Genomic DNA, 121,896 nt, shown 5'->3' on the forward strand with positions numbered 1-121,896 from the left:
GGAAACAAATTTCCTCTATGAGGAAACTAGTATTTCGGCCAAGTGAAGCAAGGAGAGAGCAAAGACTAAATGAGGAAACAAATCCAAGGCTTATTGAAGCCTATGTTGGACGTGCAAAGCAAGGGAAAAAGGGGAAATAAGATTTCCTCATAAAGGCTTGGAAAATAAGAGGAAACTACTTCTTTCCAAGGTCAACCCTTCTCCTATAAATAGGACCTTCATTCCTCTCATTCTATTCATTCCACACAAGTTAGAGATTGAGAGACTCTCTCTCTAGACATTGTGGCCGAACTCCTCTCTCTCTCTCTAGTTTATTTTCGATTTGTTTTGGCACCTAGGTCCTCATTTGACCTAGAGTTTAGCTCTGCGACTTCAAGACTTGTTCTTAAGTCGTAGTGTTTAAAAGTGCCCACTCACTGATTCATTTATTTCGAGTGATTTAGTGATAGAAACTTTCGTGGTTGCTCGAGGTGCCGAGGAAAGAAAGAGAGACGTGCTGCGAGGGGAGACGAGCGTTGCAAACTTTCCAAAAGCTTCTCAAAGTTCAAGCTTCAAGAAAGGTTAGTAAACTTCTTAGCTCATAATAGTTTTTATTTATATGTACTTGCTCTTTGTCTAGGTTGGTAAAAAACTGTTTTTACTTGTAAAAGAAAATTTTTAAAATTCCGCCGCTTTGCGAAGCGTTAATTATTTTCTTAAACCCTAGATCGATTCCAACAGGTATAGGATCTAGTTTATAGAAGATAAGCGTGTTGTCATAAGCAGATATATTGTCTTCAATGAGCATATGTTTTATAAGACTGACTGTTTGAATCAGACAAGTCAAGGACTTGATCAGACATGTAGAAATATAGATAATCAACAGGTTGAACTTCAGAATATCCCAAGTGATACAGATCAAGGTGGAGCATTGCACCCAGATCAAGGTGGAGCACTGCATCCGGATCAAGGTGTAGCACCTGATCAAAATCAGGGTGAAGCTGGAGAGAGATGTGATTCAAATGAGCAGAGCAACTATGAACAACATGAAGATTTTGAAGACAATGCTGCAGAAGACCTGAGTGACTATCTCCTGGCTAGAGACAGAACCAGGAGAGTGACCACTCAACCTGCAAGATATGCACAGGCTGACTTCATAGCCTTTGCCTTGAATACCTCAGAGCTGATAGAAGATGAACCAAAACACTACAAGGAGGCTCAGAAAAGTGAGCACTGGAAGTCATGGCATCAAGCCATGCGTGAAGAGATTGAATCCCTCAAGAAAAACAACACCTGGATTCTGGTGAAGCGCCCTGAAACTAAGCGTGTTGTAGGCTGCAAATGGGTGTTCAAACACAAACAAGGGATCCCTGGTATTGAAAAGCCTAGATTCAAAGCTAGATTGGTGGCCAAGGGTTACTCTCAGATAGAAGGAGTTGACTATCATGAAGTGTTCTCCCCAGTGGTCAAGCATACCTCTATAAGGGTGATCCTAAGTGCTGCAGCCATGTTTGACCTTGAGCTGGAGCAGCTTGATGTCAAAACAGCTTTCTTACATGGGAACCTCGAAGAGGAGATCTACATGCAGCAACCAGAAGGTTTTGAAGAGGATCCAACAGGAAAGGTGTGTCTCCTCAAGAAATCTCTGTATGGTTTGAAGCAATCGCCCAGGTAGTGGTACCTGAGGTTTGATGAGTTCATGCTCAAACAAGGATTCAAAAGGAGCAGTTATGACAACTGTGTTTACCTGACAAGACTGAAGAATGGCTCTTTCATGTATCTACTGATATATGTAGATGACATGTTAGTGGCTTGTAAAGACAAGACAGAGATTCAAAAGATGAAGGCTCGGCTAAAAAGAGAATTTGAAATGAAGGACTTAGGTCCTGCATCAAGAATTCTTGGAATGGACATATCAATAGATAGAGTGAACAAGACCTTAACTCTATCCCAAGAAGGCTATCTCAGGAAGGTTGTAGATTTGTTTGGTCAACAAGAGTCTAAGACCTCAAGAGTCCCCATTGGAGCTCATTTCAAGCTTAAGTCTGTTCAAAAGCATGAAGAGGACTCTGAGATTAAATTCATGAAGAATGTTCCATACTCAAGCTGCGTGGGTAGCTGTATGTATGTCATGATCTGTACTAGACCAGATATAGCATATGGAGTGAGTCTTATAAGCAGATTCATGAGCAAGCCATCAAGAGCTCACTGGCAAGCTGCAAAATGCTTAATCAAGTACCTAAAGGGAAGTCTGAAACTCAAACTTGTCTACAAAGCTAATAAAGAACAAAATTACTCTGTGATGGGTTTCTGCGCTGCTGACTATGCAGGTGACTTGGATAAAAGGAGATCTCTTACAGGCTATGTGTTCACCATTGGAGGAAACACAGTCAGCTGGAAGACAAATCTGCAGCATGTGGTTGCTCTATCTACCACTGAAGCAGAATATATAGCTCTCACTGAAGCTATAAAGGAAGCTCTATGGCTCAAGGGGTTCACCAGGGAACTAGGCTTGTCAGAAGATGATGTGGCAGTGTATTGTGACTCACAAAGTGCAATACATCTATCAAAGAACAGCGTCTTTCATGAAAGGACAAAGCACATTGATGTGAGGCTCCACTTCATAAAAGATGTTATCAATGACAAACTAGTTGAAGTAAAGAAGATAGCCACAGAAGTGAATCCAGCAGACGTGTTCACGAAGGTAGTACTAGCAAACAAGTTTGAGGAAGCCTTGAACTTGTTGAGGCTGATCAAGGAGTGAAGATCAGCAAATGGAGCTCGAGAGTAAGGGATGTGTTGATCCACTAATGCATGAAGTTCAGGATGAGAAGAAACAAGCTACATGAAGATGTCTCAGCAAGGTGGAGATTTGTGGATTCTAGATGCCTCGTCATCTTCCACATGGCATGAGAGTGGTTGGAGTTTGTTAGATCTTATCTGATGTAAACCAATAACTTGGGTGGTTATATAAACCCAGTTTTGGTATTCGTTTATTCATTCATTAGTCTTTACTGAGAGAAATCGAGAGAGAGATTGAGAGATCAAGTGAGCGTGAGAGATCACAGAAGATTTTGAGAGAGCTCAGCGAGATCGCAAGGTTCATCAAGTTAGCGTGAAGACGAAGGTTCTTTTGCGAGTTTGAGTGTTCGTCTTTAATCTGATTTCTTGTACCTTGTTTGAAGATAGTTGATCGACAAAAGGGACTCTCTCGAGCTCCGACTGGATTAGGATTCGTTTTGGATCCAAACCAGGATAATTTCGTGTGCCTTTGTCTATTTTCTTTTTGTTTTCTGTTCTTGGCGCTCTCAGAGGAAGGTTACTTCCTGCGCAAGTTATTTCTTGAAGATCCGGTTTGATCTTCGTCTGTGTTGGTTTTTCGTTATTTGGTGTTTTTCCGCGAGCATAACTTAACAGTAATCAATCGAAGAACACATGTCATTCATCATATTCGTTAAAATAAAAATCAAAGAGCTCACTTCCTCATTTTTACCAAACAAAAACATTAGGACTTGAAGTAGCATGGACAAAACCATACAACTTTGACACGCGTGATTTTATTCATTACGATTTATGCTCATCACTAAGATTAAATAAATCCCCACATAAATTGTAACAATAATTCTCGAACGTTTAGAAGAATCACATGTTAAAAACACATATAATTTTCGAATAAAATTAATTCAAATTTTGGACAATCTATGCCCATCGTGATTTAGTTATTTTCTTAAAATCCAAATAAATTTCTAATACTTCCGTTAATGATAATAATGAGCAGGGTCTGGATAAAATCATGCAAAACAAAATCAACCCACAATTTTTTTTTAAACCATACCATACCTTATCCATACCCATTTATTTTTAATGGATTTAGGTTTAAGTAAAATCCTTAAAGGTACAAAGTATGCCATAACTTAAATATCATACCCGACTCGTTACCAATATAACTTTGAATGGGTAATATACGTACTCTACTCGTTAACATTACCCATTTATTCGGGTAAAACTCTATCTATGGCGAATAGAGTCTTACAGGTAGATCATGCGGGTACGTGAGTACATGGGTAAAATTGGCATCCCTCTCTCCATCCAGATTAATAAAACAAAGAAATATATATATATATATATATATATATATATATATATATATATATATATATATATATATATATACAAATTAAGTATTACTCATGTCCAATTGGAGGTGACATGTATGGCATCAAGACGCCCACCTCTCTTCCAATTTCTTAATAATAAAAAAAAATTAAAGACAATAAAAAGTAGTAAGCACCCACATTGAATTGTTTATTTTTTTTTTTTTTTTTTTTGTAAATTGTCCATGGAAGTGGCTAAAGAAAAATTAGGGAAAATGACATATATATCTTGTGTTTTAGTGAAATATCGATTTTAACCTTGGTTTTAAAAAATGTCGAGTTCATACCTTCTGTTTAACTAAAATGACAAAATTATACCATGAAATAGACAACATTGCCATGAATCTTATTTTTATTGAGTTTTTATTGACTTTTCATTGACATTGATTATAAAATCTATATGTGAACACCAATTATCTTTATTCATTCGCGTCATATATGCAATTTATTTAAAAACTAAAAAATAAACAAACAGACTCGTAATCGTGAAGAACACATAAAGAGACAAAGGGGTAAAAATCGACAGTTGATAGTCATTAAAATCACAAATTCGAACAGAGAATCCAAGATTCATAATTGCAATTCGAACAGGGAATGAAGTCATATCTTGGGAGATATGAATTTAATTACTTAATTTTAATATATGACTATTTTATTTCAAAATTGAGAATTTAGAAGTTAAGGTACTGGTTTGGATTTGATTCGATTTTTCTTATATAATAGTTAATATCAACGAAAGGGAGATTTGTGCACTGTTATCCATTTTAGGGTATAATTTTATCATTTTAGTTAAACAAAGAGTATGAACTCGACATTTTTGAAAAATCAAACACTAAACCATTTCACTAAAACATAGGTATATATGTGTTATTTTCCAAAGAAAAAATAAAATGTATTCTTCTCTGAAAACAGGGATTCAAATTTCGTATTTTGTCGCGGATACCGCATGCCCAAAATGTTTTCGCAAATTTCACAAATATCGCAAAAGATGTCGCAAATACCACATTTATTTTAGAGAATATTGAAACCACCACAAGTAGTTTAGATTCTTTTAGCAAATACTGCATATATCATTCATACTACGCAGTATACTCTCGTAAAATAACACGGCGGTAAGAGGTTAACCAATAAACTTGAAGTCGCGACACGATAAGTAACTGATATTTCAAACCTGATAAGAATCAGCGCATACGACCATTTAACTAGATTATCGATTGGAATTTTCATTGCAAAGTTATTATAAGCCCCTTATTTAACTTGAGTGATTGAGCACACAAAACAAATGAGGCCCTGCGTGAGAGAGGTAACAAGAACACATGTGTGCTCACTCGGGTTTCCACGAAGACAGCTCGGGGGTGTCAGAGGTTTGCCAAGTGGTGGAAGTACCTCCGTATCTGTCGCCTTTCACGGCATCGGCCGAAGCGTAAGACTCGAGTTCGGCCATCTCCTCGGGCGAAAGTTTCACGGACAAAGCCCCGATGTTCTGCTCGAGATTCTTGACTTTGGTGGTCCCGGGAATGGGACAAACGTCCTCGCCTTGGTGATGAACCCAAGCCAACGCCAGCTGAGCTGCAGTACACCCTTTTCTCGCCGCCATTTCGCTAACCCGCTCGAATATCGCTTTGTTGTTCTCAAGATTCTCGCCTTGAAATCTCGGAAGATGCTGCAAGGAAAATGAGGTAGACTTTTTTCATATCCTTAATTATACAATATAAATCATGCCAAAATGAATAGTCTATCTTCCCCATGTCAATTTTAGGGATTATCCAAATGAAGTAATTTTGTTGATTTCTGAGTTGAAGTATCAACCAAATGACTAAACAGATACAATTATAGCTTACTATTGCAGCCGATTATTGAGAATTTCAGTCTTGCACGTTTTTCCATCGTGACTGAAGTAGTAACAGAGAGACACTTTTTTAACATTGAAGATTTTTCACGTAACTTTTAAAGATTCAATATTAAAGTGCAATAAATCAAAAACTTCGAATATTTTTGTCGCCAATAACTCTTTTTTATTTATTTATTTTAGATGGAAATCAAACTCTAAAATATCATTTAGGGGTTCAAATTTTGAACTTTGTAGTTGCAGATCTTTAGAGAGAAAAAAAGGTTTAAACCCATTGAAAACTTACCTTGCGAAAGTCATTATCGGATAGACTCTCCAATATTTTAGCGCCAGACGAAAGGAAACCACGACCTAGAGGACTATATGCAACGATGCCGATTCCAAGCTCCCTGAAAAATGTAGAGAAAAATGAAATTGAGAACATGGCAATACTTAATTGCTTATAGCTTAATAACATTTTGAGAACATAGCACAAATTATATATAGGTCTATAGGATCTTTGCCTGCAGGTAGGGACAATATCTTCCTCGACGTCTCTCGTCCACAAGGACCACTCTAATTGGACGGCTGTGATTGGATGAACAGCGTGGGCTCTTCTGATCGTCGAAGACGAGGCCTCCGATAAACCGACGTACTTGATCTTACCCTCCTCAACTAGTTTCTTCAGCTCCCCAATCTTCAAAAGGGACCACAAGAACCCACAAATTGTCAAATCACTCCCAAAAAAACTAATAGAAAGAACAAAAAAATAAAATAAAAGTAAACTGAATAACTAGGAGCAATAACAAGTTAAAGTGATGATCAGTGGACAGATTTTTGGGTACCCTAATTATAACACACATCCCTTGAAAAACTCGTATCAAGTTTATCCTCCTCGGTAGATGAGTCACATCCGAAACCTCATAAAATTCTCGAGAGAGAGAGAGAGAGAGAGAGAGACCGTGATTTCGATGGGCAAGCGAGTGTCGATGCGATGCTGGTAATAGAGGTCTATGCAATCTAGACCGAGTCGCTTCAAACTGGCCTCGCAAGCTGATCTGACGTAAGCAGGGTCGCCGCGGATTTCCACCTTCCCGTCATCGGTAAAGCTCGCGGCGAACTTCGTCGCCAGCTCAACCTTCTCTCTCACCCCTCCTTTCAGCGCCTTCACAAAAAAAAAAAAAAAAAAATCACTTTCAGAAAGAGAAGAGAGAGAGAGAGAGACGAAGATGAAATACAGACCTTTCCGATGAGGATCTCGTTGGTGTGGGGACCGTAGACATCGGAGGTATCGAGGAACGTGACGCCGGCGGCGACGGCGTGGTGGATGAGAGAGATCATTTCCGGGTCGGGTTTGGGTGGGCCGTAAGCTGCTGACATTCCCATGCAGCCCAGTCCCTGCGCCGATACTTCCAAGCCCTGTGAGCCCAGTTTCATTCTCCTCACAGTCATCGTCGTAGCTGCAGATTCGGACGCCATTTCTTTGGGTTAGCGAGATCGAGAGAAGAAAAAGATTGTGTAGTTGGTGTCTGAGCAAACTGTGGTGGTTGGGTTTTTATAGTGTTCTTTTTTCGTTTTTTTTTTTGGAGCGGAATGTAGGTGGACCCGGTGTCGATGGTCAACGTTTGTTGGGAATGTAATAGAGAAATTTCATTAATTGGACTTAATAAGTCATTAAATATCAAGATTAGACCATAATGTTTAAAAATATCAAAATATGGATTTTTGACCCAAAATCGGACAAAAATACCCCTCTGAACCCTATACATCTCTCACTCTTTATTTTTATCATTTCAATCACACTCAAATCCACTCAAATTCTCTCTACTTAATCGGTTTTCAAAGAAATTTCATTAATTGGACTTAATAAGTCATTAAATATCAAGATTAGACCATAATGTTTAAAAATATCTAAATATGGATTTTTGCCCCAAAATCGGACAAAAATACCCCTCTGAACCCTATACATCTCTCACTCTTTATTTTTATCATTTCAATCACACTCAAATCCACTCAAATCCTCTCTACTTAAGCGGTTTTCAAAAGAATCATGGGTAAGATTACTAACTTAATCATTTTTACAAAGTTTATGATTGTATATGATAGAATGTAGCAAAAAAAATCGATCAGATCTGAAAACAAAGTCTAAAATCTGAGTTTTAACTTGTTTGTACGATGGTATACGATGTGGTAGGATGAGATTTAACTTTTTGTACGATGAAATTTAGAAGAAAAAAAATTGCGCTCTGTACGATGCTGTACGATGTTGTACGATGATGTACGATACTGTATGATGCATCTTTGTACGATGTTGTACGATATAGAAGCTAATTTTGCATAGTTTGTCTGTTTTTTGCAGTTTTTGTCATGATTAACGGCACTTGGGAGAAGGAAGGACACCAATGGGTTTTCACCAATGCAGAAATACGTGCATTCGTAGTTCCGAAAGAGGTAACGTATACGGAGTTAGTAGATTTGTTATACGAGAAGTTCGAGTTAGACAGATTCGCGTTCGACTTAAAACTCGAAGTCCCATACACAGTGGGTACAATTCCGCTGGGTCCTGCCGTATTGAAGGACAATGGTGATGTTTCGCATTTTATGAAGCACACATATCGTAATAGATTTCCACTTTGTGTAAGTTTGGTACCGAAACAGATCATTGCACCTATTGCGTATCGAGGAGTATATAAAGGGAAAGATGTTGAAGTTGGAAGGGTGTCTCACAATGAACCGAAGAAGAGACGGAATACACTTGTTATCGAGGATCGACAAAATGATCCTATAATTGAAAACAAAGACGGTGGCTGTGATGAGGACTTGTTTAACGAGTACAAGGGTGCCGAAAGCGGTGACGAAGTATATAGGCGTGATAGAGATTGTAATCACAACAGTGACGAATATGATGGACACAATGGTGATGAATACGAAGATGGCGAATGTGATGAAAACGAAGGTGGCGAAGGTGATGAAAACGAAGGTGGTGATGGTGATGAAGAGAATAGTGACGGATATGACGGAGATAACAATGATAGAAGTGAATAATTTGAAGAATTCGCCAACCCTGAAGAATATGAAGAATTTGTGGAAACGTTTACAGTACCAACGGTTCATTGTGAACCATCGGGTCAATGTCAGCGTGAGCCTCCGATGATCGGATCACCTATCGTTCCTTATTCATGGAAAGCACCCGAGTTCACCGCTGATGATGTTGTGAAGGAAAACCCGAGTCATTATCCAAGTCATTCTTCTACATGTAATTTAAGTGGATTCAAATGAGATTCAAGTATAATATGAAACCACCTATTGTTTAACTAACCTTTGAAACTAACAGGTAGCTCAGAAGAAATATATATTGGGCAGCAATTTGAAAACAAGCATGAACTGAAGAAACATATCTACCTGTACGCGTTGAAACATAATTTCGAATTTAGAGTGAAATCTTCTTCGAAAAAGAGATGGTATGTTCTATGCAAAGACGAGAGATGCACATGGAGGTTGAGGGGTGTCGTGCAGTGGTCTGAGATGTGGGAGATTACGTCGTACGAGGGTAAACACTCATGTGGGCATGTTGTTCAAACAGAGGGTCATCGAGGAGCGGCACCATGGGTCATCGGTCACGTATTTAAAGACAAGTACTCAATTAACTCTATGGCGGAATATTCGGCGCATAACGTCAGGGAAGAAGTGAAGACAAGATGAGGTGTGAACATATCGTATTTGAAAGCTTGGAGATCCAGGGAGAAATCTATTGGGTACGTGCGGGGTACGCCCGAACAATCGTACCAAAAGTTACCGTCTTGGCTGTACATGTTGAAGCAAAAGAATCCTGGGACGTTAACAGACTTTGTGAAAGATGGTGACAAATTCAAGTATGCTTTCTTTTCCATTGAGGCATGTCGTAGAGGCTTCAAAGCATGTCGGCCGGTCATAGCATTGGACGGTGCATTTCTGAAGACAAAATACGGCGGACAGTTGCTTTGCGCAATTGCAATGGATGCGAATTCACAATTATATCCACTTGCATTTGGAGTTATAGATAGCGAGTGTCATGCTTCTTGTATTTGGTTTTTGAGAAGATTGCAAGAAGCTATCGGTGAAGACGTACCTGATTTGCCGTTCATATTCAATCGCCACGTTAGCATCATACATGGTGTCGAGGTTGTGTTTCCTGGTATCACTCACAGAGCATGTTACCATCATTTACAACTGAATGTCCAACACAAGTTCAAGACAGACCATTGTCGCTTTGAACTTTACGATGCGGCTTACGCCTTCAGTAAAACAGCATTCGAAGCTAATTTTAGACAGTTGAGACGTAAGGATGTCGAGATGGCAAAGTATCTCGAAGAAGTTGGTGTCGATCGGTGGGCCAGAGCTTTCTTTCCCGGAAAACGGTAAAAGTCTAGAACTTCTTTTGTACTGAATTTTTTATGTCGTTGATTATATAAATCATGTATGTTTTATATAGGTACGACCTAATGACGAGCAACAACGCAGAAAGCTTCAACAACAAAACAAGGAATGCTAGGACGTTTCCCATTACGACGTTGCTCGAGTTTATTCGATTCACACTCCAAACTTGGTTTTTTGAACGAGAAGAGATAGCGAACAAGTTGAACACAAAATTGACACCAACGTGGCAAAATGATCTCGCACAGCTAAATATTAAGGCACAGTTCGTCAATGCGTACGAGCTTCGTCTATATGAATGTCATGTCAAAGACGCAAGAGGTGATTTCGATGTAGACCTTATGGCGAAGACATGCACTTGCGGACTACCACAACAATTGAATATCCCGTGCGAGCATTCTATCACAGCAGCCCAACATCGAAGCGTGGACGTGTACTCGTTATGCAGTGACTTTAATTTGAAGGAGACGTGGATTGAGATGTACAAGGAAGCCATATATCTGGTTGGCAATGAAGATCAATGGGATGTCCCGGATGAGATAAAAAACATGAAAGTTTCGGAACCCGTTGAAAAGAAGCAAGCCGGTCGACCGAAGAAAAGTAAACAAGGAAGAAGAAGGATTAATCGATACCCATCTCAAGGCGAAAAGGTTATCCAGCGAAAATGCGGGAAATGTGGTGATAGGGGACATAACAGAAAAACATGCAGTTGGAGGGATTAAAACTTTAGACCTGGTATTATTTTTTAAGTTTAAAACTTTAATGTTTATTTGAGTGACCTTTTTATTTTTTTTAATGGAGTTTCATCCGTCTCATGGACCTTTTTTCGATTCAACTCTGGAAAGCATTAAGTTTCAAGGTTAATTATCTATTTCTCATCACATCATAACAACAAGAAGCTGAGGAGTCGAATATTATCGTCCTCGAAAGAAAGAAGCAGCGATAGTAGTAATAACTGTGGTGGTGCCTTAAAGTTGTTAATGTCCATAACAAAAGCCGCGAAAGAGCTAAATGTTGGACTCACTATTCTCAAGACTCGTTTTCGTCCACAAATCTTCTCCAGTTCTAAACCCTTTTTATTTTTGTTTTTGTGTGAAATTTGTGATGGCTTTTTGTTTGGTGTGTGAAGGGCTTGCATTAAATATTGATCTAGTCTTTGTATAGGGAATGATGATTTGGAGAAGAAATGTCTATTTCTTAATATTACCAGTTCCGGAAAATAAAAAAAATGGATGGCGGGTGAAAGTCAATATTAAAAAAACCATCTCGATAATATGTTTATAAGGTACTATTACATACATACAAAACAAAAAGATTTAAAAAAAACATCCGAAAATACAAAGTCACGGGATAAGGTGGTGGTAGAATAAGTCCACGCACCATTTCTTCCTGAACGTTCTCATATTGACACTTTGAAGAGTGTCAAATGATTCGTTTAGTTCTATGTGCTCGACATATTTCACTGCGAACATCCCGCAATCACCGCTACAACACAAAAATAAGTAAAAGAATTTGTCAAACTTCTAAAATAACTTGTCAATAAAAACATAATTGCTTAAAACTTGTCAAAAAAAGTTCAATTAACTAGTCAAAAAAACTTTTTTAAAAGAACTTGTAAAAAATCTTGTCAAAAAATAAACAAACTTGTAAAATAACTTTTCAAAAAAAGTTGAATATCATAACTTGTAAAAAAAAAAACAAACTTCTAAAATAACTTGTCCATAAAAACATAATTGTTTAAAACTTGTCAAAAACAGTTCAATTAACTAGTTAAAAAAACTTTTTTAAAAGAACTTGTAAAAAACCTTGTCAAAAAATAAACAAACTTGTAAAATAACTTTTCAAAAAAAGTTGAATATCATAACTTGTAAAAAAAAAAAAAAATTCTAAAATAACTTAACAATAAAAACATAATTGTTTAAAACTTGTCAAAAAAAAGTTCAATTAACTAGTCAAAATTTTTTTTTTTAAAAGAACTTGAAAAAAATCTTGTCAAATAAATTTTCAAAAAAAGTTGAATATCATAACTTGTAAAAAAAAAAAAAAAACTTCTAAAATAACTTAACAATAAAAACATAATTATTTAAAACTTGTCAAAAAAAGTTCAATTAACTAGTCAAAAAAACTTTTTTAAAAGAACTTGTAAAAAATCTTGTCAAAAAATAAACAGACTTGTTAAATAACTTTTCAAAAAAAGTTGAATATCATAACTTGTAAAAAAAAAAACTTCTAAAATAATTGTAACAAAAAAAATGAAAACATGTTTACCTGTATGCACATTGTGGGACATTGTCATCGACGAGCCACGTCAGGTTAGTGAACTTAATTTCACCCTGCTCACTCTCCCGGTAAGAGTTGGGATGGTTCTTGAAGAAACCACCTATGGCCACAATCCTAGCAAATGCTCGAGTCCAAGTCTGAATAATAAACATTTTAACAATGTTAAGTAACCCTTATAATTTAATTAACCACAAATAAAGGTAATAATTGTGAATAACATAACATTTTACGTACCTCCATCATCTCCGTGAAGTCCTTTTGATTATTCGACGATTGCATGTGATCCTTTTGGCAATCGAGGACGGTAATGGTCCAGGCCTGGATGTCGATCCGAAATGGGAACCAATGAAGGTTATTGAAGTTCACGACGAACAGAATCTCACGAGCACCATCCCAAGGCAAAATATCGGTGTCCCATACCCAGTCATCGGGGTAATAGTTGCCCTCATGTCCCAGTCCAGGGGTTCGGGCTCTGCCCCCAGCTCGATGGCCTTCTTGATGTTCGCTTCTTCCGTGGTGAATCGGCCGTACACGTGCTGGACCCACCGACAATCCATGATTCGGACGTCTTGCCGATATCCGTCGAGAGCTCATTGGCGAGCCCGAATCATGTGAATTATAGCATCAATATGCTGAGACATAACAAACATACAGCGTTATTTTAAATTGATATGGAAAGTTAAATTATATAATTAATAACGTACCGAATCATGTAGCCATCTGGTTTCTGTCAATATCGTGTCGAAGAAATTCGTGTCTCCGTCGCACGTCTTCAGGCGAGTAGACTCCATGAACTTGCCGTTCCACTTTTTTGTCCGTAACCACTTAACGAAATTATCAAACACTTTTAGCTTCGCGTCATTCAACGGGTTGAACTTGGGGATCGGCTTTTCTGAATATTTGGGCCTCGTCGGATCAGTGAAATCGGCCCAACGCGACGACTTCTGTCGCACTTGCCGATCTGGACGTGGCGGCGTAAGTTATGCCTTGTGGCTTTTCCTTTTTAGCGGAGTTGTGAGCTGGCGTTGCTTATCCGGAATGTCTTCTCTACGAGGATTCGACGAAGACGTCGACAACCTGGGCGAAGTCACCGGCCTGATCTCCGATCGCTTCGACGACTCGCGATGCGTAGAAGACGGCTTCTTCGACTTCTTCGATGACTCGCGATGCGAAGAAGACGGCTCGTGCGATGAAGACGCCGGCTTTTGACCAGTCGCCAGAAGAGGATGAGGGGGAAGGGTCCGGCGGCGTTTACGACGACCATCAGCTTGGGTCGTGGGAATATCACCCCCAGGCATGCCCGTTTCTTCCTCGAACAAAATGTGCAGCCTTTTCCACATATCAAGCTGCAAGTCAAAGTAACAAAATATGTCACGAAATTTAAACTTGTCACAAAAACTAAAAATAAAATAAAATGATATTTAAAGTTGAATTAAATTTATACTTAACTCTAAAACGTTAAATTAAATTTAAACTTAACTCTAAAACGTTAAATTAAATTTAAACTAAAATGATATTTAAACTTAACTCTAAAACGTTAAATAAAATTTAAAGTTAACTCTAAAACGTTAAATTAAATTTAAGGGTAACCCTAAACCGTTAAATTAAAGTTAAACTAAAATGATATTTAAACTTAACTTTAAAACGTGAAATTAAATTTAAACTTAACTCTAAAATGTTAAATTAAATTTAAACTTAACTCTAAAACGTTAAAATGAAATTTAAACTCAACTTTAAAAAGTTAAATGAAATTTAAACTTAAATATAAAATGAAATTTAAACTTAACTCTAAAATGAAATTTCAACTTAAATATAACTTGATTTAAATCTAACCTGGTTTTCCCTGATGCGCTCAATTCTACGGCCGCTCGTGCTAAGAGCATGTAAGACTATCCTTTCTGACTGCAGCATTTGTTCTTGGGATGCTCGCAGTTGTTCTTGGGTAGCTCGCATTTCTTACCACATTTCCCATGTAATGACAAAGGGCTCGGGAATGTCGGCGCGAGGGGTCGGTGTGGGCCTCGATCCCATTGCGGGAGTGGTCGGACTATCAAGTCGAACGCCGGGAGTGTCTGACACGTGTTCGTCGTCGGAGTCTCCGACGATGACATCTTCTGCAACAGTCGCGACTCGATCTATTTCTTCTTCGATATCTCGCGGCTCTGTCGCATCTTCTCCCTCGACTTCTATGGGATACAGACATTTGCTCGTCTGTGTCTCGAGGAGAGTAAAAAATTCTTTCTCTGCTGCCCTTGGTCTCAGCATTTGAAGAACACTCACCTACAAAACCAAAAACAATTATTAATATTCCAAAATAATGTAACATACATTTAATAAAAGTTAAATAATAAAAAGTTACCGTTTTTTTATTCAGGACGGTCTCGATGTCTTTGCCCATGATGACCACATTACTAGACCACGAGTGCATCCTGGGCACACGATTCCCCTGGTTCGACCCGAACCTCATCCCGATCTCTGAGATAGCCTCGTACACCCAGTAATGAAGGGTATGAAGATTACCCGTCAATGTGTACTTGGCCTCTTTCTGAGCCACGTCCGGCTTGTCCTTCAACTTCTTCTGCAGCGTCTCGTGATAATGCCTTAGGTTCACCGAGAGGCTGGAATACGTCTCCGCCCAACTCAAATTTCCCCAAGGCATCTTGAAGAAGAAGGGGAGGTCTTCTACGATGTACATAAATTTCTGCCACCTTTCCTCGATGAATTTGTTGGCCGGTTGTCTCAGAAGATACGCATAGACAAATACGAGCAGCCCGAGCTTGAACGCGTCGTCATGGCTCTGACATATGGTGAACGCATTGATCAATGCGCTCAACTTGCTTCCGACGACGCCGTTCAAGTAGTCTATGATCAATCGATCGTTGTTTCGCTCGTCTTGTTCGGCTTTCGTCGGACCGTCTTCATAGCTCATCCCCAAGACGAGTGCATACTCGAGGCGTCCAAATCTTACTCGTTTGCCTCCGATACCAAAATGTATCTCCTCCCGTACCGTCGCCTCGATCTTCTTCTGAAGGAAAGTATGTACGAGCACCGGTGAGAAGCCGAGCTCGCTCTCCGAAAAAAATTGCTCGAACGGAGTCTCGAGGATTCGATCTTTTATCCCGAGCTCATCGAATCTCCTCCTTACGAGCTTCAAGATCCCCGTCCCACCGTACGTGATACGACCCGGGAATGGGACGTTGTATATGTAGTTCAAATTGTCCTAAAAAATGACAAAATTAGGTCAGAATCATAATTCATCCTATGACATCGTACAAACTCATATAACATCGTAAAACAAAAAAATTCAATTTTTTTTAAAACTATCGTACATCATCGTACAACAAAAAAAATTTAATTTTTTTAATTTTTTTTAAAACTATCGTACATCATCGTATAGCATCGTACAGAATCGTATAGCATCGTACAGCATCGTACGACATCGTATCGCATCGTACGACAATTTTTTTTAAAAAACTTAAACCCATCGTACACCATCGTATCACATCGTACAGCTCTATGAATTTCATCGTACGACATCGTACAGTATCGTATGACATCGTACGATGCATCAACCTCATCGTACACTGGCCCTAATTTCAAACCCTAACATTCTAAATCCGACCCAAATAAGCTCAAATCAACTCAAATCAGATAATAACTAAATCCTAAACCCTATTCTAACTATTTTTAACGAAGTTTAATAAGAAATTTCATGAAAACTTACCTTTTTACTTGGTTTTGAAGCTCGTGATTTCTGTCCGTCACCGCCGCCGGATCTCGAAGCATTTCCATCGTACGCCATCGTCCTCTATCGTACCGACTCGTACAAGATCGTATGCCGTCGTATGCCCTCGTACACGATCGTAGAGTTTTTTTTTTTTTTTTTAAGTGATCGAATGAGATAGAGATTTCGGGGGGAATGAGTGAGTTCAAATAGAGTATAAGGGTATCTTTGTCCGATTATGGTACAAAAGTCTATTTTGGGATATTTTTCAATATTAGGGTCTAAATTAGATATTTAATGGCTTATTAAGCCCACTTAATGAAATTTCTCATGTAATAATTACTTTTATTTTTATTTTTATTTTATTTTTGTGATTGGAATTTAATAAGTTAATAACTAATTAGATTGTTTTAGTATTACTATAGTCAATATAGGAGAGTGTATTTTGAAATTAAGAAATGAACGAGTGATATAAATGGTTATAACTACACATACACGTCCACATAACACACACATATAACACGTACCAACACATACATATAACAATTTCACAGAGATGGAGAGGCAAAGAATACTTACCATGGCGTGAGGATAGCAGACAATGTCCGAGGCGACGGTGGCAACCTGACGGTGTATCGGCAGTGTATTGAAACCCTAGAAACCTAAGTAAATAAGAGAGAGAGTGTGTGTGTGTTAAAGGTGTGGAGCTGAATCGACGTCAAGGTGACGACTGAAGACTTTATGACGATGATTTGCGGATCGACCTATTCTAAACATTATTAGTTGGGAGTATTTTAAGAAGGAAAAATGAATTTCAGACCTGTCTATTAGCCTTAGTTTCTTCCCTATAAATACTATATGCGCCGATGTTCTTTGTAGAGCGCAAGAGAGTTGTAAACACATTTTCTCCGGATTTGGGTTTTAGTGAGAATCTTCAACGACAAAATGGACGTAGCTTTCGCATTGAAAGTGAACCACTATAAAACTGTATGCTCTTTATTTTGTTCTTCGCAAATTTTGCTTTATGATTTTAAGTCAGATTTATATGTTGAACCTTAACAAATCACTCTAAAAGTTATCTTTACACTTGAAGTGACTAAAAACGGAGATATTCATCAAGTAAATATTCACAATGCATTCTTCAACAACGTTTTTAAAGGAGCTAACTTTATGGCACAACCAGAGGGATTCACTAATCAAACAAAATTTGTGACTATACAAAGCCCTTTATGAAAATATTTTATGTCCTCTAGCTCCTAAAAATATCAAACATCATGGGTTGCCTATTTGAAACGATTTTTCGCTAATATCACTACGTCGGTTTTTTTTACTATAATTTCTTATCAAATAAATTATATTTTTTGCTAACTAGTTCCATGTGTATATATATATGATTTTCGCTAATATCACTACGTCGATTTGTCTCTTTTTCTATATATATATTGAGACAAATAGAAAAAGAAGACACATGATTTGACAAGGACTTTGACGGTTAATCGTCGAGATATTTTTAACAAGCTCTGAGAAGAAAGCAAAATGAGGGACTAAGGTTGTGTTTGGTATACCTCTCAAAAAGTGTTTTTGAGTTTTTAAGTTAAAAAAATAGGAAATAAAAAGTGAAATGGGGGTTTGGTAAAATTTTCGGGTAAAATATTTTAAGAATTTTTGAAGTTGTTTTGAAAATAGAGTAAAGGAAAGTGAAAAGTGAAAGAAGGTGTTTTTGGAAATTTCCTCGTGCGGTACTCGACATTTTTTTCTCTTCACTCGTCTCTCATTGTCGAACAAAAAAAAATCGGAAGAGGGATTTTGAGAGAGAGAGAGAGAGAGACGCCGGAGTTGTGGGTGAGTTTTTCTTCTTCTTCTTCTTCTTCTTCTTCTTCTTCTCCGTTCGTCCTTATCGTATGTATCTGTTCTTATTTGTCTTCGTTCATCTTCTTCATTCATGTTCTGAAACGCATTTGGCTTCGACTTTGTTCTCTCTACAAGGTTGAGTGTGATTTCTTGGAGTAGGAGAGGCCGAGAGTGTGGGTTCGCGTTCTACATCAAGGTAGAAATCCAATTCCTTTTTGTTCTCTTCGAAATCTGATTTCTAGGGTTTCCAATTAGGGGTTTTGATGTCGTTTGGATTATTTCGTGGATTATGACAAGAGTTCTTCGCCTAAAACCAAGAAGATGTTGACTTCTGGTGCTGAGTCATCTAAGGCACGTCCGAATACTTCGAAGGGGAAAGGTCCCGCTAAGAAGGAAAGGAAGAACTTCAAGAGAAGTGGAAAAGGAAAAGAAAAGAAGCGAGAAAGCATTGGTAAATGTCACCACTGCAACACTGAAGGCCATTGGAAGAGGCATTGTCCTTTGTACTTGGCTGAGCTTGAGAAAAACAAGAGGAATGCTGGTATGGTACCTTAAAATTCATGATTAAAGATATCCTAAAAATGTTTTGAGGATAATTATTCATGAGCATACTTCTTTTCTTGTTGCAGAGCAGATCTGATGGAGCACACTTGTGTAGACGAGCTTGCTGAACAATGTCGGATTCAAGCCCGAATTGTAGAGAAGCTCATGCTCTGTTTGAAGATCTAATTTCCCGCTAGTTTTATTACTTTCATTTTTGGATTTATTTTTGAACATGGGATGTGTCATTTAATAATCCGAGGTTTTCTGGATTGTAGCCTTTATGGCTATTCCAGAAAGGATGAATCTTTCTTTCTTTATGTTTTATTACATTATTTATGAACACAAGGTTGTGTCTTTAAATATTTCCTTCTATTGAATGCCTTGATTGCTTTTATGATATTTGAATATGCATGAATGCTTATGTCCTTATGAAAAAAATATAGAATATGAAGGTCACGTTTTTCTGTTCATATGCTATATAGAAGCACAATAAATAAATATAAATATTTTCTAAGTTATTATCTCTGTTAGAATTTAATTAGCTTTTATTGCTTCATTAAATTCTTATGTTGAATATGTTTTATTGTTTAAGAACTATTTAGAGCTTTGAAAGCGTCTAAATAATTATTACCATTATTCGACAATGACTTGTGCGAATAATAAGTAATAAAGGAGACACAACTAAGAGTTAGTGTTGATGATGAATTAAATTAGTAGGAGCTTCCTTAATTGGAACCTAGTCACTAATATTCGTATTAATTGAGTGGGAGCATCCTTGAATGGAACCTAGTCACTCTAGATTTATTGATTGAGTGGGAGCATCCTTAATTGGAACCTAGCCAGTCTAAAATTCAATAATCGAGTAGGAGCATCCTTAGCTGGAACTTAGCTACTCTTATTCATTGACTTAGTGGGAGCATCCTTAAATGGAACCTAGCTATTCTTATTCATTGACATAGTGAGAGCATCCATAAATGGAACCTAGCCACTAAATAACCAATATTATTGAGTGGGAGCATCCTTAATTGGATTCTAGTCACCATTGTTCAATAAAAGAGTGGGAGCTTTCTTTAATGAAATCTAGCCACTTGTTGTTCAATAAATAGCAACATCATTCACAGGATTAAACCCATCATTGAAGATGGCATCCTTAACCGGAATGTATATGCTAGTATTCAATAATTAAAGTGGAAGAGTAATCAATGATTACCTTGCCACATAAATCAATGAATTGAAAGGAATGATAATTTTGAATTATCTTGTCGTTAAAATCAATAACCTAGTGGGAGCATCCTAGAATGGATCCTTGTCACTCTCATCAACAGTTAACTTTCCTTAAATTGGAAAGACATGATCTTGAGATATCACTCTCGATCATACTAACTTGTCTGAAAGTTATTAGCCCATATTTAATAGATCTACCTGTTAAGCTATTAGCTTAAAGGAATAGAGAGATCTATAAAAGGATTAATGAAATGGTTTAAGCTTTATAAGCTATAAGGTAAGGGATTGAGCCCTTAAGGAGAGACATTATCATCAATGATACTCTTCTTTCTGATACCACGAACCACTTCATTTGGGATCTTCAAAATTGAAGATGAACTGTCCTTTGAGGATGAAGTTCCAATAACATAAAGACATGGATCGAAGTAGTTATACTACTAAACTTTTTGAAATATGAAAGGTAGATCCTAAGTACTTAACAAACTAGTCATGATTGTACATGGATGTTTGTTATAATCGATATTTTGAGAATGATCGATAAGTATAGCTCCTAAACAAGTGTCATGAATAAAGTCATTACTATTTTAGTTCTAGACCTCATTATGACACAAGTAAATTGACTGAGCTAACTGTTTCTAAAATTAAATTTAGAAACGACATGCTCGTTCCATTATGTCTCAAACATACTTATTACTTATTGATATAAGGTATGAGCTCAATGTTGAGGCTATTGACATTTGCCCTAAAAGGACTAATAATTAGACCTTAGACAATGTCGTATTTCCGAGAATAACTACATGTGTTGTAAACACTGTAATTTTTGGAAATAGTGAGATACTTAGTTATTTAAATATAGTAGATCCTTAAAGTCATGTGTATATATTGAATATGAACACGACAAACAAGGATGAACTATAAATAACCAAGTAATGGAAATAAGTCAATAAAGTTCTTATTTAAACACCTTCAATAAATCACACTATAGTAAGTGGTGATGAGATCAAACCATGCAATGGTGCAACCTGTTTTGGCACCAAAGGGATGTACACCTTGATAGGGAGACTTGTTATCTTTAGATATAAAGTCTGATGTATAATATAAAGGTATGCGAAATGTTAATTTGTTCTAAAGTAAATTTATTTACTGTGAACAAATTGACTTGACCTTAAATGGTAAGTCAAAGATCACTTGCAAAAATGCATGAACTAGAATGATATGAAAATGGGACATATGTCAGATCGACATAAATGATAGAGTATAGATAAAAGTGGTAATCCATATGATGGGAATCTCAATCCTGGGTCAAGGTCTAAACCATCTATAATGATGGCAAAGAATTAAATTGGCTGAAGGAAACTTATCTTCTCTGGTCAAAGTGGGAGATTGTTGGGAATATTGCCCACTTGAAGATAATGAATAAATGATTACTACATTCGATAATAAGATTACTTTATTAGCATTATATGATTAGTGGGTTGAGTTCTAAACAATTAGAATCAATAACAACTATCTTCCATAGCCTCCGTATCTAACTGAGTCACGTGATGGGCACCTGAGTTCGGGCGGTGTGCTAAAACATGGTCGAAGACTGATATACGCCTGGAAAGCTATATCTAAAGTCATATATGTGGAGCACATAGGTGAAGGCTGATCACTATGTGAGAGCATTCTACACTTGTGGTAAGTGTACGACTTGGACATGTCTTGGTTGTAGATGTGTCGTTTAAGGACCGTTACGACACACTAACCGAGGTCACTATGATGGTCACAGTGAGACTTGATCTAAATCCTGAAGTGATCATGGACACTGGGTTATGTTACTGAGCTCTTTGACTCATTCGCTAAAAGGCTATTCATGCTAATCACAACTTATGTCTTGGGAGTTTTCTCAGAGCATGATTCGAGTGGGAAATGATTTACAGATACAGAATCCACCCTTCCTAAAAGAAGGTTAATGTTCACTCACCTAAGGGTTGATTCCAGAACCGATAGATTGCTAGCACTTTCGAAGTAAGTAACGTTCGAAAGAATCTTTCGCTGGGGAAGCAACAATGCTTAGGGCTGATATGTATCAAGAGAAGTATAACGGATAAATTGACTTCTCTTGACACGGGATGAACCTGGAGGATCTTGATCACGAACTGACTATATCAGTGGACACTCGTCACGATGAGTAAATATAATTCTAGTATAAATGAGAGTTCAGTCTTGGCTTATAAGGTGGAGTATTTGACCAAGATTAGACGAATCGATGGACAAAAGAGAAAGGACTATTTCGTCTTTTTCATCGGATTTGTTAAGCTCCTATTACTAGGTCCATAGTCCCCGATTCGGCTCTGATAAAGACGGATAAGAACTTTCGTATAATAATGTTTATCATTATTAATCTCACTTGCTGTAATTGTGATTGACAGCATTAATTGTGGAAAATGGGTATTCGCAGAATTAAATAAATATTTATGGTAGAATTGTTTATTTATTGTTTGATCAAGTAAATAAACAATTATTGATTATTTGTTTATTGTTGGACCAAGTAAATAAATAATTAACTGGGTTTTAAGCAATTGGGCCTTGCACACATGGAAAATTCGAATTAGGATTTTTGGCACTAGGGTTTGCGCAAATCTCCTTGGCCGTGTGCCATCAAGTTCGAAATTTCAATATTGTTATTTACCAATATTTTCTCTTTAGTTGTTTAAATAAAGGAGAGAGAAAAATATAAGATATTGTCCTATATTTTCTCCTTATTTAAAGGAAAGTATTTACGAGAATATTTAGGAGAATAATATATTCTCCTTTATTATCTCACTAAATAAATTATTCTCTATTTAAATAAAAGAATAATATCCCATAGATATTGATCTGATGGATGAGAGAAAAAGTAGGATTCACTTGTTGAGATCCAAGGGCCTAGATTAAATCCTCTAGTGTGAACACAATAAAAGGAAATAAAATATTCTGGAAGATTCCATGAATATCTCATTTTTACTACTATAAATAGGGGTTCATGAGAAGGCAAAAATTAAGGATTTTGACCTAATAATTTCGTGCACTCTAGGCTACCTTGGCCGTGCAAAACAGCCTCTCCCTCCCCTCGGAAATTCGTTTCCATTCTTAGTAAAATAAGAGAGAGATCTTGAAACACCTAGTTTCGTGATCTAGTGAGATAAAGACTGTGCCCACTCATCTTTCTTATTCGCCTCGGAGATTACGTTTCGGAAGACTGAGGTGTCATCCTCGAGTCCTTCATCAAGACGACTCAAGACGAAGACGGATTGTGAAAGCTTTCAGTTCGTGAGCCAAAAACTGTAAGTATTCATTTTTCGTTCAAATCGGTTGCTTGACTTATATGCTCTCATGAATTAAATTAATTAAACATAACTAGATCTTGTTAATTATAACTATAATTTAATTAGCTTATGATCAGCGTAATTAATTATTTTTCCGCATTAATATGGTTATATGGTGGAATCATCTCAAACGAGTCGCATCGGAGCGATCGTTCGTGTCCGATGCGAGCTCGATCCACCGACAAGTGGTATCAGAGCGATTGTTCGTGTCTGATACCCACTTGATTCCCCAACAATAGTAACTTTGCTCTATTCCTTAGTATAGATATAAAGGATGATATGTGTTGTATTCCTGTGTACCCAAAAATAGAAACACTTGTACTTGTAAACTTTCTCAATTGGGTTTATAGTATTGCAGCGGCAAAGTGGACGTAGCTTTCTCTTTGAAAGTGAACCACTATAAATCTTGTGTTCCTTCTTTTATTTTTCGTTTTCTGTTTCGGGAGAGAGAGGTTTTGACAGAGTTAACCCAACATGGTTGGGCGAACTGACGAACTGAATCCAAAGACGTTTGGACGAAGTGACGAAGTCATTCCAGGTCGATCTGACGAAGTGACGAGCTCGACTGACGAAGTGACGAGCTCGACTGGACGAAGTGACGAGGTCAAAATCTCAACAACTGGTATCAGAGCCGATGGTTCAGGAGACTGGGAGTTTGGGTTGGGCTTGCGATGTGGAAGGAGAATCCCTTTGTGTGGTGACCTCGCGATGGTGTGCCTTGTGTCGAAAGTCTTCCTGACAATGATGCCGGTCAGGCGGCGGGTCCCGTTAGCGTCCAAACGGCGGTACAAGATGATTTCGTTTGAGGGAAGGACATGTGTATGTGGTCCTTGGTTTGAGGGAAGGATTGTTGGGATGCAAACCAAAGTCCCACATCGGAAGTAAATGCAAAGAATGCATTAGATATAAGAGACCTACCGAACTACACTAGTATATGAGGCCTTTTGGGAAGGAAACCCAAAACAAATCTGTGCGGGCTTGGGCCCAAAGCGGGCAATATCATACTAAAGTGGGTGGCAGTCCAACACGGTGGAGGAACTCGGTCCTTTCAATACGGACACAAATACAGTGACTGCCGATGATGAAGTTTGGGAGACGTATATAAAGGTATGTTGCTGTTTTTTTTTTTTTGTATTCAGTTATTCATTTCCTCTTAGTCTAAGAATAAAAAAAAAAATTAATATGGATAAACAATTAAAGTCAGTCAAACCAATTAGAACTATGCGGTCAGGTAGTGCTTAAGTTAAGTGACATCAAACTTATATGGTTGTTGTTTGAGCTGTGAAGGACTTTGAATAAAATGACCGCTTGTTAAATTCGTGACTCTAATTTTTGTTTTGTTTTTAGGGTCATCCCTCTAGTTTAGGCTATTCGCCACATCATATGGTTTGTGTCTCTGATTGTTTGCTTTCCAATCCTAGCTCTTTGAAGTCTGAAGCGTCATTTACGTACAATTAGTAAAATAATATCTGCATGCAAATATCTCTTTCAAATTTACATCATAATATCTCCTCAAAGTTGAATTTTGATGTACATTCAATTCAAGATAAACATCACTAACGTCGAGGGTGAACTGTGAGTCTGTGACTCTGTGAGCTGTATTTAGTATTTAAAAATGCATGTACGTACTGTTATGTCGTCATTTTCACAAGATAAAACTGATACCCCGAGAGCAAAAATGACAAGAATTGGCGAAGTTCAAGACCTAACTATCGACGTGTTAAAATCATCGTCATGCAAACCATCGGCAAAGTTCAAGATCAAACTATCGGCGAAGACAAGAATCTTTAAACCATCGGCGAACTTCATGATTGAGACTATCGGCACAAAACCATCGGCGTTAGACCATCGGCGAGCTTCATGGCCGAGACTATCGGCATAAAACTATCGACGAGCTTCATGGCCTAGACTATCGGCGTGAAACTATCGGCGAGCTTTATGACCGAGACTATCGGCGTGAAACTATCGGCATGAGACTATCGGCGTGGAACTATCGGCGAGCCTCTAAATCCAAGGCACAAAAAAAATAACTATCGGCCATCCTTTGTCTCTGCCAAACCATCGGCCAAACCAAGTCTCAAGGCAAAAAATGCCTCCACGGCCCATGTGCCTCAAGCTCAAAAGCTATAAATACCCCCCCTCTACTCACTCACAAGGGAAGTTTTCTCAAACTTAAAAAACCTCTACTTCACTCCTGATCCACTATATATTCCTCTCTCGACACTCGAGACGAGATAAGCCCCCCACCTCGACTAATGTTGAGCGTCGGAGCGCACGCCAGAGCAAGGCAAGGAACAAAAAATGAAACAAATCCAAGCCTTCTAGAAGGCTGCCTTGGCCGTGTGACTCATGAGGGAATAAGGCAATATTAGCTCATGAATATGCGATATTCTATAGAAGAGGAAACTACTTTATTGAAGGTAAAGCATCTCCTATAAATAGGGGCCTTATTCTTCTCATTTGATTCATCCCAAGTTTTAGAGATTTGAGAGCTTCTCTCTCTAGCTTGGCCGATCCTCTCTCTAGTTATTTTTCGTTTTTGTTTTGGCACCTAGGTCCTCATTTGACCTAGTAATTTTAGCTCTTCGACTTTGAGACTTGTTCTCGAGTCGTCGTGTTTAAAAGTGTCCACTCACTAATTCCTTTCTTTCTCGAGTGATTCTTGTGATAAAAACTTTCGTGGTTGCTCGAGTTCCCGAGGAAAGAAGAGAGACGTGCTGCGAGGGGAGACGAACGTTGCAACCTTCCAAAAGCTTCTCAACGTTCAAGCTTCTAAAAAGGTTAGTAAATTTAATATGCTCATAATAGTTTTTATTTACGTGTACTTGCACTTTGTTTAGGTTAGTAAAATCGTTTTACTTGTAAAAGAAATTTTTTAAAATTTCGCCGGCGTTAAACTTTTTCTTAAACCCTAGATCAATAGTGTCCAAAAGATTATGTCATTTAATTCATTATTGGGTAAACATCAAAATTGTATCTTTTTTTTCTTTTTTAAAAATTTTATATTTCTTATAACCAACTAATATTGAGTCCTACAATACAATCCTTCTGCCATGTCCTGGCCCTGGAGAGTAGCAAAATATTGCTTTCAGGGTTAAATAGTTTTTGTTTTTCAGTGCTTGGGACAGATGAGGTAGAATCAGAAATTGTTCCCTCTTTGCCAATTCCTGAAGTGACAAATCCTAGAACATTTATTTTAATTTTATTCAGCGAGGAAAATAAAATGTTTTTTTTTATAGACACAAAGTCAGGGACACAGGTTCAGGGGTCTCAGATATACCATTCAGTCTCACTGCAAATAGGTAATTTGAAGAGGATATCTGACTCCTTTCGCGTCGTTTGATTATATAAAATATCCTTTACAAATAGGTAATATTATATTAATAAAAATGAAAATATCAAGTGGTTAGCGTATAATATTATACTAGATACAAAGAACGCTAACCACTTGTTTTTTTTTTTTTTTTGTTGTAGGTCTTCAGTGGAAGAGGAACTACAAAGATTTGAAGAGGATATCTGACTCCTTTCGCGTCGTTTGATTGAGATACACTTAAACTTTTGACGGTACACGATTTGAATTCAAGATTTGACAAACCACTTTGTTACTTAATGACAAAAACAAGTGGTTAGCGTTCTTTGTATCTAGTATACACGCAAAGTTCTTCCGCAGAAAATGAAGTATAATTGTGATGAAGTATACATAGATTTATATTTAATTTATATTATTTAATCGTTATTGCTGCTCAAAATTGTTGTGCTTCTGGGTTAAATGACGGATAACAGAAAAAAAAAAAAAAGAATAAAAGAAATCTTCTGCGTTTGTGTTGAAAAGGTCAAAGATGTTCATATATTTAATTCATTTTCTCAATATATTACTTTATACACAATTAAGAACAATATATAATTCCGTTAATTATAGGATACAGAAAGAGAAAGTTTTTTTTGGCCAAAAATATAAAGTTGCTACTAATTGAGGTCATTTTTTTTTAATTAATTACAAAAATAATTTTTCTAGAGTTTTTATAGAAAAAATAGTATTTATTTTTATTTTTAAACAATATTATTTTGGATTGATTACATTTAATCTCTTAACTCTTACACGATTAACAAAACAAAGTGTCTCCAAAATTTTCAAACCTTACAAACGTTAATCTTCAACTTTTACTCTTACACCATTAACAAAATGCCTCCTAAATTTTCAAACTTTACAAACGTTAATCTTCAACTTTTAATTTGTTACAAATTTGCACTTTTTGTCTATTTTTTAACATAATTGAACATGTGTCAAGCTATAAATAAATTATCGAATGAATCGATAAAATATCCTTTACAAATAGGTAATATTATATTAATAAAAGAGATTTGTAAGTAACTAGGCCACATTAAACATGTGATTTTAGATCTAACCTATGTTTGACAATTTTTAGAGATATAGTCAAATGGCTTATGTGTCAATAATTAAGGTCTGATTTGACCTTATTTATTAACAAATTCGTCACTTTCTCTCTCCTATTTTTTTTCAAATAATTTTTTTTGCATCAAAACTTCAAAAATTCGTATCTTTCTCATACGAATTCGAAATTGAGTGATTTCAAATCCTACAAATTCGTGGCGTCGAGATCTTCAAAAATAGACCCATTGTGTTTGATGAAAAATTATGTTTAATGCATCATAGTTACGTTTCCATTTATTTTTTAATAATTATAAAAAATTTCCAGTTATTTCCATATTTAAGGTAGTAACGTGATTTTTCTACATCTAAGGTATTAAACATGATTTTTCGTCAAACACAATGGATCTATTTGTGAAGATCTCGGCGTCACGAATCCGTAGGATTTGGAATCATTCAATTTCGAGTTCATATGAGATAGATATGGTTTTTTGAAGTTTTTATGTAAAAAATAAAGTGTAGGAAAAAAGTAGGAGAGAGAAAGTGACGAATTTGTTAATAAATAAGGGTAAATCAGACCTTAATTATTGCCACAGAAGTATGTTGGCTATTTCCCTAAAAGTTGTGAAACATATGCTAAAAACAAATTTCATAGTTTCATTTTGGCTATTTCGCTACACTGCCCTTAATAAAAATGAAAATTATTTATAAATACTTTCCCTCTCTCTCATCAAACCCATCTTTCACATGTAATTGAAGAATGAAACTCATCTTTCACCTATAATTGAAGAATGTAATAACCCCAAAACAAAGAAGAATAGTAACACGTGCTACGCATGTGATTAAAAAATATTTATTTAGTAGACATAATACGATTTTTTTATTAACAATTGAGTTTCAAAAATAGATTCAATATCAATAATAAAATAAGTTAACTACAATTTCAAAATTGAAGATATAACGTAAAAACAAAACAAATGCGTACGCAACATATTAATTATTTGAAGATTGAGGATCCACCTCAACTTATTTACGGCACTCAAAAGGAAAAACAAACCCAAAATAAAGGGGAATGTTTTTGGGTATTTTTGTCTTTTTGAGTGCTGTAAATAAGTTGAGGTGACTATTTACAAAAAAGTTTACAAAAAGTTGATTATCTAGCCATTCTTAGCTCTTAAACGCTATGTACGTTTGTTCAAATTCCAATCATCGTCTATGTTATGCACTACAACACTCATAACATCCATCTTTGATTGTCCCGTCCAAATATCAGAGAATGTATCTCTATGTTGTAACCTTCAGATTTGGTTGTTCAGCAGCCAGAATTTTTTTTAAGCGGTCGCCAGTATAGTTCTAACAACCCATATTACAAAACAAGAAATTGAGCATTAGCCACTAAAAATCCAAGTGTTCCAGCATCGACACATTCATCAAACATGAAATATTAATGGAGATTTTTGTTAGATCCGAATGTCATGGGTGAAAACCATCACTTAATTTCATGACCGAATCATGTTGAATAATTAAGAACACCTAACTCAATAGCGGAAGCGTACCTGATGAATCCATGACGGTTGGTCTTCTAGATCAACATATATACCTCAGAGAGCCCTTTGTTTCTCTCTTGTTCCACTCTGACGATGGGATATCAGAAAGTGACAAGAATGTTACGTGTGACCTAGGGACCAGCCGTATTTATAGGCAACCATTAGGTTAACCTAGTGGGCTTCCTATTTCAGCCCATCATAGAAATAGAAGCCATAGTGGTCTACACATTAAAGGCCCACAACCTATTAGATACATTAAAACCCAATATCCGTACACCAAATTAGATCACTTTTAACGGGCCATCTTTATTGACAGTTCACAACACATAATTATTTAACATATAAGCCCAACGTTGGATTAAGGATCCAACATGTTGGATTAAAGATCCAACAATCTCCCACTATGTTTAACCTTATAATTATGTATCGCAAAAATAACCGAAAGAGCTCAACTTTTACTGTCATTACCAAAATGTATCTCATAACCAATCCGGTCCATCAACCATATCAACATAGGATCAAAGAGGCATTCGCTACATCTATCGTAGTTATACCCATCAATGGTCACGTATATCGATACAACTGAATGACATGAATCATGAAGTGGATGTGTAGTATGGAAATTTCATGTTATGTGACCTCAACATGCCTATTTCCATTTGGTCCTCCTTAAACCTTAGTGAGATCAAACCATATACTAGAAAAACAGAGTCTAAATAATGCAAAAACTTAATTTCTGCATAAAACCTCAATAACCATAAATAAATCAAACATGTCTATAACATAAAAAGCACTAAAAAATAGCAAAACAACAAACTCCCACTAGAACTGAATATCATGAGCTGAAATAACACCCATATGAGCAGTGTGCTCGTGAAACACTTTGGGTGGTAGTCCCTTAGTAAGCGGATCCGCAATCATGGAGTTTGTACCGATGTGCTCGATAGACAACTGTCTACTCTGAATTCTTTCTTTCACAACTAAGAACTTGATATCGATGTGTTTCGACTTCGTGGAGCTCCTGTTGTTGTTGGAGTACACTACAGCGGATTTGTTGTCACAATATAACTTGAGTGGTCTATCAACACCATCTACTATGCGCAGCCCAGTGACAAAATTCCGCAACCATATCCCCTGATTGGACGCCTCATAACAAGCTACAAATTCTGCTGCCATGGTGGAAGATGCTATAAGAGACTGTTTAGCACTCTTCAAGGAGATAGCACCTCCAGCCAACAAATAAATGTAGCCTGATGTAGATTTCATACTATCTTGGCATCCGGCAAAATCAGAGTCAGTATACCCGATGATCTCGATCTGATCTGATCTCCGATATGTGAGCATGTAGTATTTTGTTCTTTGTAAGTATCAAAGGACCCGTTTAGCTGCTTTCCAATGGTCCATACCTGGGTTGCTTAAGTATCTTCCCAACATTCCTGTAATGTACGCGATGTCTGGGCGCGTACAAACCTGAGCATACATCAGACTTCCTACAGCCGAAGCATAGGGTATCTTTTGGATTTCATTTTCTTCAAAGTCATTCTTAGGGCACTGATTGAGACTGAATTTGTCTCCCTTAGCCACAGGGGTATCACCTGGTTTACATTCCTGCATGCCATACCTTTTTAGAACCTTTTCGATATAGCTCTTTTGTGATAATCCAAGAATCCCCCGAGAGCGATCTCGAAATATCTGGATTCCTAATACAAAAGAGGCGTCACCAAGATCTTTCATCTCAAAATTCTTAGCTAGAAATCTCTTGGTTTCGTACAATAAGCCTATATCGTTGCTGGCAAGCAAAATGTCATCAACATATAAAACCAGAAAAATACATTTACTCCCACAGAACTTATGGTATATACATTCATCCACCAAATTCATTTCGAAATCGAACGAAATAATCACTTGGTGAAATTTGAAATACCATTGTCGACATGCTTGTTTGAGTCCATAGATGGATTTCTTAAGTTTGCAGACCAAATCATTTGCGTCTTTGGACACATAATTTCTGGTTGCACCATATAGATCGTTTCCTCGATGTCACCATTGAGGAACGCAGTCTTGACATCCATCTGATGTAACTCAAGATCAAAATACGCCACTAATGCCATTATAATTCTAAAAGAGTCTTTCGTGAAAACCGAAGAGAAAGTCTCTTTATAGTCGATGCCTTCTTTCTGTGTGAAACCTTTTGCAACAAGACGAGCTTTGTACCTTTCCACATCACCTTTCGAATCCCTTTTGGTCTTAAATATCCATTTGCAACCAATGGGTTTCGCACCTTCTGGTAATAGTACAAGGTCCCAAACGTCATTATCCTTCATAGATTTCATCTCTTCATTCATGGCATCGATCCACATTTGAGAATCGGAACTTTTCATGGCTTGAAGGAAGTTGATAGGATCATCTTCGTTCACTCCAATATTATCTTCATGTTCTTGAAGAAATACAACATAATCATCTGGTATTGCACTTCTTCTTTCTCTGGTGGATCTTCTTAATGGCATATGTTCTTGAGGTGGTAGAGTTTGTTCTTCTGGAACAATTTGTTGCGCAAAGGGTTCCCTAATATTGTCTTGAATTGGGTCTTGAACAATGTCAGGAGTTAAGTCTTGATCATTGTCAATGCCACCTATGGGAATATTAACATATTCCTCTTCCAAGACAAATTTTCTTACTGTATCTCCCCCTGCAAACTCGACATCCTCAAAGAATTGAGCATTTCTTGTCTCGAAAATTGACCTAATTGTGGGATCATAAAACTTGTACCCCCGGGATCTCTCAGCGTATCCAACAAAATAGCAGCTCACAGTCTTTGAGTCCAGTTTCTTTTCATTAGGCTTATAAGGCCTTGCCTCAGCTGGACATCCCCAAACGTGCATATGTTTTAGACTAGGCTTCTTGCCCGTCCAAAGTTCGTAAGGGGTTTTGCTCGTTGCCTTAGTTGGAACCTTGTTAAGGATATATGCTGCAGTCTTTAATGCTTCTCCCCAGAGCGATTCAGGTAAAGTAGAATGACAAATCATACTTCTTACCATGTCTTTAAGCGTTTTGTTTCGTCTTTCAGCAACACCGTTCATAGTGGGCAAACCCGGCATAGTGTACTGTGGGACGATACTGCATTCCTCTAGGAATTTAGCAAACGGTCTTGGACGTTGTTCACCTGAACCGTCATATCTACCGTAGTACTCACCACCACGATCAGATCTGACGTTTTTAATTCTTTTGCTTAGTTGATTTTCAACTTCAGCTTTGAACTTCTTGAACACGTCTAGTGACTGTGACTTTTCATGAATAAGATATATGTAGCCATATCTTGAAAAATCGTCTATGAACGTTATAAAATACTGTTGACCATTCCAAGCAGATGTTGGAAAAGGTCCACAAATGTCTGTATGAATAAGTTCTAAGACGTCCAAAGTCATGTTGGCTTCAAATCTCCTTTTATTGGTTTGTTTTCCTTTTATGCAATTTACACAGATACTGAAGTCCGTGAAATCTAAGGGATCTAGAATTTCGCATTACACAAGTCTCTCTATTCTCCTTTGAAAGATGTGACCTAATCGTTTGTGCCATAACGCGGCCGAATTCTCGCTAGTTAATTTTCTCTTTACACCTCGAGTACTTAAATGCAAGGATTCATTAAATGAAGCATTTATCTCAATGGAATATAGATTATCATATCCTGATAAAGAACCGGAACCAACCATATTTGAACTGTGAAACAAACTAAATTTTCCATTCTCAAATGAACAAGAATAACCACATTTGTCCAAACAAGAAACAAAAAGAAAATTCCGTCTAAAAGACGGTACCACAAAAGTTTCATCAAGATCCAAATAAAATCCAGTCCTCAATAATAATCTAAATTTTCCAATTGCTTCAACTTCAACCTTCTTGCCATCGCCCACATAGATGTATCTTTCAGCATCATTTGGCTTTCGGCAATGGAGGCAACCCTGCATAGACACACTGATGTGAGTGGTTGCACCAGAATCCATCCACCAGGTGTTCTTAGGTACCGAAGTTAAATTAACCTCAGAACAAACCAAATTAAGAAGCATACCTTTCTTAGCACGCCAAGCGTGATAATTAGCACAATGCTTCTTTACATGCCCTTCAGCTCGACAGAAGAAGCAACCAGTCTCCTCAGGGTTATCTAGCTGCTTTTGATGTTTCTTCTGATGTGCTGTATTCACAGCTTCCTTATCCTTCTTTCTTTTCTTTCCCTTGTCCCCGCTCTTAGAGGTTGAGGCTAGGTGAGCACTTTCTGTCTTATCTTGCTGCAACCTTTCTTCTTCCTGAACACAGTATGAGATGAGCTCATTAAGAGACCAAGTCTCTTTCTGACAATTGTAGCTCACCTTAAACTGGCTAAACTGTGTTGGAAGAGATATCAGAGCTAGATGCACTAGCAAGTCCTCAGAGAGTTCAAGCTTAAGTGCTTTCAGCTTTGAAGCAAGATGAGACATCTCCAGTATGTACTCCCTGATATTGCCTTTACCCTTATACTTCATTGAAATCAGACTTGTCAAGAGCGTACCAATTTCAGACTTTTCGTTCTTGACAAACCTTTTCTCAATATCAGCAAGGAATTCCATAGCCGTAGTAATAGAATTTGACATAGTACCTCTGAATGCTTCTGGAATGGCTTTCTTCATGATCATCATGCACATGCGATTCGATCTTTCCCACTTTTCCATCTCCCTCTTGTCATCAGAGGTACTCTTGTCCGTAAGTGCCGGAGGAGCTTCGGTTCGTATCGCCAGGTCAAGATCCATGACCCCGAGAACAATCAGCAAGTTCTCTTTCTATGACTTGAAGTTGGAGCCATTCAGCAAAGGAATTGAATTGATGTTGGCAGAAATATTTCCAGGAGTCGTAACTGATACAAAGAACAATAAACAAACAAGACATGCTTAGAGAAAAACCTAAATCGAAACTCAAAATTCAAATTCAAATATGGTAAATCCCATCTCAAGATACCGTGCACTCCATCAATATTATGTCTTTGGACAAAAATAGTGACTTGTAAGTGATATCTTGGTGCACTAATCAAATACTGATAATAATGAACATATCAAATAATAAATCTTCCTTTGGACCGATCTACTATTCACATGTAAAACCGAAGAATCATCACGTATTTATAAGCGCAAACATACATGCAATCAAGTTAAACATTTACCTTCTTTTTGGCCGATAAATATTCACAATAATTACAAGTACAAACCTTTTATATTTTAAAAATAAATAAATTTCCACAAGAGAGGCCACTTTGATGACATGTTGCTTTAATTAATTTATTTTAAAATATATATACTAAATAATGCCATGATTTGAATTTAATTTAACCTTTTTTTTATGGGCTGAACCCACCACTTTAAATAAATAAAGGCCCCATTAGGCATTAATCTGAAAAAACTAGGGCAATCAGGCAGCTATCCTTTTAACCACACGGCCGTCTCTGCCTATTGCCGTTGATCTGAACTGCTTATGCGATTAATATTTCTAATGATCTTTCATACTAAGGCATAAAAGTAAAATAAAAACATAAGTCTTGTATAATCAAAAGAAACCGAAACCCAACATACATATGTATAGACATACACATATTTTGAATGGAATAAAATAATGTATATGTTAATGTGTATACAGACTGATGTCAAACCCAACATCGCAAAACCAAAAACTAAAAAAAAAAAAAAAATTCTATTGAACCTGATGACGTAATCAAATATCATCACAAAAGCATACTCATGTTATATGAGACAAACGATCAAAAGGAGATGATAATTATGATGAATACAACATATTATCGCAATGACACTATACACAGTGATCGAAACTGTAAATATATTGACGCACGATTGTGACGAAAACACGCAATAAACATATACCGAAATTAATCGATCAAACAAAAGAAAAAAAAAACTTTTGCATAGACCCATTAAAAAAAAACTGATGATACCAAAAATCAAAGAAATTAAAAAACGGTAATTTCTCAAGAATTCAAACATGATTGACTCTGATACCAATTGTTAGATCCGAATGTCACAGGTGAAAACCATCACTTAATTCCATGACCGAATCATGTTGAATAATTCAGAACACCTAAATCAATAGCGGAAGCGTACCTGATGAATCCATGACAGTTGGTCTTCTAGATCAACGCGTATACCTCAGAGAGCCCTTTGTTTCTCTCTTCTTCCACTCTGACGACGGGATATCAGAAAGTGACAAGAATGTTACGTGTGACCTAGGGACCAGTCGTATTTATAGGCAACCATTAAGTTAACCTAGCGGACTTCCTATTTCAGCCCATCATAGAAATAGAAGCCATAGTGGTCTACACATTAAAGATCCACAACCTATTAGATACATTAAAGCCCAATATCCGTACACCAAATTAGATCACTTTTAACGGGCCATCTTTATTGACAGTTCACAACACATAATTATTTAACATATAAGCCCAACGTTGGATTAAGGATCCAACATGTTGGATTAAAGATCCAACAATTTCCACTCTTATAGTCAAGAATGGCTGAAAGTTGGAATCACATGCTACATATTTTTAACAAAAAAAAAAACAAAAAAGGAATTTGTGGAGACTCGAAGTGACTATATATCTGATAAAAATGAATTATACCTTGACAATAAGAAGATACCCCTTTGGCCCAGTTACAGCTCGAATTCCCTGATGTTCAGACACATTATATCATTCTCCAATTTTATACACAATCAGGATCAAACGAATCTAAGAGAAATTAAATTATACAGCTAGAATCGCATCGACGGTCGGAGAAGCAAAAACATACCCGGCATGTGCCGGCTCATGCCCACTTCCACCTCCTGAATTTATTCAACATGTATGAAAGATCGAGAAACTTAGACATAGATTATCAATTGGAAATTTCATTGCAAAGTTATTATAAGTCCCTTATTTAACTTAAGTGATTGAGCACACCAAACAAATAAGGCCCTGCGTGAGAGAGGTAACAAGAACACATGTGTGCTCACTCGGGTTTCCACGAAGACAGCTCGGGGGTGTCAGAGGTTCGCCAAGTGGTGGAAGTACCTCCGTATCTGTCGCCTTTCACGGCATCGGCCGAAGCGTAAGACTCGAGTTCGGCCATCTCCTCGGGCGAAAGTTTCACGGACAAAGCCCCGATGTTCTGCTCGAGATTCTTGACTTTGGTGGTCCCGGGAATGGGACAAACGTCCTTGCCTTGGTGATGAACCCAAGCCAACGCCAGCTGAGCTGGAGTACACCCTTTTCTCGCCGCCATTTCGCTAACCCGCTCGAATATCGCTTTGTTGTTCTCAAGATTCTCGCCTTGAAATCTCGGAAGATGCTGAAACAAAAACAAAAATGAGATGACACTTTTTCATATCCGAATGAAGTAATTTGGTTGTTTTGAGCAATTAAGCAATTTTGATCACTTCTGAGTTAAAGAATCAACAAAATGATTAAACAGATACAATTATAGCTTACTATCGCAGCCGATTATTTTTTACTTTTTTTTTTTAAGATGGAAATCAAACTATCAAATATCATATAGGGGGTTCAAATATTAAACTTGGTATTTGCAAATCCTTAAAAAATAGTTCTAAAACCATAGGAAACTAACCCTGCGAAAGTCAACATCGGACAGACTCTCCAACATTTTAGCCCCAGACGAAAGGAAACCACGACCTAGAGGACTATATGCAATGATGCCGATTCCAAGTTCCCTGAAAAATGTAGAGAAAAATGAAATTGAGAACATGGCAATACTTGATTGCTCATAGCTTAATAACATTTTGAGAACATAGCACAAATTATTTAGGGTAATTTAGCAAAATAGCCAGCTTAAACGTTGAGAATTGCTAAATAGCCAATGTTTGGTAAATACTAAATATTAGGTAAATAGCCAATTTTATATATTTACAAACGTAAATATTAAGTAAACAGACCAAACAAAACATCAATTTATTCAAAAATGACAACAGAAAAGAAAGGCTTTCCCTCTTCCCGTCGGCGAAGCTGATCCCGAACTTCGTCGAGAGCTCCATCTTTTCCCTCACCCCTCCTTTAAACGCCTTCACAAAACATTATTAGTTGGGAGTATTTTAAGAAGGGAAAATGAGGCTTGTCTATTAGCCTTAGTTTCTTCCCTATAAATATTATATGCGCCGATGTTCTTTGTAGAGTGCAAGAGAGTTGTAAACACATTTTCTCCGGATTTGGGTTTTAGTGAGAATCTCCAACGGCAAAATGGACATAGCTTTCGCATTGAAAGTGAACCACTATAAAACTGTATGCTCTTTATTTTGTTCTTCGCAAATTTTGCTTTATGATTTTAAGTCAGATTTATATGTTGAACCTTAACAAATCACTCTAAAAGTTATCTTTACACTTGAAGTGACTAAAAACGGAAATATTCATCAAGTAAATGTTCACAATGCATTCTTCAACAACGTTTTTAAAGGAGCTAACTTTATGGCACAATAAGAGGGAATCACTAATCAAACAAAATTTGTGACTATACAAAGCCCTTTATGAAAATATTTTATGTCCTCTAGCTCCTAAAAATATCAAACATCATGGGTTGCCTATTTGACACGATTTTTCATTAATATCACTATGTCAGTTTTTTTTACTATAATTTCTTATCAAATAAATTATATTTTTGCAAACTAGTTTCCTGTATATATATTTTGAGACAAATAGAAAAAGAAGAATATGATTTGACAAGGTCTTTGACGGTTAATCGTCGAGATATTTTTAACAAGCTCTGAGAAGAAAGCAAAACATATTGGCAAACATTAGGTGTTTTTCTACAAACTAACGAAATTAGTACCACGTTTTTTTTATGGCTTCTACTCGTACTTCTAGGGCTGAAATTGATAAATAAACCAAACTTGGTGCAAATCCCGAGACTTGTCAGTGGTCGAAGCTATGCGTTTATTCAATACCTTCGTTGATTTGAGACCCATTCCCTCTCTTCAGAGTTTCAATCAATTTATTGGCTCAATTTCAAAGATGAATCAGTTCTCCACTGTGGTTTCTATGTACTCGCATCTCGTCAGTTTTCGCGGCTCTGATTTCGAACTTGACATATGTGCTCTGACTGTTGTGGCTAAGTGTTTGTGCCGGTCAAACTCTGCAAAGTCAGGATTCTCAGTTCGCTCATGCCTATGTTCAACAGCCCTGCCTTGCCCATATATATAATACCACAACTGTTTTGACTTTTTTTACTAGTAACATTTAGATGTACAACTCAAATAACACGATTAAAAAGTTCTCATTAGCAAAATAGAACATTTGAGGCCTGCCCATGTAGATACGATTCCACTGAATCATTTGAGGGAAACGGCCTCAACTAATAGCAACTTTTATGCTTTGGATTAGCAATTACATTTTTAGACACTTTTACTAGTAGCTGTAAACTTATATATCTAAAGATGTTAATTGTAGAATTATAAGTCTACAGTTACTTTTAAAAATGTCCAAAAACATAACTGCTACTATTTTGGTCCAAGTTATTAAAATTATTACTAGTTGATGTCATTTCCCATCATTTGAGACATTATTTAAAAAAAAAAAAAAATTGTGAGACCTTAGTCAGTTGCCTATGTTGCTTAAAGGGTGGGCCGGGCTTGCTTATGATTGTTTACTTCTTTAGGCACCAACTTCTGCAATACCAGAAGTTCCATTTGTCACCTCCAAGGTTTAAAATATCGATACCGATACTCACACCGAGGTTCTTATTTTACGGATATATATTCTATAACAATTTTAATACCGACTACCGATTATATCGGTGATATATCAATTGTATATTGATTATCGACGGATATATCGACAAAAATCTTATAACAAAATATAATAAAATATAACCTATAACTCTTTTTGTATAGATATACACTATTAATATTTACATAACTTTCTCAATATTAAAAAATATAATAAAATATTTTTTTTCAAAGAAATTGTTATATTTTTATACTACATTACAAATATTCTTTAAAATAATAAAAAGGAATAGTATTATATATTTAATTATTTAGTCTATTAGTATAGATATCATATATACATATAATACGTTATTTGTCATACATATAATTATATGTATTATAAAATATAAATAAGGAAATATTGATAATATCATTATACTAAGTAAAATTAATAAGTAAAAGATATAAATAATAAAAAAAATAAAAAAACGATATTTTTAAATTTGGACGATATTTTGCGATATTTTGTATTTTTTAACTACTAAAAAATATCGGTATTTTATCGATATATCATTGATATTTTAACGATATTTATAAAACGATAACGATTACAACAAATATTTTACCGAGACTCTTCAAAAAACGATATATCGGCGATATATCACCGATATATCCCGATATTTTGAACATTGGTCACCTCCTAACATTTGGTATCATGAGATCCAAAGCTGAATGAATCGGCATGTTATCAAAATCTGAAATTAACACAACACGTTAATACAAATAACACATGATGCTCACGTATCAAATAAAACACACACATAAAACACAAAAGCGTAACATTTTGAAAAAATAAAAATAAATAAATAAGTCTAACTTCTAACCAAAGTAATTGCACTGACCCAAATACTTACATCAGTTGTAAGAGGAAAAAACAAAACATTTAAGAGGAAACGTTAGGAGTTATGTGGTAAAAAATTAGTCACTTTAAAAAGAAAAAAAGATACTGAAAAAAAAAAAGCATAGCTCAATATTAAAAGAACGGAGCTTTATTGTTGATAATAACTCTTACCTTGTCTCTTAATCCCTTGCACCAAATCTGGTTAAACATGGACTCTTCATTTTCTTTTTATTGGAGTTAGAGTGTTGTTCATTCTTTACATAAAAAAAAGTGTTCTTCATTTTTTTTTATATATTTTTGTGACTAAACCAGATAAGCTAGAATGGAAAACAGGGATAAACTAATTCAGATGTGTAATAGCTGATAATTTAGTTATGTTATTCTTTGTAGATTCGCAATAGAAAGTCCGTTGAATTTTTTTTTAAAAAAAGGATATATTTGACAAATAAATAAAACTTAGGGTTAATCTAAGAATAAATACGAAACTAAAAAACAAGGTATATATAGCATTTAACTTAAACTGATAATAAAAAAAATAACTATAACTAAAGCTCGAGATTGAAAAAAAAAAAAAAAATAATAAATAAATAAAACTTAAGGGTTTTAAATTGATAAGGGTACGTTTACGCTTAAAAAACCCTTTTATCCAGGGAGTTGTGGAAGTACAAAGAGTCCGAAATAAAATAGATTATATACATAAATGAAAAGGCAAAACCAAATGAAAAAACCTCACATCTTGAGCAGAAGAGCTTCAGGTAGAGAATCGACGAGCTCCGGATTGCAGAGATTGGGAATGGGTTTGAAGATGAAAGCTTTCCAATTCTTAACCGGTAATTCTGCTTCTCTCTTTGCCCATTTTCGTAATTACAATTCACATGCTCAGTTTGAGGCATTGGTCCAATCTCGGTGCAAATCGAGAGACTTTACTGTGGTCGAAGCTCTGCGACTCTTCGATACCTTCTCTGATATGAGACCAACGCCCTCTGTTCGGAGTTTTAATTATTTGATTGATTCAATGTCGAAGAAGAACCAGTTCTCCACTGTGGTCTCTATGTACTCACACCTCGTTAGGTTTCGTGGAACTGATTTCCAGCCCAACGTCTGTACTTTGACCATTGTTGCCAAATGTTTGTGGCGGTCAAACAGTGCGAAGTCAGGCTTCTCAGTTCTCTCCGTGGCCATTAAAAGTGGACCTTACCAGCCGCGGTCTTCAGCCCAATGTTGTTGGCTATACTTCATTGATTAATGGATTATGCAAATCTGGCCGCTTGGAAGAAGTACAGAAACTTCTAGCTGACATGGACAATGATGGAGTTTCGCCTAATGTCCACACTTACAGTGTTCTCATTGATTCACTTTGTAAAGTCGATAAAATCCAGGATGCGATCTCACTGTTTGAATTGATGGAAGTAAAAGGTGTCCAGCCTAATGTTGTCACATTCACTTCTCTGATTGATGCGTTGTGTAAGGTTGGTCGATTGGAAGAAGCAAAGCAGTTCATTGAGAAGATGGTCGATTCTGGAATTCTCCCCAACATCATCACTGTCAATATAATGTTGGATGCTCTTTGCAGAAATGGAAGAGGCAAAGAGGCACTGGATAATTTTGAAATTATGAGTAAGAGGGGTCTCAAGCCCGATATCTACACCTACAATTCTTTGATCTACGGTTTGTGCAAGTCGGGCTTACGGAGAGAAGCGAAAGAGCTGTTTGACAAAATGAAGGATCAAGGTGTATCGCCGGATGTAATAACATACTCTATTTTAGTCGATGCTTTCTCCAAGGTTGGAAGGACAAAAGACGCTTGGGCTGTGTTCAAGTTGATGATTCAAAGAGATATCAATCCAAACATTATGACATACAGCTCTTTGATATGTGGGTTGTGTCGTTCTAATAATATGGAAGGAGTCGAGAGGTTGTTTGATAAGATGGTGTCTCTAAATATCTATCCTAACATCGTTACTGTAAATATTCTTATCGACGGGTTTTCTAGAGATGGGAAGATGGATAAGGCTCAACAATTGTTTGAAGATATGGTGCAGCATGGTTCGAAGCCAGATTTGATAACTTACAACACATTAATAAATGGGTTTTGTCAACAAGGTGAGATGGAGAAGGCAACAGAGATGTTTGAAGAAATGTCATCAAAGAATATTATGCCGAATATTGTTTCGTACAACACTCTGGTCCAAGGCTACATAAAGGGGGATCAAATAGGTGTTGCTCTCAAGCTTCTCAAGGATATGATCTATGGCGGCGTGGTACCTGATTATATAGCAAGGAACAGTTTGAAGAAGATTCATGAAATGAGGTTGAAAAGCACGTAAAATAACCCTGCAATAGGCGGTGAAGGTTATTAATTTCGAATATGTACTGGTCTTAGTTTTGACATGTCAAGGTTAGTTATTTCTCTTTTTTAATTTTTTTTTATTTCTGTAAGGTGGAGTAACATATTCCATAGAAACCAAATGTAATACTCTGAATGTAAAAACTTTGTCTTCTTTGCTGTTTCCACTTGTCAAAGGCATGGTGGTATCTGTTTGAAACCAAATTTAAGCATTTGATCGTAATGTTCTTGAAATCACAATAATTAGGTTGTCGTTTAGTGACTGTGATGATAGTACTGGACTCGTATTGATAAAAACGAGTTGTAAAAGAAGTAAAGGCATGATATTTCGATACAAGTCACTATTACAGACAACCAACAGAGAGAGAGAGAGAGAGATTTACCAACCACTTCCATGTGCGAGCTCGAGAGAGTGGATGTGAAAGAACAACTCATCGATCCAACGATATCAGATATTCTAGTTATTTGTTTGGTCGCAAGGCTCGTCTACTTCCCTACGCAATATTTTCATATTCTCAAAGCTTGTAGTAAAACTAATATGTGCCTTCAACTCATTATAACATAAAAGGCAATCAGCCTAAAACACATTTAAGTTCACATTCATTCAAACATAATAAAAATATCAAAGTCTCTGTCGCATAGAGAAAATATCTCTAAGTGATAAAAATACTAGCTACCTGATTGTGAACAAACTCCAAGACATTATCACGCAGCTTGAACGCCTGTCACGATTGAGCTCTCTTGGGATATTTTCAAAACGGTAAATTTTTTTCAAAATCGTAAACATTTTCAGAATGGTAAATATTTTCAGAATTGTAAGCAGTTTATAGTAATGTAAAAGATTTATTAAGATTGTAAACAGTAAACTCAACCATAGAAAATACCTTGCTGATTCAAATTCACTGCAACAATATCAAGCATGTCGAGGCCCGAGTTGTGTTCGAGACGACTCAGAGCAAGCCTTCTTCAAGGACCATCACCATGTACCATCACGTGTGCCATTTCCTCTCTCACTTCTCCGTTGCATTTTCCTCTTTCTTCAGGAAGTTGTCAAAACTGAAATCTAATCGCTTCATTGCTCTGCGGTTCTGGTTTAGTTTGCAGAAAATAAAAAACCGTATATGTGAAAACAAAGCAAGATCGTTTCCGACCAAAAGCACTTCGGTATCGGACCAACGACTTAGAACATTCACCCAATGTCCGCTCGGGGATTTCATCAAACACGCGACGGACAAGTCCCACAAATCGCAACTCAAAGCCGGAACAAGACAATTGGAGTCATATATGTAACCTTTTACCTAAATATATGAACAAGCATTACAAGGATAAATAGCAGTAACAACAAATTTTTTTTATACATGTAGCTATGTGTGACATATAATGTATCTGTAGTAACTTTTGCCTAAAACTATCACACGAATTGCAAGAACACGCAAACACAAACCAAAAATATATAGAAAGTAAAGAACACAACCAAGTTTTTTCTCGTGCTTTGCTCAAAAGAACTACGTGTACATTGAGCTCCGTCGGATGTATTATGATCGTCTTGATTACACCCTTAGCCTCACCAACTCTTCTTACTTTACAAAGTCACTCAATCTCACAATACATGCGAGTCTTTTTCACAGTTTCTCACAAGGAAACACAATCAAGATGATCACACAAGAATACAACACTCAGAGAGAATAAGAGGAGGAGTAAACCCTAGCGGTAAGTACAACAGAACATGTTGACTCGAACAAAGGCCTCGAGCTCGTTATATTAAAGACAAAGCAGCCAAATGAGGGTATGACCATCGGATTAGGCGAGATCCACGATTCAGATTGAAGAGCTGCTCCAATGTCGTAAGTCCTATATGGACAATACGATAGAGCACTAATCTCCAAAACGACATACACCTAACTCGCCTAGTCAGCTTGCAGTTGGGCTTCAATCCAACAATCTCCACCCTGAAAGCTATGCAGCTCCATGCAATCAAGACTCACTTAGTACAGACTACGGCTTCTTCAACAACTTCATCAATCAGTACCTGCAAACAATTATTCAACAAACAGTAAGTCCATGCAATGCTTTAACTTAGCAACGATAAAAATTTTAGTGCCCGTATCAGAAGGATTATCTTCAATGTCTATCTTAAACAACTTGATCACATTAGTGGCTATCAAGTCCCTGATGTAATGGAACTTGACATCCACATGCTTCGTTCTTTCATGATAAAATGGGTTTTTACTCAGATGTATATAGCAGATTGACTAACCATTTGAGCCTTTTTCATAAGGCAAACATCTCAAACTACTATGCATTCTGATTCTGTGGTGGACATAGGCTATAACCCATTTCAGTGCAGTCTAATGTTCACCACCAAGATTGGACATAAATTAATCTGCTCGATAGAGATATGGCAAAAGACTGATCTGGTCTTTTGCTAATCATGGCATACATCAATGAGCCAATAGCATTAGCATAAAGAACACCTTCCATTTTTAATATCTCAGTTTTCGACTAAGGGCACAGAGATTTGCTCATAACAAAATGTAGGGCCAAAGGCATAGAAACTTACTTGCAGTGAAGGCTCCCAAACTTTGTAACAACCTTTTTCCAAATAAGGTTTTTGATGAACCTTAGGCCAGAACCTCATTCTGTCACGTTCCATAATCATGCCTAAGATTCTTTTGGCATGCCCCAAGTCTTTCATATCAATAACAGAGTCCGAGTTATTTTTCAATTTGTCTTTCTTTTCCACACTCTTGTTGATAAGTAACATATCATCAACATATAATAAAATGTAGACATGATTATATTTCGGAGAAGTGTAGTAGAAACAACTATCATAGCTGCTTCTTTTAAAACCAATACTCATTACAAAAGAGTCAAACTTTTTGTTCCTTTATCTTGGACTTTGTTTCATACCATATAAGATTAATGTAAGAGACAAACATGCTCAGGATTTGTTTTGTCTACAAACCCTTCAGGCTGTCTCATAAATATTTCTTCATATAATTCACCATGTAAAAAAGCAGTTTTTACATCAAGTTGTTCAAGTTATAGATCAAGATAAGCCACAATAGATAACATTACTCTGATAGTCTTGAACTTGACAACTGGTCAAAAGATTTCAGTGAAATCTACACCCTCCCTTGGAGTGCAGCCTTTTGACACAAGCTTGCCTTTATACCTAGAAGGATCTATGTCAGATAGACCCTAGCGGTTAGAACAACAAAACGTAATGACTCGAACAAAAGCCTCGAGCTTATTATATAAGAGACAAAGCAGCCAGATGAGGGTATGGCGTTGGATTAGGCGAGAACCACAGTTCGAATTGAAGAGCTGCTCATATGTCGTATGTCCTATATGGACGATAAAACAGTGCACCAACCTCCAAAACGACATACACGTAACTCGCCTAGTGGGCTTGTAGTTGGGCTTCTGCACTGACTGATGGGCTTCAATCCAACAGTCTCAAATATTTTTTTTATCATACTTTCAAAATATTTAATCCACTTTTTATAACAAACAAATAAGTACCTCAAAACCAATTCCATCGTCAAAACTAAAAAAATTATTGTTAATCCAGTCTTGATTGTGTTAAACCAATTCCATTGCCAACACCAGAATCCTAAACACAAACCAGAATCCAAATTGATAATCATGCGTTCAAAAATGATAATCATGTTTTCAAAATACACAATCGGTACCCAGAATTCACATGCATATAATCAACAATTCAAACATAATATAATCCACTCTAAAATATACACAACCACACGCAAATTAATCAACAAAAATTTAGCGATATAAGCCACATAAACATAAGCGTTTGCATTTTAGCCAACGTTTTGTAAATTTTTCGTAAATAGCCAAAAACTTTTGTAAATATTTAGTAAATAGTCATATTTATTAGAAATTTGTTTAGCGCTTTTTGTTATTTTGGTAGCATAAATAGATTGACGTGACTATTTACAAAAAATTAACGAAACGTTGGCTATTTTAAAATTTCTAACGTTTCATATGGCTAGATAGCCACTGGACCCATTAATCAATGGTTCAATAATAATAATCCAATCTAAAAAAAAACACACAAACAATTGAAGGAAATACAAGAAATGCACATAAAAGAATAAGAAAAAATAACAAAAAATAAGAAGACTAGATGGAAGCAAGTATAACTCAGTTTGATAACTATGGCGACGGCGATAGATATCAATAGCGACGAAGACCGATGATGGCAACGACAAAGATCGATGGCGATGGCGGCGGAGATTGATGACGATGTAGGTCGATGGCGAATGGGGTATAAATTTGACGGGTAGAGTGTTTTGTCAATGGTAAAAGGCTAGTGATTTGTTGAGTGACATTGGAGATTGGGGATTAGCGAGTGAGGGTATTTTGGTGATTTTTTTTTTTTGCTATTTAGAAAGTTGGACTCTATTATTAAACCCATAATTAAATTGGCTAATTAAAAAGGGAATTTGGTTTAGAATACAGTGAAACTAAAGAAGCATATTCAAATAATATCTTTGAAAAAATAACGATTAAGAAAACATGGTTACACTAACTCATAAAAACCTCTCTCCTTGAAAGCTTTTTCTCTCTCAGCTGCTAGGGTTTTTTCCACATCTACATCTAGACCTCTCCCCAGGGCCAAACCCGACGGAGACTTCAGTCACCGATTGAGTGTCTTTTGGCTTCGCGGGAGGAGGTACGGCGGACCGAGACCGGAAAAAGGAGTCAATAGCAGAGAATGGTGATGGAGGTTTTGTGTGACAATTTGAGTCATGGGTGCTGTTGCAGCACGGTTCCTTGGAGGCAGAGGCATGGCGGCTCGGTTCCTCGACGACGAAGGCTCGTCCCCTTGGCATCGGCAGTGCGGCTCGTCTCCTCTGCGTCGGCGGTGAGCCTCGGAGCCTCGGTGGCGAAGTGGCTCCGCTCCTCATCGACGGTGGTGCGGCTCGTCCCATGGTGATGGCACGTGATTCTGTGCCTCGACGACATTGGAGGGGCTCGGCTCCTCGGCGACAGTGGTGCATCGTGGTTTCTCGGCAACAACAGTGTGACGTGGCTCTTCGTGGTCATCATCCTCCCATCATATCGGTATTGGCTCTCGTGTGTCGGGGAATCTGGATCCGATTTTAGATTTTCTTTTTAGTTTTAGTTTTAGATTGTGTGTGAAACTTTTATGTTATTGTTGTGATTTGCTTGATTTGGTTTATTATGGAGGCGGAATAGCAGTCGTCCCCTATTCCATTATGGATTTCTTGTTAGGGTATTCTCTATGCAGGCTGAAGAATCATTTTCTTCTTAGTCACCGGACCAAGGTTGATTGGATTTCTCCATCATTCGTTATGGATATTATAAAAGAGCCATATGTGTGCTCGATTTTTCTTGTGCTCGTTGTTCTTCCTCTTATCGGAAACATGCACAAAATTGCGCGATTATTTGAACTTAGTGTTAGATTCAGTTCAACTTAGGTCTGTTGTATTCCTTATACTAAGATGTAATTCTCTGGTATTTGTGGGTATTTTACCCAATTCCTAATGGGAATCCGTTTATCTTCAACAACAACAACAACAAAAAACATGGTTAGACTTTGGAGAGTGCTCACATTTTATTGAATGAAACCAATATCGTATGTATTAGAAAATGCATCTAATACCGCATACAACCCTATTATCGTAATCAATCGAAGAACACATGTCATTCATCATATTCGTTAAAATAAAAATCAAAGAGATCACTTCCTCATTTTTACCAAACAAAAACATTAGGACTTGAAGTAGCATGGACAAAACCATACAACTTTGACACGCGTGATTTTATTTATTACGATTTATGTTCATCACTAAGATTAAATAAATCCCCACATACGTTTAGAAGAATCACATGTTAAAAACATATATAATTTTCGAATAAAATTAATTCAAATTTTGGACAATCTATGCCCATCGTGATTCAGTTATTTTCTTAAAATCCAAATAAATTTCTAATACTTCCGTTAATGATAATAATGAGCATGGTCTGGATAAAATCATGCAAAACAAAATCAACCCACAATTTTTTTTTTAAACCATACCATACCTTATCCATACCCATTTATTTTTAATGGATTTAGGTTTAAGTAAAATCCTTAAAGGTACAAAGTATGCCATAACTTAAAAATCATACCCGACTCATACCAATATAACTTTTAATGGGTAATATACGTACTCTACTCGTTAACATTACCCATTTATTCGGGTAAAACTCTATCTATGGCGAATAGAGTCTTACAGGTAGATCATGCGGGCACGTGAGTACATAGGTAAAATTGAAATCCCTCTCTCCATCCAGATTAATAAAACAAAGAAATATATATATACAAATTAAGTATTACTAATTTCTTAATAATAAAAAAAAATTAAAAGACAATAAAAAGTAGTAAGCACCCACATTGAATTTTTTTTTTTTTTTTTTTTTGTAAATTGTACATGGAAGTGGCTAAAGAAAAATTAGGTAAAATGACATATATATCTTGTGTTTTAGTGAAATATCGACTTTAACCTTGGTTTTAAAAAATGTCGAGTTCATACCTTATGTTTAACTAAAATGACGAAATTATACCCTGGAATAGACAACATTGCCATGAATATTATTTTTATTGACTTTTCATTGACGTTGATTATAAAATCTATATGTAAACACCAATTATCTTTATTCATTCGCGTCATATATGCAATTTATTTAAAAACTAAAAAATAAACAAACAGACTCGTAATCGTGAAGAACACATAAAGAGACAAAGGGGTAAAAATCGACAGTTGATAGTCATCAAAATCACAAATTCGAACAGAGAATCCAAGATTCATAATTGCAATTCGAACAGGGAATGAAGTCATATCTTGGGAGATATGAATTTTATTACTTAATTTTAATCTATGACTATTTTATTTCAAAATTGAAAATTTAGAAGTTAAGGTACTGGTTTGGATTTGATTCGATTTGTTATTTACGTGTACGTTTACTTATATTACAGGCCATTCAAGCGAAGAACAAGGCGAATCGCGCGAAGAAGAAGACGAAGACTCGACAGGAGACGATTGGGTTCTCGACCCACCGCATGAAGAACGTAAGTTTTATGTTTATATGATACATCAAATCGTTAAAATTATCTAACACTTGAAGTTTTGTTTACATGCAGAAGAGCGCCGAGACAGGCGCTTTCGAGAGCTTGTTTGCGAACTACAAGCGCCAACATCAGTCCGACAAGTCCGAATGGCTGACTCCTGAAGCCTCCGCACGTTATGTAAGTTTACATTTATTTTTCTTATTTTTCGATTAATATATACTAACTAGTTAATTATATCAGGATCGACTGGTCGATAGGTTCAACACGTTGCGAGCGGAGGCTGAGCAACAAGGAGCGGATTTGATATTTCCGTCCTAGAGCAGCAGGCGATCCGCGATATTATGGGTTCGCGGACTGATCACTTGATCGGCGTCGGACGTTTGGTGCCACAGGGAGCACGGATGGCGGCTGAAGTCGCCGAAGTCTACGGTTTGGAGGCTGGGACGTCGCAACCAGGATATATCTCGCAGGAGGTGTTGACATCGACCCTCGCCGCGTTCGCCGAGGCAATACAGAGTCAGGTGCCCGGCCTCAACCTGAGCTCGTTTATGCCTCAATTTCCGCAGAGTTCGCAGCACGCTCCGTCATCCCACAGCCAGCAGACTCCGACGGCCGGCGTCCACACTCCGACGCCCGGTGTCCACACTCCGACGGGCGGCCAGCAGAGGACTCCCGACGCTAGCCAGCAGACGACGCCCGGCGGACCAAGTCAGTCTACTCCGACGCCGCAGCCTGCAGAACTTCAGCGCCAGCAGAAGAGCGTTTCACGTCGAGGAGGGGGAAACGAGCGGCGGGACGACAAAGCAAACGTCGCGACTAGTGTTTTATTAGATATTTTGTGTATAGTAGATTATTATTTACATATTTCTCGATAACCAAAAACGTACGTAACCGGATTTTATATATTTCTTGATTTGGATAATATAATTTAGTTTTTATTTGATTTTTCATTTTAGAATTTCATAAACAAAAAACCATAAAAATAAATAATTAACGCCGAAAAAAATAAAAAAATAAAAATAATAATAATTAGCGACGACAAAGTCGTCGCTAATTATTATTACACACAAGGTATTAGCGACGACTTTGTCGTCGCTAATTCACGCGGGAAATTTACCCGCGCTAATTAGCGACGAAAAAGTCGTCGCTAATTATCTGTTTCAAAATGAAAAAAAACTTCTCGTCACAACATTTAGGGACGACATTATCGTCGCTAATATCGTCGGTAAATATATAGCGACGATTAAATCGTCGCTAAATATATTTAGGCACGGACATTTAGCGACGATTTAAATCGTCGCTAAAATCGTCGCTAAATACATTTAGCGACGAATATCGGGTTATTACCGACGAAAAAAATCGTCGGTAATTGTTGTAATTGTTGTAGTGTGCGTCAGCGGTGCGCCTCGGAGCCTCGGTGGTGAAGTGGCTTCACTCCTCATCGACGGTGGTGCGGCTTGTCACACGGCGATGGCAGCGTGACTCTGTGCCTCGACGACAGCGGAGGGGCTCAGCTCCTCGGCGACAGTGGTGCATCGTGGTTTCTCAGCAACAAAAGTGTGACATGGCTCTTCGTGGTCATGATCCTCCCATCATATCGGTGTTGGCTCTCGTATATCGGGGAATCTGGTTCCGATTTTAGATTTTCTTTTTAGTTTTAGTTTTAGATTGTGTGCGAAACTTTTACGTTATTGTTGTGATTGGCTTGATTTGGTTTATTATGGAGGCGGAATAGCCGTCGTCCCGTCTTCTCTTATGGATTTCCTATTAGGGTATTCTCTATGCAGGCTGAAGAATCATCTTCTTCTTAGTCACTGGACCAAGGTTGATTGGATCTCTCCATCATTCGTTGTGGATATTATAAAAGCATCATATATGTGCTCGATTTCACTTGTGCTCGTTGTTCTTCCTCTTATCGGAAACATGCACAAAATTACGCGATTATTTGAACTTAGTGTTAGATTCACTTCGACTTAGGTCTATTGTGTTCCTTATACTAATGAGAATCCGTTTATCTTCAACAAAAAAAAAAAAAAAAAAAAAAAACATGGTTACACTTTGGAGAGTGCTCATATTTTATTGAATGAAACCAATATCGTATGTATTAGAAAATGCATTTAGTACCGCATACAACCCTATTATCGTAATCAATCAAAGAACACATGTCATTCATCATATCGTTAAAATAAAAATCAAAGAGCTCACTTCCTCGTTTTTACCAATAAAAAACATTAGGACTTGAAGTAGCATGGACAAAACAATACACCTTTGACACGCGTGATTTTATTTATTACGATTTATGTTCATCACTAAGATTAAATAAATCCCCACATAAATTGTAACAATAATTCTCGAACGTTTAGAAGAATCACATGTTAAAAACATATATAATTTTCGAGTAAAATTATTACAAATTTTGGACAACCTATGCCCATCGTGATTCAGTTATTTTCTTAAAATCCAAATAAATTTCTAATACTTCCGTCAAAGATAATAATTAGCACGATCTGGATAAAATCATGCAAAACAAAATCAACCCACAATTTTTTTTAAACCATACCATACCTTATCCATACCCATTTATTTTTAATGGATCGATTTGGGTCCAAGTAAACTCCTAAAAGGCACAGAGTAAGCCATAACTTAAAAATTATACTCGACTCATACCAATATAACTTTTAATGGGTAAGATACGTACTCTACTCATTACCATTTACCCATTTATTCGGGTAAAACTCTATCTATGCCGAATAGAGTCTTACAGGTAGATCATGCAGGAACGTGGATACATGGATAAAATTGGCATCCCTATCTCCATCCAAATTAAATAAAACAATATATATAAAGTTTTGTAAATGACTAAGCCAATTCAAACCTAAGAATTTCATTCTGTCATACGTTTCAATTTTTTTTTATTTATAGCGATTCTGCTTATGTGTCACATTATTTATACCATTTTTACCCTTATTAATTAGTTAATATAATTTATTTTCGAAATTAATAAAATCTAATTTATTATTCAAAATCCATAATTATTAGGATCTTAGTTATCTCTCTATCTCTCTCTATCTATTTTTCATGTTCACTCTCTCTCTCTCTCTCTCTCTCTCTCTCTCTCTCCTCTCTCTCTTTCTCTCTCTCGTCACATTTTTTTAGCCATGGACAAATGTCAAAATAATAAAAACCGTAGTTAATAATCGTTAATAACTGTTAATAGGTTTCTGCTTTAACTAATAGTCGGTAATAACTGTTAATAGGTTTCTGGTAGAAACCTATTAACAGTTATTACTGACTATTAACTGCGAGATGCTATTTTTTTAAACCTCTGTTATGGCTAAAAATGTAATAAAGAGAGAGAGAGAGAGAGAGAGAGAGAGAGAGTATTTAGGTATAAATAAATTATTTTCATTTAATTTATTTTTGGTAAAGAATTAGGGGAAAAAATAAGGGTAATTATGTCTTGTTGCATCAAAGATTGGCTATTTATCAAATATTACTAAAACGTTGGCTATTTCACAATTTTAAGTTTTAAAAAGGCTAATAAGCTAGAGCGCCCATATATATATATATAAAGTATTACTCAGTCCAATTGGAGGTGAACATGTATGGCATCAAGACGCCCACCTCTATTCTAATTTCTTAATAATAAAAAAAAAATTAAAAGACTAAAAAGTAGTAAGCACCCACATTGAATTGTTGTATTTTTTTTTTTTTTTTTTTTGTAAATTGTCCATGGAAGTGGCTAAAGAAAAATTAGGGAAAATGACATATATATATTGTGTTTTAGTGAAAAATCGACTTTAACTTTTGGTTTTAAAAAATGTCGAGTTCATACTCTCTATTTAACTAAAATGACGAAATTATACCTTGAATGAATCTTATTTTTATTGACTTTTCATTGACGTTGATTATAATATCTATATGTAAACATCAATTATCATTATTCATTCGCGTTATATATGTAATTTATTTAAAAACTAAAAAAATAAACAAACATACTCTTAATCCTGAAGAACACGTAAAGTGACAAATGGGTAAAAATCGACAGTTGATAGTCAATCAAAATCACAAATTCGAACAGAGAATCCAAGATTCATAATTGCAATTCGAACAGGGAATGAAGTCATATCTTGGGAGATATGAATTTTATTATTTAATTTTAATCTATGACTAGTTTATTTTATCAACGAAAGAGAGATTTATGACACTGTTATCCATTTTAGGGTATAATTTTGTCATTTTAGTTAAACAAATGGTATGAACTCGACATTTTTGAAAAATCAAAGGCTAAACTCGACATTTCACTATAAAACACGTATATATGTGTTATTTTCCCAAGAAAAAATAAAATGTATTCTTCTCTGAAAACAGGGATTCGAATTTCGCATTTTGTTGCGGATACCGCATGCCCAAAATGTTTTCGCAAATTTCACAAATATCGCAAAAGATGTCGCAAATACCACATTTATTTTAGAGAATATTGAAACCACCACAAGTAGTTTAGATTCTTTTAGCAAATACTGCATATATCATTCATACTACGCAGTATACTCTCGTAAAATAACACGGTAAGAGGTTAACCAATAAACTTGAAGTCGCGACACGATAAGTAACTGATATTTCAAACCTGATAAGAATCAGCACATACGACCATTTAACTAGATTATCGATTGGAATTTTCATTGCAAAGTTATTATAAGCCCCTTATTTAACTTGAGTGATTGAGCACACAAAACAAATGAGGCCCTGCGTGAGAGAGGTAACAAGAGCACATGTGTGGTCACTCGGGTTTCCACGAAGACAGCTCGGGGGTGTCAGAGGTTTCCCAAGTGGTGGAAGTACCTCCGTATCTGTCGCCTTTCACGGCATCGGCCGAAGCGTAAGACTCGAGTTCGGCCATCTCCTCGGGCGAAAGCTTCACGGACAAAGCCCCGATGTTCTGCTCGAGATTCTTGACTTTGGTGGTCCCGGGAATGGGACAAACGTCCTCGCCTTGGTGATGAACCCAAGCCAACGCCAGCTGAGCTGCAGTACACCCTTTTCTCGCCGCCATTTCGCTAACCCGCTCGAATATCGCTTTGTTGTTCTCAAGATTCTCGCCTTGAAATCTCGGAAGATGCTGCAAGGATAATGAGGTAGACTTTTTTTATATCCTTAATTATACAATATAAAACATGACAAAATGAATAGTCTATCTTCCCCATGTCAATTTTAGGGATTATCCAAATGAAGTAATTTTGTTGATTTCTGAGTTGAAGTATCAACCAAATGACTAAACAGATACAATTATAGCTTACTATTGCAGCCGATTATTGAGAATTTCAGTCTTGCACGTTTTTCCATCGTGACTGAAGTAGTAACAGAGAGACACTTTTTTAACATTGAAGATTTTTCACGTAACTTTTAAAGATTCAATATTAAAGTGCAATAAATCAAAAACTTCGAATATTTTTGTCGCCAATAACTCTTTTTTTTTTTTTTTAGATGGAAATCAAACTCTAAAATATGATTTAGGGGTTCAAATTTTGAACTTTGTAGTTGCAGATCTTTAGAGAGAAAAAAAAAGGTTTAAACCCATTGAAAGCTTACCTTGCGAAAGTCATTATCGGATAGACTCTCCAATATTTTAGTGCCAGACGAAAGGAAACCACGACCTAGAGGACTATATGCAACGATGCCGATTCCAAGCTCCCTGAAAAATGTAGAGAAAAATGAAATTGAGAACATGGCAATACTTGATTGCTTATATCTTAATAACATTTTGAGAACATAGCACAAATTATTTATAGGTCTATAGGATCTTTGCCTGCAGGTAGGGACAATATCTTCCTCGACGTCTCTCGTCCACAAGGACCACTCCAGCTGGATGGCTGTGATTGGATGAACAGCGTGCGCTCTTCTGATCGTCGAAGCCGAGGCCTCCGATAAACCGACGTACTTGATCTTACCCTCCTCAACTAGTTTCTTCAGCTCCCCAATCTTCAAAAGGGACCACAAGAACCCACAAATTGTCAAATCACTCCCAAAAAAACTAATAGAAAGAACAAAAAAATAATATAAAAGTAAACTTAATAACTAGGAGCAAAAACAAGTTAAAGTGAAGGATTAATCTAGTTAAAGTGATGATCAGTGGACAGATTTTTGGGTACTCTAATTATAACACACATCCCTTGAAAAACTCGTATCAAGTTTATCCTCCTCGGTAGATGAGTCACATCCGAAAACTCATAAAATTCTCTAGAGAGAGAGAGAGAGAGAGACCGTGATTTCGATGGGTAAGCGAGTGTCGATACGATGCTGGTAATAGAGGTCTATGCAATCTAGACCGAGTCGCTTCAAACTGGCCTCGCAAGCTGATCTGACGTAAGCAGGGTCGCCGCGGATTTCCACCTTCCCGTCATCGGTAAAGCTCGCGGCGAACTTCGTCGCCAGCTCAACCTTCTCTCTCACCCCTCCTTTCAGCGCCTTCACAAAAAAAAAAAAAAAAAAAAAAAATCACTTTCAGAAAGAGAAGAGAGAGAGAGAGAGACGAAGACGAAATACAGACCTTTCCGATGAGGATCTCGTTGGTGTGGGGACCGTAGACATCGGAGGTATCGAGGAACGTGACGCCGGCGGCGACGGCGTGGTGGATGAGAGCGATCATTTCCGGGTCGGGTTTGGGTGGACCGTACGCTGCTGACATTCCCATGCAGCCCAGTCCCTGCGCCGATACTTCCAAGCCCTGTGAGCCCAGTTTCATTCTCCTCACAGTCATCGTCGTAGCTGCAAATTCAGACGCCATTTCTTTGGGTTTACGAGATCGAGAGAAGAGTCTGTTATAGAGAGAAAACAGAGAGAGAGAGAGAGAGAGAGAGAGAGAGAGAGAGTTATTAATTTGTTGCCGAGTGTGAGCAAACTGTGGGTAGATGATTTACTCTATATATATAGTTTTGGAGCAGGACTGGCTGGTGGATGGGCTTACATAGTTGCTTACGTATTTTTCCATCATAATGTACGCTTTATGGAACAAGTTTCGTGGCCCTATTTATTATATGGTTTGATGCAGAAAAAAAATATTATTATGGAAAAGTAACCTCTTTGCTGACGTATCTCTCCATTAAGCTAATCGATTATGGATTAAGTTTGTATTCATTTCGTTGAAACTTGAAAACTTCTACATGACTTAATTAGTCTACGGCATGCATGCGAAAACAAATTAGAACACTAATAAACCAAAAAAGAAAAAGAAAAACACTTTTAGAACCTCCCACATGAATTTGATACTTAATTACTTCTTATAAGTGTGTGACATCTTCATTAAGCTAGTTTTTTTTAGCGTGATCAATTAAGTTGTGATACAAAATACAAAATGATACACACGATTCGTTTACGAAGTTGTGATCACCGTGAATAAGTTTGTTCAAGCCACTTTGATTATTTCCTCTATAGAGAAGGTCTTCTCTATAGTTGTTTCGGACTCGAGCTACACTCCTGTATCTTATTTGATCTAAAGTACAAATTATTAAGACGTTTTTTGTATTTAGCATTTGTGAATACGTGATGTGTTTTGATTGGTCGTGCTTAGTCTCGGATGGGCCAAAATCATTCTTCGAGATTCCAAAAAGCTAGAGGATGTTTAAGACAAAGCCAAAAGCATTCAAGAGCTAAAATGAATTTCAAGTCGTGTAATGGAATAAGAACCCAAAAAGGATGTGTCGCGATATTTTCGCACACACAAGTACACGTGTCGCCCAAGTAATATAGACATGGAAGTACGGATATCGAACACACGTGGACTAAGCTTAATTAATAATTAAATCAACTAGAACAAATTGAACTTAAAAGATGAAGGAGAAAAGTTGTCACAAAAAATTTTGACAACAAAATAAACAAAGCAAATTAAACGATGGTTTTACGGTTAGGCGAAGGTAAGGACTATGGCCTCACTAGTCTATACAATGGTCAAGATTCTAGGAATATATGTGCGATTTAAACTCAAACTTTGCTAGTCACGTTCACAATGATATCACTAAATCTCTCTCGAGCATCTAGCAACCTAAATTTATGCCGAAATTTTACCTCTCAATCTCAATTCCTAAAAATAAGGCAAGCATTGAACACAAGAACGTATAACGACTCTGTAACAACCTAGCTATCTTTAGTCTAGGAATGAATCACGGTGATTCAATTCACGCACACTAACAATCTAATATTTCTCAAGCATCAAGGTGAATTCAAAATTAAGAATGAGGTCATGACTCTCATTCAAGCATTAAGCATGAAATTGAATTAAGCGAATCAAAATGGAATGAATAAATGCTTCACTAATAATCAAATTGAATCCAAAACCATGCTCTAGACTAGCTACAACATAGTCATTAAGGGATCAGTTCATGGCGTAGCGAAGAAACAAAGAAGAAGAAAAAGAAGAAGAAAAATTAAAATTAAACAAAGCCATAATATTATCATAAATAAAAACAAGAATTCAAGAGAAGAAAAGAAGAAAGTAGAATTGTGATTGTAGCGTAGACGATGAAGAACGGCTTTATGAAATTCTCTCTCTCCCAAGCACACAAATTTCAAAGCAAAAACTAAAAAGTCAAAGTAATAAGAGGCTAAGATGTGTTTTATAGGGCTCTAGGTCTGATTACATAAGTTTCGAGCTAATTTTTGGAGTGATCTGGGTCATTATAACTGATCTGACGACTCAAAACGATTCAAAAATTGTTATTTTTTTATTTTTCGAATGAGATCTCACGACGCGTAGAAGGAGGCTCACGGTGCGCTTCGAAACTTTTCAAAAGTGCACGGAGCGCGCATATCATTCTGAGACTTTTGCGACATTTGGACGAAACCTCGCAGTGCGTAGAGAGAGGATCGCGCCACGAGGTAGAATTTCCAATCCCTCACTAAACGCGCCTAACGTTCTGGGATTGTCTAAACACTCCGCGCGGCGCGTAGAGGCTCAAATGTTCGTCCATTAGCGTTTCGTGCTCCATCTTGACTCGTTTTGACTCCCGATTGCTTTGTTTTGCTTGAAAATGACTTCAAAGACCTTATAGAGGCTCTTTTACTCTTTTAAACCTATAAATTCTTATAAAAACACTAAAACCATAAAATAAAATAAAATAAAATAAAATAAAAAAAACACCCGAGAACTCGCTAAATTCAATCATAAAAATAGGAGTTTAACGCGTAAGAAACACAACTATAATGGTGGTGCTTGTCTTGCTTCTCTTTAGGAAGTGTTCTTCGTTCTTGAATCCTAAGAAAATGGGAGAAAAAAAAACGTGAACTTAAAGGAACGCGAAGGGTTTCCTCTCGACGCGTGCTACGACACTCAACATTAGTCTTGCTAACATTAGTGTGAGTCGAGGTGACCTTTATTTCTGTTGATTAAATAGTTGATTAAAAAATTTGGCATAGTCTAATTAGAGAGAGAGAGAGAGAGTTACCTTGAATGTGTTGAGTTAGTGGGGGTATTTATAGTGCTTGTAGATTGTGTTGGTGTGAGCAAGGGTTTGTTTGTGAGTTTTTAGAGGCATTTTGGTGTGTTTCGCCTCAAAAATAAGCTTTCAAAATTATTTATTCGTGGTTAGGCCGTGCAGATTGGTATTGGGCGGATAGGAAACGATCATTTTGAGGTCAGGCTTGGGTGGGCCGTATAATGCAAACATCTCATGCAGCCCAATCCCTAGACTGAGTCTTACTTGTATTTTTGTTGATTGAGTTTCAATTGGCGGGAAATGGCCACAACTAGTAGTGATTTGGAAAGTTTGGACCAAAATGTTGTGGTCCATGTTTTTGGACAATTATACTACCAATATGAGGAGAGATAAATCTTTGTTACCCTCTTTGCCCTTTAATTTTTAATTTTGTTCATTTTAATCCAAAACTTGCTTATAAAGCCAAAAAAGCTCTCACCTCTCAGAGCTCTCTCTCTCTCTCTCTCTCTCTCTCTCTCTCTCTCTCTCTCTCTCTCTCTCTCCTCTGTTTTTCTCTCTCGTTCATTTTGACATACAAAAAAAGCTTACCTTTTTATGTTGGTCGTCCTCGCTCACCACCGACGAACTCGAGCGCGTGAGCACATGAGGATGAACCTTGTTGAGATTCAGCACATGGCTTTGTTTCTAAATCACGACGCTGTTCATGGCCGCGATCCGGTGGTGAGGCAAGAAAATCATGGCCGGAGATCCAGTTCAGGTATGTGTCGTTCTGGGTTTGTTGGTGTCATTACCCGTCGTCTCTGTGTTGTTTGTTGCTGGGTTTGTTTGTGTGTTGTTCTTCGTGTTTTTGGGCATTTGAGTTTTTTTCGCGTTCTTGAATTGTAGATATACATGTCTACAATCTCTGAAATTGTAGACTGTCCCCGTCATATGTCGTTATTGTAATTGTAGATATACATGTCTACAATTCTTGTAATTGTAGACATATCGGTCTACACCTTCAGCTGTTGTAGACTTATTAGTCTACAACAGCTGAAGGTGTAGACCGATATGTCTACAATTACAAGAATTGTAGACATGTATATCTATAATTGGTGTAATTGTAGATATACATATATACAAATAGTCTCATTGTAGATATTATAAGTCTACAGTGACTACAACTCTAGACGTCGATATCTACAATTGTTGTTAACTGTAGACTTATAAGTCTACAATTTATGGCAGTTTTTATTACAATCATACATACCAATCTAAAGTTTTTCCGATTTTTGAATTTTCTTATTCAGGTATGAGAGTGAACATATTTGTTGTATAAATGAGAGACAAGCCTCCGACATACAGATCACGTGCCGTCGGTAGACCGAAGAAGAGACGGATACATTCTCAAGGGGAAGAGCCTATTCTTAGGAAGTGTTCGCGATGTGGACGAGTTGATCACAACCAGACTACATGCAACAGTCCAGTTCCTTTGTCCGAGAGGAATGGATGAATTATTATAGTTGTATGAGTTTTTGGAACTAATTTCAGTTATTATAGTTTAATGACTAATTATATGTCTTTCTGAAACTTGGAGTGTATTTCAATAATAGATGAATGACTAATTATATGTAACAATTTCAGTAATTTATGTCTTTTTTACGCCTGTAATTCCTAAACATAAATGACAATAGTTGTTCAAATTGTTGAAATCTCATTAGCCAATGATTCGGGAGAAGCTGACGAGCTTAAGGTTCGTTATCGGGATTCACTGCGAGTCGGTTCAGGGGTTCGAGAATTTAACGAGTCTTAAATAAATTAAATGAATAATCCGAAAAATCATACAAACCAAGAATTCTGAATTAATTAACCAGAATTTAAATTCTCGAACATTCTTAAATAAATAATTAATAATCCCTGAATACAATCTCAAATCCAAAAATTAAAACTCGAGTCTAACGCTATAAAGCGATAAACGACTCACGAGTGAGATCGAGCTTTAAAATCTTTTTCTGAATTCACTACTCTTCGGCTTCGACGCGCTCAGTTTCCGCCGATTTTCGCTCGCTTTGACTTGATCTGCGACTGAGCTGTGAAATTCAGAAATGAACATCGAGTCAATTTCTAAATTACTTAACTCGTCATAAAAACCGCATTTCAATCTCAGAATTAACTAACAGAAACCTGAGCCCGAACGAAATATCAAATCTCAAATTTCAGAATTCCCGAGGCTCATATTTTCTATCACAAGACACTAAACAACAGCAACAACAACACATTTCAGAATTCCCACCCAAAAGAACCACACGGCCAAAACGTAAAACACGGCCAAAAATAAGCAAACCAAGCTCACGGCCAACCTTAGCTCACGGCCAAAAACACACAAGCAAACCAAGCTCACGGCCAAGACCCAATCCAAAACAACACTCGTCCAAAACCAAGAACAAACCCATAACCAGAAGAATCATCACCGAAAGCAATTCAAATCTTCAACTAAAATCATCATAACACGTTCACAACCAAAACCCCCAAATCAAAACCTAACCCTAATCAACATGGATTCCAATATGAAGAAATCTCCTCACCCCTCTATGTTCCTCCTCCACAAGCTCTCTCTCCCTCCCAGCGTTTCTCCTAGCCCGCGGCGGCGCACACTTCACGGCGGTCGAGCGCTCGAGGAGACTCAGTGGTCACGCGCCTGGGCTCGTTCCTTGGCAACGATCCACGCGAGAGAGCTAAGCAAGGAGAAGATGATCGGAGTGGTCGAGGTGCGCGTCCAAGCTGGGACTCGGCGGCAGCGGCGTTCTCCCTTCTCTCGGCCGGCGCGCGCGAGGTGGAGGATCGGTGGCTGTGAGTTGCGCGATGAAGGAGACTCGGTGGTGGCGCGAGGGAATAGGAAAGGAAGAAGGAAGGCGAGGAAAGGTGGCGGTGATGATTTTGGGTGGCCGGCCGGGAAGAGAGCTTCGATGATGTGGTCTGGAATTTTTTTTTCCTTGCTCTGTTTGCTCTCCAATGTCGCGCGGGTGAGGAGAGAAGAAGAAGAAGATAAAGTGAAGAATGAAGAAGAAGGGCAAATATGTACTTGCTCACTTAAGCAACTACTAAAAGTGTCCAAAATAAGAAACTCTATATTTTGGTCCAAATCATTGAATTGAGTAGTAGATCTGATCATTTCCCTTCAATTGGCATCCGAGCAAACACTGAATTATCTCACAGTAAATTTTATTATTATTATTTAGAATTCTTACTTTCATTATTATTCGTAGAATACTTTATTTTTAATATATATATGCATATATTTTGTTGTTTATCGTTTTATTTTACTTGACTTTTTATTTGATGTCTACAATTTTACTTAATTTTTTTCTTTAGTTATTTGCCGTTTCATTTAAAATATTTAGCGAAATCATGTAAAAAGATATTTTAAAAATATTGGATAATTTGATATATTTAGGGAATTACATATTCATGTGAGGTATTTGAGTAATTTCGTCAAATTTCTTAATAAATTCAATATTCGGGCCGTGCTATGGGCTTTGTCAGATTTACAGCACTGTCTAGTCTTCAATAAACCCTAAAAACCCAACTGAAAATGAAAGAGACCAAGAAGAAGAAACCGCTTAAACCCTACCTGCGAAACCCTAAATCTAGACCAACAAAAACCCTCTCGGAGTTGCCAATAAAACCAAGACGAAAACGAAGGCTAAGAAGGAAAAGAAGACGCAACACAGCGAAGCTGAAACTGACTCGCCAATCGAAGAACAACGCGACGACAATGGCGGATCGCGTGTCGACCAGCCTGCGTCTGCTTCACAGCAGCTCAGTTTCTTCCTCGATAGCTACCAGTCCTTCAACAAAATCAAACTCTCTCCTCTCGAGATCGAATCAATCCCCGGTATTTTGGAAAATGAAATGAAAGTATACAAAACGAGCTTTGCCGATGTTAAATGTCGGAACAAAATCTAAAGGTTTTATCTTCTATGTGTAGATACGTCCATTTTGGAACTGTCTGAATGCTCGGATCAAGACGCAGAGACATTGGGAAAAGATCTGAAGGCCAGTTTCGGTACTTCATGGAAGAAAGCTCTTTGTGGGAAAAAGCTCTCGGAAGGGAAAGTTGAAGCGGGAAATCCAGCGATCCTCACTATTAGTACTTCTGCTTTAAGAGCAATAGAACTCTTGAGGTCTGATTTTTAATTGTTTTATTTTATTTGCATTTTTTTTTGTGGGATAATAATTTGATAATGATTTTATTTTATTGTATTTGCTTGCTGTAGAGGCGTGAGGTCTTTGACTAAAGACTGCCATGCCGTGAAGTTATTCTTGAAACATATGAAGGTTGAGGAGCAGGTAGTTATCTCTATTTTTATTTTGTTTATTGTAGTTGATTTTTTTTTAATTTGTTTTCCATTAATGAGGAATGTGCTTTTAATTATTGGGTGTTGAAGAATTTTGGAGATGATGACATATATATCAAAATGGTTCAATGCACACAATGTTTGGTTGTGTTTTCTTTCTAAATTCTTCTGATCTGAAGATCTAAAGGGTTTGAGGCTTGATTGATTTATGTTGGTTTTTCGCTTCTGTTTAATCAAGACACTCGGACGCTTAGTTAAAATGGTTGTGAGTAGTAGTATGAAAATAATTATCATTGTCTCTCTATATGCTCAATAGTTTGCCATATCTTGCTCCATTAGAATTTTGGAGATGAAGAGGATTCTCTAAATGATTATATAATCACTAATAATGACTTTTATATGATTGCACGACAGTTTGATCCAAACTTTCTTATGTCGTGTTTGCATAATAAGAATTCTCTGTTGGGATTGAATGTTTTATTAATATTTTCGCTCTGCTCTTATGCAGGTATTACTCTTAAAGAATCGTGTCAATATTGCTAGTGGTACACCTAACAGGTTTGTAATTAGTCAATTATCTTCTTAATTAACTTACCTTCTTCATTCATGTCAATTCCAATGTTAACGAAAGAGTGGTAGTTTGTTTTGTTTTAAACAGAAATTTTTTCATAGCTTCCCGATATCATTATTTTAACTGAATGTTTTCTTTTTTGTTGATGTTTCTGGTATGAATTTCAGGATAAAGAAGCTTATTGACATGGAGGCTTTAGGAATGTCACGGTCGACTATAATTGTACTTGACATACGACCAGATGTGAAGGGCTTTTCCTTGTAAACGTTACCACAAGTCAGGTTTGATTCTCCAAGTCCTTCCAAATCTGCTACTGCATAATTTCAACAATCTTTCTTAGTGCTTGGTGCTCCGTGTTATTTATAATATCTTGGCACTTGCAATTGTTTTCCGGTCAAATTTTTTTGGTCAGATATTATAAGTAATATGTTTGTCTTTTGCTTACTATTTTCTGCTAGGTTAGTTCCATTCTCTATATACTCTTGGGTTTTGTTTATTTACTCAGTTTGTCTTGAACCTAAACTGCCTTGTGTACTCCCTTGCATAATGTGAAAATTTGTCCTCGAAACAATATCTGAACACACGCTTATTTATATATTTATTTGGCAGCAAAGAGTTTTGGGATTTATACAAAAGCTATTTCCACCAGCGAGTAGTAGAAGGTACACTGCGTCTTGGCTTATACGGTCCATTACCAAAGACCAACAAAAACCCTCTCGGAGTTGCCAATAAAACCAAGACGAAAACGAAGGCTAAGAAGGAAAAGAAGACGCAACACAGCGAAGCTGAAACTGACTCGCCAATCGAAGAACAACGCGACGACAATGGCGGATCGCGTGTCGACCAGCCTGCGTCTGCTTTACAGCAGCTCAGTTTCTTCCTCGATAGGAGATCGAATCAATCCCCGGTATTTTGGAAAATGAAATGAAAATATACAAAACGAGCTTTGTTGATGTTAAATGTGGGAACAAAATCTAAAGGTTTTATCTTCTATATGTAGATACGTCCATTTTGGAACTGTCTGAATGCTCGGATCAAGACGCAGAGACATTGGGAAAAGATCTGAAGGCCAGTTTCGGTACTTTATGGAAGAAAGCTCTTTGTGGGAAAAAGCTCTCAGAAGGGAAGGAGGTAGATGATCGCGGGAAGGCCGTGAAGGGTTCCGGTCAGCCGCAGGGATCTCCGCCAGGCTCCTGCAAGCTGCCGTTCAACTGGAATCTCGACAAGCCTCTTATTACTTGGCTGTAGCTTCGCCAACTCGTCCTTGGCCTCTTGCAGCTCGGCAGGAGCGTCAACGATCTCCTTGTTGACGACCTCCTGAAAGATCGACGACGCCGCCTTGGCCTGATCGAAATTCCGGAGGATGGTCGTCCTCATCCTCTCGGCCGTGACGAACTGGCGGTAGGCCACCAGCGCCTCCTTGTACTTCGCCCCTGCGGCCTTCCTGCCCGAGCGAATGCCGTCGTCCTTAGTCGAACAGTAAGCACAGTACAAGGAGCGGTTCCCCGCCTTCTCATTCGCCAGCTCGGCCTTCACCCGGTCCAATTTGGATCCAAGGTTGCGATGGGAAGCCTCAGCTAGGTCGAGCTCCTTCTTCAGGTCGACCCGCGTCCTCTCGGAGTCCTGAAGGCGACCTTCAAGATCCTTCACGCGACGAGCATACGTTTCCGCCTCGGTAATCAGGTGGTCCATTTGACCGAGGGAACCCTGGCACTTCGCGAGTTCGTCCTCGGAAAGCTGGCCTCCGAGGATGAACTCGCGAAGTGCCAGGGTTCCCTCGATCAAATGGACCACCTGATTACCGAGGCGGAAACGTATGCTCGTCGCGTGAAGGATCTTGAAGATCGCCTTCAGGACTCCGAGAGGACGTGTGTCGACCTGAAGAATGAGCTCGACTTGGCTGAGGCTTCCCATCGCAACCTTGGATCCGAATTGGACCGGGTGAAGGCCGAGCTGGCGAATGAGAAGGCGGGGAACCGCTCCTTGTACTGTGCTTACTGTTCGGCTAAGGACGGCGGCATTCGCTCGGGCAGGAAGGCCGCAGGGGCGCTGGTGGCCTACGACCGGGAGGACGACCATCTTCCGGAATTTCGATCAGGCCGTCGTCGATCTTTTAGGAGATCGCTGACGTTCCTGCCGAGCTGCAAGAGGCCAAGGACGAGCTTCAGGCTGAGCTCGACAACGTGCCATTGCCCTCTCTTGCTGGGGCCGAAGATCTTGAGTTCACTCCTTACGACGATCGCTCGCCCCCCGATGCGCCTGAGACTTCCGAGGTCGCGAATCAGTTCGGTTGGATGCTTGACAGCTCGGAGACCGTGCTTGCGTCGATCGATGAGGTCGGGGAGAACTCGAAGGAGGTCGAGCTCGCTAAGGACAAGTCGGCCTAGATCCGCCTCGTCCAATTTTTTTTTTTTTAAGTTTTAAGAATAAATGTGTTTTTGGGGCCCATGCGTGTGCGTTCTTATTTTGGGCCCGACATTTGGGCAAACTCGTCGAACTTCTTTCAGTTTTTATCGTTAATTCTCTTTTTATTTGCTTTGAACATATTTTGTGATTTCGTTGAATGTTATTGATGTTCAGTTCAAACTCTGGTCGTTTTTATTCTAATAGCGGCTTTCATAGACAATGCATGATTATCTTTCATCGATACCTTAAAGTTTGTGTGTTTGAATCGGACGCAGTGATTCACTATGGCATTTATTCGTTGATTGCTTATTTGCATGATGTGTGTCGGCCATCGTCAGTCGAATCTCTAGTCGTGTTGGGATTATGTATACGGCATGCCATCGAGCTATGCCTTATACATGATATATTTTTTTTGCACTAAAACTCTAAGTCTTATTTCGCTCTTAGGTTTATAGTGGTTTATCGTACACAACGTACGAACCACGCCTTGGGTGTGTTCATTCCGTGTGTAGGTCAAATCTGCCATGCGTGGCAAATTGATCTGAATCGAACTTGTTCGTTCCAAGTTTCTCTTGTTTATGGAGGTGGGGGTTGTACCTTGTCTCAAGGCTGCCTACGTACCCATGTTTGGGATCAAGCCGTTACGTAGTTCGATTGTTATGACATTACTTTTAGCAGTAATATTTCTTTAGGTTCATGATATTCCAATATCTGAGTACTGGGATACCGTCGAACGTTTCAAGCTTGTAGACGCATGATCGTGGGATTCCTGAGACTCGGTATGGTCCTTCCCAGTTTGCTCCAAATTTTCCGGCGTTTTCTTCGGCCCTGTTTTGATACACGTTTCTCAACACGAGATCTCCAGTGTTGAATTCTCGGAAGTTGACTCCTTTATTGTAGTATCGGGCGATTGATCGTTGGTATAAATTCATGCGCGTCAAAGCTTGGTTTATCCTTTCGTCTGTTAAGTCGAGGGAGTCGCATAGCATTTTATTGTTAGTTTCTTCGTGATCGTTCGCGTACATGGTGCGAATTGTTTGAATTTCGTGTTCAATGGGCAATATTGCTTCGACCCCGTAGAACAGAGAATATGGGGTTTCCCCGGTAGGCCTTCGTGGACTCGAGCGGTAAGCCCACAGTACTCCAGGGAGTTCGTCGGCCCATCGCCCTTTTTTTGCTAGAAGTTTCTTTTTCAGGTTACTAACGATTGTTTTGTTGGTGGCCTCAGCGTGTCCGTTCCCTTGTGGGTATCGGGGCGTCGAGAATCGTAAAGTGATTCCTTCTGCTGCACAGAATCGTCGGAACTCTTTTGATATGAATTGTGCGCAGTTATCAGTGATAACTCTTGTGGCGTTCCATGTCGACAAATTATATTTTTCCAAATGAAATTTTTTACGTCCACCTTATTGAGACGAATGCTTCGGCTTCAACCAATTTCGAAAAATAATCTGTTGTGATAAGGAGGAATTTCAGCCCTCCAGGTGGCCGACGATATCCATGGACCATTTCAGAAAAGGGTATGGAGCGGATATGGAGGATAGTTCCTCGACTGGTTGTTTGATATTCGGGGCGTGTTTTTGGCATTGGTCGCATTTCCGTGAGTGTTGTTCACAGTCGGCGACCATGGTTGGCCAAAAGTACCCTTGATTTTTTTATTTTAACGGCTATGGCTCTTCCAGCCGCGTGGTTCCCATATTCTCCTTCGTGTATTACGGAAATGATGCGTTTGGATTCTTCTTTTCCTATACATCGTAGGTATATTCCGGAGAAACTTCTCTTGAAAAGCACTCCGTCTATTATGGAAAATCTTGCGCTTTGGCTAATTAGCTTTCGGCGCAATTGCTTATCTGTCGGGGTATGGCCTTCGGAGATATATCTGATTATATCCCTTCTCCAGTCCCCCTCTTCTATTATTACCATTATGCTTGTACTTTTGGTAGTGATAGAAGATTGTTTTATTGCCTCGACCGGTATGATTCGGCTTATCGTAGGGTCTGACGTCGAAGCTAAGGCGGCGAGGGCGTCAGTGGTGGTGTTTTCTCCTCTAGGGATGCGGGTTAATTCGAATTTTTCGAATTGATTTGTCATTTCTTTTACTAATTGTGCGTACGCCTCCATACGCTCGTCTCTTGTTTCGAATTCTCCGCTGATTTGATTCGCAACGAGCTGCGAGTCACAAAAGGCGGATATGGATTTTGCTCCCACAGCTTTTGCTAGGCGTAATCCTGCGATTAGTGCCTCGTACTCGGCTTCGTTGTTTGAGGCGGTGAAATCCAGGCGGAAGGATTGTTCAATCACCTCTCCATGTGGCGATACCAGATGTATCCCAATCCCGGCCCCTTGTTTTGTGGATGAACCATCGACTTTAAGGGTCCAATTTCCAGCGCTTGTTGTGGTCTCGCTTTCATTTGCGGGGAGCTCGATAAGGAAATCGGCTAGAACTTGTGACCTCGCGCATGTTCTAATATGATATTCGATATCATATTCGCTTAGTTCGACGGCCCATTTGGTTAATCTCCCCGATTGGTTGGGGCTGTGGAGGAATGAACGTAAAGGTTGAGTGGTCATTACTACTATTGAGTGTGACTGGAAATATGGTCGTAGCTTTCGGGCCGCTGTGATGACGGCCAGAGCTAATTTTTTCATTGCTGGATATCTCGTCTCTACATCAACGAGTGATCTACTTACGTAAAACACTGGTTTTTGGTCTCCTCGTTCTTCTCTGACGAGAACTCCACTGACCGCGGTGTGCGATACGGCTACATACAGGTAGAGCGGTTCTCCTACTTCGGGCTTGGCTAGGATCGGAGGTTCGGCCAGGTATTGTTTCAGTTGCTCGAATGCTTCTTCGCACTTTTCTGTCCATTCGAACTTCTTATTTCCTCTCAGGAGCTTGTAAAAGGGTAAGCATTTATCGGTTGATCGGGAGATGAATCGGTTAAGTGCTGCCACGCGTCCTGTTAGTCTCTGGATTTCTCTTTTGTTTCTGGGGGAGGGTAGATTTCGGAGTGCTTGTATTTGGTCTGGGTTGGCTTCAATCCCCCTTTGAGTTACCATGTACCCGAGGAATTTTCCAGAAGATACCCCGAAGGTACATTTAGACGGGTTTAGCTTCATTTGGTAACTGTTTAGGACCTTGAAACATTCCTCTAAATGTGAGACGTGGTCTGTTTCTCGTAGTGATTTTACTAACATGTCGTCGATGTAAACTTCCATCGTTGTTCCTCTCTTGTCGGCGAACATTCTGTTCACTAAGCGTTGATACGTGGCTCCGGCGTTTTTGAGCCCGAAGGGCATCACCTTATAGCAATAGATACCATTGTCGGTTGTGAAAACGGTTTTTTCCTGATCATTGGGATGCATCAGGATTTGATTGTATCCTGAGAATGCATCCATGAATGACAGGATTTTATGACCGGCGGTGGCTTCCACCAAGTGCTCTATGTGTGGTAGGGGAAAGCTGTCTTTAGGACAAGCTTTATTAAGATCGGTATAGTCGACGCATATGCGCCATTTACCGTTCTTTTTCTTGACGACGACGGTATTGGCGAGCCAATCGGGGTATTTTACTTCGCGTATTAAACCGGATTTTAAGAAGCGATCTACTTCTTCGTTGACCACTTTAGCCCTCTCTGGACCGAGTTTCCTACGCTTTTGCTTTACGGGCTTGTAACTGGGATCGACGTTGAGTTGGTGCGCGGCGATTTCGAGGTCTATGCCTGGCATGTCCTCTGTCGTCCACGCAAACGTCTTTTTGTTCTTCTTCATGAACGTTATCAGTTCCCGGCGTACGCTCCCTTTCAACTTGGCCCCGATGCCTACACATCTCTCGGGGTCAGTTCCGTCTATCTGAATCTGTGTTATTGACTCCGTATTAGGCTCGTCTTTTTCCTCTGAATTTCCCATCGGAGGCGGATGGATGGTCTCGTTTCCGATGGCCATTAATTGCTATTGGCCTTCCATGGTTTCTTCGCTAGATGGATCTTCCGAATTATTTTCTTTTGGCTGGTGCTTTTTGATGATTTTTTTTATGGTTATTCATATAACAAATTCAGGATGCCTCCTGGCTCCCTCTGATTTCTTGTATCCCGTTGGGAGTCGGAAATCGTACGGACATGTGGTAGGTTGACGGTACCGCCCTCATCCCATGTATCCAAGGTCTTCTGAGGATAGCGTTGAACGGGGACGGGCAGTCGAGAACGGTAAATTCGACCATCCGGTTTACGTCTCTAGCCCGTACTGGGAGTTCGATGATTCCTAGAGAGGGTGTCACCTCCCCATTGAACCCAGATAGCTGGTTGGGTTTGTGCTCAATTTAAGCCTCCTCGATGTTCATTCTATTCAAAGTGGTCTTCAATATAACGTCTACGGAGCTTCCTCCATCAACCAAGATTCTGGCTACTACGCAGTTACCCACTTCGAGTTCGATGATCAAAGCGTCGTCATGGGGGCCGTATAGCCTTTTGATATCGTCCTCATTGAATGAGATCGTGGTATCTTCTGTCTTACGGCACCCAGTTGACCTCGGTGTACCTTTAAGTTGACGTTGGTGTGCTTTAATGGAATTTACGCTATCCCTGCAAAATTTTGAACCTCCCATGATATAGTCGATTCGGGGTTTTGCTTGGGGAACGTCGTCATCGTCCTCCTTTGCCCTTCCCCATTTTGGGGAGGGATTTCCTCGGGTTCTGTTATTGTTAAATTCCTTCTTCTGGGGCGGTGGTCCTAGGTCGACATTCTTCAGCTCTCCATTTTTATATTTCTCAATAAGTACCTTTCGGGCTACAACACAATCCAGAGTGTCGTGTCCGTAATTTTTGTGGAAATCACAGTATTTTTTTCTTATCACGCGCCCATTTCGGGGTGCTTCCTTCGGGAACTCCCTCGTTGTTTACGTTAAAGGCGTGCTCCGGGATATTTGAAGGCTTCATCCATTCGTTGTTTCGGTAAGGTCTCATTCTAGGTGTCCTGGCCATGGCCGGAACAGGCGTCATGGAAGGGACCTTCCTTGGATTATGTTTCTTTGACAGGAGGGCCCTTTCTTCTTCGGCTTTCGTGTAGTTTGAGGAGCGATGAATTGCATCCTCGATGGTGGGTGGTCTATTTACGGTCATTTCCTCTCGAAATCTGGACTCGTGCCACAGTCCATTTTTTAGAGCGTTCAGAGCCGATTCTCCCTCCACGGAAGGGATTTTTGACATGACAGTCTTAAACCTTGTCATGAAGCTTTTCAGAGTTTCATCTCGGGTTTGTTGGGTGTTCCATAGGTCCGCCATGGTCGCCTCATCTTCTACTAGCATTGAGTAGTGTTTGATGAACGCGGCCGACAGCTGTTGAAAATAACTTATCGACCCTTCTTCGAGACGTGAAAACCAATCCAAGGCGCTTCCTGACAGATTCTCAGTGAATAAATGGCAAAACCCTGCTTCTCGCTCGTTATCTCGTTGGCATGCTCACCCCATCGCGATGCGAAAGACCATTACATATGTTTTCGGGTTGGAAGTACCAGAGTATTTGGGTAACCTGATTTTTCCGGTGTCCCCAACTCTAACTTGGGTAATACATGGAGCAAAGGGAGTTCGACCAGTATCTGCCACCAGCCGGTCGATCTCGGGGGCCGAGCTCGTAGCATAGCGCATTCGGGAGTCTACAGCCCAGAACTTCTCCTCCACCATCTGACGGAAGGCATTGAACGCGGGGTGATCATCCCTCGGGATTTCTACGGCGAACTGTTCTCCCCCAGTTCGGATTTCTCCTCTCTGAGGGTTTCTTTCTTCAGGGCGAACTATCGGCTCGAAATAGTTCGGTTCCTCAGGAATTCCTTCCTCGCGGGGGAGGTTGATGACTTGAGGAACATATCCAGGAGGAGGGCCTCCCGGAGGCGGGGGCGGTAGGACGCCCTGAGTCGGTCGAGCCCGCCAAACGCTGGCCTCGACCTGTCCATCAAATTGGCCAATTCCGGCCGTATTGCTAGGGCCGGCCGTGTCGGGTGACATGTGGATTCCGGAGAAGCTTAGCCGCCTCCCGGGTGGGGCGAACCTTCGTCCGTTTGCGGTAGGCGAACTGGTCGAACTCAGCAGAATAGCTCGCTCGGCGTCGAGCTGCTCTTGAAGTGAAGATTGCCCAACTGTCAAGCTATCGAGCTGGGATCGGGTTGATCTATGGAATTCGGCATTGGTTTCAACGAGTTTTAGCATAAGAGCCCGTGTCTCCGGATCGGCTCCAGAAACCGGGATTTCGTGCTCGCTGTTAGAAGACATTCTTTCAGATCCGATCTGTGCTCTTCGGCGTTAGGTTTCTGATAAGTTTCCCACAGACGGCGCCAAATTGTTGAACCGATTTCTCGTCTCAACAATCTATACCAGATTTATTCGAATTATCTCGTATATTTATTTATATGAACTAAGGGTCTCAGAATCCAATTATGAAGATTGAACAGAAATCCGAAAGAAATTAATATAAATTAGGATATATAAAGAGCGAAAGGAAATTCCTTTATTTGATTAAAGAACGCAAGCCTTACAAGAATAGGAAATTATTTTAGAATAAGCAGGAAAACTCGAGAAAAGAAGAATATATCTCCCCAGAAAAATCAGTGGCGTAAAATGAAAATGGATTGAGCTTTTATAGCCAGCTCGCCGATCCTCCTGTTTCTTCAGATCGGCACATGTGTATGAGCAGAACCGGTCTTTCACCCTTTATTCTTGCGTACACCCCACTCTTTAGGCGATTTGACCGTTTCTTAGATGATTCATCGTTCAAATTTCTTGGCGGGACCGTCTAGTAATGCTTGTTGGCCCGAGTCGAGTTGGGATTCTTCGAAATATTGTCTTGGGCCGATATCATCTGTGCCTAGGTTTATTAGGCCGAACTGGGCTTTGGGCCGAACTAACGATTATCTTCTCCTTTGGGGCGAGCTTGTTTTGGGCCTGGTTGGTCAAATTCGCCTGGTGGAAGGGAGAGATATTCACTCCCACACATATCATTATGAGACTTTTGCGACATTTGGACGAAACCTCGCGGTGCGCAGAGAGAGGATCGCGCCATGAGGTAGAATTTCCAATCCCTCACTAAACGCGCCTAACGTTCTGGGATTGTCTAAACCAAGGTTTAAAATATCGATACCGATACCCATACCGAGGTTCTGATTTTACGGATATATCGAGTATCGACGGATATTCTATAACAATTTAAATACCGACTACCGATTATATCGATGATATATCGGATACCGACGGATATATCGGCAGAAATCCTATAAAAATATATAAAATGTATATATAATTTAATGATACATATAACAATTATATTTTAATATATATATATATATATATATATATATATATATATATAACATATCTATATAGATATATACGTATATTTATATCTATAAATATCTATAACATATCTATAAATATACGTAATGAATGAATATATAACATTTATTTAGCTAACAATAAAGTTCACCTTATTATGAAATTAATAAATTTTAAAAAATCACTCCATATAAACATATGTAGTTATATGAATTTTAATAAGCAATAATGAGTCTTCATCTTCCCAAGAACTCAAGTTTAAATTTTGGGCCTGTTTAGAGCTATGTAAATAGGTATTTCAGGAATAATTTTTCTGTTTTGGCTGTTGTAGGAATTTGTTTTACATTTAAAAAAAATCACTTCCTATGTAGTTCTATGAATTTTAATGAGCAATAATGAGTCTTCATATTCCTAAGAACTCAAGTTTAAATTTTGGACCTGTTTAGAGCTATGAAAATAGGTATTTCAGGAATAACTTTTATGTTTTTGGCTGTTGTAGGAATTTTTTTAGAAAAACGGTATATCGGGAAGAAAACGATATTTAGGCTGTTATATCAGTTTTTTTACCGAGCCTTCAAAAAAACGGATATATCGGCGATATATCCCTATATATCGCCGATATTTAGAACCTTGGTCTAAACACTCCGCGCGGCGCGTAGAGGCTCAAATGTTCATCCATTAGCGTTTCGTGATCCGTCTTGACTCGTTTTGACTCCCGATTGCTTTGTTTTGCTTGAAAATGACTTCGAAGACCTTATAGAGGCTCTTTTACTCTTTTAAACCTATAAATTCTTATAAAAACACTAAAACCATAAAAATAAAAAAAACAAAAAAAAAAAACACCCGAGAACTCGCTAAATTCAATCATAAAAATAGGAGTTTAACGCATAAGAAACACACCTATAATGGTGGTGCTTGTCTTGCTTCTCTTTAGGAATGTGTTCTTCGTTCTTGAATCCTAAGAAAATGAGAGAAAAAAAAACGTGTACTTAGAGGAACGCGAAGGGTTTCCTCTCGGCGCGTGCTACGACACTCAACATTAGTCTTGCTAACATTAGTGTCAGTCGAGGTGACCTTTATTTCTGTTGATTAAAAAATTTGGCATAGTCTAATGAGAGAGAGAGAGAGAGAGAGAGAGAGAGAGAGAGAGAGAGAGAGAGAGAAAGAGAGAGAGTATTTATAGTGCTTGTAGATTGTGTTGGTGTGAGCAAGGGTTTGTTTGTGAGTTTTTAGAGGCATTTTGGTGTGTTTCGCCTAAAAAATAAGCTTTCAAAATTATTTATTCGTGTTTAGGCCGTGCAGATTGGTATTGGGCGGATAGGAAACGATCATTTTGAGGTCAGGCTTGGGTGGGCCGTATAATGCAAACATCTCATGCAGCTCAATCCCTAGACTAAGTCTTACTTATATTTTTGTTGATTGAGTTTCAATTGGCCTCCTTCCCTAAAAAAAAAAAGTTTCAATTGGCATCCGAGCAAACACTGAATTATCTCACAGTAATTTTTTTATTATTATTTAGAATTCTTACTTTCATTATTATTCGTAGAATACTTTATTTTTAATATGCATATATTTTGTCGTTTATCGTTTTATTTTACTTGACTTTTTATTTGATGTCTACAATTTTACTTAATTTTTTTCTTTAGTTATTTGCCGTTTCATTTAAAATATTTAGCGAAATCATGTAAAAAGATATTTTAAAAATATTGGATAATTTGATATATTTAGGGAATTACATATTCATGTGAGGTATTTGAGTAATTTCGTCAAATTTCTTGATAAATTCAATATTCGGGCCGTGCTATGGGCTTTGTCAGATTTACAGCACTGTCTGCTCTTCAATAAACCCCTCTCATGAGCATAAACCCTAAAAACCCAACTGAAAATGAAAGAGACCAAGAAGAAGAAACCGCTTAAACCCTACCTGCGAAACCCTAAATCTAAGACCAACAAAAACCCTCTCGGAGTTGCCAATAAAACCAAGACGAAAACGAAGGCTAAGAAGGAAAAGAAGACGCAACACAGCGAAGCTGAAACTGACTCGCCAATCGAAGAACAACGCGACGACAATGGCGGATCGCGTGTCGACCAGCCTGCGTCTGCTTCACAGCAGCTCAGTTTCTTCCTCGATAGCTACCAGTCCTTCAACAAAATCAAACTCTCTCCTCTCGAGATCGAATCAATCCCCGGTATTTTGGAAAATGAAATGAAAATATACAAAACGAGCTTTGTCGATGTTAAATGTGGGAACAAAATCTAAAGGTTTTATCTTCTATATGTAGATACGTCCATTTTGGAACTGTCTGAATGCTCGGATCAAGACGCAGAGACATTGGGAAAAGATCTGAAGGCCAGTTTCGGTACTTCATGGAAGAAAGCTCTTTGTGGGAAGAAGCTCTCGGAAGGGAAAGTTGAAGCGGGAAATCCGGCGATCCTCACTATTAGTACTTCTGCTTTAAGAGCAATAGAACTCTTGAGGTCTGATTTTTAATTTTTTTTTTTATTTGCATTTTTTGTGGGATAATAATTTGATAATGATTTTATTTTATTGTATTTGCTTGTTGTAGAGGCGTGAGGTCTTTGACTAAAGACTGCCATGCCGTGAAGCTATTCTCGAAACATATGAAGGTTGAGGAGCAGGTAGTTATCTCTATTTTTATTTTGTTTACTATTCAATCTAATTGTAGTTGATTTTTTTTTTTTTAATTTGTTTTCCATTATTGAGTAATGTGCTTTTAATTATTGGGTGTTGAAGAATTTTGGAGATGATGACATATATATCAAAATACCTGAATCATTATCGATAATGAATTGTGTATTGCACGTCAGTCTGATCCAAAGTTTTGATGTAATGAAGTGTATATTGCAACAAATGGCTACATGGATAAATAATTCCAACTAATGCTGGTTTACGCAGAGCGAACATAATTTACCAAAGGCTTACATAGTTGTTTATACTTTATATGTCATAGAGTTGAAGGGGTTTGTGAGGTTTTATCCTCTGGTTTCCAACATCTTCTTTTTCCTTAGCTTTGATTTGAAATCTTGGACATGATGACATATATATCAAAATACCTGAATCTTGATAATGAATTGTGTATTGCACGTCAGTCTGATCCAAAATTTTCATGTAATGAAGTGTATATTGCAACGTGAGTTCTTGGTTTGAGGAGGCCCAATAGCAAAGTTTTGAATGTCCATGCTACAAATGGCATACTTGGAGAGATATTACCGACTGAAACTGGTATACGTAGATTCAACTTATTTATGATAGGTTTATATAGTTTTTATTTCATAGAGTTGAAGCGGTTTGTGAGATTTGTTCCTCTAGTTTTTGGATATGATGACATATATATCAAAATACCTGAATCATTATTGGTAATGAATTGTGTATTGCACGTCAGTCTGATCCAAATGGTTCAATGCACACAATGTTTGGTTGTGTTTTCTTTCTAAATTCTTCTGATTTGAAGATCTAAAGGGTTTGAGGCTTGATTGAATTATGTTGGTTTTTCGCTTCTGTTTAATCAAGACACTCGGACGGTTAGTCAAAATGGTTGTGAGTAGTGGTATGAAAATAATTATCATTGTCTCTCTATATGCTCAATAGTTTGCCATATCTTGCTCCATTAGAATTTCGGAGATGAAGAGGATTCTCTAAATGATTATATAATCACTAATAATGACTTTTATATGATTGCACGACAGTTTGATCCAAACTTTCTTATGTCATGTTTGCATAATAAGAATTCTCTGTTGGGATTGAATGTTTTATTAATATTTTTGCTCTGCTCTTATGCAGGTATTACTCTTAAAGAATCGTGTCAATATTGCTAGTGGTACACCTAACAGGTTTGTAATTAGTCAATTATCTTCTTAATTAACTTACCTTCTTCATTCATGTCAATTCCAATGTTAACGAAAGAGTGGTAGTTTGTTTTGTTTTAAACAGAAATTTTTTCATAGCTTCCCGATATCATTATTTTAACTGAATGTTTTCTTTTTTGTTGATGTTTCTGGTATGAATTTCAGGATAAAGAAGCTTATTGACATGGAGGCTTTAGGAATGTCACGGTTGACTATAATTGTACTTGACATACGACCAGATGTGAAGGGCTTTTCCTTGTTAACGTTACCACAAGTCAGGTTTGATTCTCCAAGTCCTTCCAAATCTGCTACTGCATAATTTCAACAATCTTTCTTAGTGCTTGGTGCTCCGTGTTATTTATAATATCTTGGCTCTTGCAATTGTTTTCCGGTCAAACAATATTTAAAAAAAAATCAAAATTTTTTGGTCTGATATTACAAGTAATATGTTTGTCTTTTGCTTACTATTTTCTGCTAGGTTAGTTCCATTCTCTATATACTCTTCGGTTTTGTTTATTTTCTCAGTTTGTCTTGAACCTAAACTGCCTTGTGTACTCCCTTGCATAATGTGAAAATTTGTCCTCAAAACATTATCTGAACACACGCTTATTTATATATTTATTTGGCAGCAACGAGTTTTGGGATTTATACAAGAGCTATTTCCACCAGCGAGTAGTAGAAGGTACACTGCGTATTGGCTTATACGGTCCATTACCAAAGAAAACAGATTCCAAGAAGAAAAAAGGGAAATCTCAATGATTGATTTTCGCTATTGTTGTAATTCAATTTTGACACCAAGTTTGTACTGAACCTGGCTCTTTTATAATACAAATCTATTTTTGGCACCTTGGATGTATTTATTAAATGTGTTTAAAATGGGAGATACAGGCTCAGGTAATCTAGCATGCTTATACATATAACGAAGTTTTATGTATTTTACAACTGATGCGATTCAAACCAAGTGAGACTATGATTCTTGTCAATTTGTTGGATTGAAGACAGCTCAAGAATTCTTCAAGATCTACTGAATCTGCTGCCCGCCGGTTAGAGAAGGTCAAACCTTAGAACAATGAATATAATTTAGTTTGATGAGTTTGATTGGACGCCACAATGAAGTAGCTACACAAACATGATTAAAGCTAGCCATGAATTTTGTGATAATGACATTCTCTGTGGAATTTGAAGTTCATTTTCTCCAACTTTAAATTGTGTTAAAAGTGAGTTAAGCCTCTCTTAGATCTAGATTGAGCCTAGAAATTGAGCTTCTTGCTGCTAAGTGGACAATGTTCTCCATTTCTTTTTGGAGCTGTTTAGCTCTTGTTAAGTGGTTCTACTTCATCTCAATGGAGTCCATATAGTTTGCATAGTCTGAGCAAGAGCTCGGAAGCACCGAAAACGGAAGGAATCTAGTATCGAGCTCGAGTCAAATAGGTTCGAGGGCTCACTAAGGATTAGGAACGACTCGTTCATAAGTTAAGTGTGAATTATATGAAGCAGAATTTCGGAGATGAGAGAAAATGATAGGTCAAAGACTAGCCAAATCCAGTATAAACATATGTAAACTAATCCAAACTTAAGTAAAAAGCTCACCTCGACGGTTTTCTCGAGCAGACGAGGAAATAACCACCCATTACGCATGTTCTATTAGCGGTTACTTGATAACCGCCAAAGACATGGGATTGATCACCTCACATACTCGACTTCAAAATCTATAAATATACGAGAAGATACCTGAAAGGGGACATTCACATTTTCGCACACACAAGCACACACTAGAAGTTTTGCCTATCATTCAGTATCTCTATTACTTGCTCTCTTTTAGTAGATTCGTCTGTATTTAGAGATAATATTGCCTAAGAATTCGGAATTCTCAAGACTACGTGTTCGGAACCAACAATTGTTACACTAAATTTTTTCTGTGCTATACTTAATATTTATTACATAAACCTGAAAATCGATTTTATTTTTAATCATATCTGTCTATCATCGCTGGTGTGTAAGGAACTCTTAGAATAAGAATGAAAAAAGAAAGATAATTTAATTTTTTTTTTTTTTAAAACAAGATAACCAATGTAATTTTCATTTCCCAAATAATTTATTTATCCCTATAGCTCGGCTTAAACGGGTCGGATAATTTAGCCATAAACATTTAAACGGTCAAAGAAATCTGAACTCGCTCGATTTCGTCAATTTTCTTCTCAGACGCCATTTTAGTTTCTTGTGCCGATCTGGTGAACTGAGCTTAGCTTTATCATCTTCGATTGCTGTAACGATTCTATGATTATATTCCTCACTCTTCTTCTTCTTCTTCTTCAGAAACCAAAGACCAAAGAAGACGTGAAATCCGATCAAACCACTTCGATCCCGCCAATTCACGCCAAGAGAAATGGAACACGAGAGCGACGATCCGAGGCAGTCTCTGGAGAAGAGGCCGAGCATAATCTTCGTCGGCTCTCCCAACGCTGGGAAACGCACAATCCTCTCCCGTACTCAACTCTCTTTTCATTCATCTCTTTCACTTCGATTCGTGTCGTTTTTTAGGAATCTGAAGCCCTTCGTTTTACTGTTGCAGGCTTAACCTCTCTAGATTTTGAAGATTCTTCTGACTCGACGATACACCACGATCTGCTTCACGGGTGAGCTTTCATATTTAGTCTATAAGAATTGTCATTCCAACTCTGGTGATATAGAATGGTGGTTTGTATTGTTTTGCGGGGGGGTTTTTTTTTTTTTTTCTAACTCTCTTATACTTAGACTAAATATTACTGTTTTTTTTTTAATTTTTTTTATAGATGGAGTATTGACACGAAATACTACAGCGTGGATGTCTCGGTATACGTTGCTCATCTTCACGACGGATTCTCGATCACTGCCCTTCCGATTTATCCCCGTCTCGCAGCTCTCATCATGGTCTTCGACATGACTGATGTAAAGCCCTTTCCTTTTTTCCCCCGGAAATCTCGATGCTTAGATTTTTTTTTTCCTATTTCTTAGACATCGCTATGAGCTTTCGTTGATCCATTTTTCAAGAGGGATGATGTGACTTAAGATTTAGTGAAGTTTAAATTCAAATTGTTAATGATATGCGTAAAACAAGCATTGATTAGACTCCTTATGTGCTCTTAATAGAAACCTTGTAGATCATCTCTTTTGTGTTGGGCAGAAATTGTAGAACACATAACTCTTGGGCCAAAGTTAATACAAGAAACCACCAAGAAAGTTCAAGTCAATTACAATCTCCTCGAAGTAATCCAAGACAATATAAATATGTTGATTGAAGGCAGTGAGACCAATAGGATACATGGTAGGATATTGTGTATCTTGAAGGTTTCACATACACTACAGTTTTCTCGTTTAGGTGGTTGTGGCAAACTTGAACATAGAACCTTTTGAGATTCTAGATCCAGTTTGGTTGCTTGCCTACACTAAATTATGGTGTTTTGTTGATTGGTCGTTAAGTTTTATCTGTATACGTGTTTAAATCCCATGAGTGTATATTTTGTTGACTTTTCAAATGAAATCTGACGCGGTGTTTTATTGTGTCGTCTACTGTGATTTTTATTTGTTCGAGTCTTTTAATTTATTTTATTTTGATCCCCTATTTTTGTGGCGTTGCAAATTTGGATTATGGATGATGTGATGGTTTGGATTTCGGTCGATGAATTTGTTGTGATAGGATTTTAAGAATAAACATTGATTACTAGCATAAATATAAAGGATTATAGTGGAAGAAGAATGGATTTCAGTCGGTGTAGATTTGCCGAAATGTTTTATGTTCATTGATTCAGGTTCTTATGATACTCCATGCAGCGATCGTCTCTTGTTGCCCTACAACAATGGGTGTCTCGTAACGATCTGCAAAGGTTTGAGGTTTTGTTGTGCATAGGAAATAAGGTGGATCTTATTCCGGATCACCCAGTTCACTCCGAGTATAGAAGACGGTTGTCGAAGGTTGGGGAAGAAGACTCGTCGTTTTCTCACGGCTATGATTTTGAGGATTATGGAATTTCTGGAACCGAGGGAAGCAGTTTGTTAGGTGGCGAAAAGGACGAGTCGTCGTTTTCAGAGATGAAAAGGTCGTGTCTTGAGTGGTGCGTTGATCACAACATCGAGTTTGTTGAAGCCTGTGGCTCTAATGCCGATTTCGACAAATGTAAGCCAATCTTGGGTTTTCTCTTTTTGCCTCTCTTTTATCTATTTGTTTATGAAAATTCTTGAACCAAAATCGACTCTATATTTAGATGCATGAAATATGAATGCTCCCAGTTTGCTTTTGACTTGGATCAATATAAACCCAATGCAAATTCCAATTTTTGCTCAACTCTAAATCTTATATCATAGACCAAAAATAATAGTAATGTATAATGTTAGCACGATTGTTATTCCAACAAAAGATTATGGAATTATGAGGAGATTAGGTGTACTCTGACCAAACCATTGACCTGGTTGCATTTTTTTAATAATTTGTTTAGTCTTCGCAAGGTTTAATCCGATGACACTTAACCCCTCTGCGTTGATTGTTTTGACAATTTAAAGGTTGTTTTCATTTGGGCAGGTTTGTCAGTGGATGGCGATTCACAAGGAGTAGAACGTCTTCTCGGCGCTCTCTCTGCTCATATGTGGCCGGGAATGAAACTCAAATCGGGGGACAAGATTGCCGACCCATCATTACCCGAAGGAGTAGAAGGTCTTTTCCAATTTCACCACCTCACTTAGTAAGAGTGCTCGATTAGATTATTGGAATGCCAAATGTTAAATTTATCCTCTTTTCAGACTTGTCCGACGAAGAAGATTCCGATATCGAACTTGAGTACGAAAGGCTATCAGCGGGCTCGGCCGAACCGTGGGACGACACAGATAGCGTGTGGGTTTCTGCGAGCTCATCGAGCTCAAACCGACATGTTGATCAAGATAATTTCGACACAAATGGGAATCTCGACAAGGGAAAAAGTTGCGTTAGAAATGAGGCGATGGCTTCGACGTCAGTGTCTGATTCGAACGAGGCAGCTTGTGAAGAAGAGCTAAACCAAGCAAGCAAAGCTGAGGAGGATAGTTCTCACTTTGATTTCGACGAGTTGGGACAAGTGATGGCCGAGATAAGCAACATCCGGGATAATTTGAGGTTATTGCCTGATCATCAGAGGAGAGAAATGGCTGCGAACATGGCGCTTAAAATGGCCGGTATGTTTGGTGGTTACAGCGATGATGAAAGTAATTAACACCACGATATTTGGAAACACCGAATGGTTTTGTCTATTGATTGTAAATCAAGCAAGATAGTTTTCATAAATTTTGTCTCCCATGTTACTTGGTTGTCATGATCAATCAAGGCTTTTAGAGTTTGTTCCCCGGCTTTTATTTGCAAATTCAGTACTTGAAATGGGAGTTGTGTAGCCTTGTTCATTAAGGAGTGAGATTGTATCAGCAAGTTATTTTATTTTTATTTTTTTTCCTTTTTTAAAAAAAGTTGTTTTTGGTTCTATAATTGAAGCATATGCAGTAGCTAAAGGAACTATATATTCTTCAGATTCTTGTTTTTTTGGGCCCCATCTGTATTTTTTAGATAGATTGCCTGTAAGTTCTATAATTGTAGTTAAAAGGGAAAATAATACATTTATACCCTGTGTTTTAGTGAAATGTCGAGTTTAACCCTCGGTTTTCAAAAATGTCGAGTTCATACCCTCTGTTTAACTAAAATGACGAAATTATACCCTCTGTTTAACTAAAATGACGAAATTATACCATGAAATAGACAACAGTGTCACAAATATTCTTTTTATTGACTTTTCATTGCCGTTGACTATAATATTTATAATATAAACACCAATTATCTTTATTCATTCGCGCCATATATGTAATTTATTTAAAAACTAAAAAATAAACAACAGTCTCTTAATCGTGAAGAACACAGAAAGAGGCATAGGGGTAACCATCGATAGTTGATAGTAATCAAAATTGCATATTCGAACAGAGAATCCAAGATTTAGAGTTACAATTCGAACACGGAATGAAGTCATTTCTTAGGCGGTATGAGTTTTATTATTTAATTTCAATTTAAGGCTATTTTTATTTCAAAATTGAGAATTTGGAAATTAGGGTACTGATTTAGATTTGATTCGGTTTTTCTTATATAAGAGTTAATATCAATGAAAGAGAGATTTGTGACGCTGTTATTCATTTCAGGGTATAATTTTGTCATTTTAGTTAAACAGAGGGTATGAACTCGACATTTTTGAAAACTGAGGGTTAAACTCGACATTTTATTAAAACACAGGGTATAAATGTGTTATTTTCCCTTAAATGATCTATTTATTTATTGTTAAAATGTGAACGAAAAAAAATTAAACATTCTTCTAAAATTAACAAAATTTTCATTAAACATAATAAAAAATAAAAATAAAAATAATTCATCTGACATTGCGACCTCTACCACCATGTATCACCATTCTATTATATGTAGTCAGTTTATAACGCAATATTCTTGCAAACATAGCTATAAACAATATTTTCACAAATAAATAAAGAAGAGGATTTTGTAATCACCCTCTTTAAAATTGTCACGAGCTGCAAAAGCACATGTGGTGGTGGACTTCCTTCAAATATATGCTCATATGGCTCAAAATTCTTACGAAGGTTAATGTACAGTGAATCCACTTCTCCTCCGTCCCGCCCAATTATGCATCAATCTCACCTATTCCCATCTTCGAAGCATTCTAGTTAATAATCAACGACGACTTGAGATCCATATGGCAAGGAAAGCTTCAAGGCGTTTCTAATGGAGAAGAGGTCCAAGAGAGAGAGTCCGTTTTATAAGAAGTTGGGTTTTTATTTTTAGTATTATGTTAAATTATTTTTCCAACCTCCATAAGATGGTCACATTAAAACATTCTCGTAAGTTTTTACACGATTTTAACATAAAGCTTTATTATAGCACTATTTTAAATTTAGAGATCAATCGGACAATTATTTCAAGTAATCTCATTTATTTCTGGTGACTGTCGTTTTCGGAAATATTAAATTCCTTGTGACTTGCAAGGAATTCTATGCCAAAGTCCAACGGGTCGAGCCACTAAAAAGCCCATCAATGCCCAAAAGAAGTCAAGGCCCACTGAAAACGGCCCAAAGACTAAGCTCGAGCCCATCGGGGCACATGCGCACACTGCGCAAAGAGGTGTGCGGCGCGCGAAGACCTTGGCGCGACGCATCATCCCTTCAGCACGCCGCGCCAACTGCACTAAGGACTACTCCTCACGTGCTCCTCCAAAAACACACCGTTCACGCTTGAAAAATCAATGCGCCCGCACTTACCTCGGCGCACGTGCATAACCTTTTGCCCTTGCGCTAACCGATTCATGCCGTGCGCTCCATGCCAAACGACCAGAGGCAGAGGCTGTCATACAGCTTCCCAGGCATTGTAAATACCCTTCCTCAGAAAGGGCAAGGTACACAATTCTCTCTCAACATAATCATTCGATTCTAAAATCGTGAAATGCTGCCGAGGACCCTCTGCACTAGATATCACTATGATCGAGCTCGATTCTCTCAAATATTCTCAAAAAATAAACGGTACCTCCACCTCACTCGTAATAATCAGATTAATGTTGAGCGTCGGAGCGCGCGCTAGAGGCATCGTCCATGCGCCTTCTAAGCTTATTTTCTTATTCTTTTTACTCTCATGTCTTCACGACGAACGAGAATATTCTTGAATTAGGGGAGAGAACTCGTGACGTTTGAGTTTCTACAAACCCGGCTCGGGCGCGACCAGTTGGTCTGATCTTGGGTCGAACCGTCCGAAATCTTCAACGTTGTCCGATTTTCAACGACAACAATTTTCATACAAAAAGAGATTCAATCCAAACAAACTCAAGAATACAATAGTATGTAAAAAAACAAATCGCACACGTTCAAGATTTGAAACACCCGCTATTTTATTTCAAAAATTGTAATTTCCAATCACAGGATTCACATCAACACATTTACTCACTGTACATATTAAATTTACCTTTTAAAAATTGAAGATTACTGGCCTAAATTTTCACGCTTTGCTTCGGAGAGTTTTCTATTTCCTAAATAGATGAATTAAGAAGCTAGTAGATTATAATATTATATTTTTATATAAATATAATAAGTACACATTGTATGTTTTATACTAATATACACATTTCAAGATAAACAAATACTAATGTACACAAACAGATACACATCATAAGTTTGCTTTTGGATTCTAACAAGTTTTTATATTTTTACTAACTAAATAAATCATGTGATTTTTTTTCTTCTATTTTTACTTGCTTCTTGTCCACGTACCGTGATTGAATGAGAATGGATAAAAGAATTTTGACAACATAAATTTAGAGATAGTTTAAATTTATGATTATAACTTACATATTTCTCTATATGTTTAAATTATATTTAATATAAATGTTATGGGTCTCCAAAAGTGCAAGTCGTGGTTCAATTCTCACTCGCACCAAAGATGTTTTCAAAATAAATAAATAAATGTTACGTACTCATATGTATCGTTTTTATAAATGAATCCATTAGTTACTCAAAATGTTATTATTTTTCCTCATATTTTTTCCAAAAAGATTAAACTATTACATTATTTATATACTCGCTATTAATTAGAAATCCTCATAGATATTTATTAATATTGAAATAACAAATATGATAATCAAATTATGTTTATCAGACCATCTTCAATTGCATTTTGGGAAATGGTCTTAGATAGTAGTCTTTTTGATATTTTTGACCAAATTGTTGTGGTCATTGTTTTTGGACAAAAATACTACCTAATCATATGAGAAAAATCTTAAGTGCCATTTGATTTTTTATTTTGTTCATTTCCATCAAACTTGCTCTCAGCTCTCTCTCTCATTGTTTATTGTTTCAGAGCTCTCTATTTCTCCTCTTTTTTCTTCTCTCGTTCATTTAAGGTAAAAAAAAAAAAAAGCTTGCCTTTTTCTGTTTGTCGTCGCCAGTGGTTTGTCCGTCGTCGTCGTCACCGAAGAGGTAAACTTTATCTCTTCATGTCGGCGAACGAAATCTGGGAATTTTTGGGTGGGTTTCGTTGTTGACGTACGGGTTTTGTGTTTTGTTCGTGTTTAAAACTGGGTTTCATGTTTATGGGTTTCATTCGTGTTTCTGGGTTTCATATTTATGGGGTTCGTTCGTGTGTTTGGGTAAAAAAAATGTTTTTTTTTTTTTTTTTGTATTGTCGGAGCTGACATACAAGTCTACAGTTTCATTTATTGTAGATATACAAGTCTACAATTTCATTTATTGTAGACTTCTATGTCTACAATAAACGAAGTTGTAGACTTCATGTTCGCGAACGAAATCTGGGAATTTCTGGGTGGGTTTCGTTCTGTTTGTTTTTTGGTATGAGTTTCGTTGTCGACGTACGTGTTTCGTGTTTCGTTCGTGTTTATTTATGGGTTTCATGTTTATGGGTTTCATTCGTGTTTCTGGGTTTCATATTTATGGGTTCGTTCATGTGTTTGGGTAAAAAATGGTTTATTTTTATTTTTATTTATTTATTGTCGGAGCTGACATACAAGTTTACAACGTCTGAAATTGTAGACATACAAGTCTACAACTTCATTTATTGTAGAGATAGATGTCTACAATACATAGATGTCTACAATAAATGAAGTTGTAGACTTGTATGTCTACAATTAATGAAATTGCAGACTTGTATGTCAGCTCCGACAATACCAAAAAAACCATTTCAGAGTTCCTCCAATCCTTTCTTGGTCGATCTCTCGGTTCGGCGGTCTCCTCTGGCTCGGCGGATGTTCTCAGGCTCGTCGGAGCTTCGTCAAAAGCTTCTTTGATGGCTTTTCTTTGGTCTGGAGTCGGTGGAGCTCGCGTCTCCTTTGTCTCAGCCGAGTCACGCAGCGAAGAAAAGTGAGGCTCGGAGCTCGCGATTCTCCTCTTTCCGGTCGGAGTTTACGCGAAGATTGGCTCGGACTGGGCTGAGCTCGGAGTCGTGCGTCGGAAGCAGAGGACGGCTCGCGACGGAGCGGGTTTTAGCCGGACTTGCAGAAACTCGGGCGGTGGTTATAGCGTCGATTTCGCCAGAAAGTTAGGAGAGAGAGAGAGCGGGAATGGAGAGAGAGACTGGGGAGAATTTGTTTTTATTTTTATTTTTATTAATTTATAGTTTTCACGTATGTGTGTGGTGTGAGTATGTTTACAAAAGGGCAAAATTGTACTTCCTTAGCTGATCAACTACTATTCTTGTCCAAAACATGGATTTCCATAATTTGGTCCAAATTATGAAAAGTGGTAGTACTTATGGCCATTTCCCTTGCATTTTTCTTAATATTTTTCATTGTCATAATAATGTAATATTTAGTTTAAACAAAATTAGTTCGAAGAATATATTTAGGAAAAAAAACATAAAGAGATATAAGTAACACTATTGAGTGTAATTTTGTAAGAGATATATGCAGCCGAAAGAACATTTAGAATTTTGATTAAAAAAAAAAACATTTAGAATTCGAAGCTTGTTGGCATATATATTTTTTTGAGGGAGCTTATTGGCATATATAGAGCAAGGATTGAAATCCCGGGGGAACCGGACGGGATCCCCCTTTTTTGAACTCCCCGGCACCGGAACCACCAAAACCGGAAGTTTCCGGTGATTCCGGGGGAACCGGACCGGGAACCGGGAAGGAACCCGGTTCTCACTTCCCGGTCCGGTTCAGTTAAAAAAAAACCGGGTATAAATACCCGGGTTCGAGTCTTCTCCAGCCTTCTCTCCCTCCTTTCCCGGCGATCTCTTTTCGGCCGGTGTCCTCGGCGGCTCACGGCGTCCTCGTCTTCTCAGCTGAGACGCGCGCGCGAGGTGGCTTCGGGTCTCGGTGGCTGTCGGCCAAGCTTCCTCTTCGCAAGCTCAACTCTGTCTCGCTCTCTTCCTCTCTTTCGCTCTCCCGGCTTCTCTCTCGCTCCCGCTCGATTCTCTTCTTCTTCTTCTTCTTCTTCTTCTTCTTCTTCTTTTCTTCGGTCTTTCTTTCTTTCCTTTCCTTCTTTCTTCTTTTCTTTCCTCGTGGTTTTTTTTTCTTTTGGCTGATGTGCTTAATTTTATTCGGCCATGAAGACTTAATGGCAAGCTCAACCTTATCCTATTAATTACAATCCAACTCCTTATTCCTTATTTTCTTTCAAATGGGTCCTGAAAAATTGTTACAACTAACTCCTCCTCATATAATTATTTAATTAAATCCATAATCGAGCGGATTATAATTATATGATTCGAACCGAGAATTTTCTCATTCGTTCTCGATTAATTCAAATATATTAAAGGTTTCTCGAAAATAATTCTCGTTCTTGAGAATTTATTTCTTAAATTATCTCCCGAAAATATTTCCTCGGAAATACTTTATTAATTGAAATAACTCAATAATTCCTTTACTCCTTCCGAGATTTCTTATTACCTTAATATATTTAAATTACTCGATAAACTCATTGGACCATAATTCACTCGAGAGTAGGAAAAATATAACGAGGAATTTACTTCACTAACTTGCTTCCGGATTCCTTTCACGTTGAAATTAATTAGGTCGTTAAAATATATTTTCACTTTCACAATTTTTCTTACATTCGTGAAAATATTCTAAAACCTTATCGACCTTGATATTCTTAATTTCCCATTCTCGATTATTTCATCGTTCCTTCGAGAAATTCCTTGATATTATTTCCTTTGAAATCTTGAAATCTCACTTGAAATATGAACCGAGGGAGTATAGAGAAAATCTTCTCGTTTATCTGAAACGAGAGAGGAATGAAATTCTATATAAATTCAAACGAGAGAGAGAAATATAATCTCATTTATTTATTTGCGAGAGAGAATCATATGGAGACGGCGTTTAGAAAATTAGGTTGTGCGGGTCTCACACTTACTTTTTGTTGTGTTTGTAATTTGGTATTGTGTTGAAACATTGTACACTATTTTTAATTTTATGAATTTTATCCTACGTACTTTGTATGTTTTTTGTATATTTCTTTTCTGAATTCCCCTCGGTAAATACGGTATTTGACAGTATTACTCTACGGTAACGGTAAGTTCAACGGTACCGGTTTCCTTTTTTTTCCATACTTTCTCCGGTATTCCTTTACGGTACCAGGAGTTACCAGTAAATTCTGAAGCTCGGAACGGTAACGGTATTTCGATCCTTAGTATAGAGTAATTGTGGCTTAGCGGGAGATACCGCCACTCCCGCTACCGCGTGTGTCCCACTACCGTTAATTGACCAAACGGGAGTCCCGTCCCGTTAAGTAATGGGACGGGAACGGGACTTGGCCTAACGGGATTCGGACCCCGTTAGGCATAAAAAAAAAAATAAAAAAAAACGTTTTAAAAGAATTTAAATAATTAAATAGAAGGATATAATTGATAGGATTTTAAACTAAGTGAGTAGAAATAAAAAATAAAGAAGAATGTAAATATAAAAATGGGTCTACTAAAAAACCTCACCAACCCCTAAAAAGGTGCGACGGCGAGGAAAAAGAATACCCCTTTCCACGTTGATTATTTGAAAATTTATCCCGGACAAGGGCCGGGATATCCCTTAGTTATACAAGTTAGTCTAACTATTTATGTTTACATTTGCGAAATCAACTTCAAAATCGTCAAGAATATCGAACCACATGAATGTTTCTTGTGCTTGATTTCTATGTTGAATCCAATCCTTACTACACGTCAATGCTTCGACCATCTCCGGTTTCAAGCTACATCTTCTATCGTCGATGATGCGGCTCGCGCTACTAAAAGCCGCCTCAGATGACACGGTTGAAACATGGATGGTGAGGATGTCTTGAGCCATAGATGACAAGACCGGGAACCTCCTCGCATTCTATCTCCACCAAACCAATAGGTCGATGGCTTCGTCATCCAGTTTGACCCAATCATTCCGATCGTACTCTTGGATCTTCGGATGTGACCGTGCGTCGGTTGCGCTCGACCTCGCCTGACTTGTTCCAGCTTCTTGTTGTTGAGGTGATGGGCTGTAAGCGGGCGCGTTGACGAAGACATTCGTGTATTGGTGTCTTCTTGGATACTGCGTCTGTGATTGAATTGGTTGTGCTCGATATTGCGGTAGGAGTTTCGTCTCGTATACCTTGAAAAGATAAAATAAAAAAAAAAGCTTGCACGATCCTCGCAAGATCAAGTGCAACGTAATCTTGGTCCACGAAATGGTTTCTAATGTACTTAAGAAATTTTTTTAAACCACCAATTTTACATCAGCAGTCTAGAATGGCTCTAAAACCGTATAATAATGGAACTTTTCCAGTCCCCCCAATATTTTAAAAACTTGGCTGTCATTGCTTGAATAGAATCTTCAAAAATTGTTTCGTTTTTATATTTATCAAGATGCACAATAATTGCGGTCATAGTATGAAGACCGATAAAAGAAGTAGGAGTGTAAACAGCAGAGAGATAACAACTTTCTTTGTAAAAAATGTCGAGAAAAGAAACAAATGATTCAGCCATCCTAATCTCATATTCGGATATAGCATTTTCACCATGTTCGTTGTTAATGTAAGAAACAATAACATCGACGTAATGCTCGGATAAGAAGTTGGTCAATATGAGAAAGGTAGAATTCCACCTAATTTTGTTATCTAGGTGAAATGTGCGTTCTTGGAGACCATTTACTCTAAGGCGTCTCTTAAGCTCATCTACTCTAAATGTGAACTATTTATCCAACTATTGTAATTCCTAATCTTGTTGATCGAAGGGTCATAACTAGCGGCTCCGGCTTGAACTATGAGGTTTATGATATGGGTAACACAACGTTGATGCAAAAGGGTATCGTCAACGTTAAGTTTCTCCTTTAACTCTCTAATCATGGCGTTGTTGCTTGTGGCATTATCTAAGGTTACAGATATAATCCTATTGGTCAAACCTCACTCATCTATAACACTAACTATGATGTCTAAGATATTTTCACCAGTGTGAGAACCTTCTATCCTCCTAAAGGCTATGATACGTTTGTTTAGGTTCCAATCGTCGTCTATATTGTGCACTACAAGGCTCATGAAATCCATCTTAGATTGACCAGTCCATATATCCGAGGTTAAGGCAACGCTATATCTACCAGATGATATTGTTTGTTTCATTTGTTCATTTTCTCCTAAAAACCATTTTAGGATATCGGATCTCAAGGCTTTTCTAGACATAATTTGAACGTTTGGAATTATTGAACTCATGAATCTAACGAAGCCTTGAGATTCGATATGACTAAAAGATTGATCGGTGGAAACAAAATATTCTACAAACTCACGTCTAAAGCTTACATGATCGATGCGACTTACCTGGCTTGACGAGGCTCCAGATTGATTCCCTTGGCAGTGCCTGTGATGACTCCACAATAGCGACGTCACAACTCTTGTGTTGTGAGCGCTGAAGATTTTGCCACAACTGTGACATTTTCCGGTTTTTTCTCCGTTCGCAATCACCTCTTCAAAGAAGGTCCACACAACAGACCTAGCACGACGTCGTGGTGGTTGTTGTTGATGTGGTTGTTGTTGTTGAGCACATTCATATTGTTGTTGTTCTTGTCGTGCTCGTCGTTGTCGTCGTTGTTGGGTCTCCTCTTGTTGTTCACGTTGTCGATGTCGTGGAACTTGTTCTTCTTCTTCCTCTTCCTCTTCCTCCTCCTCTTCTTCATTTGGATTTTGGGTTTCATCGTCATCTTCTTCTTCATTTGGATTTTGGGATTCACGATAATGTTGCTCGAATACTTGAAATTCTTGAAAAGCCACTTCGGATGGCGGAATTTGAGCTTGATAAGCTTGCTCGGGATCCATTTGAGGGTAATATGGCATTTGAGTGTTTGGAATTTCGGTGAATTCCGAATGGTTGAAAGTAGGAGCAACATAATTTGGATCGAAAAAGTATTGGGTGGTTGGGTCGGGGGCGTTTTGAGACAAGTGCAACCAATTTTCTTCAAAACGGTGCATTCGTTCACCTCGGGAAGCTCTTCCCCTTCTACCTCCTCGGTTGTGGGATGAGGATGCCATGAAAAATTGAAAGCGGTAATGAGTATTAGAGATTAAAATCAAGAGCGTTTGTAAAGTATTTGAGATTGAGATTGAGAGAATTTGAGAGAGTTTGAGAGAAAGGTGTGAAGAAAATGAATGAATTGAGAGATATTTATAGATTTTAGAAATAAATGAGAAAAAAAAAAAATTTCGGCAGAATTTGAGTCCAACGGCTCCATTCCAACGTTTAAAAAAAAAGCCGTAAAAAAAAAAAAAAAAACTCGGGACTAACGGGAGTCCCGGTCCCGTTAGTCGGACGGGACGGGAATCGGATTAACGGGACTCTCGTCCCATCCCATTGCCAGTAACGAGAGTCCCGCTCCCATTACTGTGCCTAACGGTAGCGGGGATTCCGTCACGTCCCGCTACCATTAGGCCAGATTTAGTATAGAGAAAGATCTTTTGGCGATTCCGGTGGGACCCGCACTTTAATGCATAAAATAGCTCAAAAATATACAAAATGACTTCTGTTCCTGCAACAGTATTTGGGGTTTCATTTAGATATTATATTAGATATATAGATAAAGTTCAGACTTACACTTTGTCCGAGGAGTGAGGATTAAATCTGCCCTGTCCGAGAGTGGACCATTAGATAGATTTCAAGGTCATTTAAATCCGTTAGATGTGTTTCAAACCTTATCGACATGCCTCTTTTTTTCTTTGACCGAATTAAAAGCCATGACTCGACCAAAGAAAAGTAAAACCCTTAACTGACTCTCTCACAAACAATCTCAAACCATGGATCTCAATATCAGAAATCTTCTACATTTCACAAATTCGTCATCATCATCATCATCATCTTCAGACGACGAGTTCGACAGGTTACTCGAAGAGAAAGTTATACGACAAGTCATCGCTAATAACAATATGGCCCTCAAACTCTACCTCAAATATCTGTCAAGTTCCGAAGAGGAAGAGCAGCCCAAGAAGAAAAAGAGAAAGACGAAGCTGAAGCCAAAGCCAAAGAAGAAGAAGAGTAAAGAGGACGAAGAAGAAGAGGCTTCAACTGCGAACTCTGGGAAGATGAAAAATGACGATGATTGCGTTGAGAGAGAGAGGAGGAGGAACAAGAAGAAAAAATGAGTTTTATTTTTCTTTCATTTGAATGCTTTATTGTAGATCTGGGGGGTCTATTTAGAAAGAATGATGAGAAGATATTTTGTCACACCTTCACACTAACCCATAGTCCGTCTAAAATACCAACAATTGTTAAAGGTAGTTCATCATGTTACATGAGAAGAAAAATAAGTAAAAATAAAAGCCAATAAATTCCCTTCGGCATTTGCTATTACATGTTAGGTCTTGATTGTTTGGTAGTAGGGATTATATGAACATGACGATGACTAATGAACATGGCGATGAACAAAGCCGAACTAAAAATCATACATGATCAGGATAAAATTTTGAAGCTTCCTACGAGTCTATGACATGGAACTTAGGTCGGAGTTTTTTATTCGTATTATTATATTGTATCTATAACTACAACTATTTAATATACTACTAATCTATCTAGATATTAAACCGCAATACTTTCAATTGACAGCCTTGACTGTACGTAGAAGAGAACGAAACAAGTGTTAGGATTGAAATCTGCGCAGGAAATTTGGTTTTGCAACTTGGTGCTCAAATCGAAAGATAAGTTGAAACCGAAAACACGGGAGATAGCTAAAACGAAGAAAGCAACTTGAGAAAATAAATCTAGATTGGTGAATTCAATAGCCGAATCCTTTGCAGATTTTATATAGCCATACTTTTCATATAGCAGACAATCTCAAGGATAAGAGCTACAGAATAATATTTGAAAACAAAGCTCTGAAATATTGCTTTAGCAGAGACTGTAAAGTCATTGAAACGAAGGCTTAGTTGAGAAGAATCCTATTGGTCACACGTACAAAATGGACAACTCTTAGAAAGTCTTCAATCAAAATACTGAATTAAATCTCAAGAGCCATGGTTTGGTTAAAACTCAAAACACATGTGAAGCAGTGCAAGCAATAAAACTCTTAGAACCCGCAGATGCAAAGAATACTGAGTGTTCAAAACTATTTACTAAGATCTTACTGCAAAGCAATACCGTAAAACAATGAAAATGAATGTCGAAATATTTACCGGAGAGGCGGAGAGCATTAGAATAATAATAATAATAAAATAGAAAGACTAAAGCAATTGAAAAGAAAAACATCAATCTACCTGTAAAAGTAGATGAAAAAAACAAAAAACAAAAAAAAACTCAACTTCTCAATCTTTACTAAAAGACAGTTCAAAGACAACGATACAGAAGAAATGTAAATCATAACCTCCAGCGAAGACAGGTTTTTTTTTTTTTTTTTAAATATTGGTTTAGAACATCAATGTCACAGAAAACTACAAGAGAATCAAAATGTTTGGTACTACCCTGTGAGCAAAAACACTCGCGGTATTAACATTTTGCCCCAGATAAACTATGATCAACCCTGAAGATCAGCATCACTTAATCTGCAAATATTAAGCTTGAGAATGTAAGGACGGAAAAAAAATGAAAAAGTAAAAATAGATTAGAAATTACAACTATAGAACATAAATGCAGATAGTAAAAATAGTAATTCGCACCAGAGTACGTAGCAGAGCAAAGATAAGAAGCAAATTATAAAAACAATTTAATTAAATCAGGAATATGAAGACGGAAGATGATTACTAATTCCATGCTCGCAAACAAATAAGTTAATAAAAAATGAAACAAAGTAAATGAAAAATATATCTTCTAACCACCCAGAGAATAGATCATAAAAAAAAGTGCTAGTGTTGAACGAATTCTGAGGAAACTGATCTAAGACCTTGGGAATAACAATAATTCCACGAACAGAAACTGAAATTATATGTATGGAAAACCATAGGAGTGGCTTCAAAGGTAGAACATAAAGTTTTCAAAAGACAAGCACAAAAACCTCTCCACTGAAAAAGCCATTACATAAGCAAGGTACGTGATAGCGCTTCAGAAAATCACGAAGCAAATAAGCTTCAAGCTAAACCATTATACTAAAAAGCTTAGGCTAGCATTGACAACTTTCAAGCTGACTAAACTCATTCTAATATCTTCAAAAACAAAAACCAAAAGACAAGAAAACCAAAACAAAAAAAAAAGGTAGAACCAAAACCATAGGAGTGGCTTCAAAGGTAGAACCTAAAGTTTTCAAAAGACATGCACAAAAACCTCTCCACTGAAAAAGCCATTACATACACAAGGTACGTGATAGCGCTTCAGAAAATCACAAAGCAAATAAGCTTCAAGCTGAACCATTATACTTAAAGCTTAGGTTAGCATTGACAACTTTCAAGCAGACTAAACTCATTCTAATATCTTCAAAAAACAGAAAACAAGAAAACCAAAACAAAAAAAAGGGCACAACTCATGGAATATCTAGTAGCCATAGGTAATGAATAAGAAAAGTTCATCAAAGAACTAAAACTCGAGAAAACAATGATCCCTAAAGCACTAGGAGACCGTTCAAAAACAATAGAGAACGAGAAACGAGCTAATCAATTACCACATATAGGGAGACTGGTAGGTCCTGCTGGAGTAGACCTGTTGAAGCCCAGTCTCCGGCGAGCTCACACTCCGTCCGGCACCGGCACCGGAATATCCTCCGTAGAGTCCGATCCCCGGAACGTACCCTCCTCCGGCGCCGTACATCATCGGGCTGAGGTACGCAAGGCTGTGGTGGTGGTGCGGGTACGGGACCGGCACCGGCATCGGCATCGCCTGCTCCGGAATCGGCGGCGCTGCGGCGGCGGCGGAGGACTTGGACTTGGTCTCGGCGGCCTTCTGGCAGTGCAGCTTGTGGCCCTCGAAGACCTTGTGCGGCTCTCGGAGCGCTCTCTCGAACCCCGAGGCGGTCTTGTACACGAACAGAGCGAATCCTCTGGACCGTCCGGTCCGAACGTCGAACCCGATCGGACCGGTCTCGATCTCCCCGAACTTCGCGAAGAAGTCCCTGAACCTCACGACGTCCGTGTCCGCCGGGACGTTTCCGACGTAGATCTTCCTGGACGACGCGGATCCGGCGCCGGCGGAGGAGGATCCGGCGCCGCCGGAGGAGGGAGGGCCGAGGGAGGCCAGCTGGCAGGTGGCGATCCGGTTGTTGATCTTCTTCTGAGGGCTTCTGAGAGACTTTCTCGCTCCCTTGCGAGTCTTGAAGAGGACGAAGCCGTAGCCCTTGGCTTTCCCAGTCGCTTTCTCGAGGACGACGTTGCAGTCCTCGATCTCGCCGTATCGCCCGAACGACGTCGCTAGCGTTTCCTTCGTCGCGTCCCAGGCCAGGCCGTGGACGAAGATCTTGCGGTGAGACACGTCGCGGTCGGCGAACTCGCGGATTCGCCGGTGGAGTGACGCGTCGCGCGCCGCCGCGTCGCTGATCAGATCGATAAGCTGGGACTTCGTGTACGGCTCCAGGAGGCTGGGGAGGTTATCTGTCGTCTCGAGGTCGGAGTCGGAATCTGATTCGGAGCCCGAGATTGACTCGGCGTCTGAATCGGAGACGGGTTTGGGTTCGTCGTCGGAGTTGTCGGAGTCGGGGAAGAGTTTGGAGGGCTTGGGCTTCTTCTTGGACGAGGTTTGGGATTTGTTCTGCTTCTTGTTCTTGGCGTGCTTGCGCTTCTTTGAAGACTTTCCGAGGGAAGCCATGGCAGCGTACGGCATAAGGTCTCAGAACGTTCGTCGCGGATTGGGTTGATCAATTATTTGTTTCACTGAGAAATGAGAACCACAATTCTTTTTTTTTTTTTTTTTACTAATTGCATAACGTACTCTCACTTTTACTTTATCCGTTAAATGGACTCAAGTTTATAAAAGTTTCAAAAATTACGCCTCAAGTATATATATATATATATATATATATATATATTTTTTTTTTTTTTTTGAAAAATAGAAATCTATTATTAATCATAGCATTCTTGATTAATTACAGACTCTATCGAAGGAGGGTAATCCTCCAACCAAATGAGTTTATCATCATTTATGGAAAGAGCGTAAGTTGCTAAATCATGAGCTGCCATGTTAGTTTCCTTATAGATGTGAGACAACTTTACTCCTGGAAAGTTAGACAATAAACTAGATATATCTGACAAATGGAATAAAGTCATTCTTGAAGATTGTTTCCTTCTCATGAGCTTGTACCACAATCTTAGCATCTGACTCCACAATGTGGATAGGCAGAAACACTTTCAAAATCCAAGATAAGCCATAGCGGAGAGCGAGAGCGAGAGCTTCAGCTTCTTTGATCGTGAATTTGCCTGGAAGATTTTGAGCCAATGCAGCCATAACTAGTCCAGAAGAGTTGCAAATCACGGCTCCAATTCCAAAGTAGTTTGAAGATTTATGAATTGAAGCATCGACGTTGAGCTTGTAGTGGTCGCAACTTGGGGGTATCCATCTTGCTTGGAGGCGGTCCCGTCTGGCCTCAAGTATTAATAAGTACGCTCTAGATTTATAGCAAAAAACAAACTATACATTTTTTATGTAGCCAATGTTTGTAAACGTAGTGGAAAATAACCAAACCGTTTAAACTAACAGATACATTTGACCTAAATATCCTTAATAAACAAAATAAAATCGAAAATTAATATTAAAAATTTACAATTAATTACAAGTGTTAATGAATTAATAAAAATCGGAAATTTATTTATAAAAATATCAATTAATGACAAGTGTTAAAAAAGTTCCTGATTTTTAGAATTTCTGCCACTTAAAATAATATAGCCTTATTTTTGCGATTCTCTTTGAATTCGCGATTTTGTTTCCACTTGTATCGCCGTTCTCTGTAAACAAAACAAAAAAAAAAAACATTTTTCATAGTTAATAACTGTAAATACTTTTGTAGTTAATAACTGTAAACAAATGGGAGTATTGGACTTCACATTTTGCAATAAATATGCGTTAATAAATGTTAATTAAGTACGTACATAATCATAATATTTATAGAAAGGAAGGAACACATCATAACAACGTCGAACAAAAGAAATAAACATAACAATAAGTTGATATCTCACGGAAATAATTAGCTTTTCAAGCCCCATGTTTTTCTGAACTCAATATTTTCTATTAAAAAAAAGATATGAAAAACAAAAATATTGAGCACATAATATTTGAGTCAACAAATTTTAAAAAATGGTAACTGAGTACTACAAAATAGGAACAATACGTGGCCTAATAAACATTACGTAATTATTTTTAAACTACCCTTTTAAAAAACTAGTAACCGCCAAGTATGTTAAAGACACAAAAATTGGAATTTTAACCCATCGAATCATATGCCAACTCATCAATTTGACTATTTTTTTAACGAAGTTTCCAAACGTTGACTATATTGAAAATGTGATATTTGATATGGCCTAATGAGTTACAAAACTCTATTAATAAACCTTGAAAGGGTCGGCAATTCGGTTCTGACTCCCTAGAGCGGAAGGCCAAAAAGATTATTTTCCCACCCCCCATAATAGATCTACCGAAAGTTTTGTTCTTGTGAGTCTTCGAATCGATAATTCTAATTTCGTAAAGAGATAGAAAGTCACTAGTATAATCCAGAAGGGTATGTTTCCGAGATTGTCCGTTGATGTTTTCTGATTTGTTAAACTAGACCGTCTTATCCATCTTAATTGGCTTAAATTCATCTCTCATAAAATATGGAGGTAGTTGTGGAGCTAGGTATAAGCCGTGTCCATGATTTTTTTTTTCCTTTCTAGGAGCTAAAATTTTTCGACTTTGATCTTCAAATTTATGTCCATGGAGGTTGGAACTTCTAGTCTTTATGTTAGGATTTGATCCCCAAATATGACCTAAAACCAGAAAACGAATAATACGCAAAGCGCAAATAACACACACAGATTTATAGTGGTTCACTTTCAATGCGAAAGTTACATCCACTTTACCACTGCAGATTTCACTAAACTTAAATTCATGAGAAATTGCGTTTATAACTCTCTTACGCTCTCCGCATACAATCGGGGTATAAGATATTTATAAAAGAAATGTTAGAACTAATAGACATGCCTAAAATTCTCAAAATACCATCATCGTCAATCCACGAATAATCGTCGATCCACGAATCATCGTCGAAAGGTCTTCAACTCAACGATTGATTAGGCTCCACGCACCAACACCTTATTGTCTATAACGTTTTGTTCTAATAAAAAACAGAAGTGGTGTTCGGCCAAAATCATAAAGACAATTCCACCCGAACGCAAATATTTACTCCAATAATAACAACTACAAGGCTATGAAAACACTCGTTAACTTGTTAACCACATTTAACTTGTTAACATGTGTTTCCTTTGTTGGAATACTAGAGAGAAAATGGACAATATTGAGTATTTATTGTTTATTAAGCTGCTGAGTTTAGGCAAAATTTTGAGTGGGGTCCACTCAATGGAATTTGATAACTCTTTCGTATTATTCTTCGTTGCGGAATGGGGTATAATATCGATTATAATTTTACCAAAAACGGAGCTAGAATGAATGAGAAATTGATGTGTGGAGTATGCTTTAAGTCACATTGAGAATGGATGAACTGACTAAGTCAGTCCAGCTCGACTGGACGAGGCGAGCTCAATTGGACGAGTTCGACTGGTCCAACTCGACTTGACGAGGCGAGCTCTACTAGACGAGCTCGACTGGACGAGCTCGACTGGACTTAGTGGCGAAGTCAGTTCGACTGGACGAGCTGGACTGGAAGAGCTCGACTGGTCTAAGTGTCGAAGTCTCTCCAGCTCGACTGGACGAGCTCGACCGGATGAGCTCGACTGGACTTAGTGACGAAGTCAGTTCGACTGGACGAGCTCGACTAGACGAGCTCGACCAGACGAAGAGACAGAGTGTACGTTTGTGACTTAAAGCCAACAGTTTGGATTCTTCAATCCAATGGCTCTTTGAGCATTAAGTACTCCTTATGGCTGTGTAATAATGCCATTAAGGCTGAAAACGTTTGAATGTTCACTTGGCTGTGAGTTGAAGACCGTGTATTAAATGGTTGTTATAACCTGCAAGTAATTACCTTGAAGGCTGGACAGTTTTGGAGCTTCAAACAACTCAGCCTTGGCCTTTATATATTGAGGCTTGATTTTCTCATTCGAAGACACATAGAAAATTCACAAGTGTTTTTACTGCTTCTCTCAGTTCCTTATCTCTCCCAGAAATTGTTTTTTCTTTTGTAGTCGGGGTTCAGTACTGTTACAGGTTTAGTTCGCCGGGGAAGTTAGTTTGGTGCAACCTCTTCTCATTCCGCCGTTGTATCCTGGGAGGTAAATTACTCGTCGTTTTCGGCACCCACGGGGAGGGCAATATTACTTTAAGGAGACCGTCGAACGGTCCTCGACTTGGCTTCTTTTTGTTTATATTCTTTGTTCATAATTGTGTTGTGTTGTAGTTCTTTTTCTTTTCTTCAAGCTGTCAGTTTTTATTTTCCAGAAAAAATAAATATTTTTCTAGTAATATATCTAACAATCTTAAAGTAATATCTGCTCTTAGATAGCTTGCTCGTGGAAGGAGTTTTCGTTTTTAATTTTTGTGTTGATTGTTTCAACAATTTAATTTGGGTGTTTTCTTTTGTAGTAATGGAAAACAACAACAACACCACCTTTGTGAACGGAGTGGATGCGTCGGGGAATCCGATCATCCCGCTGCCTTCCAACGTGGAGGTATTGACGACCAACGCCTCAAACCCGAGCATCGTCGTGCAAAACTTGGCAGAGGCTTCGGTCGGGAACGGACCCGAGGGTCTTGTTCAATCGATGGCGGCTATGGCCGTGAACGGACCCGCGGGTCTTGTTCAAAATGCGGGCGCGGTCCGAGGGCCTCCCGTAATGATGCCGGCCGAGAAACCGGGGAAGTTCGATGGCTTGAACTTCAAAAGATGGCAACAAAAGATGCTATTTTATTTGACCACCATTGGTCTTGTACGGTTTTTGACCGACGATCCTCCGACTCTCCAAGAGGACGAGACCGATCCGAAAGTGAGAATGGCGTTTCTCGCTTGGAAGGATTCTGACTATTTGTGTCAGAATTATGTGATGAATTGTCTAGCGGACTCCCTATACAACGTGTATAGTTCCAAGGCGTCTTCGAAAGAGCTTTGGGAATCACTAGATTGGAAATACAAGACCGAGGACGCGGGCTCGAAGAAGTACATAGTGGGCCGCTTCCTCGAGTTCAAAATGGTGGACAATAAGACGGTCGTGAGTCAAGTGCAAGATTTACAACTTATCTTTCACGAGATTCAAGCCGAAGGAATGACAATTAGCGAGTCTTTCCAAGTTGCCTCCGTCATCGAGAAGCTACCTTCGGGTTGGAAGGAATTCAAGAACTACCTTAAGCACAAGCGAAAGGAAATGAGTCTTGAAGATTTGGCGGTTCGCCTTCGCATAGAGGAAGACAACCGTGGCTCCGACAAGAGGTTCAAAACCACGTCCGAGAGAGCCAACATCGTCGAGCATGGTGAAAGCTCGAGAGGCAAGAAGCCCGCCAACAAGTTTGGGGCTAAAGGGGCTGCCTTCAAGAAGAAGAACCAACAAAAGTTTGTTGGAAAGTGCTTCAACTGCGACAAAGAAGGTCACCGCGCCGCGGATTGCCGAAAGCCGCAAAAGAAGAAGAAGAGTAAGGCGAATGCCGTCGAGACCGAGAAAGATGACCAATTTCTCGTCGCCGTGGTCTCCGAAGTAAACTTGGTCGATTCAAACCCCAAGGAGTGGTGGTTAGACACTGGAGCTACCCGCCATGTTTGCTCCGACAAAACCGCGTTTTGCTCGCTCGACATGCGCCCGACTGGGGAGAAGCTGTTTATGGGAAATTTGGCCACCTCCGACGTCATGGGGATTGGCCATGTCATCCTCAAAATGACCTCTGGGAAAGAAATGAAGCTCACCAACGTTCTCTACGTGCCCGACATTAGGAAGAATCTCATTTCTGGAACTCTTCTTTGTAACCATGGGTTTAAGATGATTTTTGAATCTCAAAAGATTGTTCTTAGTAAAAATGGGATGTATGTGGGTAAAGGCTATAACAAAGATAATATGTGGAAGATGAATGTAATCGCCATTACTGGCAAGAATGATAATGAGAATGCTTCCTCTTCTGCGTATATGCTTAAGTCATCTAATTTGTGGCATGGTAGACTTGGTCATGTGAATTATGATACTTTGCGCAAATTAATTAATTTGGATTGTATTCCAAAATTTAATATTGATTCTAAACACAAATGTGAGATATGTGTTGAAGCCAAATTAACGAGAACATCTTTTCATAGTGTTGAAAGGAAAAGTGAGTCACTTGAATTAATCCATACCGATTTATGCGATTTGAAATTCATGCCTACGATAGGTGGTAACAAATACTTTGTGACTTTTATTGACGATAGTACGAAGTATTGTTATGTGTATTTGCTTAAAAGCAAAGATGAGGCAATTGAGAAATTTACCATATACAAATTGGAAGTTGAGAATCAACTTGGTAAAAAGATTAAAACGGTGCATAGTGATCGTGGAGGTGAATATGTGGAACCATTTGGTACATTTTGTGCTCAACATGGAATTATTCATGAAGTCACTCCACCATATTCTCCTCAATCGAATGGCGTTGCCGAACGAAAGAACCGGACTCTCAAACAGATGATGAATGCAATGTTGCTAAGCTCGGGGTTACCACAAGAAATGTGGGGGGAAGCCATTTTGGCTGCGAATTATCTTTTGAATAAGATACCTCGAAAGAAAGAGGATAAATCCCCGTCTGAATTATTTAGAGGAACGAAGCCTTCCTACAAATACTTGCGAATGTGGGGGTGCTTGGCCAAGGTTTTGGCTCCCGCACCTAAAAGGATGAGGATCGGTCCGAAGACCGTAGATTGTGTATTCATTGGCTATGCACATCATAGCAAGGCTTATCGCTTCATTGTACACGAATCTAAGAATCCTGATATAAACGAAGGTTCTATTATTGAGTCTAAAAATGCATCGTTCTTTGAACATGTATTTCCGTATAAGACTAAGGAAGATGAGCCGAGTTTGTCAAATCAACAATTTGAGAATATAGAAGATATATCTCAAGATTTTGATGAGGAATCCGAGGATGAGATAGAATCTGAACAACCTCGAAGAGGTAAGCGAGCTAGGGTGGAGAAGTCATTTGGATCTGATTTCCTTACCTATATGTTAGAGGCCGAACCTCTAAGTTATAAAGAGGCTGTAAATTCAGTCGAGGGTCACTTATGGAAGGACGCCATAAGAAGTGAAATTGACTCAATAATGCATAACCACACGTGGGAACTAGTTGACCTTCCTCCTGGAAGTAAAACTCTTGGTTCTAAGTGGATCTTCACAAGGAAGATGAAAGTGGATGGCTCAATTGATAAATACAAGGCGAGACTTGTAATTAAGGGTTATAGTCAAAAAGAAGGTCTTGACTATTTTGATACATATTCTCTCGTGACGAGAATAACATCTATAAGATTGATTATAGCCATTTCCACTTTGCGCAACCTTGAAATCCATCAAATGAATGTCGAAACTGCTTTCCTAAATGGTGATCTCGAAGAAGAGATCTATATGCACCAACCCGATGGGTGTGTAGCACATGGGCAAGAGAGGAAAGTATGTAAATTGATTAAGTCATTGTATGGACTCAAACAAGCCCCAAAACAATGGCATGAAAAATTTGACAATGTAATGATGTCAAATGGCTTCAAGATCAACGAGTGTGACAAGTGTGTCTACATTAAAACGACCGAACACGGTTATGTAATTTTGTGTCTATATGTAGATGATATGCTTATTGTTGGGAGCAAGGAAAGCATGATTAAATCCACAAAAGATATATTGAATTCGAGATTTGATATGAAAGATTTGGGATTAGTCGATGTTATCTTGGGGATCAAGATTAAAAGAACATCAAATGGGCTTGTTTTGAGTCAATCACACTATGTTGATAAAATTCTAGACAAATTTGCAAAGAATGATAGTGGAGTATCTAGAACTCCTATCGACGCTAGTCACCATTTGTCTAAGAATAAAGGAGATAACGAGTCTCAAAACGAGTATGCTAGAATAATAGGAAGTCTAATGTACTTGATGAATTGTACTAGGCCTGACTTAGCTTACTCTGTAAGTAGATTTGCGAGATACACGAGTAATCCAAGCTCTGAGCACTGGAAAGCAATCGTGAAAGTACTGAGGTATTTACGATTTACTCGTGATTATGGTCTACACTATACTAGACATCCCGAAGTCATTGAAGGTTTCACTGACGCGAGTTGGATATCTGATATACAAGACTCTAAAGCCACAAGTGGATATGTATTCACTTTAGGTGGTGCAGCTGTGTCTTGGAAATCCTCAAAACAAACCGTGATAACTAGATCCACGATGGAATCTGAGTTTGTTGCTTTGGATAAGTGTGGTGAAGAAGCTGAGTGGCTAAGAAACTTCGTAGAGGATATTCCAAATTGGATAACACCCGTGCCTGCAATATGTATATATTGTGATAACCAATCTGCTATTGGTAGAGCACAAAGTGTTATGTATAATGGTAAGTCTAGACATATCTGTCGACGACATAACACCATAAGACAACTTCTCTCGTCTGGAGTCATAAGTGTTGACTATGTAAGGTCCAAAGACAATATTGCGGATCCGCTAACCAATGGGTGAAATAGGGACCAAGTAGAGAAGATGTCAATAGGAATGGGACTAAAGCCCATGAAATAAAAGTTTTAGCAAAGGAAACCCAACCATGATGACTGGAGATCCCAAGAACTTGGTTCAAAGGGACAACCTAACTGCTAGAATGAAGTGAGGTCACTGTGGGGGAAAACCCCGGTCCTATTCCTATGATAAAATCAGTGACACCCGTAAGAGGCTAAGCATTGTGCTTTTAATGATTCTTTGAAATCGGATCTTTGAGATTCCGAACGAGTAATGCGGATTACTCTTTGTCGTAAGGATCACCTATGTGAGAGAGAAGTGAGGCCGCTTCGAAAGAGAATTAAAGGGGCGTAATTCTTTAGAAAATCTTACAGAACCAGGCGCATGTTCAGGGCCGAAATGAACATAACCATGAGAACTAAAACCTGTGGCAGGAAAATATCAGCGAGATATATGCTCATCGTTTATATACAAACGACTAACAGTTCAAGGACATCGTGTCTACTGAGTAGTCCGTAAACATGACATACTTCTACGAGGGAAGGTTCAAGGACTTTGTCTACCTATCCTATACTGGTATTGACCGTAGAACTGATCACCATATTGAGTCGTGTCGAGTCTTTTTGTTGTCGTTATGCAATTTCATTCATGTGGGGGATTGTTGGAATACTAGAGAGAAAATGGACAATATTGAGTATTTATTGTCTATTAAGCTGCTGAGTTTAGGCAAAATTTTGAGTGGGGTCCACTCAATGGAATTTGATAACTCTTTCGTATTATTCTTCCTTGCGGAATGGGGTATAATATCGATTATAATTTTGCCAAAAACGGAGCTAGAATGAATGAGAAATTGATGTGTGGAGTATGCTTTAAGTCACATTGAGAATGGATGAACTGACTAAGTCAGTCTAGCTCGACTGGACGAGGCGAGCTCAATTGGACGAGCTCGACTGGTCCAGCTCGACTGGACGAGGCGAGCTCAATAGGACGAGTTCGACTGGTCCAGCTCGACTTGACGAGGCGAGCTCTACTAGACGAGCTCAACTGGACGAGCTCGACTGGACGAGCTCGACTGGACTTAGTGGCGAAGTCAGTTCGACTGGACGAGCTGGACTGGAAGAGCTCGACTGGTCTAAGTGTCGAAGTCTCTCCAGCTCGACTGGACGAGCTCTACCGGATGAGCTCGACTGGACTTAGTGACGAAGTCAGTTCGACTGGACGAGCTCGACTAGACGAGCTCGACCAGACGAAGAGACAGAGCGTACGTTTGTGACTTAAAGCCAACAGTTTGGATTCTTCAATCCAATGGCTCTTTGAGCATTAAGTACTCCTTATGGCTGTGTAATAATGCCATTAAGGCTGAAAACGTTTGACTGTTCACTTGGCCGTGAGTTGAAGACTGTGTATTAAATGGTTGTTATAACCTGCAAGTAATTACCTTGAAGGCTAGACAGTTTTGGAACTTCAAACAACTCAGCATTGGCCTTTATATATTGAGGCTTGATTTTCTCATTCGAAGACACACATAAAATTCACAAGTGTTTTTACTGCTTCTCTCAGTTCCTTATCTCTCCCAGAAATTGTTTTTTCTTTTGTAGTCGGGGTTCAGTACTGTTACAGGTTTAGTTCGCCGGGGAAGTTAGTTTGGTGCAACCTCTTCTCATTCCGCCTTTGTATCCTGGGAGGTAAATTGCTCGTCGTTTCCGGCACCCACGGGGAGGGCAATATTACTTTAAGGAGACCGTCGAACGGTCCTCGGCTTGGCTTCTTTTTGTTTATATTCTTTGTTCATAATTGTGTTGTGTTGTAGTTCTTTTTCTTTTCTTCAAGCTGTCAGTTTTTATTTTCCAGAAAAAATAAATATTTTTCTAGTAATATATCTAACATCCTTAAGTGATTTAAGTAGCACGTACATCTGGATACACGTGTAATAGTGATATACCGATTGCTCTAGAACCTTCTTCGGGAAAAATATATAAATAACACATAATCTAAACTAAAAGATATAAGTTAATTCAATTAAGATTCTATTTTCAAATATTGTGAAGATATAAAAAAGTGTGTGTTACTTTCGTTATATTTTCAGTTAAGATTTCTTTAGTAGACGTATAGGACATGCTTTATATTTGTAATAAACGTGAGCATTCAACTTCCTAAGTTGTTATTGTTTTATAATTACTATGATACATTACTTGACGACATGATGTTGTGCGACAAGACCAACAATAAATCCAGCAAGAAAGACATCTAATTTACATGGGAATTCATTAAAAAAACAATCTCATTTTTAGTGAGAGATGGGAAAGGGTCAAAGCCTTTTATGACCACTATATTTATCTAATAAACGGATTGGAATTGAAGGGTGTTGACATATAAAAATAATACGAGAATTGTTCTGCGAAGAACACTAACCTTTGAGTACGCAGTCTCGAGCACATTAAAGGTTCTAGACATGATTTTCTCTAAACATAGACGAATCTAGTAAATGAGAGAATGTAAATGAGGGTGTTTTGTGATAGGTGAAACTTCTGATGTGTACTCTCCCTTTCTTTATTGCTTTGCTTCCCTTTTATAAAGGTGAGTTTGAAGATCATGAGGCGATCAAGCCCATCATGGTAGTTACTTTGTATCTTCCCTTTTTTATTTGTTTGTGAGTGGGTGGTTATTTTGCATAACCGCTTAGTAGTTATTTTTACTAAGGTAACCGATATGTACATGTTCTCCGACGGTTATTATTTAAATTATGATGAGGTCACATTTTCTTAGTTTGACTAGTCTTTAGACCTACTAGCTTCTCTTATCTTCGAGGTTCTGCTCGGTAGGGTTCGTTTTGACCTTCTGAACGAGTCGTTCCTTAAACTTAATGAACTCTCAGGCTTATTTGACTCGGGCACAGTGCATGATTCTTCTTGTTCTCGGAGGGTCCGTGTACATATGCTCAGACCGTGCTAATTATATGAGTAACAAATTGAATAAAGCATAATAAAGGCTTGTTGTAAGTGAATTGCAAACTATCGGGTCTAGTACACGAGACTTCAAAATGATGGTCTTTTATTCGGTGGGAATCAGAAGAGTGAATCATTTAGGTCATACTTCTTCAACAATCGAAACCCAATCGATTGTTGTGGACAATACTGTCTAATGGAAAATTCATCCTGGATTAATGGATGCGAGATTAGCTCTGAGAGCTCATTTTGATCGAAAATGAAGGTTTAGAGAGCAATATATTGCATAGGGGTATTCACAGATGATGTTATTTTCTTCCATAGTGAATTCATGACATCGTGCTTTTTTGTGGCAAAGAAAATTGTAAATAAGATTTGTCAATGCTCGCATTTGGTTTAACATCCTAGAGCACATGCTATTCGACCTAAGGTCAGACTTGAATTTGCGTGTAAGTTAATTTGTGGGTCGTCTCTCGTCTAGTCACTCCAACTTTGTGGAATGAGTACTCTCTGGTATAGTTCTGTATAACAGACAAGGAAACGAACTCAAAGGGTGCGAATGAATTTACACCGACGCACTCTCCAACGCACAATAAAAGCATCGTGCTCTATCACGTGGCGTCTGCCTTGAGGACCTTCAACCTTTTTCATGTGCCTTTGGTGTAATCCCGATTATGATTATGGTTCTAATTCTTCATCGTGTTGTTACGATTAGACGCGATTATAGATGACAATTTTACTCATGTACCCACATACCCGCAATACCCTACTCGCCATGGATAGAGTCTTACCCGAATAAATGGATAATGAGTTGGGTACGGGTATTACCCATTAAAAGTTATATGAGTATGTATATGGTATAATTTTTAAGTACCCTACTCATACCTTATCCATTTGAAATTATTACTATATTTTTGAATTTTAAGCAAATTTTAGTGTACGTATTTATTAATTTAAGTATTTTTTAGATTTGTAATTTTTCTATTAATAAATCTAATGTTAAATAGGTAAAAAAAAAAAAAAAATACCCATAGGTTACCACATACTTTCTATGATCTTACCCAGACCCATTAAAAATAAATGGGTATAAGTAGGGTATGATTTAAAAAAAAATTCGTGGGTAGTATCTGATTTTGCAAGACCCTACCCATTGTCATCCCTAGATGCGATAGTGAATTTTATTGCTCTCTTCCTCAACCAAATGTGAGAAGTCAGGAGGATAAGTGATAAGAAGAAGTAACTGAAAAAAGACACGCTAGCATTGGTGAGAACGAGCTTCTGGTGAGTCAGGAAAACCATGCGATAATCAATAGCTAGATGGATACGCCACAGAACAACCACTACTACAATATCTGCATGCCTCCATATGTACTTACGTTATCGTGTCAATTCGAGTTTTACCCCAAATAGTCATAATCTAAGCGATTCCAACGAGAGCGGCCGATAGCCTTCGTCACAATCAGGAACCATCGTGAAGCGACGTGGACGTGTGGACGCGTGTCACGTGACTAACTCCCGTATGATTCATCTTTACGTGTCACGTAAATATTATCCGATAAACCGTGAAAGCAAGTTAAAGAATGATACCTTATTACTACTTTTTTATTATCATAATATATATAACTAGATTGATAAAAATAAAATTTCTTCAATGGATCAATTAGTTGCTTTGAGTAAACATATAAAAAATTGATTATATAGTTATTTATAATGTCTCAGTCTACCGACAGTGAAAGTCGGGAAAAAGTCTACCGACAGTCAACGATCGTCTTTCTCAAATTAAACCACGTCAGCAATAGTTAAGGCCATCACACATTACAACGCTCCCATATTTTCATGGGACTCACTTGCACATGCCAAAGATAATGCGCTAGTCAGACGTGCCGTTTCACTCATCATCCATTACCCCTAATTTTCCATAATCAGCGAAAAGTGAATACTTTACCTTACCTAAAAAAACTATATGACATTTTTTTTAGTACATATGACATTTCTCTTTAAATCACATATAAAGAAGAAAAAAAAATTATTGACATACCGTGATCGCAAATAAGAAAGATATACATAATCTTAATTGAAATTAATGACATACCGTGTGAATGCAAATAAGAAAGAAATACATTTAATCTTAATTGTATCTAAAAATGGAATAATAACATTAATTAAATAATTAAATGAGTAATGAAAGCACCACTACATGCGCAGTTTGTCTGTCTGCCAGCTCAATACCACCACCGCGACGATTTCAATTCCAATTCTCATTACATTCATTACACACACAACACAGTACACACAATCTCTCTCTCTCTCTCTCTCTCTCTCGTCAAGACTGGTAATACTGAGAAAAGAAGACGGAAACGACATGTCGTCGTCGGATGATGAGGCCGGAGAGGAGTACCTGTTCAAGGTGGTGATAATCGGAGACTCGGCGGTGGGAAAGTCGAACCTGCTTTCTCGGTACGCCCGGAACGAGTTCAACATGCACTCCAAGGCCACGATCGGCGTCGAGTTTCAGACGCAGAGCATGGACATCGACGGCAAGGAAGTCAAGGCCCAGATTTGGGACACCGCCGGCCAGGAGCGATTCCGCGCCGTCACCTCCGCCTATTACCGCGGCGCCGTCGGAGCTCTCGTCGTCTACGACATCACTCGCCGCACCACCTTCGACAGCGTCGGCCGATGGCTCGATGAGCTCAACAGTACGCCTCTCTTTTCCCTCTCTGTCACTCTCTAGATCTGTCTCTTTTTCAACTCAAATTGAGCTCCGATAGCCAAATTGAGAATTCGAATGCTTGATTGTGCTTAGCTTGAGGTTTTGCTCCGATGATGATCAATTGTGCTTAATTATGCTAAGAAGTGCTACGCTATTGTTTTAGATTCTGAAGCTGCCGCGATAACTGATGAAATGAAACCAAATTACGAGAAATTGAGTCGTGAATTAAATTTATTGTTTGTGCTTGGATTGTGGTATTGTTCCGATGATGATGATCGATTGTTCTTATTTTGCTATTATTGTCGATTTGGATGTTTAGCTATGTTTGGATCATTCTTTATTTATTAGGTTTCAGTGTTTAGTTCCTTTATTGGTATTTGCTTTTCTTATGGTATCCGAGTGAGGTATTTTTTTTATTTTTTATTTTTATTTCATTGTGATAGATCCAACCTTTAAGACAACTTCATACTCTGCTACATAGTGTCCCTCTTCTTAGTTAGGCGTCCAAGATGATTAAACAATACTTATAAAAAAATTTATATTTATATGAAGTTTATATACTTGTTGAAGTGATCCTTGTGAGTTATGTGTTGGTTGTTATAGTGAACTAAAACAGTGCCTATCTAACCGTACTTCTTCGTGATCGAGATTTGATTCCCGTGCGTGATCAGAACTGAAAGAAAAAAATGTACTTTTTTTTACTAAACTTTTCTAGATTTAAGTTAGATTTTCCTCTATACTTTCATGAGATAGTGTGAGAATATAAGTTTGTTGACTATTATATTCGCTCCCTAAGTAACGATAGTAGATCATCAAGATAAATCTGTTTCATGACTTCATGTATTGAATTATTCTTTAGAGCCAGGAGTGATTTTAATTTGATCCGAATGAGAGCAATAGGTTTCCAATTCTTGTGAAGGGCTCAATTACCTAGCAACTTCTGGTTAAATTTTCGAGTTCAGTGATGTGGGATTCTTAATACGGCACCTCAAAATGGTGACTCTTTTGGACTCACTTGTCTCGAGCCGGATCTCGCATTGAGATTGAATGCTCATTTGAGCTGTCTGGGCTTTGATATCTCAAGTTCACGATGTTCCATCTTAAAACCAATTAGCAATTGAAAAAGTGACTCGTGACTTTTTTCTTATTTAGTGAGATCCTAAACACTATTCAAAACGTTCCCTGACTTAAGTAGAAGATCAAATCCCAAAATAATATGGTCAGAGTCTAAATAGAGGAAACGTTTATCATTTGAAAAAGAATCCGCACAAAAAAAAGGTGGGAAAAAGTGGCAGCACTTGTAGAACTGCAATCTTATCATTTGTTCGTTCTGAGCTATATGCTGAAGATCCAACTTATTTCCTGTCACATGTTATGAATGACATTGTCATTAGAACTTTCAGATATCCTGAATGAACTTAATGCACATATGAACTCATGATCAACCATTGGAACAAAGTCCTTTTTAAAAGTTCCAAAGTATGAATGTGGCACTGAAATTTCCGAGGTGTTTTAATCTTTGCAGCGCATTCCGACACAACTGTGGCGAAGATGTTAGTCGGGAACAAATGCGATTTGGAAAACATAAGGGACGTGAGCGTCGAGGAAGGGAAAAGCCTCGCCGAAGCTGAGGGCTTGTTCTTCATGGAGACCTCTGCGTTGGACTCTACAAACGTGAAAAAGGCGTTCGAGATTGTCATCCGAGAAATTTACAACAATGTGAGCCGCAAGGTCCTGAACTCAGACACGTACAAGGCCGAGCTGTCAGTGAATCGGGTCAGCCTCGTCAACAACGGCGCCGACGGTTCTAACAAAAGTCAGAGCTATTCGTGCTGTTCCAGGTGACCTTGGGGTTCATCTGCGATTGAAGAAAAAATTGCCTTGCAAGTGTTGAGGTATTATTGCCCAAAAATTGAATTGTGAATTCTATTTCGTGGATCTATTGTTATTTTTGCTGTGTGTTCAAAGTGAACGAAACAGGACAGTGTCATACAGAGAACAGTAATATTCATGTTTTTTCATTTGATATATTTATTTACAAGTATAGCAGTCATTTTTTTTTCTTCCCTATAGAATATGTAGTACAACTGTGCAAAATAATGTCTTTAATGTGATTGCTTTTCCGGTATTTTAGTAGATTTTACCCCAGATCAAAATATTTAGTACAACATCATCATAAATTTTCTTTTAGAAGGTTTCTGAAATTACCGATTTTAAATAAACGGGGAATTAGGCTTTTATAGCCTATTTAAACCCGATTCTATTCTAACTATCTAAGTTTAGCAAAATAACCCGAACTAATGGAAGACGCTAGCGTCTATTCATGAGTTGAGTTATAATTTTAATTGAGTAGTCATTTTACTATTTTATATAGCTTCTTCTTGAATAAAGTAGAGGAATTGTCAGCATGTACATTTATTTACCTATTGTTTAAATTGGCCTTCATAATATGAATACTTAAATGTTGTGCGTAACTTTAGAATGGATTGCTAAGATTTACCGGTAAGTTATTTTTGTTTGTGAACAATAAACAATTGAGTTTGTTATGGGTTCATTTATTTGTTTTCAGATGTAAAATACATTTTAGGAGGTTTTCTATTTACATAATGAAAAAATAAAAGTGGAGACGAGAAAAATGAGTGGCAAGTAAGAATTGGAATCGTGGCCCAGCGAGCTCCGAAAGAAAAGCTACGGTCGATCGAGAGGTCTTGCAGCGCGAGCCTAGAATCCTTCTCTCACGAGAAATTTTGCCAATGAGGTTTTAGCTTGACGATGGTGATGGAGATTTCATCCTAGCGAAGGAATACGTGGTGGACGAGAACCCATGGGTGCTATGGAGCCGCTGGATTGGGACTATAACGAGCATATTGCGGAGGGAATGATTATGGGACGCCAGAGAATTCATGTTGTGCTCGGTGAATAAACCATTCTCATCCATGGTTTACATTATCAGAGAGCTTCACCACCTTTTGATTCAGGAGTAACGTTCCATTCTACAATGAACGTAAGGGAATCAATTGTTGAAGAAGCTGAGGTGATTGAGGCTTGTATCAGAGTCGGAGATCTAGGAAAAAGAGATGATATAAAATTTTGCTGCTCCGGTGAGCGTGGGGATTTTAGACCAATCTAGGCTTACGGTGGGTATTTCAAGAAGAAGATTTGTCTCCGCACAAAGTTTTACGAGGAGCTCAGAGATTGGTAGGCCAAGTTGTTTTCGACAAGTGGCAAAGAAGTGTTGATCAAGGCCTCTTGCAATCAGGCACGAAGCCACGTTACACTGAAGGGGGAATTTTTTTTTTTTTTTTTGCACTTTTTACCCACTTTTTATTTTATTTTTACAATTTTTTACCCTTAAAATTTACAAATTAGCCCCCCTGAATTTTTTTTTACAAATTAGCCCCCTCTAAAGTGAAATCCTGCTTCGTCCCTGCTTGCAATCCATCACCACCTACAACATGAATGTGTTCAAACTTGCGACAGAGCTCTTGAACACCATGCAGTACCTTGCAGCTCGGTTTTGGTGGGGTGATCAAGCAACAACCATAAAATTCATTGCCTCACAACGGAGCTCCTCACGTGAACGAAGGCTGGAAGAGGACTGGGGTTTAGGTATTTGGGAAACCTTCAACAAGGTTTCGATGATAAAGCAAACTTGGAATCTCCTTAGAAGGCTTGGAATCATCGTGACCGAGATCCATTGAGCTATACAGTTTCCTCCACCACCTACTTGTAAAGCACAGTAAAACATAAATGCTCTTACCTATGGAAGAATTTTGTTAGGGATCGAGAGATGATTTTGAAAGATGCAAGGAGGGTGGGAGACTGACGAGGACATCCCTAGCATCGGACCACCAACGGAGCTAGACGACCAAGAGCAGAGCTTCATCGTACCACCAACACAAGGGCAAACCAAGTACCAACTTAGAGACGTGGTTCTGAGATACTTCGTCAAAGATCTGGCCTTGTTACTCCGCACATTGTACGACATCAACGTTTCCGTAACGGCTGCAAAATTGTGCACCATTTTTAAAAAATCTGATCAGGAGTAATTTCTTTTGGTTGTTTTAATTATGGAGGTTATCTAAAATTCAATAACTTTTTGTAACCTTTATTTTATGTAACCTCTATTTTATTGTTGTTTTTAGTTTAGGGGGTGTTGAAATCAAGCTCGTCAGTTCGCCCTCCCGGGTCACTTCGTCAGCTCGTCAGTTCGCCCTCCCGTGTCACTTCGTCAGCTCGTCAGTTCGCACTTCCTCCTGACAAGCATGCCTCGGAAGTCCTCACTCCTTGGAACTCATATCACATGGGAAAATGTGTTACATTTATTTGTCATCTATTTTCTATGCTTTATTTTCTGTGTAACATTTATTACTTTCTATTTCCTAGATAGAATTATTACATGTATTTATTACACTCTCTCTTGTATCCACCATATGTATAAATAGGTGATACAAGTTCATATCAAACATAAGGAAATATTCAAAGTCTCGGAACACTCTCTCTCTTCTCCGATTCTCTATCTTTCTTTATCATTTCTACATGGTATCAGAGCCCAGAAAATCAATCACCATGAACACTACTCCGACCACCTTTCAGACCTCGCCCACTCAGTCTCAATCTGAATCCTTCTCCCAACATATCACGAGCCACAAACTCAATGGTCACAACTTCCTACAATGGTCACAATCCGTGCTCATGTTCATATCGGGACGAGGTAAAGATGACTACCTCACAGGCGCGGCAAAATCTCCAAAGATCGAAGATCCGGCGTTCAAGAGTTGGAAGGCAGAAAACAACATGGTGATGTCCTGGCTCATAAACTCTATGCATCCCGAAATCGGAGAAACCTTCCTCCTTTACCAAACGGCAGCAGAAATCTGGCAAGCAGCTAGAGAAATCTTCTCCAACTCAGAAGATGTGTCCGAGCTGTTTGAAACTGAGAACTTTCTCCACGACCTACGTCAAGGAGAGATGTCTGTTACTCAGTTCTTCAGCTCGCTCACGCATCTATGGCAGAAGATCGACCTCTACGAACATCACCAGTGGACCTGCTCCGAAGACTCAAAACTCTACCACAGGATAGTGGAGACCAAACGTGTGTTTAAACTATTATCCGGGCTCAACCAAGACCTCGACGAGGTCAGAGGTCGGATACTTAGTACAAAACCACTACCATCTCTCCGTGAAGCCTTCTCCGCGGTCAGACATGAGGAAAGCAGGAGAAAACTCATGCTTGGAGTTATCCAATCGAGCCCAATCCCGAGCTCATCCGCCCTCACCACACATGGAGATGAAGTACTTGCAGCTCGCGTCTCGACAGAGAGACCTCGCAAACCTCGCCCCTACTGCGACCATTGCAGACGACCCGGACATCTACGAGAAACCTGCTGGAAGCTGCATGGGAAACCACCGAGCTCAAGGTCAACCCGAGACACTAAGGATCCGATCTCAGTCGGAAACTTAGTATCCACCTCGTCCGCTGCCTCAACCTCGACCTCGGACTCCTCTCCCTTCAGCAACAACCAGCTCGCTATTCTCCAGAAGCTTATCCAACAAGTCCAACTCAGTGGAGAACACTCGGGAATTGGTCCTCGCCCTCCATGTAAGCTCAGAGAATCCCACAGCATGGATTGTCGACTCCGGTGCATCTGATCACATGACTGGTAATCGAAGTCTATTCACAAATTACTCTGTTTGTAATAGAAGCATATCAGTCACCATCGCCAACGAAACCAAAACTCAAGTCACTGGTGTTGGCACTGTAGTCTTGACGAAGTCCATGAGGCTAGAATCAGTGTTCTTTGTTCCCTAACTATAATGCAATCTCTTATCTGTGCATAAGATCAACAAAGACTCTAAGTGCCGAACTATTTTTGATGAAAGTTCATGTGTGTTTCAGGAACAGGTCACGGGGAGACAGATTGGTAATGCCGAGCTAAGTACCGGACTCTATGTCATCAAGCCAGATCAGCCCGCCATGTGTCAGCTCGCCCAACAATCACCCCAGTATAAAGAGATCATGCTCAATCACCTTAGACTAGGGCATCCAAATTTCATGTATCTCAAAAGACTATTTCCTTCTTTGTTTATCAATAAAAATATCAATTCCATTCAGTGTGACATGTGTGAGTTCGCTAAACATACTCGAAGTTCATATCACCCCACCTCATACAAACCATCTCGCCCATTTGCCACAATTCACAGTGATATATGGAGACCCTCAAAAGTTCCCAATATCACTGGAGTGTGATGGTTTCTTCTCTTTGTTGACGACCACACTAGACTCAGTTGGATATACATGATGAAACAAAAATCTGAAACATCCAACATCTTCAAAATCTTTCACAAAATGGTCCAAACACAGTTCGACACCTCCATCCAAATTGTCCACACAGACAACGCTCGAGATTACTTTAATTCCGAGCTCGGCGATTTCTTCAAAACACATGGCATAATTCACTCCAGCTCATGCGTTTACACCCCGCAACAAAATGGGGTAGCCGAAAGGAAAAATCGACATATACTCGAGGTCGCCCGAGCCATCATGTTCTCCTCAAACGTCCCATCTCATTTTTTGGGAGAAGCAGTCCTCACAGCCACCTACCTCATAAACAGAATGCCATCTCGTGTCCTTGGCTATAAAATCCCATCTCAAGTCCTTCTAGAGACATACCCTCACTCTCGACTCATCTCAACCCTACCTGCGAAAGTTTTCGGCTGTTCAGTCTTCACCCATTCTTATGGGCAAGGTAAACTTGAACCAAAATCACTCAAGTGCATCTTCCTTGGCTATTTCAGCAACCCAGAAAGGCTACAAATGCTATGAACCCCGATCACGAAAATTCATAGTCTCAATGGATGTATCTTTTCATGAGTTCAGTCCTTACTTCGCCAATTCAGCTCGTCAGGGGGAGAATGATGAAAATGACTTCCCAAATTGGCTCATCATAAACCCAGAATTTACCTCGCCTCAAAGTCCAACCTCACATGTTCAAGATATTCCCAGTCCGTCCAGTTCGTCCAATCCTTCCAGTCTGTCCAGTCCGTCCAGTTCGTCCAGTCCTTCCAGTCCGTCCAGTTCGTCACCGACTCCCAGCTCGCAAGCCTCTGAACCCTCTCCATGCGAACTGATCATCACCCAGAGTCCGGTACAAGCTCGCGAACTAGATGTCTCTTCGAACCTGAACAACGACACTACTGAACAAGGTAACACCTCATCTCCGGACTTACCAATTGCATTGAGAAAACCTGCTCGGTCGTGTGGTCAATACAGGATGGAGGATTACGTGTACTATGGGAACTTATCTACGGGCTACCAAGCCTATGTGGCGAGGTTAGATGAAGGAAAAGTGCCGAACTCCATCGAGGAAGCCCTTCAAAGTCCCGAGTGGCGAGACACAAGTCATGCCGAGATCCAAGCCCTCGAACAGAATGATACGTGGGATATCGTCGAACTACCACCAGACAAGCGAACTGTTGGATGTAGATGGCTCTTCACCGTCTAACATAATCCAGATGGCACAGTGGAGAGATACAAAGCCCGTCTTGTCGCTAAATGGTACACTCAGGCTTATGGCATCGACTACCAAGAGACGTTCGCTCCAGTCGCGAAGTTCAATACCATCAGAATCCTCCTTTCATTAGCAGCCAACTTAGATTGGCCTCTCAGTCAGCTCGACGTCAAGAATGCTTTTCTAAATGGCGAACTGGAAGAGGAAGTCTACATGCAACTCCCACCAGGATTCGACAATGATCAAGGGGCCAACAAAGTCTGCAAACTCGGGAAGTCTCTATACGGTCTAAAACAATCCCCACGAGCATGGTTTGGAAAATTCTCCAATGTACTCAAGCGTTGCGACTACGAACAAAGTCAAGCCGATCCAACACTCTTCTCAAAGATCTCAACACAACGCAAGCACACCATCCTGAGTGTGTATGTGGACGACATAGTCATCACCGGAGACGACCTAGAAGAGATCAGGAGACTGAAGCAAATTTTGTCATCTGAGTTCGAAGTCAAGGACCTCGGCAGCCTACGATACTTCCTCGGCATGGAGGTAGCTCGATCTGAAAAGGGCATCTCTGTTTCCCAGCGCAAGTACACTTTGGATCTCCTCAAAGAAACTGGCATGCTTGGCTGTAAACCAGTTGACACTCCAATGGATGCCAATGTGAAACTTCTAGCTCGTACCACCGAGGCCGCCACCAACAAAGAAAGGTTTCAGCAGCTCGTGGGAAAACTCATCTACCTAACTCACACTAGACCGGATATTGGATTCGCAGTGAGTATGGTAAGTCGATTCATGAGTAATCCTTCGACAACTCACATGGACGCAGTTATGAGGATTCTCCAATACCTCAAAGCTGCCCCAGGGACTGGTCTCTCCTTCAAGAAAAGACGAAGTCGAGGTGTCGAAGTGTTCACAGATGCGGACTGGGTCGGATATGTTCCAGACAGACGATCAACATCAGGCATGTGCACATACGTCTGGGGAAATCTTGTTACCTGGCAAAGCAAGAAGCAGTCCGTTGTCTCAAGAAGTAGTGCTGAAGCCGAGCTCAGGTCTTTAGCAAGCGGAGTATGTGAAGGCATCTGGCTGAAGAGAGTTCTCGACGACCTCAAGATCATCATCGAAGGTCCAATCAAGATCTTTTGCGATAATCAAGCTGCTCTCAGCATAGCCAAAAATCCAGTCCATCATGACAGAACAAAACATATCGAGATCGACCGATACTTCATCAGTGAAAAGATTGAAGAAAAAATAATCGATATGGAATACGTTCCATCAGGTCGTCAGCTCGCCGACATTCTCACCAAAGCCCTTCCTCGAGCAACCTTCTCCGAGCTATGCAGCAAGCTTGACCTCCTCAAACTATACAGTCAAGCTTGATGGGGAGTGTTGAAATCAAGCTCGTCAGTTCGCCCTCCCGGGTCACTTCGTCAGCTCGTCAGTTCGCCCTCCCGTGTCACTTCGTCAGCTCGTCAGTTCGCACTTCCTCCTGACAAGCATGCCTCGGAAGTCCTTACTCCTTGGAACTCATATCACATGAGAAAATGTGTTACATTTATTTGTCATCTATTTTCTATGCCTTATTTTCTGTGTAACATTTATTACTTTCTATTTCCTAGATAGAATTATTACATGTATTTATTACACTCTCTCTTGTATCCACCATATGTATAAATAGGTGATACAAGTTCATATCAAACATAAGGAAATATTCAAAGTCTCGGAACACTCTCTCTCTTCTCCGATTCTCTATCTTTCTTTATCATTTCTACAGGGGGACTGATCAGTTTTTTTTACGTTGGAGGGGGTTTCTTTTTATTTATTTACTTTGCTGTTGTTGTTACGTTTTATTCATTCAATTGGTATTATGACCATTGAATTTTGGGTTGTTTTTTTTTTCATTATAAATAGAATTGTAAGCTCTTGTGCTGGGGCAGATTTCAAAGATTTATCAAATATTGTGTGATTGTGTGTTAGAGAGGATTCTCTTAGCTCTAGAACTTATCAAGAATTTTTTGCTCGGAATTCTTATGGCGTTCGTCCGATTTATCGACGGGGATTCCGCAACCCATCGTGGCGTCATTTGATCCATCTCAATTTGAAGTTTTATACCGCACAAAAACTTCGTCTATATCCAAACATTTCCGATAGACGACCGGTCCGCTTAAAATTTGAGCTCAAGAAGTTCATATCGAGTGGTATCAGAGCCATTTTCTATCAAAGGTGTCCATTTTTTTTTTTAATTTTAAATTTTATTATTATTATTTTCTCTTTCTAGTTTTGTATATGCATTTGCAACTTCCAAAAAAAAAAGAAGCAAAAGAATAAAAAAAAAAAAAAGCAAAAAAAAAGGCAAAAAAAAAAATCTCTCCAGAAAACTCTGCTCCGGACAACGTTCTCCGGACAAGTGATTTTTTCTTTCTCCAAACAACTTTTTTTTTCTCCAGACAACTTCTCCGGACAACTTCCTCCAGAAACTTTTATTTTCTCCAGAATTTTTTATTTTATTATATTTTTTCTCTCTAGAATTTTTTTTCTCCTTCTTTAGATTACTCTATCTTTTGGCAACATAATTTAGCAGTAAAAAAAATTATATATAAATATATATATATATATATATATATATATATATATATATATATATTTACTTGAGTTGTGGTTGAAGAATTTCGTTGATTTATCTTGGACAACCGTTGGGAGATTTTCTTGGAGCAAATTTCTTGTATTAGTTCTAGAAACATCAAGACTAAGAGAATGAGAGGAAAAAGGCAAGAGTGAAAACACGAGCGATGAAAAAGCCAATACGAGCGACAAACACGAGCGACATTTTCTTGTGAGGCTTTTATTTCTAACCATTCCTTTTGTAGAAAAATGTCTCAAGACAGAAGAAACGCCGAAGGGCTAAGGAATTTTGATTTTCTCCAAGGTTTGATTGAAGACATGAATATGAGATTCACCATCCTCGAAGAAGCCATCTTGCGACCTCCCCCACCTCGCACCACAAGTTCGACTACGAACTCCAAATCCACCACCCATCGAAAGACAACCGAGGTATGAAGGCCGCCGATATTATGACGAGTACGAGAGCGAAGACCAAGGTGAATATTGAATCCATCGCCAAGGTTATCCCCGCCGAGTACAACGGCGAGGGCAATCACCATACGGAAACGACGACCAAGAAGATGATCGGATGAGGTCGGAATGAAGCTACGGTCAAATTCAAAATCAAAACCAAGACCAGCTAGCCCACGTTCGAGTGAAGGTTCCTCCCTTCCATGGGAAGAATGACCCCGAAGCCTACCTCGATTGGGAGAGAAAAGGCAACATGGTTTTTTGACGGCTGACGTTGTTCCGAGGTAAGCAAAGTCAAACGCGCGTCCCTTGAGTTTTATGACTATGCATTAGTTTGGTGGGATCAAATGGTCTTAAATAGAAGGAAGAATCGCGAACCCGCCATAGACACATGAGAGCAAATGAAGTCAATCATGAGAAAAAGGTTTGTGCCTAACCATTACCACCGAGGGATTTACACCAAGCTTCAACGACTCACCCAAGGTAATCGGAGTGTAGAGGAATATTACCAAGAGATGGAAATGTTAATGAGTCGCACTGACATCGAGGAGGACCGTGAGCAAACAATGGCTAGATTCCTAGCCGGGCTCAACATCGACATCGCCAATGAAGTAGAACTCCACCATTACGTCGAGCTTGAAGAGATGGTCCATATGCCAATAC

The 121,896-nt window shown here is 38.5% G+C and overlaps 8 protein-coding genes, 4 non-coding genes and 1 pseudogene across 14 annotated transcripts; 9 read left to right on the plus strand and 4 right to left on the minus strand.

The window, feature by feature from the left end:
- Positions 1-5,132: 5,132 nt before the first annotated feature.
- On the minus strand, positions 5,133-7,513 carry LOC149394157 (putative aldo-keto reductase 2). The gene is made up of 5 exons (XM_089617264.1): positions 7,204-7,513; positions 6,923-7,126; positions 6,486-6,658; positions 6,269-6,371; positions 5,133-5,796 (listed from the first exon to the last, which is right to left on the minus strand). Exons 1-5 carry the CDS (start codon positions 7,438-7,440, stop codon positions 5,458-5,460), a joined length of 1,056 nt encoding a protein of 351 aa, XP_089473390.1. The 5' UTR covers positions 7,441-7,513; the 3' UTR covers positions 5,133-5,457.
- Positions 7,514-36,214: 28,701 nt separating this feature from the next.
- Positions 36,215-56,228, minus strand: LOC149394158 (putative aldo-keto reductase 2). 2 transcript variants are annotated; one of them, XM_089617266.1, is made up of 5 exons: positions 55,904-56,228; positions 55,618-55,821; positions 55,163-55,335; positions 36,918-37,020; positions 36,215-36,641 (listed from the first exon to the last, which is right to left on the minus strand). In XM_089617266.1, exons 1-5 carry the CDS (start codon positions 56,138-56,140, stop codon positions 36,303-36,305), a joined length of 1,056 nt encoding a protein of 351 aa, XP_089473392.1. In that variant the 5' UTR covers positions 56,141-56,228; the 3' UTR covers positions 36,215-36,302. The 2 variants fall into 2 exon arrangements, with proteins under 2 accessions (XP_089473392.1, XP_089473391.1); XM_089617265.1 differs by lacking the exons at positions 36,215-36,641; positions 36,918-37,020 and adding exons at positions 54,122-54,475; positions 54,946-55,048.
- LOC149394159 (uncharacterized) lies at positions 40,608-42,344 on the plus strand. The gene is made up of 2 exons (XM_089616993.1): positions 40,608-40,952; positions 41,020-42,344. The coding sequence occupies exons 1-2, from the start codon at positions 40,608-40,610 to the stop codon at positions 42,232-42,234; spliced, it is 1,560 nt and encodes a 519-aa protein (XP_089473119.1). The 3' UTR covers positions 42,235-42,344.
- A 3,198-nt stretch (positions 56,229-59,426) lies between the features above and the next one.
- On the plus strand, positions 59,427-64,943 carry LOC149394160 (uncharacterized; annotated as a pseudogene). The gene is made up of 9 exons (XR_016299929.1): positions 59,427-59,541; positions 60,458-60,516; positions 62,415-62,658; positions 62,752-62,947; positions 63,041-63,113; positions 63,630-63,679; positions 63,860-63,973; positions 64,302-64,599; positions 64,693-64,943. The product of XR_016299929.1 is annotated as an uncharacterized LOC149394160 (transcript).
- LOC149394161 (small nucleolar RNA Z122) lies at positions 63,463-63,547 on the plus strand. Its single transcript, XR_016299989.1, has one exon. It is a non-coding gene; the product is annotated as a small nucleolar RNA Z122 (small nucleolar RNA).
- Positions 64,944-70,413: 5,470 nt separating the features above from the next.
- Positions 70,414-71,374, minus strand: LOC149394162 (uncharacterized). The gene is made up of 2 exons (XM_089618273.1): positions 70,948-71,374; positions 70,414-70,880 (listed from the first exon to the last, which is right to left on the minus strand). Exons 1-2 carry the CDS (start codon positions 71,372-71,374, stop codon positions 70,414-70,416), a joined length of 894 nt encoding a protein of 297 aa, XP_089474399.1.
- A 3,892-nt stretch (positions 71,375-75,266) lies between these two features.
- On the plus strand, positions 75,267-78,126 carry LOC149394163 (U3 containing 90S pre-ribosomal complex subunit). Its single transcript, XM_089616384.1, has 6 exons — positions 75,267-75,603; positions 75,697-75,892; positions 75,982-76,054; positions 77,217-77,266; positions 77,447-77,560; positions 77,911-78,126. Exons 1-6 carry the CDS (start codon positions 75,300-75,302, stop codon positions 78,038-78,040), a joined length of 867 nt encoding a protein of 288 aa, XP_089472510.1. The 5' UTR covers positions 75,267-75,299; the 3' UTR covers positions 78,041-78,126.
- LOC149394164 (small nucleolar RNA Z122) lies at positions 76,172-76,255 on the plus strand. Its single transcript, XR_016299986.1, has one exon. It is a non-coding gene; the product is annotated as a small nucleolar RNA Z122 (small nucleolar RNA).
- Positions 76,458-76,537, plus strand: LOC149394165 (small nucleolar RNA Z122). Its single transcript, XR_016299987.1, has one exon. It is a non-coding gene; the product is annotated as a small nucleolar RNA Z122 (small nucleolar RNA).
- LOC149394166 (small nucleolar RNA Z122) lies at positions 76,747-76,830 on the plus strand. Its single transcript, XR_016299985.1, has one exon. It is a non-coding gene; the product is annotated as a small nucleolar RNA Z122 (small nucleolar RNA).
- A 1,262-nt stretch (positions 78,127-79,388) lies between the features above and the next one.
- Positions 79,389-82,713, plus strand: LOC149394167 (GTP binding protein). Its single transcript, XM_089618450.1, has 7 exons — positions 79,389-79,512; positions 79,598-79,767; positions 79,854-79,917; positions 80,074-80,209; positions 81,092-81,434; positions 81,837-81,968; positions 82,055-82,713. Exons 2-7 carry the CDS (start codon positions 79,668-79,670, stop codon positions 82,498-82,500), a joined length of 1,221 nt encoding a protein of 406 aa, XP_089474576.1. The 5' UTR covers positions 79,389-79,512; positions 79,598-79,667; the 3' UTR covers positions 82,501-82,713.
- An 11,839-nt stretch (positions 82,714-94,552) lies between these two features.
- On the minus strand, positions 94,553-97,091 carry LOC149394168 (UBP1-associated protein 2A-like). Its single transcript, XM_089617118.1, has 2 exons — positions 95,857-97,091; positions 94,553-94,807 (listed from the first exon to the last, which is right to left on the minus strand). Coding segments are annotated over exons 1-2 (1,152 nt in total). The 5' UTR covers positions 97,008-97,091; the 3' UTR covers positions 94,553-94,806.
- A 13,035-nt stretch (positions 97,092-110,126) lies between these two features.
- On the plus strand, positions 110,127-112,694 carry LOC149394169 (ras-related protein RABA5c-like). The gene is made up of 2 exons (XM_089616564.1): positions 110,127-110,636; positions 112,176-112,694. The coding sequence occupies exons 1-2, from the start codon at positions 110,135-110,137 to the stop codon at positions 112,493-112,495; spliced, it is 822 nt and encodes a 273-aa protein (XP_089472690.1). The 5' UTR covers positions 110,127-110,134; the 3' UTR covers positions 112,496-112,694.
- The last annotated feature ends 9,202 nt before the right edge of the window (positions 112,695-121,896 follow it).

This window comes from Urtica dioica, chromosome 6, assembly GCF_054948205.1.
Source record: "Urtica dioica subsp. dioica isolate 48M chromosome 6, U.dioica_male_clone48M_v1_H2, whole genome shotgun sequence".
Classification (NCBI taxonomy): Eukaryota; Viridiplantae; Streptophyta; class Magnoliopsida; order Rosales; family Urticaceae; genus Urtica; species Urtica dioica.

Bases quoted from the DNA above. Each gene is read 5' to 3' on its own strand.
- LOC149394157 (XM_089617264.1), bottom strand. From the start codon at position 7,440: ATGGCGTCCGAATCTGCAGCTACGACGATGACTGTGAGGAGAATGAAA. The intron at 7,127-7,203 runs GTCTGTATTTCA...TTTTTTGTGAAG, and splicing joins ACGAGATCCTCATCGGAAAG to GCGCTGAAAGGAGGGGTGAG. The intron at 6,372-6,485 runs GCAAAGATCCTA...TACATTTTTCAG, and splicing joins GATATTGTCCCTACCTGCAG to GGAGCTTGGAATCGGCATCG.
- LOC149394159 (XM_089616993.1), top strand. From the start codon at position 40,608: ATGAAAAGGCAAAACCAAATGAAAAAACCTCACATCTTGAGCAGAAGA. The intron at 40,953-41,019 runs GTCTCTATGTAC...TCTGTACTTTGA, and splicing joins AGAACCAGTTCTCCACTGTG to CCATTGTTGCCAAATGTTTG.
- LOC149394158 (XM_089617266.1), bottom strand. From the start codon at position 56,140: ATGGCGTCTGAATTTGCAGCTACGACGATGACTGTGAGGAGAATGAAA. The intron at 55,336-55,617 runs GTCTCTCTCTCT...TCCCTTTTGAAG, and splicing joins GCTTACCCATCGAAATCACG to ATTGGGGAGCTGAAGAAACT. The intron at 37,021-55,162 runs GCAAAGATCCTA...TACATTTTTCAG, and splicing joins GATATTGTCCCTACCTGCAG to GGAACTTGGAATCGGCATCA.
- LOC149394162 (XM_089618273.1), bottom strand. From the start codon at position 71,374: ATGGCGGACCTATGGAACACCCAACAAACCCGAGATGAAACTCTGAAA. The intron at 70,881-70,947 runs GTGATAAGAAAA...ATTGTGTTGTAG, and splicing joins AAGCACCCCGAAATGGGCGC to CCCGAAAGGTACTTATTGAG.
- LOC149394163 (XM_089616384.1), top strand. From the start codon at position 75,300: ATGAAAGAGACCAAGAAGAAGAAACCGCTTAAACCCTACCTGCGAAAC. The intron at 75,604-75,696 runs GTATTTTGGAAA...TTCTATATGTAG, and splicing joins CGAGATCGAATCAATCCCCG to ATACGTCCATTTTGGAACTG. The intron at 77,561-77,910 runs GTTTGATTCTCC...TTTATTTGGCAG, and splicing joins TTAACGTTACCACAAGTCAG to CAACGAGTTTTGGGATTTAT.
- LOC149394167 (XM_089618450.1), top strand. From the start codon at position 79,668: ATGGAACACGAGAGCGACGATCCGAGGCAGTCTCTGGAGAAGAGGCCG. The intron at 79,918-80,073 runs GTGAGCTTTCAT...TTTTTTTTATAG, and splicing joins CACCACGATCTGCTTCACGG to ATGGAGTATTGACACGAAAT. The intron at 81,969-82,054 runs GTCTTTTCCAAT...TCCTCTTTTCAG, and splicing joins ATTACCCGAAGGAGTAGAAG to ACTTGTCCGACGAAGAAGAT.
- LOC149394168 (XM_089617118.1), bottom strand. From the start codon at position 97,007: ATGCCGTACGCTGCCATGGCTTCCCTCGGAAAGTCTTCAAAGAAGCGC.
- LOC149394169 (XM_089616564.1), top strand. From the start codon at position 110,135: ATGCGCAGTTTGTCTGTCTGCCAGCTCAATACCACCACCGCGACGATT. The intron at 110,637-112,175 runs GTACGCCTCTCT...TAATCTTTGCAG, and splicing joins ATGGCTCGATGAGCTCAACA to CGCATTCCGACACAACTGTG.